The sequence below is a fragment of the Lolium perenne genome, chromosome 6 (genome assembly GCF_019359855.2).
Source record: "Lolium perenne isolate Kyuss_39 chromosome 6, Kyuss_2.0, whole genome shotgun sequence".
Classification (NCBI taxonomy): domain Eukaryota; kingdom Viridiplantae; phylum Streptophyta; class Magnoliopsida; order Poales; family Poaceae; genus Lolium; species Lolium perenne.
In genome coordinates this window covers 75,104,118-75,248,296 of record NC_067249.2, presented here as the reverse complement: position 1 = coordinate 75,248,296, position 144,179 = coordinate 75,104,118, and the positions used below count along the sequence as shown (strand labels likewise).

The window sequence follows — 144,179 nt, the reverse complement described above, 5'->3', positions numbered from 1 at the left end:
ATATAGTATCCGAGAAATGTATCCAAACCTTGTTGGGTTAATGATGAGATAAAAATAAAATGACGCCATTATATTTTTGTGGATTATGCTTTAGTGACTACCGCTTTTACACTAAATAGAGCATCATCATGATCCGTTGAAATGACACCATACAAGTTATGGCATGGGTATAAACCTTAATAGTCCTTTCTTAAATTTTGGTATGCATAGCATATGTAAATAAGTTTACAACCAAAATCGGATGAATGTCTTTGTTGGTTATCCCAAAGTATTGATTGGGAATTCTTTCCACTATGGATACAAAGACAAAAGTGTTTGTCGATGTTTCTTATTTTATTTCCAAGAAATTGTTTCTAGCGAAGTATTTGAGTGGGAGGACAATAGAATTTGATAAGGTTTATGAACCTAAGCATAATGATCAGAGTAGCGCAGCATCGGAATTGGCTCCAGAAGCGGCCACGACGATCATGGCTCCCATGACTACAAAGTGTTTTAGCCATGGAGATCGAAGTACATATTGAACCTTGTAGGCATGGTTTACTTTGTGATCAAATAAATGATTTGTGGACAAAGGGTTGATTTTGAACAATGATAAACCAACTACAAACAAAGAAGTTATGATGGGCCCTGACTCCGTTAAAATGGGTATACGCCATGAAATCCAAGATAGATGAATACTTTTTGAAAGTAAATAGATCTATAAAATTGATAGACTTGGATGAAATATCCTTGAAGAAGCTCGACTTGTCGAAAAGTTGTTTACGACAAAGTTCAAAGAGTTGACTACGATAAGATTAGATCTTCCGTAGCAATGCTTATAGTCTATGTGGATTATTCTAGTAATCACTACATATTTCTTTTATGAGATATGCTAGTAGGATGGCAAAATACATTACTTATTAGAAGTGTGTATTAAAGGTGTATACAAGATACAGCCAAGAGTTTTGCTGGTCCGTGGAATACTAGATAGGTATACAAACTTCAATTGGATGAAGTGAGTATCGCGGAGTTGGAATCTTCACCGGATGAAATAGTCAAAGAGTTTTTTGATTTCATCAGAAACGATGAAGATGCTTGCATTTGCAAGAAATTAAGAGGGAGCGCTGAGACATATTTATAATACTTATGTAGATGACATATAGTTGGTTATAAATGATGTAATTATATACTTGATTAAAAGGTTTCATTGAGAAATTAACTTCAATGAAAGGATATGGACTGAAACAAATTTAGTGTCAAGATTTATGAAGATAGATTGAAACACATAATAAGTTTAAGTCAAAGTACATAGAATGGATATTGAAGTAGTTCAATATAGAAATATTAAATTTTCTTGTCATGTGAAGGTTTAACAAGACTTGAGTGTATCTAACACTCAATGAGTAAAAACACATGAGTGATTATAGATCACGAATAATATGTACACAATAAGATGTCCTGTGCTCTAAAAGTGTTATGAGCATGTACTAGAATGATTCATGTGATGATCATTGAAAAATAGTAAGAATATTCTTGAGTACTTAAGAAGAATCAAGGATATATATATATATATATATAGTTTTGTATGGAGAAATGACAAACAAATCGCTGTAAGGTGTTGCACCGATATTTGTTTTGTCACATATAAAAATAAAATTTCAATCTCAAATTAGACTAAATTTTGTTTAAAAGGTAGCACAATGAGCTAGAAGTTGTCTATGCTAGATTTAGAAGAGTTCTAAATATTGTGACGGATTCTACAAACGAAGGCAGAGTATGTCATTGTTTTGACAATGACTGAGGATGTTAAGTCAAGAGGTTCTTTGAGAACTTGGTGTAGTTCCGATAGTTCAGAACTTTGAAGCTATATTGTATTTGACAATATTAGTGACATATTTCAGACCGCGGAATTAAGGTTCCACCGAAAGACCAAACATATTTAATGCCGACTCATTTAGAAAATGAGTGATGCATTGAGACGCAAATGAATTGTAAAATACATATGTTTCTGAGCATGTCAGATCCGTTGACTAAAACTTCTCCCGTGAGCAAAACATGATAAAGCACCGGAAGGCCAAGGTGTTATATCTTTACATATGTAAACTAGATTATTGACTCTAGTGCAAGTGGGAGACTGTTGGAGATATGCCCAAGAGGCAATAATAAAATGGTTATTATAATATATCTTTGTGTTTATGATAATGTTTACATACCATGCTATAATTGTATTAACCGAAACATTGATACATGTGTGTTATGTGAACAACAAGGAGTCCCTAGTAAGCCTCTTGTATAATTAGCTTGTTGATTAATAGATGATCATGGTTTCGTGATCATGAACATTGGATGTTATTAATAACAAGGTTATGTCATTATATGAATGATGTAATGGACACACCCAATTAAGCGTAGCATAAGATCACGTCATTAAGTTATTTGCTATAAGCTTTCGATACATAGTTACCTAGTCCTTTCGACCATGAGATCATGTAAATCACTTATACCGGAAAGGTACTTTGATTACATCAAACGCCACTGCGTAAATGGGTGGTTATAAAGGTGGGATTAAGTATCCGGAAAGTATGAGTTGAGGCATATGGATCAACAGTGGGATTTGTCCATCCCGATGACGGATAGATATAATCTGGGCCCTCTTGGTGGAATGTCATCTAATAGATTGCAAGCATATGAATGGTTCATAAGAGACCACATACCACGGTACGAGTAAAGAGTACTTGTCATGAGACGAGGTTGAAAGAGGTATAGAGATACCGATGATCAAACCTCGGACAAGTAAAATATCGTGTGACAAAGGGAATCGGTATCGTATGTGAATGGTTCATTCGATCACTAAAGTCATCGTTGAATATGTGGGAGCCATTATGGATCTCCAGATCCCGCTATTGGTTATAGGTCGGAGAGAGGTATCAACCATGTCTACATAGTTCGCGAACCGTAGGGTGACACACTTAAGGTTTGATGTCGTTTAAGTAGATATGGAATATGGAATGGAGTTCGAAGTTTTGTTCGGAGTCTCGGATGGGATCCAGGACATCACGAGGAGGTCCGGAATGGTCCGGAGAATAAGATTCATATATAGGAAGTCATATTCCAAGTTTGGAAATGATCCGGTGCATTTATGGCAGGTTCTAGAAAGTTCTAGAAAAGTCCGGAAGAAATCACCATGGAAAGTGGAGTCCCGGAGGGACTCCACCTTGCATGGCCAGCCAAACCCTAAAGGGTGGAGTCCCAGGTGGACTCCACCATAGGTGGCCGGCCACCCCACCTAAAGGAAAGGTGGGAGTCCCACCTTGGGTAGGACTCCCTCCTTGAGTAGGTTTCCCACCTATGGGAGGTTTTGTTGTTGGGGTCTTATTCGAAGACTTGGACTACAACTCTTGGGGATTTCCACCTATATAATGAGGAGAAGAGGGAGGGGGACAGCCACTCTTGGCCGCACCACCTAGGGCTGCCCATGGCCGGCGCCCTATTCCCCTCTCTCTCCCCAAACCCTAGCGCCCCTCCTCCACATACTACTCCCGCAGCGCATAGGCGAAGCCCTGCTGGAGTTCTCCACCACAACCGCCACCACGCCGTCGTGCTGCCGGGATTCCGAGGAGGATCTACTACTTCCGCTGCCCGCTGGAACGGGGAGAAGGACGTCGTCTTCATCAACACCGAACGTGTGACCGAGTACGGAGGTGCTGCCCGATTGTGGCACCGTCAAGATCTTCTACGCGCTTTTGAAAGCGGCAAGTGATCGTCTACCACAGCAACGAGAGCCTCCTCTCGTAGGCTTTGGAAATCTTCAAGGGTTAGTCTCGTTCATCCACTCGTTGCTCCCGTCTTCTAGATTGCATCTTGGCTTGGATTGCGTTCTCGCGGTAGGAAATTTTTTGTTTTCTATGTTACGAATCCCTTCAGGATCTTGGCTTGTAATTCATTCTTGCTGTAGGTTTTTTTTTGTTTTCTATGCTACGAATCCCATCATGCCCCTGCCGTAGGCTTCGCCGCAACTGTTGAGGCTGTGACCACCAAGTTTTGGGTAAGACATATATTTCTCGAGAACCGTTCATAGTTGATGACCCTAATGTGCTAACTCGTGACTTTCACAACTGATTTATGCATGATTGAAGTGCTTCTATCGTGTGAACCCGGAGGTTGATAGGCAGGCGCGTCTCACTTTGTGTGCCGCTTGTGAGAGGTTGACACCGCAGCAGTGGTACAACCAAAAGGTCACCTCCGCAAGTGCCTTCTGGGCTAACAAGGCTAAGAGGGTCAAGAAGGAGTACTATGTCGGTAACGAGCCTACGGAGGAATGGGCAATGACCATTGAGGAGTACATGTTGGTGAGTAAAATGTCAATGGGATTCTACATTGCTGCTAAGTTTCCATTGGATTATCTTGAGTTGAGTATTGCATTTTCAGGTTTGTCCCGAGTGGGCCGAGCAGCATAAGGAGGCATGGGAGGAGCTGATTAGGGCGAGGTGGCTCAAGATGGACGAGGAGTTTGCAGCCATGTCGAGGCGTAACATGGAGAACCGAGGCACCGGTGGCACACACTGCACGGGAAACCACGACTACAACCGCTACAAGGGGAAAGTGGTATGTATGTACATGGAACGAACTTCTTTCATTTCCCGTCATGTTACATTTGTTATACGCATAACCTTTCTTTTCGCAATGCAGTTGGCCGAGGCAGCACCTGGGGTGGTGCTTCATGATCCCGAGATATATGACATGATGCGGACAAAGAAGAAGCCCAATCCCGCAGTGCCTCAGCCCCACTACTACGGCAATGACAAGGCCACCAAGGATGACTACTGCGACATGGTGAGGTCTCGTCACCCGTATGTGGATGACCCCTTGCGCATACCGACTGACGAGGAGTCGTTGGTCCTGTCGGGGTGCGAGCGTAGGCATGGTCGTTACCCTTTCTGAATAAGGCGGTCAAGCCTACCCCAACCATGAGCTACACACGTCTCAAGCATACCCTCACCGCCGACATCCCCCAGCCTCGTCCCCGGCATGCTCGTCCACCCGCCTACGATGTAAGTTTTCCTCATTTTCATTCTCTTTCTGGTTTTCGTTCCTACATGGCTAAGTGTTCATGAGATTCATTGTTTCTGAAATTGTATCCTGAGTTCGAGGCGGCCTTCGAAGCCTGTAATGAAGCGTATCAGCAGGCCTCTGCGTAGTGGAATAAGCAGCATACGGCCTACATGGCGTATATAGAAGTAAATTTGAATCTTTCTTTTCGTAAGTAGATGACAAGTCTCAGTTTGATGCTTTATTTCTGCAAAGCCTGACTTGTAACCTATCTTGCATGCAATGATGATTTCTTTGTCTACAGGTACACCGCCACCGGCTCAAGTTCCCATGGCAGGGGAATTGCCTATCATGCCATCGAGGGCAACTTTCGCTATGACTTACTACGGATCCACACCGGTAAGTTCTTTGCCAAACCGGTAGTTACCACTTTCCTTTGCCTCGCAAGTTGCTAACATGTAGGGAACGGGATGCTCCGGGAACCAGGCCTCGCGGGGTGGGCGCGAGATCACACCGGTTCATGAAGGTGGTCGGTCTCCTGGGCGTTCTGCTGGTGCCTCTCCATCGACTTCTTTTGGGAGTAATCCCGGTGCCTCTCCACCGACTTCTCCTGGGCGTACTCCCGGTGCCTCTCCGTCGACTTCTCCTGGGCGTACTCCTGGTGCTTCTCCAGCTGGTTCTTCTGCAGCTTCTACTGGAGCGCAACCTCGGACCCGGGCTTCTCGTTTCTCCAACGATGAGGGCGGATACACCCCGCCCGGGTCCTTCATGTAGTCGGCTCACACTATGTATGCGCTTGCTTGCTATTGATACGTCTCCAACGTATCGATAATTTCTTATGTTCCATGCTTGTTTTATGATGATACACACATGTTTTATACATACTTTATATCATATTTATGCATTTTCCGGCACTAATCTATTAACGAGATGCCGAAGAGCCAGTTGTTGTTTTCTGCTATTTTTTGTTTCAAAAATCCTAGTAAGGAAATATTCTCAGAATTGGATGAAATCAACGCCCAGGATCTTATTTTTCCACGAAGCTTCCAGAAGTCCGAAAGGGAAACGAAGTGGGGCGACGAGGCGCTGACACAACAGGGCGGCACGGCCCAAGCCTTGGCCGCGCGGCCCTGCCGTGTGGGGCCCTTGCGTCACCCCTAAACCTACCTCTTCGCCTATAAGAAGCCTTCGTCGATAATAACTCCAGTACCGAGAGCCACGATACGGCAAACCTTCCAGAGACGCCACCGCCAATCCCATCTCAGGGGATTCAGGAGAACGCCTCCGGCACCCTGCCTGAGAGGGGAATCATCTCCCGAAGGACTCTTCACCGCCATGGTCACCTCCGGAGTGATGTGTGGAATCATCTCCCGGAGGACTCTTCACCACCATGGTCGCCTCCGGAGTGATGTGTGAGTAGTTCACCCCTGGACTATGGGTCCATAGCAGTAGCTAGATGGTCGTCTCCTAATTGTGCTATCATTGTTGGATCTTGTGAGCTGCCTAACATGATCAAGATCATCTATTTGTAATGCTACATGTTGCGTTTGTTGGGATCCGATGAATAATGAATGCTGTGTTATGTTGATTATCAATCTATCATCTATGTGTTGTTTATGATCTTGCATGCTTTCCGTTATTAGTAGAGGCTCTGGCCAAGTCGTTACTTGTAACTCCAAGATGGAGTATTTATGCTCGATAGTGGGTTCATTCCTCCATTAAATCTGGGACAGTGACAGAAAGTTCTAAGGTTGTGGATGTGCTGTTGCCACTAGAGATAAAACATCAATGCTATGTCTAAGGATGTATTTGTTGATTACATTACGCACCACACTTAATGCAATTGTCTGTTGTTTGCAACTTAATACTGGAGGGGGTTCGGATGATAACCTGAAGGTGGACTTTTTAGGCATAGATGCATGCTGGATAGCGGTCTATGTACTTTGTCGTAATGCCCAATTAAATCTCACACTACTCATCATAACATGTATGTGCATGGTCATGCCCTCTTTATTTGTCAATTGCCCAACTGTAATTTGTTCACCCAACATGCTATTTCTTATTGGAGAGACACCACTAGTGAACTGTGGACCCCGGTCCATTCTTTTACATCGAATACAATCTACTGCAATTCTCGCTCTACTGTTTTCTGCAAACATCATCATCCACACTATACATCTAATCCTTTGTTACAGAAAGCCGGTGATATTGACAACCTCACTGTCACGTTGGGACAAAGTAATTTGGTTGTGTTGTGCAGGTTCCACGTTGGCGCCGGAATCCCTGGTGTTGCGCCGCACTACACTCCGCCGCCATCAACCTTCAACGTGCTTCTTGACTCCTACTGGTTCGATAAACCTTGGTTTCTTACTGAGGGAAACTTACTGTTGTACGCATCACACCTTCCACTTGGGGTTCCCAACGGTCGCGTGTTGTACGCGTGTCAAGCTAAATTTCTGGCGCCGTTGCCGGGGAGATCAAGACACGCTGCAAGGGGAGTCTCCACTTCCAATCTCTTTATTTTGTTTTTGTCTTGCTTTATTTTATTTACTTCTTTGTTTGCTGCACTATATCAAAACACAAAAAAATTAGTTGCTAGTTTTACTTTATTTACTATCTTGTTTGCGTTCTCTATATTAAAAATACAAAAAAATTAGTTACTTGCATTTACTTTATCTAGTTTGCTTTATTTACTATTGCTAAAATGGGTACTCCTGAAAATACTAAGTTGTGTGACTTCAGAAACACAAATAATAATGATTTCTTATGCACACCTATTGATCCACCTGCTACTACAGCAGAATTCTTTGAAATTAAACCTGCTTTACTAAATCTTGTTATGAGAGAGCAATTTTCTGGTGTTAGTTCTGATGATGCTGCTGCCCATCTTAATAATTTTGTTGAACTATGTGAAATGCAAAAGTATAAGGATGTAGATGGTGACATTATAAAATTAAAATTGTTCCCTTTCTCATTAAGAGGAAGAGCTAAAGATTGGTTGCTATCTCTGCCTAAGAATAGTATTGATTCATGGACTAAATGTAAGGATGCTTTCATTGGTAGATATTATCCTCCTGCTAAAATTATATCTTTGAGAAGTAGCATAATGAATTTTAAGCAATTGGATAATGAGCATGTTGCCCAAGCATGGGAAAGAATGAAATCTTTGGTTAAAAATTGCCCAACCCATGGACTGACTACTTGGATGATCATCCAAACCTTTTATGCAGGACTGAATTTTTCTTCGCGGAACTTATTGGATTCAGCTGCTGGAGGTACCTTTATATCCATCACTCTAGGCGCCGCAACAAAGCTTCTTGATAACATGATGATTAATTACTCTGAATGGCACACGGAAAGAGCTCCACAAGGTAATAAGGTAATTCTGTTGAAGAAACCTCCTCCTTGAGTGATAAGATTGATGCTATTATGTCTATGCTTGTGAATGGTAGGACTAATGTTGATCCTAATAATGTTCCGTTAGCTTCATTGGTTGCTCAATAAGAACTTGTTGATGTGAACTTCATTAAAAATAATAATTTCAATAACAATGCTTATCGGAATAATTCTAGTAACAACTATAGGCCATATCCTTATAATAATGGTAACGGTTATGGTAATTCTTATGGGAATTCTTTAAAAAAAAATAGGAATACACCCCCTGGACTTGAAGCCATTCTTAAAGAATTTATTAGTACACAAACTGCTTTTAACAAATCTATTGAAGAAAAGCTTGGGAAAATTGATATACTTGCTTCTAAAGTTGATAGTCTTGCTGCTGATGTTGATCTTTTGAAATCAAAAGTTACGCCTAATGAAAATAAAGATATTAAGTCATTTGCTACAGCAAACTCCATCCAATTTAGAATTAATGAGAATATAAGATTGATGGCGGAATTGCGTGCTATGTGGAAAAAACAAGAAAATGCTAAAGATAATAATATAGCTAAAGTTTGGACTATTACCACCACTAGCAATGAAAATGCTTCACATTTTGACACACCTCCTACTATCAATGGTAAAATAATTGGTGTTGGCAATGTTTCTACTCCTAATGCAAAGTGTGCAAAACTGCTTGAAATTGCTAAAACTGCTGAAACTGCTTGTGATAAAACTGCTGAAATTTTTTTACAACATTGGGGATAATGATCCCATTGCTTTAGATTATAATGATTTAGATTTTGATTATTGCCACATCTCTGAAGTTATAAAGTTCTTACAAAAACTTGCTAAAAGTCCCAATGCTAGTGCTATAAATTTGGCCTTTACAAAACATATTACTAATGCTCTCATAAAAGCTAGAGAAGAGAAACTAGAACGTGAAGCTTCTATTCCTAGGAAGTTAGAGGATGGTTGGGAGCCCATCATTAAGATGAAGGTCAATTACTTTGATTGTAATGCTTTATGTGATCTTGGTGCAAGTATTTCCGTTATGCCTAGGAAAATCTATAATATGCTTGACTTGCCACCATTGAAAAACTGTTATTTGGATGTTAATCTTGCTGATAATTCTACAAAGAAACCTTTGGGAGGATTGATAATGTTCACATTACGGTTAACAATAACCTTGTCCCCGTTGATTTTGTTGTGTTGGATATTGAATGCAATGCATCTTGTCCCATTATATTGGGAAGACCTTTTCTTCGAACTGTTGGTGCTATTATTGATATGAAGGAAGGCAATATTAAATATCAATTTCCTCTCAAGAAAGGTATGGAACACTTCCGTAGAAAGAGAATGAAGTTAAGTTTTGATTCTATTATTAGAACAAATTATGATGTTGATACTTCATCTCTTGATAACACTTGATACACACTTTCTGCGCCTAGCTGAAAGGCGTTAAAGAAAAACGCTTATGGGAGACAACCCATGATTTTACTTCTGCACTTTTATTTTATATTTGAGTCTTGGAAGTTGTTACTACTGTAGCAACCTCTCCTTATCTTAATTTTTTTGCATTGTTGTGCCAAGTAAAGTCTTTGATAGTAAGGTTCATACTAGATTTGGATTACTGCGCAGAAACAGATTTCTTGCTGTCACGAATTTGAGTAGTAGTCTCTGTAGGTAACTCCGAAAAATCTGCCAATTTACGTGAGTGATCCTCAGATATGTACGCAACTTTCATTAAATTTGAGTATTTTCATTTGAGCAAGTCTGTTGCACCTAAAAAAAATAGTCTTTACGGACTGGTCTGTTTTGACAGATTCTGCCTTTTATTTCGCATTGCCTGTTTTGCTATGCTTGATAGATTTCTTTATTCCATTAACTTTCAGTAGCTTTGTGCAATGTCCAGAAGTGTTAAGAATGATTATGTCACCTCTGAACATGTGAATTTTGATTATGCACTAACCCTCTAATGAGTTGTTTTGAGTTTGGTGTGGAGGAAGTTTTCAAGGATCAAGAGAGGAGGATGATACAATATGATCAAGGAGAGTGAAAGCTCTAAGCTTGGAGATGCCCCGGTGGTTCATCCCTGCATATTTCAAGAAGACTCAAGCATCTAAGCTAGGGGTGCCCAAGGCATCCCCTTCTTCATCGACAACATTATCAGGTTCCTCTAGTGAAACTATATTTTTATTCCATCACATCTTATGTGCTTTACTTGGAGCGTCTGTTTGTTTTTTTTGTTTGAATAAAGTGGATCCTAGCATTCATTGTGTGGTAGAGAGACACGCTCCGCTGTTGCATATGGAAAAATATGTCCTTAGCTTTACTCATAATGTTCATGGCGAAGGTTGAAACTGCTTCGTTAATTGTTATATGGTTGGAAACGGGAAATGCTACATGTGGTAAATGGTATAATATCTTGAATAATGTGATACTTGGCAATTTTTGTGCTCATGTTTAAGCTCTTGCATCATATACTTTGCACCTATTAATGAAGAAATACATAGAGCTTGCTAAAATTTGGTTTGCATGATTGGTCTCTCTAAGGTCTAGATATTTTCTAGTAAGGGTTGAACAACAAGGAAGACGGTGTAGAGTTTTATAATGCTTGCAATATGTCTTTTATGTGAGTTTTGCTGTGCCGGTTCATACTTGTGTTTGTTTCAATTAACCTTGCTAGCCTAAGCCTTGTACTGAGAGGGGATACTTCTCGTGCATCCAAAATCCTTGAGCCAAAAACTATGCCATTTGTGTCCACCATACCTACCTACTACATGGTATTTCTCCGCCATTTCAAAGTAAATTGCTTGAGTGCTATCTTTAAATACTTCAAAAGTTATTACCTCTTATTTGTGTCAATGTTTTATAGCTCATGAGGAAGTATGTGGTGTTTATCTTTCAATCTTGTTGGGCAACTTTCACCAATGGACTAGTGGCTTCATCCGCTTATCCAATAATTTTGCAAAAAGAGCTGGCAATGGGATTCCCAGTCCCAAATTAATTAACCTTCATAATTTTACAAAAATAGACACTCCTCCATGGTATGTGATTGTTGGATGGCACCCGAGGATTCGGTTAGCCATGGCTTGAGAAAGCAAAGGTGGGGAGGAGTGTCATCTAAATAAAACTAAAATAAAAAGGCACACCTTCATGGTATGAGATTGTTGGCAGGCACCCGAGGATTCGGTTAGCCATGGTTTGTGAAAGCAAGGTTGGAAGGAGTGCCACCTAAAAATAAAATTCATGGGAGCCGCTCTTTGAAAGTCTATCTGGCAAGGGGGTTAGAGTGCCCACTACCATTCGTTGACAACAACAAACACCTCTCAAAACTTTACTTTTATGCTCTCTTTATGTTTTCAAAATAAAAGCTCTAGCACAAATATAGCAATCAATGCTTCCCGCTGCGAAGGGCGATTCTTCTACTTTTATGTTGAGTCAGTTTACCTATTTCCTTCTGTCTTAGAAACAAACACTTGTGTTAACTGTGCATGGATTCCTACATACTTGCATATTGCACTTGTTATATTACTTTGCATTGACAACTATCCATGAGATATACATGTTACAAGTTGAAAGCAACCGCTGAAAGTTAATCTTCCTTTGTGTTGCTTCAATGCCTTTACTATGAATTTATTGCTTTATGAGTTAACTCTTATGCAAGACTTATTGATGCTTGTTTTGAAAGTACTATTCATGAAAAGTCTTTGCTATATGATTCAGTTGTTTAACCATTGTATTTACCATTGATTCGAATCGCTGCATTCATTACATGTGCTTACAATAGTATTGATCAAGATTATGATGGCATGTCACTTCAGAAATTATCTTTGTTATCGTTTACCTACTCGGGACGAGTAGGAACTAAGCTTGGGGATGCTGATACGTCTCCAACGTATCGATAATTTCTTATGTTCCATGCTTGTTTTATGATGATACACACATGTTTTATACATACTTTATGTCATATTTATGCATTTTCCGGCAATAACCTATTAACGAGATGTCGAAGAGTCAGTTGCTGTTTTCTGCTGTTTTTTGTTTCAGAAATCCTAGTAAGGAAATATTCTCGGAATTGGACGAAATCAACGCCCAGGATCTTATTTTTCCACGAAGCTTCCAGAAGTCCGAAAGGGAAACGAAGTGGGGCGACGAGGCGCCGACACAACAGGGCGGCGCGGCCCTGGCGTGTGGGGCCCTCGCGTCGCCCCTAAACCTACCTCTTCGCCTATAAGAAGCCTTCGTGGATAATAACTCCAGTACCGAGAGCCACGATACGGAAAACCTTCCAGAGACGCCGCCACCGCCAATCCCATCTCGGGGGATTCAGGAGATCGCCTCTGGCACCCTGCCGGAGAGGGGAATCATCTCCCGGAGGACTCTTCACCGCCATGGTCGCCTCCGGAGTGATGTGTGAGTAGTTCACCCCTGGACTATGGGTCCATAGCAGTAGCTAGATGGTCGTCTTCTCCTAATTGTGCTATCATTGTCGGATCTTGTGAGCTGCCTAACATGATCAAGATCATCTATTTGTAATGCTACATGTTGCGTTTGTTGGGATCCGATGAATAATGAATGCTATGTTATGTTGATTATCAATCTATCATCTATGTGTTGTTTATGATCTTGCATGCTCTCCGTTATTAGTAGAGGCTCTGGCCAAATCGTTACTTGTAACTCCAAGAGGGAGTATTTATGCTCGATAGTGGGTTCATGCCTCCATTAAATCTGGGACAGTGACAGAAAGTTATAAGGTTGTGGATGTGTTGTTGCCACTAGAGATAAAACATCTATGCTATGTCTAAGGATGTATTTGTTGATTACATTACGCACCACACTTAATGCAATTGTCTGTTGTTTGCAACTTAATACTGGAGGGGGGTCGGATGATAACCTGAAGGTGGACTTTTTAGGCATAGATGCATGCTGGATAGCGGTCTATGTACTTTGTCGTATTCCCAATTAAATCTCACACTACTCATCATAACATGTATGTGCATGGTCATGCCCTCTTTATTTGTCAATTGCTCAACTGTAATTTGTTCACCCAACATGCTATTTCTTATTGGAGAGACACCACTAGTGAACTGTGGACCCCGTTCCATTCTTTTACATCGAATACAATCTACTGCAATTCTCGCTCTACTGTTTTCTGCAAACATCATCATCCACACTATACATCTAATCCTTTGTTACAGCAAGCCGGTGAGATTGACAACCTCACTGTCACGTTGGGGCAAAGTAATTTGGTTGTGTTGTGCAGGTTCCACGTTGGCGCCGGAATCCCTGGTGTTGCGCTGCACTACACTCCGCCGCCATCAACCTTCAACGTGCTTCTTAACTCCTACTGGTTCGATAAACCTTGGTTTCTTACTGAGGGAAACTTACTGCTGTACGCATCACACCTTCCACTTGGGGTTCCCAACGGTCGCGTGCTGTACGCATGTCAGCTACTACTACTATTCCGGTTATGCGCTAGCTAGGTTATGCGCTAGCTACTACTATGTATTTAGATGACATGGCACTCCTCTTGTATGCTATTATGTGCACTATCTTTCTTTACTATTAGTTTCGAATCGGTGGTGTCCATCCGTGAAAAAACCATCGTACGTCAAAAAGACCTATGTTGGTAATCAGCGATTCGTTCGTCCAAAGAAAACCTGCGTTCTACAGCGATCCACGACAGCAAATCTAAGAAAAAACCAGAAAAACCGGCTACCACCGAAGGAATCGTAACCGACCAGTTATCCAAGTCGTGCTGGTCGTGGGCTTCGGGCGATCCAGCCAAAATCCCCCGTGAAAATCAGATCGGTTGTCGCCCAACTATCCTGCAGGAGAAAATCACGCCAGAACTCCTATATGGTATGTTTCCCGAGTTTCTCAAAGAACTACCAGGAGCCTTCCGGTGCCAATGGAACGGCCGGTGGCGATGCAAGAGGAGCACAACGCTGGATAGCCGGAGATACGTCTCATGCAAAGGCGACCATGATCACGAACGACGTTGTTTGACCCTGATCAAATTGAAGGCGGACAACAGGTCCAGGGGAAGATCACGGACAATAGCTAGCGCTGGCGCTGTTTTACCTTTCACAGCAACCCCATCGGACCGTCCTGCACTCCTGCATGAGAGACCTGATCGACCCCTCGTCGGCGGCGGATTGATTGGCAGACGGCCGGTCAAAGGGCGCAACGGAGAGTGTGAGGTAAACGCGGGGAACTTACGGCCGTACATGCTAGAGAGGATCAGGCTCTCGGGTGAGAGCAACGCGCGTCCAGCAATCAAGTTGTACTGGATTAGTTTAGCGATTGATTGATTGTTGACTACTTCTGACTACATGCTGCATTCGATTGGATTGCTGAATACGGCTGCTACAATTCAGTTTAGTGATTTAGTTTGTGGCTGTTCCAGACTGCTTTCGCGATACAGAAGTCTTCAGATGACTGCAGTTCAAATATGGTGCCAGACCTAGATCAGCTACAGGTGTGCAGTTCAAACATGGATCAGCTCTTCTTCTTCAAACGATACCTTTTGAAACTGATGTCCTAAATACATAAGGTTTGCTGAATCTTGGTGGTGTCTTGATACTGTGGAAAGCGATGTTAGTTCAACTGGGTCCGATAACTGGGAATCTTCTGAAACTGTGGATGACAAAAATAATGGATGTGTGCGCCATATTTTTCAGTTGTGGCGTGGCTGCATCTTATTCCTTATACTCAACTTGCAATGGCGTATGCTAGATTAGACTTCAACTGGGAGAGCAACCATTCGTCAAAGAAGAAACTAGGCATTCTAGCTGGTAACAAGCTTCATGTATGTGCTTTAGTTCATTTCTTTAAAAAATAAACAGAAAATTACCAATTTATTTAATGTCCAGAAAATAATTTTCAATTTATAAAATATATCCATATTTTTAATTTAATTATTTTAGTTTTAAAATATATGATATTTATAAATCAATATGCCGTAGCAACGCACGGGCATTGAACTAGTATATGCTATTACGTGGATTATATGCTATTTTGGTGGATTTTGGTGATTTGGATGAATTATGGTGAATTTAATCGAATTTGGGTGAATTATGCTGAACTGGAACCTGCTGAACTGAAACATGCTGTGAAACTGGAACCTGCTAAACGAAAAAAAAATATGGCCATGGCTACGCCGAGGGCAATGCCGTCGGCATAGAGCCCTGCCATGACCATATGGTCAGGTCTATGCCGAGGGCAATACCCTCGGCGTAGACCCTGGCTACGGGCACGGGCACGCACGCACAACACGGCCGTATGCCGAGGGCGTCTGCATGGCTGGCCATCGGTGTCTGCATGGCCTGGGCGCCCCTCAACGCGCCACGTCGCGCGCTATGCCGAGGGCATAGCCGTCGGCGTATACTGCTGCCGTTAACGGCGACGGCGCGCCGTGGAGGCTGCGCCGAGGGCTCGGACAACGAGGGGCTCACGTGGCCGTCGGCGTAGGACGCCTATGCCGAGGGCTAGCCCTACGCCGATGGGGCAGCTGCCTATGCAGAGGGATGTAGACGCCGACGCCGTACGCTGAGGGCTGCCGTCGGTGTAGCCTACGCCGAGGGCCAGGCGTGGCTACGGCGAGGGCAGCCGGCCGTCGGCGTACACGTCAATTCCTACAGTGACTGTCAGAACAAAGATATGCAAGGATTTGATCAAGAAAATAATGCAAGGAGTAGTTTTGCTAATTTAGAGAGAACCCAAGTTGCAAGTAACTCAAGACCCTTCTACCGCTGACCGCAAGGAGTGCAAGTCAGCGGTACTGCATGCATTACCGTGACTGCATGAAGATATGAAGAGATTTGCTCAACAAATTAATGAAGTCTAGCTGCAAGATCGATGCTAGTAGCAGTGCAAGTCAGCGGTACATGCATGTGACCTCTCACTTGCTTCCTCTCTTTGCGATCTCTGATTATAGTCTATCTTCGTATATACTTTTCTGGTCGATCGAGGCAAAAGTTGAAGCGATTCCGTTCAACAGCACTTACCCTCTAGGCACTTGCCCTAAAATCTAGACAAGTTGCTTTAAGATACAGTTCTTTCAAGATTCCCTTGAAATACTGTTATAAGTAAGCATTGGGTGAGTTTCTATGCCTCGGAGCTGGTGAGATACAGCTAGGACAGATTTGTGTTGATCAAAAGTTCCTCTTTTACCCGCAAAAAAAAGGACACTATAAGGAGCAATAAAGCTACACTTACGTAAAGCTTCTTACGAAAATTTCTTACGGGATGAGGTGGTGATCTACTGATTCACCGTGGGCCTAAAATCACGGGGGTCAACTGTTTTGCAACAAATCCATTGCAGCCACGTCGTTCCGTAAGTCAATCACGTAGAAAAAATCCCGTAGGTCTATACGGAGAGGGTAAGTTGAGATAAGAGCGGCCCTGCTGAAATTATTCAATGCCATTTGATGTAGCATTCAAGATATTGACCAGTTCCGCTGGTTTGTACTAGCTCCAGCTCTTGTGATCAACGCAAGCCAAGTCCTAGCCAACCTGCATACGCCCCTTCAATAACGCCAGCTAAACTTATGTCCCACTCATATATGATGTGGTGAACGATTTTACTTACGTAGTAGTATATTTTCTTCAATACAGTTCCAATATACCAAGCTTGCCGCCTTATAGCAAGTTTAGAATTCAGATTCCTCACTTGAAAATCCAGTTTTACCTTCTTTTTTGGTGTAACAGACAAGGAGATGTTGTGCTTAAATCGATTAATTATGTTACTGATTGCTGCCCACAAAACTTAAACAAGATGATTCTTGCCTTCAGGTTTTGTTTCCAACTTTACACAGTGAAGAACCATGAAGTACCATATCCATGTATATTCGGTGTATGTATGCAGGGGGCAAAAGAGATGGGAGGATAATCACCAAGTATTCTTCACACTGAGGCTCCAGGACCCGAATTCTTCTGATCCACACCGTGTATAGATCGATGGACGGCATCCCGCCAGAGCTTCATGTCCATGCATGCTGCATGCATATGTGCCATTGTGCTATATATCGATCGTTACTTCGGAGAAGGTCATAACATCGATTAGAGAAGTCACGTTTCTTCACGTTGGGAAGAACGTATAAATAATCAGCCTATGTCAAGTTACTGCCCAAAAAAAAAAATCAGTGTCAGGAGATCGAATCCCCAGCTAATTAGTTAGACTTTGGGAGAAACCAAGCTGTCAGTAACTTCTGACCCATCTACAGCTAACCTCTTCCCATCAATTAACTACTGTCAGAACAAAGATATGCAAGGTTTTGCTGCAGTAACTCAAGACCCTTCTACACCTGACGGCAAGCAGAGTGCAAGTCAGCGGTACTGCACGAGGAATCGAGGATACGAAGAGATTTTCTCATGAAGTTAATGCAGTCTAGCTGCAAGATCAATGCTAGCAGTGCAAGTCAGCGGTACAGCATGCATGCGACCGTGATTACGGAACCTCTCATCGAGCTCAATTCACCACCCAAAGCGCGCATTCGGCGTGCACCACGCATGGCCCTCCTCCACCACTCGACCGCTATATATACCCACACACCCTGCTGCTAAGCATCCAACTCATCACACAGTACACCGAGCTCACTCACCATGGCTGCTACCACTAAGCTTGTAGCTCTTGGCTTTGTTGTCCTCGTGAGCATTGGCTTCACCAGTGCTTCACGTATGTTAGCTAGCTCATCCAGCGCCTCAGGAGGAGGGTCGGGAGGAGGAGGTGGTGGTGGTGGGGCGGGTGCAAATGGATACGGCGGAGGAAGCGGACAAGGTGGTGCCACTGGATACGGCGAAACCTTCGTAGGTTCAGGTTACAAGTCTAACTATGCCCAGGGAGCTGGTGGAGGAGGAGGAGAAGGCGGCGGCGGTGGTTCAAATGGCGGAGCCGGATCTGGTTCCGGGTCCGGCGGTGGCACTGGCAGTGGTGAGAGTGGTTCTACAGGTAGTGGCCAGGCCAGTGCTAATGGTAGTGGTGGGGGTGAGGGCCAAGGTGCTGGCGCCAATGGGTCTAGCGGACAAGGAGCCGGAGGGGGCGGTGGTGAAGGATCTGGTGAGAGTCACATAGCACCAGCTCCTTCTGCTGGTGGTTTCAGCTACTCTGATGCCGGTGGTGCTGGTACCGGTGGTGGCGGCGGGAACAGTGGAAATGGAGGTGGAGAAGGAACTGGAGCTGGAAGCGCCAGTAATGATGGAACCTCGGGCAGTGCCATTGGACATGGTAGCGGCAACGGTGGTGGCATAGTTAAAGGTGTCGCTCAAGGGCCAAGCATCGGAGTTGGGTCTGGTGCAGGCTCTGGAGCTGCACAGACCGGTAGCGATGGCCCTTCTGGTTCCGGCTATGCCGCCGGAAGCGGTGCCGGCGGCGGCGGTGGCGCAGGTGGAAGCGACAATGGCGGGGTTGGCAGCGGTGGAGGCACGGGACAAGGGACCGGAACAGGGTCATACCCTTAAATTTCCTTTTCCAAAGAAACTAGAACGGGAGTCCAACAAGCATTTTTAATTTCTTCATTTTACTATACCACATAAAGTTTAGTTTCTCTTCATTCTTAGGATTTTCATTGTCCTCCTAATAAAGGGCTCCATGCATGATTCTAGTCGAAGCACGTAGATAGTGGAACAAACCAGTTGAGATGTAATCGCTTTTGTCATCGAAAAATATAAATTTGCCTATTCTTCTTTATTATTATCGTGCATGCATGCCATGTTGTTCTTGTATGTGTTGATTCTTTCTAGTGGACTGTGGACACCGTGAATTTTACCAGTGACCACTGATTCATCTACTCATGTCACCTAGTTTAAATAATGCCCTACACTACCAGAACCCATGCTTGTTTATACACCTAAGCAGTATACTCGATGCATGTGGATACATATGAGCCATGTTACCTTGAGTCCTTGACATTGGCCATTGCAAGTCCTCCCTACATATCTCATGGAATACTAAAATGATACAAAAAATAGTGTGACATTTGAGTGTCATGTTGGATTTTGTATGTAAGTCCATCTTACAAAGAACAAGTACTTCTGCTTTGAGTGATTCTAGTGGAGAACGACGGAAAGAATGTGAGGTAGGACGAACTTCAAAAAATAATGCAAATACCAATTAGTTCTGAGACATAATTGATATATACGATTCTAACAAATCTGAATTGAATTAGCAATATCCACAAAATCGACGGCTCATATAACTCAATACTACACACGTACCCATATGACTACTGACTAGTAAGTCAGCACCGTAAAAAGCCTCCCAGAACAACCCATGCTTGTTTATACATCTAAGCAAGCAATGCATGTACGGATACATATATGAGCCATGTTGCCTTGACATTGGCCATTTTCACCCCTACATATCTCATGGAAGACTAAATCGATACTTCTAAAATTTTGGTTTGACATATGAGTCTCGTGTTAAATTTCATGCTGAGTCCGTCTAGCAAAGAGCAAGTAGTTCCGAGCCGAGTGATTCCAAATTCCAACTAATTGAAGTTTATCTTGATTTTTTAGAAAAGAGTCTTACCTAGATATCCAACTCAAATACCATTTGGTACAGTAGTTTGGCCAAGCTTAATCACATGCACATCTGACCGGTGCATGTGGATACATATATGAGCCAAGTCATCTTGAAACAGGGCCATTGTCCTTACATATTGCATGGCAAACTAAATTGACTAGACTCAAGGTGCGCCCCTAAGGCGCACTGGTTAACCGCGTTCCATCACATGAGCAATGTGCATGTAGATATATAGGGAACGTGCATGGGTGGGGAGCGAGAGCGGATTTCCCCGATGTATGAAGGGCCCCTGACATTATCTGTATTGTCCATTCGTTGGAGATTCACACAAAGTCAGCCCAGTCATAGTCACGACACATTTGCACTTTCCACCTTTCACTACTAGTAAAATCCTCATCTCTGGTGCACATTTTTTGGTTTCTCGGCGCATATTTCATGCGCCACAGAAGTCACGGCACAAAAAATAATTTTGTGGCACATGTTGATATGCGCCACCGAATTCCAAGATTTTTGTGTGGCGCATATTGCCTTATGCGCCACAGAATGGCACTAGATTCTATGGCGCACAGATTTATTTTTTAGGATTTTTGAAGTTTTTGCGGATCTGTACAAAATATAGGTACATATCCAGAAATACAAAGAGAATACATTTAATATCCAAAATGACATGATACAATCACAAATTTTCATCATCACATCACTTAGAGTTGAATTATTATTATCTCACATTATTACAAATGTTCATCATCACATCACTTAGGCACCACCTAGACTAAGGTAAAATAGAGTACAACCGCGGTGCCGGTGAGCAAGAGCGGGACCAAGAACTTCAGCCGGTTCTTCTTCCCCACGTGTCTCCTCCACTGTGCTACCGCCTCCTCTCCAGTCGTGTATCCCTTGTAGATGTTCTTGCTGAACCTATGCACTTGTTGGTGACAGTCACTCCTCGTAGACACCTAGAACCCGACCCTTGTACACAACGTATGTCGGCATCTCTATTGACAAGGCATATTAGCATATCATGCATATATGTTGATAAATACTAGAGCAAAGCATTCACAAACCTAAAAGATAACATCGATGAAAATCAAAGAACAACGACCACATATAGTTAAGTCGAACACAACAACAACGACCATTTAGAGCTAGGTAAGTTAAGTTTGCGACGCACACATACACGATGACGTCCATCGATACACAAACCGATGAAGATAGTAATTAGTGTTTATGACGCACACACGACGTGTCCATCGATACACACTTAGTCAAGGAGCAATGTCCTCGTAGGGCTCCGGGAAAGGCTTATAACAATCTTTCGTCGTCCACATCCTAATGTCACCCTGCATTTTGATTTGTTCTTCGATCTCCCTCTTACAAAATTCTCGGTTCATGCGTAAAAGCCCCCCACTTGTGTTGACATCTTCAATGATTTTATGTGATAACTTGACCTGGGTAGCATGGAAGTCTTCTCTAAGATCATCATCGCCGATCCGCGCCAAATTTTCGGCCCATCCTCAGAGATCAGATGGCAGCGTTAAGTTCTGGCTACCCCAGACAAACCCTTTAAGGTGGTGCATGACGTAGAAGGCCTCCTTCATGCTACCAGCCGGCTGCTTGACATATGGGAATTCGAACACGTGCTTGAACTAGTGTTTGACATCATCCCTGAAACATTCCCCTTTATGATTGAAGGGGCCTCCCGGTTTGGAGTAGCCCTCGACAGCATCATCTAGAACACTCCTTATTCCGGCGTAGTTCTTCTTCTTCGCACTCCTCGAGTCGAAATAGGTGGCAAGCGAATACCTCAGGGAAATGGAGATGAGTGTGCAGTATATGTCTCTGCGCAACACACAATTGGAACAGGATGTTGGAAAGAGCAATGGAAAGAAATATATTAGACGGCTAGAGGATGTGTGACATAGGCATCCCAAATGGGCCTGCCGAAGATAGTACCCGGGGTTTACTGAAGGCCCACTACCCAAAGAATAAGAAGATTCGGAAGCCCAAGATATTAATTAAGGAAAGCTAGAGTTGTAATAGGATGTGTTATTTGTAATCTTGCGGGATGAGTCAGAAACCTTCCCGGACTCTGTAACTTGTACAACACGAATCCCTCGGCTCCGCCTCCTATATAAGGGGGAGTCGAGGGACGCAGAAATCATCGAATCATTGTTTCCCAAACCCTAGTTTCATAATCGTCGAGTACTTTTCGGCTGAAACCTTCGAGATCTACTTGCCCTCTACTTCCAACTAAACCCTAGTCTACAACCCGTAGGCATTGACAAGTTAATACCTTGTCAATTGGCGCCGTCTGTGGGAACTAGAGGCGTCAAGGATCTGATCTCGATGGCACGTTCAAGATCGTCGACTTCATCAACCGCAAGCAACGCAATGGATCGAGGTAAACAGATCGCTACTGGTCCTGTCGATTTTGTTCCTCACCCGCCCTCCCGTTTGGATGCATATGCGTATCTGGAGGAGCCTATGGAGATGACGTTCGGAAAATTTCACTTTCGCGTCGAGAAAGAAGTATCGTATCGTGTCGAAATTCCAATTTCGTCGGGATCGTCGGCGGTCGATTCCGATTTTTCAAGCTATACATCGTCAACCGAATCAGGAGAGGAAGAAACTTCGTCGTCACGCTTCATCAGCACCAGGGCAAGAGAAAAACTCGCCAAGATCTTCAGCGACATGTCGTTTGAGTCATCTGCGGACTCATATATAAGCGATGGCTCAAGCAGTGTCGACAGCTACAACTTCAACGACAAATCCATTACAGTGGGCAAGGTCTTCGCCAATCTTAATGATGGTGTCACCAAACCCAACATAGATCTGAATACAAAGTATCATCAGATTTATGTCATCGGAGAGCTAAGTCATGATCAGGAGGAAACATCTGAGGCTTTCGACGATTTGGGAAATCCTTACGTCGATCCCTCTGATTTGCGATGAGGCCTAGGCAATAAATATATCGGGCCACAGCCGTGAGATAGAGTCCGACTCCCGCAAGCAGCATGGGATAGAGCCGCAAGGGCTATGGATGGCTCAGAGCCAATGGCTACCACAGCCACACCAGAAGAATTACAAGCATATCAATAGAGACTCGCACGAGCTGCAAGGGAATTAGAAAAACAGATAGCTGAGCTAAACAGAAGAAAGGAGGCAGCCTCTGCATCAAGCCGGCGAAGGGCAGAGCTGAGTCGATAATCTAGAACTTCGGGTGATAGCCACAGGGAGGCTTGGAATAGAGCAAGATCGAGGTTACAACACGTACCTGAAGGAGAAAGAGAGCACTTGGTCCAAAACCTCGACATGTCTTTTATGTCAATAGACACGAGAGGGAACATCATCCCTAAGACACCAGAGGCTGGGTATATGGCGACACAAGCTTTTATCCTCGCATCCAAACCACCTCCAGGAGATCCAAGGGAAACACTGTACAACATGGCGATAGCAGGAGTTGGAGCCATGGGGACGGCGTTTGTATCAACACCTCCCGAAGGAACGGCAAGGCAAAATAGTCCACGACCTGCGGCAGCAGCAGCAGCAGCTCCCGAAGGACCAAGTGGAGCAAGAGACACAGCAGCACAAGCAAGGGTCGACAGAGCGCGGCAAAGCAGAAGGGAACATCGGCAGTCCCCAGAGTTAAACGACGAGGATATGTGTGGCTTGCCATGCTTCACGAGGAGAGTGCGAAAAACTCGAGTCCCTTCGGGATTCAAGTTACCTGATAATTTCAAAAAATTCGACAGCCTTCAAGATCTAGAGGATTGGCTAGTTGATTATCTCGAGACGGTGAAGCTCACAGGAGGAACCAGAGCAATGGCTATGCAAAGCATCCAGGTGCATTTGAGTGGAGCCGCACGATCTTGGATAAAGAAACTTCCTCCAAGATCTATCGACAGCTGGGAAAGCTTCGAGGACGTGTTCGTCAAGAACTTCCGGTCCACATGCAAGAAACCTGCGTCATTGGAGGAGCTGAGAGCGTGCCGACAAAAGCCAGACGAGCCAATGAGAAAATATATCCAAAGGTGGAATATCATCAAAAACTCGGCAGAAAATATATCTGACGAGAGAGCAATAGATGCATTTGTCGCAGGGATCAGGCGTGGAGATTTTGTTGAGTATTTGGGGAGGACCAATCGAAAAACAGTATCTGCTTTAATGGAAATAGCAAACAGATGGGCAGATGGAGAAGATGCTGTTCACAACAAACGGCATAGATCGCCAGAGGAAGATCGCGGTCGAAACTATCAACCAAGGCGACGATTTCCTCGGCAGTACCCGAGTTATGACGCTCCAGGTCAAATTTCGGCAGGCTTCCGAGCAAACACCGGAGGAAACAACAGAGATGATTACCAGAGAAGCAATGAGCAACGAGGCGACAATAGAGATGACTCTCGAAACAATAGGCAAAATAGTGGGCCAAGGTTCCAGAGGCATTTCGTGTCCCCCGAAGAGATGATGAACGGGCCGTGTCAGATGCACTTTTTCCTCGACAGCAACGGAAAAAGACAGTCAGGACATCTGCAGAAAGATTGTCGCAATTTTCAAGCAATGTTAAGGTGTGCAGAGCATGCTAATGCTCGGGCAGCACAGAGAAATCCTCGAGAACCCAGGAGTGAGATTCACTTGCCACCTCCTCCCGTGATTACGGACGAAAATCGACATCAGCTCAGAATAGCGGCAGCACCTGCGCCACCGCCTTATGTTGATCCTAACTCTAACGGAGCGGTCTCGATGATTCAGAAGGGAAGGCCATCCAATAGAGCTCAGAAAGTAATTTTGCGGCAGGTGTTCATGGCAGAAAAAATGCCTCCACCAACAGTCGGGTACCTTAATTGGTCAGAACAAGACATTGGCTTCACCATAGCAGATCATCCACAGCAAGTTCCTCGACCAGGGCAGTCAGCGCTCATACTGCCAGCAGTCATCGCATGATTTGACGTATCTCGCGTGTTCATAGATGGCGGCAGCAGTTTAAACCTTATGTATGCAGATACACTAAGGAAGATGAACATATCCCTAGCAAACCTGAAACCAACAGACACAAGGTTCCATGGTATCACACCAGAGAAGCCAAGTTATCCGCTGGGGAAGATTAATCTCGACGTTCAGTTTGGGACTCGAGAAAATTACAGAATCAAGAAGTTGGAGTTTGAAGTCGTAGATTTCCCGTCACAGTACCACGCTCTGCTGGGACGACCAGCATATGCTAGATTTATGGCGGTACCACATTACACGTACCTGCTGTGGAGGATGCCTGGACCTAAGGGACCAATCACAGTCAAAGGAAGCTTTGCTTTAGCCGATAAATGTGACAAGGATTTTCATCGGATATCAGAAATTTTCGGGATGCAAGCTGAGTATTTGGCGTCAAGGCTTATGACTGACTACGACGTGCTGCCAGACGTTGGAAGGCCAAATAAAGAATCAACTTTTAATACTGAGAAAAATTCTAAGGAGGTGCAGATTCACCCGACAGACCCGAAAAAGACGACGTCCATCGCAAACGACATGGACCTCGCATAGGAAAGCGTGCTCGTCGAGTTCCTCCGTGAGAACTGGAAAATCTTCGCATGGTGTCCAGCTGACATGCCAGGAGTATCCAGGGAACTTGCCGAGCACCACCTAAACTTGGATCCACTAGCAAGGCCAATCAAACAACCTTTGCGGCGTTTTTCGGAACCAAACCGCAAAGCTATGCTGTCAGAAATTGATCGACTAAGAGAAGCTGGTTTTATCAAGGAGTTGCACACAGAGGCCACATGGGTAGCAAATCCAGTGCTGGTGCCAAAGAAAAACACTAAGGTCCTTCGCATGTGCGTCGACTTTACGTGTCTCAATAAACATTGTCCAAAGGATCACTTTCCCCTCCCGAGGATCGATCAAATTATCGACTCCGCGGCTGGATGTGAACGTCTTTCCTTCCTGGACGCATATTCTGGTTATAACCAGATCAGATTGAAAGAAGAAGACGAAGTAAAAACAGCGTTCATCACACCTTACGGCGTGTTTTGCTACAGAACAATGCCCTTTGGTCTGAAAAACGCGGGAGCAACATATCAGAGGATGATGCAAAAGTGTTTGGCGACACAGATTGGAAAAAATGTGCAAGTATACATCGACGATGTCGTCATAACATCAAAAAAGGGGGCGACGCTGATCGAGGATCTCAAGGAAACCTTTGACAACCTCGACAAATTCTGCCTCAAGCTGAACCCGACGAAGTGCTCCTTCGGCGTCCCAGCAGGAGAACTTCTTGGGTTTCTAGTTTCAGCAAGAGGGATTGAAGCAAATCCCGACAAAATACAAGCTATCGTAACAATGAGGAAGCCAACAAAGTTGAAAGAAATACAGCAACTAACTGGGTGAGTCGCGGCTTTGAGCAGATTTGTCGCCAGGCTGGGAGAAAAAGCGTTACCGTTTTACGCTCTGATAAAGCAAGGGGAGAAATTCCAGTGGAACGAAGAAGCCGATAGAGCTTTCGAGGATCTGAAACGCATGATCTCGACACCACCAATCTTGGTGGCGCCGAAGGAAAAGGAACCTCTCCTGCTGTACATTGCAGCCACACCCCAAGTGGTTAGCACGGTGTTAGTTGTCGAAAGAGAAGAAGAAGGGAAACTCCATGGAGTGCAAAGGCCGGTATATTTCATCAGTGAAGTTTTATCGCCTTCCAAACAGCGGTACCCGCAGTACCAGAAACTAGCATATGGAGTAATTGCAACGGCCAGAAAGCTGCGCCACTATTTTTTGGCACACCCGATAATAGTAGTTAATGAAGCACCTCTTTCAAATATACTGAACAATCCAGAAGCTACAGGGCGTGTCTCCCTTTGGGGAATAGAACTTTCCCCTCGGGACATCACGTATGAAAAAAGAAAGGCAATCAAGTCGCAAGTTTTACCAGATTTCATTGCAGAGTGGATGGAGCTGCAAAACACGGGACCTCCAGATTTGTCGAGAACCTGGACCATGAACTTTGTTGGATCCAAGAGAGTAGAAGGAGCTGGCGCAGGAGTGATACTTATATCACCTGAAGGCGACAAGTTAAAGTACGTCTTACGGATGACGTTCCCAAACGCATCCAACAATGAAGCAGAATACGAAGCCCTCATACACGGGATGAAGATGGCGAAAGCTTGCGGTGCAACTCGACTAAAAATCTTTGGCGACTCACAATTGGTGGCTCAGCAAGTTATGAACCAATGTGATGCAGTCAATGATAGCATGATAGCATACAAGGAGGTGTACAATGAGCTCGAGAAGCTGTTTGATGGATGCGAGGTAAATCACATCAGTAGGTTGAGCAATGACGAAGCCGACGTTCTCGCAAACATCGGATCGCAGTGCCTTCCAATCCCGCCAGGTGTATTTTGGGAAGAAATAGCGGAGAGGTCCACGAAACCGAAAAAGGTGCAGAAAAAAGCAAAGGAAGAAAAAACTTCGGCGCCCCTCAAGGAAGCCGTGGAGGACGAAGAGGACCAAGAGCTTGTGATGATGGTAGAAGTTCCTTGGATGCAAGCGTACATATCATATATCCTCAGGAAAGAAATACCCGACGATCCAGTTGAGGCAAGGCGAGTTATTCGACGATCCAAAGCTTTTACAGTGGTCAAAGGGGAGCTATACAAGCGAAGTATTTCAGGCGTCCTGCAAAGGTGCGTCACACCCGAGGAAGGAAGGATAATCCTAAAAGATGTGCACGAAGGAATATGTGGCCACCACGCGAGCAGTCGAGCTATTGCAGCCAAGGTTTTTCGGGCAGGATTTTATTGGTTGACAGCAATCGAGGATGCAAAAGAGATAGTACGAACCTGCGACGCGTGCCAGAGGTTCGCTGCAAAACCTCACTCTCCGGCCGCGGAACTGATGCCAATACCATTGTCGTGGCCCTTTGCCCAATGGGGACTTGATATGGTGGGCAAGTTGCACAAAGCTTCGCCAGGAGGATATGAGTACCTGCTGGTTGCTGTCGACAAATTCACCAAGTGGGTAGAAGCGAAGCCAATAAATTCACCAGATGCAGCGTCGGCAATAAAGTTTGTGAAGGGCCTCGTTTTTCGGTTTGGAGTGCCTCATAGCATCGTCACAGACAACGGTACTAACTTTACAGCCAAGGAGTTCAAGGCATACTGCGCAGAAGTAGGCATTAAATTGCACTTCGCGTCAGTTGGACACCCGCAAACCAATGGTCAAGTCGAAAAAGCCAATGGTATCATCTGCAATGGCATCAAAAAGCGCCTGCTAGGACCGCTTGAAAAAGCTCGACATACCTGGCCAGAAGAATTGCCAAGTGTTTTGTGGAGCATCCGAACAACACCAAATACGGCAACACAGGAAACTCCGTTTTTCCTCGTCCACGGAGCAGAAGCAGTACTACCAATCGAAATAGAACATGATTCTCCAAGAGTAACAGAGTATGACGAGGAAACATCACGAAAAGCTCGGGAGGACGATATGGACGCACTCGATGAAGCTCGAGATGAAGTATTATCACGAGTCACCAAGTACCAGCAAGACCTGAAAAACTACCACAGTCGACGATTGCGACCCAGATCTTTTCAGGTCGGTGATTTGGTCCTACGGCTTAACCAGCAAAGTACTGAAAAGCTCGAATCACCATGGTTGGGACCTTACGTCGTCACGGAAGTCATCGACGGAGGAGCATACAGGATCAAGGACAAGAAGACAGGGGTTCCCGAGAAAAACCCCTAGAACGTGGCGCAGCTCAGGCGGTTCTACGCTTAGAGTCGAAATATAGTCCTTCTCTGTAAAAATACAATGTACTGAAACGCCCGCGAGTTTTCAGACGCACTCTTTTCCTTTTCGGGGCACCGAGTGGGGCCGAAAAGGTTTTTAATGAGGCGGGCTCGCGGTGCTGCAATATAATAAAGATAGTGAAGATATACTTCTTATTCTTCGACACGCTCGGGGGCTCAACGCCTTCAAGTTACAAAAGTATATGCAATATAGATAAACTGGGCTTACCAACATATTTCGCCTTGGTACAATAATACCTCGCCAAATAGAACATCGGAAGCTAACAACTATAAATACAGTATACTCGTCAAAATCTTATTGCCTTGGTCTAACAACCTCGCAACAAAAATATAGAACTTCGCCATCAAGACACTCGGGGGCTTGTACCCATCGACAGCAAAATATATATATCTTCTTGCAAAAAAAGGGAAAATCCTCGGGATAACAAAACAGTATAAACTCCAGCCAAAGGCTCGGGGGCTCGGCAATCAAAAATAGAAACAATACACATTTACAGACTTGACAGCTTTACAATATAGACAAAGACATATCAATGGTGGAACTACCGCAAGAAAAAAGGAAAAAACTCTCAATGGAAACCTAGCACATGGTCTATGGTTATTCGCTCATTGGAAGGACGAGTACTATGCTCGGCATAGCTTCCCTTCACGAAGAACTCAGCATCCATCCGAAGAAGTTCATCCATCATATCTTCGGCGACAGGAGTCACCAGATCATCAATCTTGCCCATATTTCTCTTTATCTTCGACATTTTAGCCAGGCACGTGGGAACAATTTGATCCATGGGCAATTTTGGATAGTAAATTTTTATCATCATCATAGCAAATCTTGCGCCAGCAGAGAGTTGAGCCCGCACAAAGCCATGGATTCGAGGAGCATCTCGAAATTTCTCCATTAAGGCAGGAAGAGTTTCTGGCATCTTATTCCGAGGAAACATGGTTCCATAAACTAAAAATAAATTCTTCGTACAGAAGTCAAGGAAGTCACGGACCTGAGCCGCACGATCTTGGAATCTGACAATTTGGCGGGTACGTTCAGGAGTAACCCAAAAGTTAGAGCCATGTTGGGCAGCCAGTCTAAGCAAAACATTGGCTCGAGCTTCAACACGTTGATCTTCGGCAGCAGTATCCAAAAATGAGCCTGATACAGCAAATAAATTGTCAAGAAAGGAAAAACAGCAAGAATAACATCCAACATGGTTATGAACAGGAAACATACCTGTCATGTCCAGGCTGGCGTCAGTCATTAGCTGAAGCATATAATTCTCGCGAGAAGAAGTTTCGGTAGCCTCAGCAACAGCAGCATCCTTTGCTGCAATGGCTTCTCTTGCCTGTTGAAGAGCAATTTTCTCTCTCTCGGACGCTTGTCGAGACTGTTTCATCATCGCAAGAGTTTGTTTCTTCATGGATTGGAGTTGTTGGCGAAGTTCTTGCAAATCTTGCGACAAGTGCTCACTTGAGAAATCTCCGACAAGGGCTTTCTTCGAGAATGAAGAAGCAGGCGAAGTATCAGCAGAGCAAGGATTGGTCGAGTAGTTATCAAATATTAACTGGAAAAGAAAATCTCAGGATCAATGATAGTGCAAGGAAGAATTTCATTGATTTCCAGGAAATTTACATGGATATTACAGAAGGAGTTCTCCAAAAGGACTACTGAAGCAATTGTCGCCAAAGCTAGTATGGCGACAATAGCAAAAGAAAAAGAAAAAACAAAGAAAGAAAAAGAAGAGGCATTCAACTAGACCTCCGGCCTTGATGAGCTAGGAGTTGAAGATGGCTTGATCCCGAGATAGGCCAGGATTTTCTTCGAGTTGTGCTTGGCTGCCTTGATCAAAGATCACCATTTTGTTTGCTCTATCTGTTCGGTGTCGCCAACTTTCATCCAGTCAACAGTTTGTTGGCTGTCAGCGACTAAGGCAACAGTGCTTTCAACAGCAATCTTCATGTTCTCCTGGCGCATCTTCAGTCCAAGATCTTCTGGTGGATTGAAGTCCTTGGCAAGAGCAAGAAATGTCTTGGGCTCCTCTTTCTTCGGGAAGAAGTAGGGGAACAGCCTTGATAATCCTGCGTCAGAGTGCTCCATGCCTTCGCGAACTTCGGTTCCATGAAACTCCAGGAAAGAGAGTGCGTCAAGGAGAGGATCGTTGTCGGGATTTTCAAGCTCAAATTCTTGGTTTGTTTGACCTGCCACAGAAAATATATGTTGGTCGACAGCAAGTAAGGAAAAGCAATTCTAAGAAAGATAGAAGGGATCGACAAAATTACCGAGGAAGCGCCGATTCTGCGTGTTCAAGCGCTTGAGGATCCCCTTTTCACGAGTAGCCTGTGCGGCCTTGTGCTCGTTCAAAGCAGTTTCGGCATCATCAAGTCTCTTTTGCAGATCGTCGACACCAGCAGCTTTTGCCTTGGCCTTCTCAGCCTCTGCTTTAGCTTGGCTAGCGTCAAATTCAGCTTTCTTGCGAGCCGTTTCACTTTGCTCCAGTTTCTGAGCAAGTGTGTCGACAAGCTTGTTGCCTTCTGCAAGTTTCTCTGCCAAAATAGTAAGGAATCATCAAAATGGCGACAAAATAGGAGCAAGGAGCTATAAACGAGGGCCAGCAAAAAAGTTATTACCTTCAGTCTTGCTGGCATATTCACGGTACCCAATGAATTGGGCACCGATGCGAACAAGCTCTTTGATCATAGGCTGTCAAAGAAGGACAAGGAAAGAAAACGTCGTTACGGGAAAAATATGAAGGCATAAAGAAGCAAACAGAGGAAATATAGATAGTGACAAGAAAATTAAGAACTTACATCATCCAAGAGAGGATTGGAGGAGCTACCCAATTGGAGGGTAGGCTCCACGATCGTTTCCACCCTTGTCCTTTTTGGTGAAGGGACAAGAGGGCTTGAAGGAGGAGTGGGAGCGCCAACGTTTTGTTGAGGAGGCGAGGATTCCTCCCCTTCAACTGGCGTCTCCGAAACAATTAAAGTATGTGACGTACTCGTTTGAGCAGCCACATCAAGAGTTGGTACTTCTTCCTCATCATCACTGCGATCAAAAGTCGACAGCATAAAAAGCAAGATAGGCAAAAAACTTCGAGTACAAAAAATAAGGGAAATAAAAGTGACTTACGAGCTGATGAGGGATTCAAGATATGGATCATAAGTTGCCTTCTGACGTGAAGGACCAACTTCTTCGGCTTTGGAGGTGCCGGAATCTTCGGCATCATTCCTTTTCCTCTTGTTCCTTGGAGAAACAGCAGGAGGAGGAGATTGTGCCGATGCAGTGCCTTCGGAGGCAGCCTCCTTTTCAGAAGATCCCGCAGATTTTAGAGAATCCACATGTTCATTCACAAAAGAGGGGGCATCTTGGTTGTCGTCGGTGACAACGGCCCTTTCTTCGACTTCTCCACCTTCCGGAAGGGGAGGAAGCGAGATAAGATTTGGGTGGTTCTGTACAAAAAACAGGGGAAGATGTCAGTAAAGGAATTACAAAAAACAAGGGGATAGCAAAGCAATAACAAATCAAGCGACAAAGTTTACCTTGGGAAATGGATTGGTGGCGCTGAATGGCTTTACACGGCAAGAAGAAGGGACAGGATCTTTTTTGCTGAGAGACGAGATTTTTCGGACAAGCTTTTCTAAGTCTTTGACCTCTAAATCCGCTAACAACCGATCTGCGTCCTTGTCGCCAGCATACTTCCAGAGAGGATATTTACGAGCCTGAAGAGGCTGCACTCTGGTCCTAAGGAAATACGCCGTGATTTGGATACCTGACAACTCTTTGCCGCGAGTATTTTGCAACTCATGGATGCGAGTCATCAGGGCTTCTGTCGCTATTCTTTCTTCTTCGGTAGCCTCTGCGTCCCAGGAGCGGCGGCGAAGAATTTTTTCGGCGCCATCGAAAGGAGGGATGTTGTCTTCAGCACATCCATGGTTCTCCTCCTGGATGTACAACCACTTCTTGCGCCACCCCTGAACTGAGTCAGGGAGTTTGACGTCGAAGTAATCGACGGTGGGGCGAACGGAAATTACAACGCCGCCTATATTATAGGCGACATTGGGAGAGCCATTGCGGCGACAAAAGAAAATGCGCTTCCATAGCGCCCAGTTAGGCTGGACGCCAAGGAAGGCTTCGCAGAGGGTGATGAAAATAGAAATATGGAGGATGGAATTGGGCGTCAGGTGGTGAAGTTGCAGACCGTAAATAAAGAGCAGTCCGCGGAGAAAAGGATGAATGGGGGCGGAAAGACCGCGGATGAGGTGGTCGACAAAACTTACCCGATACCCCATTGGAGGGGTTGGGTAGCTTTCCTCACTAGGGAAACTCAGCGCTTTGGGCTTCTTGCTGATCCCCAGCTTCTTCAGCAGATTGATGTCCTGGGTGGAAATCTTGGACCTTTCCCACTCCGCCGTTCCCAGATCCACGGCAGCCATTGATGATTCCGGCGTGCTGTGCTTGATCAACCGACGCGGTGGCATCAACAATGGCGCAGGAATGCAGCTTGGAGAAGGTGAGCTTAGGGAATTGAGGAGCGGAGGAGGAGGTTTTGCAGAGGAGAGCAGCAGAACGGCGCGAGCGGAAGTGCTCGAGGAAGAAGAAGGAGTGCTTATATAGAGGTGCGGCGAAACGGCGAACCGTCGGATGGGAAAAGTGTGCGGCAGATGATAGCCACGTGGAAACAAGGGTAAAAAAGTATTTTAACATTGGAGAAGTTACGGTGCGTGCGCCAGAAAAAGCGGAGGACGTGTGTGCCCCACTTGCACGACGTGTCAAGATAGTGGATCAATTGGGCCCGCAAGGCAGCGGGAGAAGACTTCTCGCGATTTTTAACTCGCAATCGTGGCTATCGTCAGCAATAACGTCACCTTGGCAGAAGAAAAAATTCTCCTTAACAGCTTCATAAAAGGCGACATGGAAAAGTAATGCTGAGTCTTTGATCAAATACAAGTTTTTGGTCAAATGCTCGGGGGCTACTTTGGAAAAAAGAAAAGATCCAGAAAGACAAAATAGAAATGGCGTGAGCCTATGATCAAATACAAATATTTGCTCATAGCCTCGGGGGCTACTCCCATCGGGAGCGCTGTTCGCGCACCCAAGAAATTATAAAACTTCGGGAGATTAAGAAAATATAGCGGCATAAGGCGTGGAGTCTACAACCAAGCACAAGTCCTTGGCTGTAGCCTCGGGGGCTACTCCCATCGGGAACGCTGCTCGCGTGCCCGATGAAATCATGAAAAAGAAAGAAAGAAAGAGAAAAAGAAAGATAGCAGACCAAAAGATTATATTTCGAGTTATAAATAACTCTGCATATACTCCCATCGGGAGAGCAATATAAGTCATCTTTGACTCAATGAAATGTGCCATTCCAACAGCCGAATAAGCACTCGACAATAAATTCTCAGAACGCCAAAGTTGCGATCAATTTCTGAATGCCGCAAATTTGCGAAGGTAAGACCCCAGATCCGTTCTGTGTGGCGTGGCGCCGTCTCTAACGTCGATTTGCTACTTTTATCTGTATCAACAGATACGAAGAAAAATCCTAACGGACGCGTTAGGTACCCGATAAATTTTACTGGGACTCGACAGAATGGTAAGACCTTAAGCGGCACCTGTCGAAGTTTACACCAGTATCCCGAGATCTTGTCCAGGGACGTGATCTTGAAGTAGGTTTTTGCGGATTGCCACCAGAGCAGTTAACTAGTACCTGATCCGTCAGATGAACTAGCCCCAATTACCATTATCCCTGTACAATATAGAAGTTTATGTGAAGAAATATAGAAAAGTTGAAGCTGTCGAATAAAAATAAACAGTGGAGATTTTCCCTGACTCTACGATTCAAGCAAAATCTCGGGGGCTACTGACATAGGCATCCCAAATGGGCCTGCCGAAGATAGTACCCGGGGTTTACTGAAGGCCCACTACCCGAAGAATAAGAAGATTCGGAAGCCCAAGATATTAATTAAGGAAAGCTAGAGTTGTAATAGGAGGTGTTATTTGTAATCTTGCGGGATGAGTCAGAAACCTTCCCGGACTCTGTAACTTGTACAACACGAATCCCTCGGCTCCGCCTCCTATATAAGGGAGAGTTGAGGGACGCAGAAATCATCGAATCATTGTTTCCCAAACCCTAGTTTCATAATCGTCGAGTACTTTTCGGCTGAAACCTTCGAGATCTACTTGCCCTCTACTTCCAACTAAACCCTAGTCTACAACCCGTAGGCATTGACAAGTTAATAACTTGTCAATGTGTACTTACTCGGGAAAGAAAGGCAAAATCATGTTGTCCTTCCTCCTGTTGTCCAACAAGAACTTCTGTAGGTATGACTTCACTCGGGCCCATGTCGTTGATCCGACCAACTGGCTGTCACGCATGTAGTAGGGATCTGCTACCGCGATGTACGGGGTACTCTCTCTCTCTCTCTTGATCCTCATCACCAGATTGAGCGCGAATAGGCGGACCAAGTTATAGTCTAGCCTTCTCGAGTGAAACAGCTTGAAGATGTCCTCGTACGCTATGAAGAACACATCCGCGGGGGCATCAGTGCATCCTTTAGCACCTTGACCGTGAAAACCGGGTAATTCGGAAATTTTTATTTAAGAAGGAGTTCCTCTAGGTGCAGGATACCCTCATGCAAAGACAACATAGGTCCGGAAGCGAGGTGTAGCAGCTCCGGACCCAGTATCAGTTTACAAGCTTCATGCACTCTGGTCAAGCCATCCTTGCGGGTAGGTACAACGTCTTCCTGATGACGGATCCTCAGAGCAGGCTGGCTCGCAGCCTTCTCCTTGTTCTTATTAGGTCTCTTCCGGTGCTTCTTCTTTGCAGCAGTTTCCTCTGCCGCTACTAACTGCTCACCGACCATCTTCTGGAGTGTGTTAGGGCTGAAAAACGAATGCGGCCGATGGTTGTTGTGTATCGAAGGCCGGAGGCGTCTCTTCAGAAAAGCCACGGAACACCAGGTGTTGTTTGGTTGACTTGGCCAGACCACCTTGATCGTTGCGAGAGCGGAATGGTTCTTCATCCACACGAGGCATGTACGATTCATCTTTGTCGGCACCGGTGTTGAGGTAGGCATCGACGTCGACCGGTGCATCATCATCCATGTCGATGTTGTCATCATTTGTCGTCATGTCCACGTCCTGGGGTGGTCGCGGGGGCGATGGCGGTACAACGGCCTTGCCTTTAGGTGGCGCCGATGGCGGTTGAGGTGCAATGATGTCCTTGCCTTGTGGAGGTGCAGACGCTCCCAACAGTTTTTGGTAACGGTTTATTGTGGCGGCGAGGACATTCGGTGCCTTCCGGGGCCGGACGATCGAGGTGGCGCCGGTAGAGCGACCCCCAAGAGGAATCTGGGTCTTTGGCCATGTCATGGGTCAGCCATGGCAACCTTGAAGGGTCAGGTGGTAGTCGGCTCCCGGAGGTTGTATGGGGGGTCCATGTCTTCGCACCCCGGAAACACCCGACCCAATTCAACCCTCATCACGACAACGTACATTTCTTTGGTGTGCATTGTGCATCTCTTCGGTTGTATGAGCATGCCCGTGGCAACATCCTTCAACTCGCCGCCAGGCACGTAATGCAAGATCACGCAAGGAGTGTCCTGAGTAAAAAAACATAAGCATTACATCTTCGGATATTGAAGGCATGAAGGAGATGGTGCGGACTAACTAATTAGTTAACTACCTTGGTGAGGACGTTGAGCTGGGTTAATGTCGAGACAGGGGCGGCCGCCGGCTGATCATTCTTCTCTGGCTCAGGTGCATTATGAAGCACCGCCACCGCCGGCTGCGCCTTGGTAGTCTCGGCAAGAGGGGGCAAGGGTGCATCAAAATCCATCGACTGCGCCGCGGCGATGGTGGGCAGCGGGTAACCAGATCCGGCGACACGTTGAAGCACGAGTTGTTTCTGCCAGCGCTAGGCACATGTATCGGCCCCACCTGACCGGTCGCATTCCACGCAGCTATCCCCTCCATCAGCTGAGGGAGTAGAAACTCGCGGAGCTTTTGCTGCAACATCCTGTCCACCATCATCTCGTCCATCTGTGATGTCTCCAGTGCATGGAACTTCTGCATCAGCTCTTCCACCTCGGCTTTATCCCTAGCCGACATCTGAGTCTTCCTCTCCTTTCTCTTCTTGGCGTCCTCTTTTTAGTACTCACGAAACTTCATGCTCGTACCAAAGCTAGAGACACGGCCAGCTGATGTCAGCGGCTCAAACTTTGGCCTCTTCTTGTAGGCGTTGGTCACCCTGTTGAAAGTCATGTCCCACGGCTCCGTCGAGCCTTGGTACGATAAGTCCTCAGCACGTGCGGCCTTCAATTCCTCATCCTGCAGACAAGGAAAGGTGAAAACATTTAGAAAAATGCCTTCATTATGTAATATGAATGCAATGGACAGCGGGTAAAGTTCTTACTAGATTTTCCTAAAACTTCTTCACATCATCATTGTCGGTAACGAATTCCATGTTCACCTTGTTCAGATAGTAGCGGGCCCGAACAAAGTACCTCTGCTGCAAGTCCTAGATTTTTTACCACGGGTCTGGTTTCCGAGATGTTCGAGCTTGGCGTCCTCTGCTTCCCAAACGGGAAGCTTTCCTCTGTAACCTTCGCTTCCAAGCCAGTGAACACCTATGTTCAGGTCTCGCATTTGCTGACCACACTCCGTCCATGATTTGGCCTCGTCACTAGCCATCTCCTCCTTAAATATCTCGAACTCTGCTTCGTCGAACATCGGCTCACCCCTACTAATCTTCTCCTAGCTTTCACCTTTCTCAATCTTGTTCTTCATCTGGCTTCTCCAGCTGCTCAAGGCGTTACTCATCTTCGTGATGTATAATTTGTTCACCTTGTTTGATTTTGCCATGTTCTTGTATTCGGTCGGGAACGTATACCATCGGTGAAGCTTCGTCAGGTAGTTATCGACCAAACACTCATTGGCTTCACTTATGAGGTGCTTCGTGTTGATCGACATGCTTTCCCGGACTATGCACCCGAGTTGCATGTCGTACCCAGCGGCAAGATCTGCAGGCTCCAAGGGAAGGCCACTTTCCGAGACTTTAGTGATCTCGTCGATGGTGTTGGCGAGCACCGTTGGCTTCCGGTCCTTCCTTTCCTTCTTCTTAGAGACTAGGTTGCCGCTACTGTCATTCGTGCAGTCGCCTCCATCGTTCTTGTTGTCGTCAGCTGTTGTGTGGTCGCCGTCGTTGGTGCTGGTGGGTTCATCCTCCTCCCCGCCTTCACTCATCCGCCTAGCAGCTGTGACTTCCTCCACCTCCACCTCCTCTTGTTGGCGAGACTTTCCATAATTTGGCGTTCGCCGTTCTGGCTTTTTCTACAACGCTTATGGCGCCCTTAGAAGTGTCGGCTCCATTGTCGTTGGGCGACATGTTTACACTTTTATAAAGAAAAGTCTAAAAGTTAGTACAATTGTCGGCCAAAAAATTTGGTATGACCTTTGCTAATTTTTTTGACATAGGAGCCCCATTTCTCAACCGAAACGGAAGTGGATCAACGCTTCGGGAGAAATGGGCAGCTCATTTGAAATCCCTGCAACATTTTCACATACAAAAAACTCACCAGATACAAGGAGCACCACATATACACCAGCACCACATAAACCTCGCTACAAGCTCCAGTATCATCAAGCACCAGAAACATTCACATACAAAAAATTCAGCCTGACCAGCAAGCACTAGCAGCATTCACATAAAAAAGTACCAGCAAAAGCACCAGCAGCAGCACCAGCAGCAAGCACCAGCCTCCAGGCTTAATTCATGTTCTTGTCTTCATACACAGGAGTTTGGACAACAAGAGCATGGACATAATAGAAAATGTATTATGCACTACAAATTATGTTAGCAAAATTAATAGCACTATTTAGTTACTGTGGCAAGTGCATGTATAATCACCAAACTATAGTTTATTTTTCCTTAATTTGTCCAAACAACACAAGAACTTCCAGGTATACCCACATTATTCCATCAACGGGCCTCTCATCAGTTAGCAAGATCCAAAAAAAACATTGCCATTTAAATTTCTAAACATTTGCATTGTAACAACATAAAATCAATGTAAGGCCTTAGATGCCTCTTTGTTCCCATAACATCAATTAGCAACAAACCAAACTAGATTAAATTGTTTAATTTCTTTATTTTCATCAAGAATTTGATTCAACATAGCGAATGCAAATGGTTATATGTTGTATGGATTATAGTGGCCTATATAGGTGTTAGATTCAAGCCTAAATTATACATAAAAAGACAAATATACTGCATAAGCTCTCAATGTTCAAGAAATAGTAGAAAACAAAACAAGAGTCCATGTTTAATTTGGTAAGCATATTTTATGGTGCATTTTACTATAAACAATTGTTTACATTTATTTATAAATCTAAAATTTTCATAACTCTTTAAGAAATATAATCAATAAAGGAGAAAAATCCATTGACAAACTTTGTGGTTGATCCACAAATTTATCTTAATAGGACTAGTTAGTATGTTCACTCCCCTTTTATAATGTCCTTACTAATTAGTATTCAATTAGCTGACTCCTTTATACTTCATCTTTGTTTCTCACATTTCTTATATTTACATTATTTTGTTCATGTAATTCATTTTTCATTATTCTTTTAAGTGAATCAAGTGGCCAGGGGTCATGAACTCAAACATTTTCAAATTATAGTGTAAAATTATTCATTGAAGCTATCCATTTAAACCATATACACCCAAATTCAAGTGAATCATTATTAATTGCCAAGTAAACCTACTAAACCACTGAAAAATGAATTTAAAAAATGAATAAAAAACCCACTGCCAACTAAAGCTACTACTAAATCCTAAATAAACTACTTGCTACTAAACCTGCTGCCAAGGAGTTGTTCTCTTATTTTTTGAACATGGCAGAGAGCAAGAAACCTACTGCTTGTATTTGTGCTTATTTTTTAAACATGGCAGAGAGCAAAAGTGCTTATTTTTTAAATGATAGGTGAGAATATGGCAGTGCTGAACTCTGAAAAGTTATGCCCAATGTGGAGAATATTCTGTATTCCTGTTGTGACATTACAGTGCAAGAAAAGAAACTCATGCCATGCATTGTCCTATAAGCATACACTGTGAACCATGTGTGCACTTTACCCCTGTCTTGTATCTGTGTCAGCCAGGTTAAATATGGATAGAAGGAGGGGCACTGGCTATGAACCAGCAAAGGTACTCAAACTAGCTAGCCTCAAGTATGGATAGAAGGAGGAGCACTGGCACCTGGGGTGATTCTGGCTTCACGAATGCCTCTCTTTCCAAGAGTGCATCTGTGTCTAGGGTAGAAAAAAAAGTTGCTAGTGTATCACAGGAGAAGTGTGAGGTAGAGGGAAGTTGCTGCAAGGCAAAGCGAGATGGAAGAAGCAGCATTGCAGGCCGGCCTTGAGCAGCTAGAAGTACCTGTGTACCCAACATAGATGATTGCACATCCAATACTAAGACCAATTCCCAGAAAGAAATGGTTTAGCTGGCGACCTGTTTTTAGAGTTACATGTTGATTACACATATCACATATCTCTTAGTTTTATTTCGATGGTTGATTCATGTAGCGACCTTATGTGATCCTTGAATTGTAACAGACACGATACCAAATAATGAAATAAATGAGGCCGTATGCATCAATTGATGCAGAGGCTGGGTATCCCCATTTCGAAAAAAAAAAAAAAACAGGCAGCAGTTGAGGGAAGGAGGACCCATAGAGCTGCTGCCCTACAATGTGCCACTAAATCTTGAAGAAAAGGTGACATGTGGGGTTATCCTGTGTTGGCTGAAGAAGAGCATGAAGTTCTTTTCCAAGAGGGTCAAAGAGGCAGTGAATGGTAAGGGCAAGGACAAGGCTGATGTTTCATGTACTTCCGTAGCCATGTGTGTTCTAGTTTCTATGTACTAGTTTGGTGTGTGTACTACTATGTGTTGCTGTGGGGTATGAATGAATAAAGATCTAATGTAATATTGGCTAGTTATTACAAGGTGCATGCATAATAACCAAGAAAGATCCTACTAGGTGCAAGCTTAAAACCATTGTTTTCCTTGGTAAGTTGATAGGCAAGCAACAGCTCCTACTGGTCTCGGTGCTCGATTCATAACCAAAAAAGGGAGAGGGGAGGGAAGGAGGGATGAGTAATTTCCTCACCGGCGAGGCTTGCTCGATGCGGTGGTCGTCGATGAGGTGAGGCGGGTGGCGCTCCTACTGGTCCGGGTGCTCCTCCTAGTCCTGCAGGTTGCCGAGGCGAGGCGGTGGGCTGTGCTGCTCTCCTGATGCTGGTGCTCCTCCTTCTGGTCCTGCTTGCAGGAGAGGCGAGGTCGATTAGGAAAGGAGAGGGGAGAGAAGGAGGGGATGGAAGGCGGGGAGGTCCAGCGAGGCTATCAAGCGGTGGGCGGCGGTGCAGTGAGGCAAGGCTACGGCCAAGGAGGCGAGCGCAGCACCGACGAGGCTAGCGCGCGTCTAGGGTTCTCTGTGGCAGTGGGGAATTGGGGAAGAAGGGGCCGAGGAAAAAAGGGTGAACCGCTATATGCCTAAGTCAAGAAATTATGTGGCGCATATGGCCGTTGGTGCACCACAGAATGTTGAATTTCAACATTCTGTGGCGCATATTACTGTACATGCACCACATAAGTTTTTTCCTTTATAAAATTTATTTCTAAATCCCTACATCAATTATGTTAATATATTCCTAGTGTTTTATTTCTAAAAGTATTTCCTTTAATACATTTCTAGTGTTTTATTCAAGAAATAAATGAAGGTTCTATCTATCAATTATGTTAATTAATATAGATAATTCAAAAAAAAACTCGCATCATATACATGCTTGTCACACATGCACACACATCAATATCCGCATACCATGGTGTTTGTTGAAGTAAATATATATGTGCATTAGTACACACAAAAAAGCGACAATATTTTCAGTTCCGAGGTGGCTAGCGTCTCTTGACAATATTCTTGTCCTTCTTCATCGCGGTTGAATGCTTTAGCCCGGCCACCTTGAGATTTTTTATCATGTGCGGGCAAACTTTAGCCGGTAGGGTGGTCTTCCTTCTTACTTTTGAATAATTAGTAGGCATGTTGAAGTACTTGTCGAATTCCTCTTCGAACTTCGGATCGTTGTTCTTATCGATGTCTTGCTTCTTGGCAGCTCCTTCCATTCCGATGATGCTCCTCTTTCCCCTCATCACGACCACACGGCTGGGCTTTGACGGCTCGGTAATGAAGAGGCATTGGTCAACTTGGCTAGCGAGCACCCATGGCGCATTTTTCGAGGAGGGGGTCTTCGATTTGGCATCAGGTATAACCATGGTGGTGAAATACCGGCCATCTTTTTCGACACTCTTGGTCCATCTCACACAGAACATCAGCATCATCTCTCCAACGTAGTAGAGTTCCCAAATTTCCTCGATCCTTTCGTAGAATCTTTCCTTGACATCAGTCTCGTCATCGGTGTAGGATAGCATAGTTACTCCCGAGTTTTGATATTCTCTTTTCTTGTCCTTCTCCTCAGTGTAGATTCTATAGCCGTTGATGTCGTACGACTGATAGATCCTTTGGTTGTGCGCGGGTCCCTGTGACAGGGAGAATATGAGTTTCTACTCTTCAGTACAAGGCGTCTGCGTGCGACTTTACAGTAGCATTTTCTTGAACCACCCCGTGAAGCTGGAGTTGTGCTCTTTGGTTACATCCCCTTCTTCCTCGGCCGGCCCAGGTTGATGAACTTCTGCTCGATTAAGGAGCTGGGATGCAAACAGAGCAAGGATCCCATGAAACTTACAGCTTAACAATAACTTCCAGATTGTTCACGAAGCGCACGCCACCCGGATCCCATGTGGAGAACCCACAAACGTGGTGTTGTAAGAGGTTCTGCCATGCAGCCTTGACCAGATGATGTTTTACTTGCAGTACCCAGATTTATGGATTTAGAATATGATCCAAGAGTTGTTCAGTGCTCTCACACTTTAGTTGTGATGATACTGATTTAACAGTCCGATGATCTGCATAGTCCCTTGGTTTTGTCATCTCCAGATATTTTATCCCTTCTCCATCATTCAAGTTATCAATATATCTAGCTAGATTATAAGTTCTCTTCATTGAACCAACAAGAGGTGCTACTGAGATAAGCAATGTGCACAAGGTGACTTTATCCCGTTGAATAAGCCATGGATGCAAGAGATATTTGCACTTCATATGTGTGGATAACCCTTGCAAGGTAGTTGACATATATCCTGGCTGCTTCTTATTGGATAAGAGTTCATAACCTGAACAAGACCCATCATCTAAATAACTGCTCACAAAGCGAACTCCCAGAACCATCCTTGCATATGCATAGAAAACAATTTCTGGATATGTGTTGACCTGCATTGACATAGTATTGCCTTCAGTTTCCATGCCCATATTAACAAGGAATATGCTGGATAATATATTCAATGCAGTCCACGTCTTACTGATTGCATCCAGATAACTCGAAGTGAACAAAATGTGTAACACACAATCGGATTGCTCTTTGTCCGTTGGCTTGCATACCACCTTTTGATGTTTACTCATTGGTTCACCATGCAACAAACTGACAAACTGGTATTCTTGTAAGCGAATGGAGGATTAGTAAGCACCTGGAGAGTGCTATTGTGTGTATGTATCAGTATAGCTCCCAGTAGTTTCTTTCCCACTTAATGATGCTCCTTCTCATTACCCAACTTAATATACAGAAAGGTTAGGACTTCAACACTTTCTTCCAGACTCTGCTCTGAGCATGGACATGAGAATATGACAGCTACTTTTCCATGACTTTGTACGTATCTTTCCAGTATTTTAGGAAACTGATCTCCAGCATAAGTGAACTGGCCTCTCTTCAAACTGTGCATTATCATTAGTATTATCCACCATTGACTGATAATCATAATATCACAAGAATATTCAGTTGTACTAGCAAACACGAAACAGTAGCAGTTGAGCACTAATTTACAGGGTGGAATTTCATGAGAGATACCTTTAACTCCACCCGTATAGAACTGATCACAACTGAGCATAGTTTTATATACTTTGCTACGATCAGGAGGTTTAGTCGGTAGTAGAGGATAATCAAGCTGGACTGGACACACTATACAAAAATTCCATTCAACAATCTGTACCAACCAAACATGACTTTTGTACACAAAAGTTCAGTTTTCCAATAATGTTCTGTATTGAATACCTCACTTGTATCAAGGAACTGGCTGTAAGCTTCAAAAGGTGCACTGGCTGACTGAACACATCGAGTACGAGGCCACCATTTCTTAAGCCTCCCGAACACAACATCCAAGCACCACATCGCACTAAAATTGTGCAGAGCATTGACAAGAATACTACTAAGTGCTCAGTTCCACAGTATATCTCTCCCGCAAAATTTAGCATTTTCAGACTTCTAAGAAGAGGTAAGGACCAGCCCAAGATGCTCTCGATCAGTATCAACCAGCTCTGAAAATCCTCTTCAGTTATGCTGAAATCTTCTGTACCAATCGCATTTTCCTCGAGAATTTCTTCACAACATGGTGGCATCAATATACACTTCCACTGATTGTAAATCTAGGGACACACAGTAATATCCCCATAGCATGGAAACTCGTCACCCACCCCTCCTCTTTGCCCAAGAGGTTGAGAGATTGTTATCCTCAAGTTTGGCCAAGAACAAAAGTGGAGCTCCTCATGGCACGCCTTCTCCTGGTAAATATTCTCAGGCAGCATCTCCTGCACCTAATCTGAAGACCCAACAGAATCCAAGTAACATGATGCTTCAAGGTGTGCAATGGGGCCTGAATGTCCGCTCCCAGGTGAGGATGTCCATGACGCCTCAAATATGGAATAGAGCAGTAGCAAAGTAGAACGGGGAATCACATCCCTGCTCAAAGCAGTAGTGGCGCTCAGTGGCGGCTCGATGATACCGCTGCGAGTTGTACTTGGATGCTTGGTGACAAACGAAGGCCATGGCGATGGCCTGAGCATTTTCCCTCGTTCCTTGTTACCCTGTGTCAGCACTTTGGCAATGTTGTTGTCAAAAAATCTTTCGGAACACCTTGCCGGCAACATGTTGTCCAGACTGAAGACAAAAAATGGACGATGTGATAGGGTTGGTGCGTCCTCTGCTAGAGTTGTGGAGGATGGTGTCGTGGTCCAGAGGACTGGGTACACTGCCACAAGGTTACCGCTATCACAACAATCTGCCATGCCACTCATCGAGTACGTGGCGTTTGTCACTGCAGCGACACCGGTGGTTTTGAAGTCGAGGTCATCATTGTTTTCCGCCGAGACAGTGAGCTCGGGGAAGACATCGAAGGTGGCATTGCTACTCAGACACTCCATCGAGCATGTTTTGGGAGTTGGATCAGCGAGGCTACTGGGTCAGTGGAGACAATGCCTTGGTCTGCACCGCACACCACTGGGGCAGTGACCTCGAGGAAGACATCGGTGACCAGTTCTTCATGCTCGAGTCTAGACTCCTCCATGGTGGTCTCCTGTGAGGAAGGAGTAGTTTCCTGTGACACTGCATGCATCATCACGGACAAATCTCATAGTTGGTCACGGATCTGATCGCAGAGCTCATCCAGATTTCTCTTGGCCGATGGGGCAACCGGTGAAACATCCTGAATGTCGAGGAGGCAGGAACACTTGTAGATGCAACGGCCATGCAAGGCAAGAGCCCGTGCTTCCCCATTTCTGGATCGAAGCAGAACCACTGCCTCTACATGGTCGCTCCTCTGGGATACATAGATACTTACCACGCCATGTGCCGCAAATACCTGCTGCAGTGTCTCCTCAGTAACCGGATAGTACAGATAGTGCACAGTGACGCGGAGAACACCGCCGGCGAACACCTGTGTCGGGCTCGGGATCGACATTTCGTCGAACAAGTGGTGGGTAGGAAATGGGGTGGTGATTTTTTTGTGGATTTTGTTGGCTCTGATACCAGATTGTCGTGTCCCAGGAATGGATGCATGACAGATTCAGCTGATAAGGTGGATTACCACGATTTAGGGGAGAATTCAGGGGTGAGAGGTACAAGAAGGAGTTGGGATGAGGAAACAGAGCAAGGATGAGGGAGAGTCAAACTTCATAAATTTTTCTTCGACCCCGATTCAGTACCCTGGACTAAGTCCAAGTGCACATGGGTCATGGACCTGGGACATGACATTCTACTGGTGCAGCTGGTGCATAAATGGAGTGGTTTCACCGGATACGTTATCCACCCTAGGGGATGTGTTTCGCGTTCGCATTGTACATGCCCTAAGAGGCATAAGCAAAATCAAAAGTTGCATCTTTTTAATGTTGGATATCTATATCTGAGGCGCTAGTTAAACTAGTTGAATGCTCGTGGATTGCTACGGTTATTTTCTACATAAAATTTAAAGTATTGTTCATCTCATATGCTCCCTAGTTGAGTTAATTCAAAGTCTGGTAGGGATTTCAAGAGTATACATATGTGCACAAGAGCCAAACTGTATATGTTTTTTCTTTCTTTTAATTTTCTTATTTTTCGTAGCACCTATCTTGGGGCAGGCGGTGATCTCCATATCAACGAGCAATACTATCACTTTGACCTGGATTCCCTAGCAATATCGTTTTCCAGCAATAGATTGTCAATTATTAAACCTTAAGTTTATTTTTGGTTCTTCTCATCACACAACAAACAGAAAAAAAAAATCATTTTCTAAGAGAACGGATCTAGGGGAAAAATCAGCCGTGAACTAACTTCGTAGCACCTATTAATCCATGGCTTGTGCTTCCATAGATCCCCAAATTTTAAAGCAGTGTAACCCCCGAAAAGGTATCGTGGTATCATTTAATCTCAGCCATCCTACCCCTAATCCCGAACATGTATCATGTAATCTCAACTGTTCTCGCGTTTCACTTAGGAAGATAAATCTTCAGTGGTTTACATTATTTTGAGATTTGGTAGTCTATGGAAGCACAAGCCTCCATTCTTTTCTCTAAACTACAACTCTTAGGCAATGCAGATTATTTCTTACTGAATCAGCAACATGCATCTCTCTTAAAATTTCCTTGATATCCCAGGGCGCATGTGTTCTCCAGATGACCTGCAAGGCTACCGTTTGAGAAGAGAGCGTGTTTGCGCTGTCTCTTTGTAGCATCTCTTCTCTAGACTTCTTGTATATTTGCGCCATCACTCTTGGCAAATATTATCTCTGTTCTGAAATAAACTTTTCTAGGTTTCTAAAAAGGCTTATATTTTGAAACGAGGTAGAACATAACATAAATTGCTGACTTGTAATCTTTATTTAGGTGCATTTTCACGACTTGCATTTAATTTCCCAACGGCAACATGTACGACTTGGTGTAGTCTGTAGATATCGTAGCCATGTTGAAGTCAACATCCAAATATCCCGTGAATCATCAACCATAGTGATATATAGCTGGATAATGTCGCCAACTTAGCAATGATCTCCTTCTCTGCAGAGGTCAACCCATCGGTTATTCATTGGTGTTTGATAAACACTTTCTCAAGAATCTACAAAAAATCAGAATCAGAAGCGGTGCTCAAGTTACCATGAAGAACGCAAAGGGGATGGTGATCCGTTGGCGTGCTCTCCTTATGACCTTGCATATGAAGCAAACAAAAATTTACCAAGGCCATCATAATGCATAAATTTATCCACCATCAACGAATTTGGATATCAAATTGGATTTCATGTAAATATAATTCACCATTGTTAAAAGCAAAAGAAATTAACAAATGAAAAAGACATAGCTAAGAATGAAAGATGATTTACAAAACATTGATAAAAACCAGAAAGTTATTTGGTAGATGGAAAAATGATAACATGTTAGCCTATCCTCAAGTATAAATTGGAGATAAGTTATATGTATGTATATTTTCAGATAATAAAAGAAATTAAAATCGGTGCTCTTAGGAAATGCAGACACTGAAGAAAGAAATATCAACCAGAAACTATTATATGTGAATCTGCGTGCAAACTTTATAAATCATAGTTACGGAAAATTTTGTTTAGGCATGTCACGTACCGTACCAGGTCGCTGCATGCACACAATCGAGTCCCTTGGAATGGGAACAATACACGAACCATGCATTTTGCCAAGCTAGCCACTAAGAACATCTCGGCCACGGTGGAACCCTGCCTTCACGGCGAGCGCATCAATCTTAGCAGAGGCGGCTCTATCTCGGCCCTCAGTGGAGATCGCGCTTGCTAAGAGACTTGTTCCTTGATGCATGCAAATAAACTGCACTGGTCTCCTCTAAGAAGAAGCTTGTTGGTGCCTCTCGGCGGCGGCGCCACGGGCAGTGCATTCAGCAAACGGAGAAGATGCCCCAACATGGCAATCCTCACCTCTTGAACCTGAAGGGGCTAAGGCAGTATTTTATCAAATGTCAACGGTTTTTTATGAATACATACAATAACTGTTGGTAGCCCTTTTGATTATTTTGTAGCTCATTCATCTGCGGTGCTAAGTGTGATCATCGAGTTACACACTTACACTACAGGCATGTGCCTGATCATATCAAGATGATTTTGCCTCACATCTCTGGTCTTAATACTTGGTGGAATATATAGAGACTAACATAAACATGTTGATTGCTGACATGTTCATTATCCTGCAATCTCAGAGCAATATGGACAGGCTATAGCAGTGTGCTACCATGGTCATAGCTCTTCGCCTTCTTACCTTCTTGGAATGTTTCTGCAATTCCTACATGGTAGCAGTACAAAAAAAAAAGGAAAATCAGTATATAGTTCTTTTCAAATCCTCCAATGTGTAAACCCAGTTCTTTGGCATATGGTTCGCAATGGACTAATAATACAACATTCAAATCAAATACCTAACCAAGAGAATATGAGTTCCGCAACAACCCTCTATCAGAAACTCTAGCCTCTAACAAACTGAACCACTTCACCATGATGTTGAAATACATGATTGTTTTAGAGAAGATGTTGAAATACCCATGATTGCGCTTCCCCGCCCTCTTCTCCCACTGCACCCGCCAACACGCCTCGGTCGCTACTGTGGTGGCCTTGGGGCTGGACCTGCAGCCACGGCTCACCGGAGCTGCGGCGGCCGAGCTCGTCCTGATGCGCCGGATCATCGGCGACACTCATCTTACGCCCTCCCCCGACGACCGCTCCATCGACTCTGCCTCGGGTCCCAGCTTCAGCTCGCGGGAGGCATACCGGATGCTCTCCCCCCCGCGTCCTAGGGACGTGTCTGCCTGCATCACCTGGGATTTACGGCTCCCCTCCAAGCTGAAGATCTTCGCATACCTCCTCGACATCGACCGGCTGAGTACCCGCGCGAACCTCTTTTACAAGCATTGCGCGCCGTCCGAGCTCTGCGCTTCCTGCCCTTTTGCCGAGACCGGGAGGCACTTGTTCTTCGACTGCAGCCTTGCCTCCTCGGTCTGGACCCGTCTGGATGTCTCAATCCCGGACGGGCGGTTCTCCATCTAGAGCATCCATCCCCCCTCCAGATTCCGGTCCACACCTGGCGTATGGGAGTTGCGACGATCCTTTGGGCCATCTGGAAGAGTCGCAATGATCTTGTCTTCAACGGAAGACCCTCAACCCCGAGTTCCATGTTGCTCCGTGTTTGCGACGACCTTGCTCTTTGGCGATGGAGGATGTCGACGGACGGCCGTGGCGGCCTGGATAGGCTACGGTCCTATGTCTTGACCAAGCTTACTTGAGCTTCGGCTCCTCACCGCTCTTCCCCCCTGCAACCCCCCCCCCCCCCCCCCCCCCGTCAACCTCGAAAAAAAATACCCATTATTGTTTTAGAGAAGATGTTGAAATACCCAATATGGCCCACGCAACACAAGACCATCGGTGGGTGCAGGATGTGGCCTGGAGAGTCGTGTTGTCCGCCAGGATTTGGCTGTTGGACGTGACCAACGAGCGCAACAACGTCGAGTTGTTGCATCTTGCCCGAGCGACATGGAGGCAATGAGATGCTGCCGCCCATGGAGTTTTTGTCAAGAGAAATAGTGAGGTTCCAGGATTCGGATGGTGGCGGTCACCTCTGCGTGCTTGTGTCCCTCCCGTCAGTCGGGGATGGGGATCCGTGTAGAGTTCGGTTTGACTTAATGAGGCAAAGAAAGATTTCATTTGATGGCATTACAAGGAAACAAGGCAGTGAGGCAAGGAAAGATTTTATTTGATTGGGCGCTAATGAGCGGGCAGGGTGCTAGCGCTAGAAAGGTTGATTAATTAGCCATTTTTCGGCCTGATTAATTAATTGCCCATTTAATTCTGCATGTAATCTCTGATTTGTTTGGATTCGATATCTTGCCTTTTCTGGGTGCGGAGCATGCGTGTTACGTCAGATGCAGATCAACGGTGTGGATGCGCTAGATATTTGACATCAAACATTTTTGATGATGTACGGACTCGAATATAATAGTATCGATACAAGTTATATATAATACGGAGTATACATCAAAAATATTTGCAAAAAAGAATTTATAGCTTTTGTGTACCGTTTGGTAACCTGCTTTGTATCAGTCTCTCAAAGCAAAAAAGTAGGACGTGGCACAGTTAGTATTCCAATGGTAAGATGAAGGTGAGAAAACCCTAGCTCCCGCGTCGCTCCCGCGAGCGACCGGGAGCTCTCTGGCGACGCATCCCTCGGCCCTCCCCAGCTCCCCCTTCTCCTCGTCGCCGCCAGAGGGCGCCGCCGGGCAAAGCCCATGCAGGGCCGGCGGCGGCGGGGCCTTTTTCTTCTCCCACGCGCGGCGGTGGAGGAGCGGGTCTCTGCGGTCGTGGTGGGCGTCCCACTGATGGAGGGCGCGACGGCGCGGTCGTCTCGGCGATGGCGCGGCGGCTCCGCGTTCCAGGCGGCGTCCTCGTGGTGGCGGCATCCCCAGGTGCGGTCGTGGCGGCGGGCGGGGTGGGCTTGTGCGGGCGGGCTGGTGGAGGGTGCTGGGGTCACCGCCGACCCGACGCGTCGTGCTGTGCTCGTCCGCCAATGGCGGCCTGGTGCGCCGGCGGCGTTGCGATTGCGGGCCTAGATGGGCTTGCACGGGCCCAGATGGGCTCAAGCGGGTGACTCCCCCTCCTTGACAGCATTGGCCCAGCTCTATATCTGCGTCTACGGAGGGGTGTCCCCTTGGTGGCCCTCCGGCGGCGGCGGTGGCCGGAGTGCTCCGGCGGCAGCAGCGACCCAACTACCAGGAGCAAACCATCTCGGTCTCATTTCTGGCCGGTTTTGGGTGGCTGCTGCGGTAGCTTTTGGTGCGTTTCGCCCTTCTCCGTCGACCTCTAGTTGCCTCCTGCTGTGGTGGTTCAGGCCGGATTTTGGCGCGTCTCCATCTCGCCGTTGGGCGGTCTTTGGCCCGAGTGAAAACCCTGCTCGGTTCTTCCGTTGCGGACCACGGTGACACCTGTGGGTGCCATCTCCCTCCTTGGAGGCGTGGTTTTGGGTCCTAACCGTTTCTACCCTCGACGCCAGGGGAAACCCTAGGTCTGACTTGCTGGACCGAGCAGCGGCGGCGCAGCAACGTCATCCCCTTCTTGAAGGCGCTGTTTGTGCGAGGGATGGCTCTCGGTGATGGTAGCCTCGCCGGTGTCTGCTACTGCTCTAGGTGTGAGTCTCTGGAGCGCAATGTACGCCATCGCCAACACGCTTGTCGACCCTTTTCCAAGTTTGGTCACACCCTGCCAATCGTGCGCTTCATCTTCTAGGCGTATGATGTGGTACGTTGGTCTAGGCAGCTTGGGAAGTTGGTCGTGTTGTTGGAGTTGGCTGTGACACTGTTTGGAGACTCTGTGCCCCGTCGCCTCACCGTTATTGGGTTGAGGTTGGGCAAGGTGTGCTTGGCGTCGGTGTTGTAGGAGTGTGTTGTAAGCCAAAACGCATGTGTGGTGTTGTAGCCATTCTTGGCGTTTCTTGTCAGCTTAATAGAATGACGCGCACGCTGTTGTGGGTTCTCAAAAAAAAAAGTAGTTTGATTAATAATGCGGCAGTGCTTTTACACAAACGGCAACCTAGTTTACGCAAAAAAAAATATCATTCAAAGGACAATACACCGAACAAACTGTTCAAATAAATTTAAAAATTCTTAATAACTAATTTGTAAAGTGTTAAGTTCTGAAAATCAGAAAACCTATTTCAAATCTGTAAAAAATTATAAAAATAATATTTAAAAAGTATAGAAATAATCCAGAAAAGTTAGTAATAAAATTTGAAATACAAATACAGAAAAAATAAAAACTGATAAACACGTTTTCTGGAAATAAAAATCAGGGATAAGTGAAAACAACCAAATAATAAAAAAAATTATGAAATTATAATTGCTATATTTCCTGACTATTCATGAATGTCTCTCTTCATTTCCTAACTATTGTTTGGATTCTCTAATAAGTTTTCTTCAGTTTATGATTGTATTTTTAATTTACCTCATTTTAAATAAATTTCGCGGCGTTTGAATTGTTTTACTAATTCATCATTTCTGCTAGTCGCATGTACTCCCTCCGTACTGTTTTAATCGACGTGGAGCGGTGCATACCAATGTACGTTTCACGTGATGGCGTGCGTCGATTAAATAAGAACTGAGGTAGTATCTGATGATCTGAAGCTACACCAGACATGATCCAAACTCATTTGAAGCCTTACAAGCTCAGCGCATTGCTAATTCGCCATACATTTGTGTTCAAAAAAACATTCGTCATACATATATCTGAAGCCGCGACTATGATGAGCTGCAAACAGAGGATGCCTCGCTCTCCCTGGCAACTCTGATGAACACGTCCTCCAGAGTAGTGTCAGCCAGGCCCCAGGCGAGGATCGTCACCCTACTCTTCGCATTCTCCATGGCATGGAACACGTCTGATATCCTGACCTCCTGCTTCGGCATCTCAAACTTCTGCGTCCCAGAGATATGGTACACCCTGCTCACCCCAGGCGAGATGGACTGAACTAGTTTCTCCACCTCCTCCGCCTCCTCACCTGCCGCAGTCGTTATTGTCAGTACATATGAGCCTCCGTACTTGGTTTTCAGCTGGAAAAAGGCAGATTGGGTGGCCGTGTTAGCATCCGAGATCAATGATCATTTGTGAGGTATGATAAATTTATCGGCGCATGTTGATGCACCTCTTTTGAGTTTCCGATGCACTGCAAGGTACCGTTCGCGATTATTCCTATTCGATCGCACAGAACTTCGGCTTCTTCCATTGAATGTGCTGCAATATTGATGGAAGTAAGTTTGAACTTTGATGATGCGGTATCAAGCTCAAGTTGCACAGACACACACAATAATGTGGTACTGAACTGAAAATATACTGCTGTTTGAGAATTGAAGGTAAAGTACTGTACTCGTGAGAATTATGGCCCTGTCCTGTTTAGCAGACTTTACGGCATTCCATAAGTCTTTCCTCGATGCGGGATCTAAGCCCGAACTTGGTTCATCCATATAAACAACCTACAATGTTCTCCAAGCAAAAAAATTCAGAAGATCGCAGAATCATGCATGAATTCTTCTCATAAAAACAAGTACCTTTGGGTCACCAATTAGAGAGATTGCAACACTGAGACGACGCTTCATGCCACCGCTGTATTTTGCTACAAGCTTATCAGCAACACCACCCTCAAACAAACGCACACTTTTCAAAGATTGTTTGATAGCCTGAAAACAAAACATGGGGATGTTTCAGTAGTTGCTTCTGTACGGAATGATGATTTGGTTTTCCATCTAAGCAAATGGCAATATGTGATGATAAAACAGCGAGTTCTCTGCATAAGAGGAAAAAATGAGTCCAGGAAAGTGGGCAGGAGTATGTGAATATGCTAATTCTTGCCTGTTAATTATGACTGCATCAGAAAACTAAAATGTGTATCGCTTATTTTGACATCCACTTCTACATTAAGCCTAGGTATATAATCAGCCCTAATTGTTCAGATAAAAGACTTTATGGCTTTGAATTTGTGGTGGAAAATTTGTGAAGCGTACGGGTTAGCTCAGAACAAATCAGCCCTATGTGCAAGTGATGAGCTCAGCTTTGGTCAGCTGGTCATGGAAATGAATATTATGGTGCTTCAGTATCTAGTGGTAAATGGTGTCTTTAGTCGAGTTCATACAAAATGCATTGAAAATATCACCATATTAAATACTGTAATGCATTACCTGAGCTAATTGTGTACCCTTCAATTTCTTAAGCCTTCCGTAGAACAACAAATGTTCTTTGCCAGTCAGTGTTTCCCAAAGCAAGCTGCATGGTGACAGTCAAAGAAGGAGAAAGTGACTACAATCACAATTTTTAAAACTACACTAGCCAAATGCTCTCGCACTGTTACGGATTTTTTTTGGATTGCTTGAGTTGTTCATTGTCCTTAACTTAATGTAAAATAAAGAACGACTATAATTTATTTTTCCAAAAAATAAGTACTGTAATCATACATTGATTTTTTAATTTTTAATTTATCAAATGTTAATGATAAATATTTCTACCAGCGGTAATTAATTTCTTTGCTGCATCAGAAGTAATCTTAGGGTGACCAGACCGCAACCAGCTCAGGTCTTTATAAGAGTAAAGATTGTGTCAAACTAACCTACATCACTAATCCAAAAAATCTGATGGAAAGAGATTAGAAATTACTCATGCTGCGGACAAACACCGATTCCTGAATAAATTTTGTCCATGTCCAGTCGTATGTCCATTCCTTCTATGTACGCCGTGCCAGATGTAGGTTTCGTAAATCCAGTGAGCTGTTGTCAGGTTAAGAGTCCTTCAGTTTGATTACATGATCTACCTGATTATATGCTATTAGTTATGGAAAATACATTGATGCTCACGGGTGCCAAGAACCCCATGCATCCAAAAAAATCCACAATAAATTTAAAAAAGGTTAAAAAATCCAAACCCATTTGGGACAATGATTAAGTATTGTACTTGTATAAAAATATTCCGTGAGGGAATTACTATCACTGCATCCTGGGTAAAAAAGACAAAATCGAAAAGCCCCATGTCCGCTATATTCGTCATAAATTTGTCTTTTTTTTCCTAGGATACCATGGAAATCATTTCGAGCCCAAATATGTTTATATACGAGAACAATACTTGATCATCTTTTGTTTCCAGGAGGATTCGGATTTTTTTCAATATTTGAAATTACTACCAATTTTGGGCTTTATGCTGTGCATAGCACCCATGTGCCAAAAATTTGCGTCCAATAGTTATGGACTATAGCTAGAACCATTTGGGATGCATGGACAGCAAATTCTTCAATCCAGCTAGTACACAAAACCATAGACTGTGCTAGACGTAATCCACAGTGACTGCTAGCACACAAATTCTTTCTTGATGCATAGAAATGGGCTGCACTTTTGAAATGGTTATATTTCCCAGAACAGGATGTGCTAGACATAATTCACAATAACTCCACCTGTTGCGGGATATCTGTTTGGTTTGCACATCTAGGAGGCATAAAATCTTAATAAAATATAACGAAATCAGACCCCGTATTAAATATTTTGACGAGGGTAGCCCTGTAGTAAATTATAGTATCTATTAAATTCATACTTACCATGTTGATGAGTGTGGTTTTTCCAGCACCATTTGGACCAAGAACACCAAAGCACTGCCCCCGAGCCATTGAAAGGGACAACTCTCTGACAGCAATTTTCTTTGAGTTGCCATCTTTTCCACGATACACTTTCTTAAGGTTGTCACATATGACTGAATAACTTCTATTTGGCTCCTGTAATAGCTGTCCAACTATTTCTCTCTGTAAGCAAATATGGCAATGCTACATTAATTAGTACTCTGTCATAAGGTTCAGCAGGAAACATATTCGCGCAGGACTAGAATTACACTCTAGGCTAAGCTGCTATCACATTTTATACATCAGTGAAGTTTGGTAAAGTGTAGAGAAGAAAAAAATATGTAACTCCAGAGGCTAGATTCAAATTTTTAACATGCCAATGATCATAAGGTTAAGAGAATGGACCAGAGAACAGAGTTAATATATACGTATGGGACAAACATAACACACCTCTTTGATAACATCTGTCCTCTCCATTTCAACAGAAGCTTTGAACTCTTGAACTTGCATGGTCTGCTGTTGAGCTGCTGAAGATTGCTTTGCAGCCCGGTGTGAGTGAAGAAGTAATACTGCTTTTCTTATTCCATTTTGAAAGGAACCAAAGTGATCCAGGTAGAATGATAATGACATGAATAGGATCCATTCGAATATCATTATGGTTAAAACACTTCTCATCCCATTTTTGGTATCACTCAGGTCGCTCCACTGCATACCCGTGGAGCCCATAACACTTACCAGTAATGCAGATTGTGATAACTCGTACACAATGCGATACAAAGAAAATGGAGGAAAAAGTTCCAAAAGTATAATCCAGCTTCCTTGAATGAACAAAAAGGAAAGTTCCACACAAATCATTGGAATTAAAGAACAAAAGGTTAGATGAAAGAAGCCCTAAAATCTTAATGTCAACTGCATAATGATATTCTACAAAGATAAAATCACATATATACAGTACCTGAGAGGAAAATGTCTTCAATATATGGCTTGAAAAAAAATTCTGCTATAAGTCCGGACCCAAATATGTAGAAATATCCTGTGACTGCAGCGTGATATGCCAAATAATCAGAGTGGATAATTTTATACCATCTGATGGAAGGACTGTGCCAATACTATTTATGGAAGCATACCAGTAGCTGTCCTCACATTTGAGAAGCATGTAGCCACAAGAAATGCAAATGAAATTTGCAAGTTCATGTAAGCAAAGTAGAACACAAACTGCAGGTCATAATTATTTAGTCGAAAGAATGATATTCCTGAAAATAAAACAAAAATATAAGAAATATCCTTCTAAACTGTAACAGTTCGATGACAATCTTTTATCAAATAAATTTATCACAGTACTAAATAATAACATTGATTGATCATACCAAGAACCAACTAAAATAGGTGAAATAACATTTCCCAAATTGTCAAAGTGAAAGTCATTCTTATATTTATTTGCACAGAAAAACATGTGTAGTAATTAAAGTATTATCTTACTTAGTGCAACACCAAATATCATGAAGGACAGCATGTATAGCATTGATAGAAGGATAAAATACGAATATGTTATAGTCCAATATGGCAAATCACCAAGACCATGCATCTTCATCATGATCCTAAGCTTATTTTGCTTCTCGTATACAAGGTTGGTCAAAATTACCTGCAATATCAATTCATTCTATAAGATGAAAAGGTTGCTAGTATTTTTATTTGCTTGCAAAAATCTCAGAATAAGTAAATATTTCAAATTGACTGGCGTTGAAAATAAATGTATAAAGATCTGCCATACCGGGAAAAGAAGCATCATAGTCCATAGATAAGGCAGCTGTCCTATTATTGAAGATATATCAAAGCTAAATGATTTAGCTGCTCTGGGCATATCTTTAACAAAATCAAATGATATCTTGAGAGCATTGCCTCTTAAATGAAGGTATGCACTTGATGCCTGCAAAATGAAACTCTGTAAAGTGGGAGCAACAATAATTTAACAACAAAGACAACACTATGCGAATTGAGTCTGTGACATGAAGAACTGTGTGCTAGTATGACACTAAGCTAATTTGTAGAGAGCTAAGAAGTTGCAAATACACAGTTAAGAAATGGAGAGAGGTTATCCTGGAGGTAGAATGTACTATTCTTCTCTAAACTGAGAAAAGTCATACCATATTTGTTAACCTTGGAACTTGACGCAATCTAGGTGCTTCCCATGGCCCAGGTAATTGGATGATAGAGATTCCAGTGTCCACATTACCAAACTTGTTTGTCGAGTTATATGAAATGACCAAGTTAAAGTTGCTCAGATCAGAGCTTAAGAAGTCGTACGCTGGAAACAACATAACTCAATATTAGTGAGTAGTAGAGTAGAAGAAATGATTCAATAAGTTGGAAAGGTTTTACCTGCAGCAATTTCATTTGTCTTGTTCCCTCCATAGTATGCTTTATACAGTTCATCACTAATGAGCCACGAATTGTCGCGCCAGAGCATTAATCCTTCCGTGCAATTCACATCTGCTCCAGATTTCAGTAAACATCAGAAATAACTAAAATGCACTGCAACTGGGTGAAATTGCAAGAGAGTTGCTGAAAGTTTCTCTCCTAAAGGCTTCGATGATCATTGCTCAGTAACAAGTACAGGTTTGAACTTTTATGAGAACTCTTTTTTACCTTGGCTGACAGTTTCATTGCCTTCTATATAAGCATATGAAAGTGTCAGGTTCGGAGTACATGTGTTCTGAAGAAATGAGTTCACTCCTGGAGGATCAAACAGTGTTGTTTGCATATAGTACCTGTTAGCCTGTAGTTTTGGATACGTCACGGGATTCCCAGAACAACAAGGATCATTCAGAACACATGACTAGGGGAACGGAAAGTACTACCAGAACAAAATCGGCTAGCGCGGAGATGTCGTCGGCCGACACGTTCACCGACGTGCTCTGCACGGGGATCATGTTATCCATCACACCTGCATATAGAAAAATTCTGTCAAAACCCGACACTTTAACAATAGAGATTAACTCTGCATCCGTAGATGTAACTTCAACTTCACCACGCACTGACAGAAAGAACAGAGTTTACGGACGTTCAAAAGAAAAAAGAAAAACAGAGTAGACGGCATACTTGAAACGAAGGACTGGTTGGTGCCGGTGACGAGGAACCTCGCGGCGCAGGACCCGGGCGCCGCGGCGCCGGCGCTGCACGACGCGCCGCCGTCGTAGAAGAACGGGTTACTCGACGATGGCGACGGGATCTGCAGCACGGGTGGCCATTTGGGGGCGCGAGGCAGAGGGCACGAGTCCAAGCACACCGCGCCCCCCGTGCTGTTGCCCGACACGACGGCATTGTTGCAGGAGCAGTCCACGACGATTGGATGTTCTCGCTGCTCCTTGGCTATCTGGCGGTCGATGGTGATCTGCAGGCCGCCGATGGCCCCGCAGATGATCAGCGGGAAAAAGATGAGGCAGCAGTTGGTCTTGCGGGCGCGCCTCTGCCAATTGGGGAAGCCACAGACTCAGATGAATCAGAGCCAGGGTTTCTTTATCCCGAAAATTAGAAACAGAAAACAGGAAGAAATATAGTATAACATATACACTGAAATAATCTTCTCAAGGGAATTAGACATTGAAGTATGATGTCACGGGGTAGTGTTACATAATTCTACAGGATTTTAGAACATATATTCTGGTGACAGAGAGATATTATATAAATTGAATTTTCTCGAAAAAAAAAGAGATTATGTTTGTTATGCCATCAAATTTGGGGCATTGTTTGACAACTCTAGTTAGAAAAGAAATTCTATAGAAAAAACCCTGGAACCCTGCAATTCAAAGAGGTTTAGCAAGCATCTGAGGTGTGATTTTGGCGTTTGAAAACTTGGAACTCCCTATACTTGTTGCAAAATTGGATCCTGAAACCAAAATCGTATGTACTTGCTGCATCTTTGTTGGCCAAAATTAATTGCATGATAACACAGGCACAAGTGGGATCGATCCTCTGATAAAAATCATAACTCCTCTTCAGTAAAATCCGCGGATACGTGCAGGATCACACAAGACGCATTTCTGTCGCAGATTCACGGTGGACGACATCATCCCATGGCGAATTTTGCAGGCAAGAACAGAAGAAGCAGACGAGGAAAAACAAGAAACGCCAATTCCGCAGGATACAATTCGACCTGGACACCAAAAACCGAAAATACAGAGGAGGGGGGAGATCCCAGGACGCGTCACCTGGATCACTATATTCTTCCTGAAGAGCGCGTTGGTCTGCTCCAGATTGCTCGAGCCCATGGCGCCGCCCCTTCTCTCCGTCGGAGAACTCGAAGCGACAAAGAGAGATCAGACGCCAGCCAGGCCGAGACAGTGCGAGGTTTTAAGAGTGTCCAGCCGGCCGAGAGAGTGCGTAGTGACTGTTCTGCCCCTGTAGAGTGGACTTGAGTTTACCGTGGTCGTCACGGTTTAGGAGTGGACCGACAGGCGACAGGCCGTGAGTTCTTCCCACTGAGTAGGGTCCAATCTGATCGGGTGGCACATTCGGCGTTTTGCTTGTGTGGTCTGCGCACAACTGCACTAGGCGACGCCGGAGACTGCATTGGGCTCTCTGTTCGGTTTCGTCGGAAATGGAAATCCACCAAGGATATCTCCGCGTTAATTGTTGGAGCATATACCTATGGAGAGTGCTGATGTGTACGTGAGATATGCTTCTAGCTGTATACAGGTCTCCGTGTTAACTGTAGTATAGAAATCTAGGAATAGATATATTTTAGCCTACAGTTTGCCTAAACATGCAACAGGTATTCAGGACCAGAGGGAGTAGTATTTGCTGATGGCCGTGGCTATGAGAACAAATTAGATTATTATTATTAAGAAACACGAAATAGATTGGATCGGTGTACCCTCTCGGGGTGCCCAGGCTTCACTTAAATATTGGCCAAAACTTGGCATACAAGATTACATAGATCTCATCTAGAGATTGTTACAACAACCGGCTTAACTATATAACTTGTAGCACACGAAAACTATAGATAGAATTATATCGTAACAGCCTATCTACAACTCGTTTAACACTCCCCCTCAAACGCAACTCTCTAAATTGAGATGCCGTTTGAATGCTTCGAGTTGTTTCACCGGAAGAGGTTTAGTGAAGCCATCTGCAACCTGATCGCCAAAAGGAATAAACCGGACTTCCAGCTGCCTGTTCGACGCTCTCTCTCGAACAAAATGGAAATCCACCTCAATGTGTTTGGTCCTTGCATGAAACACCGGGTTTGCTGATAAATAAGTGGCTCCCAAGTTATCAAACCACAAATATGTTGTTCTTGGCTGTTTAACACCAATTTCTCTAAGGACTGACTGAATCCAAATAATTTCAGCAGTTGCATTAGCAAGAGATTTATACTCTGCCTCAGTGCTAGAGCGAGAAATTGTCGCATGTTTCCTAGCACTCCAGGAAATTAAATTAGGACCAAAATATACAGCAAACCCTCCTGTAGAGCGGCGATCATCTGGGCATCCTGCCCAATCAGCATCTGAAAAAGCACTCACAAGTGTGGAAGAAGATCTTCTGATTCTCATACCAATATCAATGGTGTACTGAAGATATCTCAAAATACGCTTCACTGCAGCCCAATGCAAAACTGTCGGCTCATGTAAATATTGACATACCTTATTAACAGCAAAGGAAATATCAGGTCGTGTCATACACAAATACTGAAGACCACCAACTAGGCTTCTGTACCGTGTCACATCATCAGGACTTAAGAATTTCCCTTCAGATTTTGTTAACTTTTCAGTCGAGGACATAGGCGAGGTGATACCCTTGCACTTCTCCATCCCAGCACGCTTGAGCAAATCTCTTGTATACCTCCCTTGCGAAAGAGTGATACCATCAGCCACCTTCTTTACTTCAATGCCTAAAAAATAGTGCAAGTCTCCAAGGTCCTTGAGAGCAAAATCTCCTCTCAACTGCCGAAGTAAACCTGAAACTTCTGCTTGTGTAGAGCTCGCACAATGATATCATCAACATATACCAGTACAAACATAGTGGCTTCAGGTTTAGCAAGGAAAAACATAGATGTATCAAACTTCGATGGAGTGAAGCCAAGTTGCTGAAGCTTAGTACTCAACCGAGCATACCAAGCTCGTGGTGCCTGCTTCAACCCATACAACGCTTTATCCAACTTGCAAATAAGTTGATCACCTTTCTCAAAGCCAGGTGGCTGCCTCATATAAACTTCCTCTTTCAGAACACCATGCAGAAATGCATTCTGAACATCAAGCTGTCGAAGTGTCCACCCTTGTGAGACTGCAATGGACAGAACAAGTCTAATAGTGGCAATTTTCACAACTGGACTAAAAGTATCCCCATTGTCAATATCATACCGTTGTTTGAAACCTTTAGCAACCAATCGTGCTTTATACCTCTCAATAGTACCATCAGATTTCCTTTTGATTTTGTACACCCACTTACAATCAATTATGTTTCTCCCTTCTCTGAATGGTACAAGGTGCCATGTCTGATTTCTCTCCAAAGCATCATACTCTTCCTGCATAGCAACCTTCCATTTAGGGTCCTTAAGAGCCTGTTGAACATCCACAGGTTCTCCTGTAAGACACAAGTTACCATACCGAATATAACCATCATATTGCCTGTTGGGCTTGACAATTTTATTTTGCAGCCTGGTCACAACACGAGCCGGCGCAGAAGATCCTGGAGGAGGTGCAGCAGCCATCCCAGGCGTGGCAGGAGGGGAATCTCTCGATCCCGCAGAACTCGGCGCAGAGGATCCTGTGGCCCTAGATGTGGCCGAAGATGGCGTGGAAGAGACCGCAGAGGATCCGGGCGCAGAGGCCGAAGGTGATGCCTGCCCCGCATGCGTCGTCTCTTCGCTCGCCACGTCGCGACCCGCAGGGAATGTCGGACTGCTCTCTGCAGCAGCTGACGGGGCAGCAGACGCGGCAGGATCGGCACCGGATCGCATGCCCTCCGATCCCGAGGAAGACCCGATCAGAGAATCACCATCGGGTTCCGTGCTGGACGAATTTTCTTCATGCACCCCGTCCTGTGTACCAGAAAAACCACTTGCAGCAGAATTAGTAGGATTAGCACCTAGTTGATCATGTATCAATACTCCCCCTTGATCAAAACGAGTAAAGGCAATTAATTCAGGTGGAAGAAGAAGCACTTCGCACGAAGACGAGCACCAGCATTAGAGTGTAATTCGGAGAAAGGAAAAATAGTCTCATCAAATATGACATCCCTAGAAATATAGATCCGGCCACTAGAAATATCTAGGCACTTGTAACCTTTATGAAGATTACTATAGCCAATGAAAGCACAGCGCTTGGAGCGAAATTCGAGTTTGCGGGAATTATAAGGACGTAAATTTGGCCAACAAGCACAGCCAAAAGTGCGAAGAAAATTATATTCTGGTGGACGTTTGAATAAAAGCTCATGTGGAGAGACATTGTTTGTGACATTGCTAGGGAGTCTATTAATGAGAAAGGTGGCCGTAAGGAAAGCCTCGTCCCAAAATTTGAGAGGCATATTGGCATGTGCTAAAAGAGTAAGGCCAACTTCAACTATATGGCGATGCTTACACTCAGCTGATCCATTTTGCTGATGCGCATGAGGACAAGATACATGGTGCTCAATGCCGATGCGTTGGAAAAAAGGAATTCAATTTTTGATATTCTCCTCCCCAATCAGATTGTATAACAATAATTTTGCGATCAAAGAGACGTTCAACATAGTTCTAAAAATCATGAAAACGAGCAAAGACATCGGATTTATTCTTAAGGAGGTAGATCCATGTAAACTTGCTATAGTCATCAACGAAGCTTACATAATACTTTTGATTACCAACCAAAGCAATGGCTGGCCCCCACACATCTGAAAAAACTAGCTCTAAAGGAGCACTAGACACACTAGTTGACTTTGGATAAGGGAGTTGATGACTCTTCCCTCTTTGACACGCATCACAAACCGATGTAGAAAAATCCTTAACACAAGGAAGTTTATTGTGACTCAAAACTTGTTGAACTATGGTGGAAGACGGATGTCATAAACGCATATGCCATCGCGAAGTGGACGGCTTATTGACTCCAAAAGCTTGTTTTGACGCCGAAGATGATCTCGGCTGAAGAGGATAGAGGCCATGGCGACCCCTACCGTGAAGAATGGTTCTCCTCGTGCCCCGTTCCTTAACAAGAAAATCAAATGGATGAATTTCTAGAAAAGCATTGTTATCAAAGGCTAATTTAGAGGCAGAAAGGAGGCTTTTGGTGGCAGTAGGAACATGCAGAATGTCTTTGAGAACAAGTTTATCACAAGGGGTATGAATTGTAGATTGACCAACATGGTGAATATCCATACCTGATCCACTGGCAGTGTGGACCTTCTCGTGCCCATTGTAGCGCTCGGAAGGTGAGCTTGTCTAGCTCGCTTGTGATGTGGTCGGTGGCGCCGGTGTCGATGTACCATGACGGGTCGATGTTGTAGGAGTGGGTGACGGCTCCGGCGACCTTCTCTTCTCCCATGTACTCCTTGTTGAAGCGCTTCCAGCACTTCGCTGCCACATGGCCATACTTGCCACATAGCTGACATTGCGGACGTGGGTTGCCGTTGGCGTTGAAGGGCTGCTGGCTGCGGTTGGCATTGTTGTTGTAGTTGCCACCGCCAGCACCTCCGCCACGGCCTCCGTCACCGCGACCACGACCGAAACCACCACCGCGGCCTCCACGGTTGCCGCCATTGCGCCCTCCACGGGACGCCAGGTTTACAGAGGACATGCCTCCGCCGCCACCAGGAGGACCACCGCCGCCGTTGTGATTGATGGTAGCGACGTTGCCCATGGAGCCACCGTTCTGGATGTCAAGCCTGTTCTCGAAATTGAGAAGATGAGCATACAATTCAGAGAGAGATACCGTCTCGGTTTTGGTGGTCATGGCGGTGACTGATGCGTCTCCAACGTATCGATAATTTCTTATGTTCCATGCTTGTTTTATGATGATACACACATGTTTTATACATACTTTATGTCATATTTATGCATTTTCCGGCACTAACCTATTAACAAGATGCCGAAGAGCCAGTTGCTGTTTTCTGCTGTTTTTGGTTTCAGAAATCCTAGTAAGGAAATATTCTCGGAATTGGACGAAATCAACTCCCAGGGTCTTATTTTTCCACGAAGCTTCCAGAAGTCCGAAAGGGAAATGAAGTGGGGCGACGAGGCGACGCCACAGCAGGGCAGCGCGGCCCACCCCCTGGCCGCGTGGACCTAGCGTGTGGGCCCCTCACGTCGCCCCTAAACCTACCCTTCCGCCTATAACAAGCCTTCGTCGATAATAACTCCAGTACCGAGAGCCACGATACGGAAAACCTTCCAGAGACGCCGCCACCGCCAATCCCATCTCGGGGGATTCAGGAGATCGCCTCCGGCACCCTGCCGGAGAGGGGAATCATCTCCCGGGGGACTCTTCACCGCCATGGTCGCCTCCGGAGTGATGTGTGAGTAGTTCACCCCTGGACTATGGGTCCATAGCAGTAGCTAGATGTAGGATAATGTTGCATAGAAAACAAAAAATTTCCTACCGCGAACACGCAATCCAAGCCAAGATGCAATCTAGAAGACGGTAGCAACGAGGGGGTATCGAGTCTCACCCTTGAAGAGATTCCAAAGCCTACAAGATGAGGCTCTTGTTGCTGCGGTAGACGTTCACTTGCCGCTTGCAAAAGCGCGTAGAAGATCTTGATCACGATCGGTTCCGGCGCCACGAACGGGCAGCACCTCCGTACTCGGTCACACGTTCGGTTGTTGATGAAGACGACGTCCACCTCCCGTTCCAGCGGGCAGCGGAAGTAGTAGCTCCTCTTGAATCCGACAGCACGACGGCGTGGTGTCGGTGGCGGTGGAGAACTCCGGCGGAGCTTCGCTAAAGCTACGCGGAAGATATGGAGGAGAGGGGGGCGGCTAGGGTTTGGGAGGGGGTGGCCGGCCACTTCAATGGGGCGGCCAGCTTGTGGTCTTGGGGTGGCCGGCCCCCTCCCTTGGCCCCTCATTATATAGGTGGAACCCCAAGTGTTGGACTCCAAGTCTTCGAATAAGACCCGAAACCAAAACCTTCCATATGGAGGGGAAACCTAGCCAAGCTAGGACTCCCACTAGAGGTGGGAGTTCCACCTCCCATATGGGGGGGTGGCCGGCCTGTCAACACCCGGATTTTTAAGTCCGAATGCCTATTATGTCATACATCGCAATCCCAGGAATATTGTTGTTGCGAGGCATAATAGTTAAGTATCACAGTCATCATTCATTACAACCCATAAGTCTTACAAATTGGAATCACATGATCCATATTACACGAATAGTTGATCTATTGATCAACGAACAAACACAAGTTCATAGTTCAACATAGCGGAAGCGTAAGATACAAGGACTCTCTAGTCCACAGGCCAACGCTTGACGTCGGAAAGCGCTTAGTTGTTGTAGGCGTCCTGCTGGTCATCTCCTTGTTCATCTTCATACTCTGGCCATTTGAATAGCCAGGGACAAAGCCGTGAGTACGTTGAGTACTCGCAAACTAATTCAAGAAAAAGTGCTAGACATTCTAGTAGGGTTTGCTAAGCTCTAGTTTATTTGCATAAAGCTAGTTTTGGTTCACAAAGTTTTAAGAAAAACTTATTCAAGTGCTAACTAACCCAAGGGGGAACATTAGTGTCATTCCCACCGTTCAAGTGGTGATTTCAATTCAATCCACCACAAGTCAATTCACCATCACCTTTCAACATCATTTTCAAAGATATGACATCGGAAACTGTATGGCCTTTCCAACCGTCCGTAACCGTGGACGCGGCTATTCGAATAGGTTTACACTCTGCAGAGGTTGCACACTTGTGCCACAACATTTGATTTCATCCGTCGGGATTTCCCCGAATAATCGTAACACAGTACGCGGATCATCAACCATAACCTTTCACTTACGAATCCTAGTATGAGCACCTCTCCCCATGAGCTTGGCCTCCCAGTGAAGACCAACTGTCAACCTGGGAACTGCACAGGGCTTGGGCCGGACATTCACCTCATTTCGCATCATATCGTATCGTTTCTTTTGTGGTAGAGGCAGCTTTCGGCATAACCCCGATGACGCTTGTTTAGAGGGAACCCATACTAAGACGCATAAACTTCCAGTTAAGCCCTACCCATAATCAGGTATTGTGGGGGTACTTGAGAATTGGAAAGGTATCGCATTCAAACCAACATCATGTTTTATCAAAAATCACCATCTTCTCTTGGTCATATTCACCTTCAACATTCATTCAATGGAAGGCATCTTCATTCCAAGGTTTTCAAAATCCTTTCAAATCACATTGTTCCCATCTAGAGTAGTTTAGTTCATTAGCACTAGCTCTAATTCATGAGGGGTGCTACCTTGCTTTGCTGGGAAGGGACTAACTCACTACTCTAGTATCCAACTTGTATTTTGACCAAAGTTAACTATAAAAGGAAAATCATTTGGAAAACAAGTAAAAACTTGGGATGGGTTCACATAAGAAAAGGTAAGACATGGTGCCTTGCCCCAAGGGGCTTTGCACTTGGCAAGAATAAAAGCTTGCATAGTAAATTAGCTTGCCTTGGTAGTTCTCAAACTGTTCCTCTTCCTCCTCCTGGTAGCAACCTTCTTCTTCGGCGTACTCTCCGGTGCTACCGTCTAAATTTGAATACGAGTATAATTACTCACTAATTCCAGGGCTATTCCACACATCACAAATCAACACACAAACTACTCTATGCACACACATAAATAAACTAGGGTACATGGGTTGTGGGATTAAAATAGGATTTGTATTCTATATGTAAATGATAGTTTCCATAGGGTTCTTGAGAAATAATTTCCTCTCATTGAAATCTTCTTAAGATTTAATTTCTCCAACAATCATGGATGAACTCATCTTGACCTAGATCAAATGTTCATCATCATCATCATTTGGGAGAATGATTTAAATGAGGTGGAACACCTCATGCCATTTAAATAACACTATATTTGATTTAAATCTCAAGAAATTCATATAAGAGAGTTTGGAACCAGGGGTCCAAACATCCCATGAATTCATGTGAGACAAGTTTAAATGAAGTGTAAGACTTCACACAATTTAACTTTAATAGTTTTGGATAATATCAACTAGTTAAACTAGTCAAAATATCCATTCATTAAACCATGGCATGATCATGCAAAGTGACCACACCATTTTATTGCATAAACAATTAGTGTAAGTCAAAAGTGAGCTATTAGAGTTGGAATTAACTTAATATCTATTTTGGTTGATTTTTAAGAATTATTTGAATAGGGAAAAGTCCCTGGCTTGTTATTTTTGTCACATTAATTCTACAAAGAATTTGACCAAGAGGCCAGTGGCATTGGATAGAGAATTTTAGTGGCTTTCTAACAATGTCAAATTCACTAAATTTGGTTTAGCCAATTTGAAATGGTTGAATTTCAAAGTTTGGGCAGTATTGGATTGTTTGGAAAATGTTTAAAACGAATTTGAATTAAACAGGCGGCGGGAAACCAACGTGGGCCGAAACTGTTTAAAAAGAGAAAACGGCCCAGCAGCGCATCCAGTGCGCGCGGGCCTGCTGACAGGGTGGGGTCCACCCGTCAGCCTCCTTTAAAACCCGAAACGGTACGGGGCGACGTGGAGCGTAGGATTAGAGAGGGATCTAACGGCTGAGGTGCATCGTCTCGCCGGCGAGAGAGAGGTTCGCCGGCGGCTCGGGTAGGGGGTGGGAGAGCTAACCAGGGCTCCCGCGGTGGCTGGCAGTGTGCGTGATGTCGATGTGGACGACGGCGAAGCTCCTGGCACCGGCGGCGTCTCCTGGATCGGCTCCAATCGACGGCGGCGAGGTGCGGTACTGGCGGGCTCCGGGCTTCAAATTGGAGCAACTCCGGCAAGAATCGAGCGAGTGGTTGGGTGGAGGAGAAGCAGTGGAGGATGGTGAACGTGGTGGTGTGCTCAGCTTCGTCCAGGGAACGCGGTATTTATAGATGGCCAAGGGTGCGGCTTGGCCGTGAAGAAGTCGACCGAGGTGCGGCGGTTCCGGCGAGGTGTTGGGCTAGGCGAGGGTGCTACGGTGTTCTCCTCGTCCAGGCGAATCTGTAGGTGGCGATGGCGCGGTCGGGCGGCGTCTGTGGGCGAGGCATTGTTTCCGTGTCTGCCGTGCTGGTCGCGGGATCGCGTTGTCGTCTCCGGCGACGGCGGGCACGGGTCGGGGTCGAGGGCATGTCTAGTGACTGCGTGGCGACGCGGCGATGCTCAACGGCTGGTCAGCGAGTCCAGGGCGTGCTTGTGGTGACGGCGCGGCGCGTGGCCAGTGTGTGCCCGCGGCGTGCACACGCGCGACGTGCGCGGCATCCAGGGCGCCATGGACGCGAGCTGGTCTCGGCGTTGTCGAGCTCCTCCTCGACCAGGGCTGTGCTAGGCGAGGCTAGGCAGTGTGGTGGCGTGCTGTGGCGAGGGGGCCAAGGTTGGCAAGCAATGGAGAGAGGGGGAGGCTCGGCATGGTGATGCCATGGCCGGCATGGCCATGCCATGCAATCTAGCTCCTCCTCATTAGCTCCACTATGCTTCCCTTAGGGTTAGAGGGGGCAGGGGAACCATGTAGTGTAGCTTTGGTTTGAAAAATGTGAGGTAGATCACTATTTGCAATAGTGTGTGAATAGGGTTCAAAATTGGAAAATTCAAAAATATCAAAAATGGAAATAATGCAAAAGGTGAATGTTTGTGAAATGTGAGTGTTGAGATAAGTTGTATTTGACCAGAGATGAGTTGAGGTGGTGGTGGAAAAATTGGATTTCAAAAATGGCCCAAAATGGCTAAGTGAAGATTGTTGAACTTATTATAAAGTTGCAACTTTGGATGAGCATAGCTAGTGATCAAAGATGAATTTGGCAGGGTGGTCTTCATCAAAGTTGTTCACCTTGATGTTGACTTTGAAATGGTGCAAGGAGTTAGCAAAGAATGGTTTGGGAAAATTGAATTGCAGGGGCTCAAAGTGGTGACCAGACTAAAATTGGCAGATTTGGTCATCATCACATGTGAGTGGAAATTGTGTTTGAAATTTATTTGAAAAGTGAAACCTTGGTTCCAAAAGTTGTAATAAGTGTTTAGTAACATTATCCAACTAATGGTGAAGACCAAATAGGTCTAGGGTCAAAATTTATAAAAATGCCATAGGGCATATGTGAGGGTTTTTAGGGTTTTTCAATTATGGGAATTTCTTCCACTTTGATTTATTTGGTTGGTGATCTTCACATGATCACTCTAGGGTTTTAGAGCATAACAAATACAAGTAATAACAATCATCATGGCATATCACTCAAATGCACAAGTCCTATGCATGGTACTATATGCAAAAGAAAAGTTTTTGTTGGTTTGAAATTTTGTATTTCTGGAATTCTCTAACTTTCTTTTTCATTGAAATTTGGGGTGTTACAAACCCTTCCCCCTTACAAAAGATCTCGTCCCGAGATCAAAAAGAAAGTTAGGTACTAAAGAGATCTGGGTACTCCTTCTTCATGAAGTCTTCGCGTTCCCAGGTGGCTTCATCCTCGGTATGATTGCTCCATTGGATCTTTAGAAACTTGATGCTTCGGGTGCGGGTGGTTCTGTATGCTTCTTCTAGGATGCGAATCGGCACTTCGCGGTAAGTCAGATCCTTGTTGATATCCACCGATCGGTGATCGATGTTCTTGAACACTTCGGTCTTCTCAGGGACTTCAAGACATTTCCGGAGAAGTGAGATGTGAAAAACGTCGTGCACAGCCGACATTTCTTCAGGCAACTCCAGTTGATAAGATACTTCACCTCGGCGGCCGAGGACTTGGAAAGGTCCCACGTGGCGAGGTGCAAGCTTTCCTTTCAGCTGAAACCTTTGCATCCCTTTCAAGGGGGATACTTTGAGATAGACAAAATCTCCGATCTCAAAGGTCATCTCCCGACGTCTCTTGTCGGCGTAGCTCTTCTGTCTGGATTGCGCAGTCTTGAGGTACTCACGGATCTTGTGAACCTTCTCTTCGGCTTCACGAAGAACGTCTGGGCCGAAAACTTGACTCTCTCCGACTTCTGACCAGTTCAGGGGGGTACGGCACTTCCTTCCGTACAAGGCTTCAAAGGGGGCCATCTGTAGGCTGGCTTGATAACTATTGTTGTATGAGAATTCTGCGTAAGGTAGGCAGTCTTCCCACTTGGATCCGTATTCCAGTACGCATGCCCTAAGCATGTCTTCCGATGTCTGGTTTACTCTCTCTCGATCTGTCCGTCGGTCTGAGGGTGATAGGCGGTGCTGAAATTTAGGCGAGTGCCTAGTCCTTCATGCACCTTCTGCCAGAACCTTGAGGTGAACTGTGATCCTCTATCTGACACTATCGATTTGGGGGTTCCATGCAAAGCGACTATTCTGGAGATGTAGAGTTCAGCTAACTTGGGGCCTTGATAGGTGGTTTTGACGGCGATGAAATGGGCGACTTTGGTCAATCTATCGACCACTACCCATATGGAATCATTGCCTTTGCTGGATTTGGGCAGTCCGGTGATAAAGTCCATTCCTACGGAGTCCCATTTCCATTCTGGAATCTGAAGGGGTTGCAACAGTCCGGCGGGTCTCGTGTTCTGCCTTAACTCGCCGGGCAGATGTCACACTTAGCGATATAGCTACCGATCTCTCTCTTCATTCCGTGCCACCAAAATTGTTCTTTCAGGTCCTGGTACATCTTGGTACCTCCGGGTGGATTGAGTAAAGGGTGTCATGGGCTTCTTGCAGGATGACTTGTTTCGGGTCGAGTCCGATGGTACGCAGAGGCGTTCTTTGTACCAAAGCACTCGGCTTCGTCAATGGTGAATCCGGGGCTTTTCCTGCGGCTATCTGCTTCTTGATTCCATCAATGCTAGCGTTGTCCTTCGGGCTTCCTTGATCTGACCAATCAAGGTGGGTTGCGATTCGATGCGGCTAGGAATCCTTCACTTACAAGTTCAAGTCTGAACTGTTCAAACTCTTGGTGCAAACTAGGCTGTTCGGTTGCGAGCATGGAGTTCAATCGGCACGGCATCGACTCAAAGCATCCGCTACCACATTGGCCTTGCCGGGGTGGTAGTGAATCTCCATGTCGTAATCCTTGATCAATTCGATCCATCGGCGTTGTCTCATGTTTAACTCCTTCGGGTGAAAATGTATTTGAGGCTTTTGTGGTCGGAGTAAATCTCGCATCGATTACCCATGAGGTAATGACGCCAAACTTTCAAGGCTAAGACCACGGCTGCAAGCTCGAGGTCGTGGGTTGGGTAGTTCTGCTCATGTTGCTTGAGTTGTCTAGAAAGGTAGGATACAACCTTTCCTCGCTTGCATAAGCACGCATCCAAGTCCAGTCTTGGAGGCGTCGCAATATACGTCAAAGGGCTTTGCGATATCTGGCATGATCAGGATTGGGGCTGTTGTCAGTCTACTCTTGAGCTGTTGAAAGCTCTCTTCACACTTGTCGGTCCACTCAAACTTTCTGTCCTTTTTCAGCAGTTGGGTCATTGGTCGAGCGATGCTCGAAAAACCTTCTACAAATCTGCGGTAATATCCGGCTAATCCAAGAAAAGCACGGACCTCAGTTTGTGTGGTCGGAGCTTTCCATTCCATAACAGTTTTGATCTTGGCGGGATCTACGGCAATTCCTCCTGCAGACAAGATGTGTCCGAGGAATCCAACTTCTTCCAGCCAAAACTCACACTTGCTAAACTTGGCGTACAACTGGTGCTGTCTCAGGGTTTCTAGAACAATCTCCGTATGCTGTTCATGTTCTTCTTCGGACTTGGAGTAGACCAAAATGTCGTCGATGAAAACAACGACAAATTTGTCCAAGAAGTTCATGAAGATCTTATTCATGAGATTCATGAAATAAGCGGGAGCATTGGTCAGTCCAAATGACATGACGTTGTACTCATACAACCCATATCCGTGGTAAAGGCAGTTTTTGGAATATCGGTGGCTCGGATTTTCAGTTGGTGGTATCCAGTTCTAAGATCAATTTTCGAGAAAACTCGGGATCCGGTGAGTTGGTCGAACAAGTCTTCGATCTTGGGTAAGGGGTATTTGTTTTTGATGGTGACATCGTTAAGCTTACGATAGTCGGTGCATAAACGATTTGCACCATCCTTCTTGTCGACAAACAAGACGGGGGATCTCCAGGGGGATGCACTTGGTCTGATCAAACCTTTGGCTAACATGTCATCTATTTGCTTCTTCAGCTCCACAAGCTCGGCTGCGTTCATGCTGTAGGCTCTCTGGGCGATGGGTCCAGTTCCGGGGATTAACTCGATGATAAACTCGATATCCCGGTCCGGGGGCATACCGGGTAGATCATCCGGAAACACATCAGGGTAGCGACAAACGACCCTGATTTGATCCAGAGTAGGCTTGGATACACTTTGGTTGCAGGTAAATTTTCTGGGTAGTTTTTCAGAGACGTGCTCAACTACGATTCCGGTGCTGCTAGTCATGGTTATGGCTTTCTTGGCGCAGTCTATCAATCCATTGTGTTTGGACATCCAGTCCATTCCTAGGACAACTTCCAAACCTTTGGTTCCAAGTATGATGAGATTTGCAAAGAAATCAACATCATGGATTTTGATTGGCACATTTTTACAAAATTTTCTGGCTTTGGTGGTTGATCCGGGGATTTGAACTATCATAACATGCTTCAAACTGAGGGGTTGAATTTTACTTGTGGATGCAAAATCTTCGGTGACAAAGGAATGCGATGCTCCGGAATCAAACAACACTCTAGCAGGGGTGTGGTTGACAGAAAACATACCCAGCACAACATCTGGGGCTTCCGGGCTTCTTCGGCGTTCATGTGGTAGAGGCGGCCGTTGCGGTTGTTGGGGTTGTTGGGGCGAACTTCTTGCCGGTGGAGACACGGCGTTGCTGCTGAGCAGGAGCAGCGGTGTTGCCGGCGAGCTTGGCAAGACGCTTGGGACACTCGTTGGAGTAGTGCCCCACTACACCACACTCATAACAAGTGATAGTGCTCTTGTCCTGCTTGTTCGCAACGGGAATGGCATTGCTCCCGGTTCTGGGGTTGGTGTTGGTGTTGGTGTTGTTGGTGTTCGGGGCTCGAGGTGGAGCGGTTGTAGTTGTTGTTGTTGTAGTTGGGGTTGTAGCCTCCTGGCTTGGAGTTTCCTCCACTTCGGTTCTGATAACCGGGGCGAGAGTTCTGTATCGGGGGTTTGTTATGTCTCGGATTGAAACCTCCGCTTGAGCTAGGGCGAAACTTTTGGGGGTGGCTTGATCCACTCTGATTTGCCATGCGGCGCTTGCGGTTCTCATTGGCTTGGTTCAACTTGCCCTCCATCTGGATGGCGGAGTCAACAAGGGCTTCGAGGTCGGCGAAGGGGATGTTGACGAGGACAGTCTGCATCTCATCATGCAGCCCGTTCAGGAATCTCTCCTTCCTCTTTTCAACGGTGTCCGTCTCATCAGGCATACCTTGACAAGGTGAGAAACTTGTCGCGGTACTCAACCACCGTCATGCGACCTTGTTTCAGTTCACGGAACTCATCCCTCATCTTCTTGATAAGACCCGGGGGTACATGGTACTTGCTGAACTTGAGTTTGAAATCCTCCCAAGTCATGAATTGACCTCCGTTCATGGCACGGGTACTTGTCCACCAAGCGCGAGCTGGTCCAGCGAGGTAGTGAGTGGCGAACAACACCTTCTCGTTGGCTTCCACTCCAGCTACTTCCAGATTGTTCTCCATAGTCTGGAGCCAATCGTCGGCGTCGAGGGGCTCCTCGGTCTTGCTAAACACCGGAGGGTTGGTGTTCTGGAAGTTCTTGAGCTTGGATCCGGGGTGGTCATGATTTCCATGGCCTTGGGCGATGTTCTGCAAGGCGATGATGTTGGCTTGGCGCTCGGCTCTCTCGGTTTCCCGGTCTGCAAGCAGGGTTTGCAGAAGCTGCATTATCGCGTCGTTGGTGCGATACGGAGGGGCCATCTGAAGGTATAGAAGATCATGAGATAAGAGGGAACATTCTATGGTTCATTTAAGTTTGAAAAACATTTGAAAACTTGTAATCTTTTCATGACAAACATAACATTCATTCATTCATGCAACACATAGTACAAACTACACACATACTCCAATGGTTTTAAGAACCATTCCCATGCTACGATACAAAGGACGGGATACAACTCACACCTACTATAAGTGAAACTAGTGCAACTACTCCTCATCGTCGATATCAATCGGGACGTAGTCATCCTGTCCGGCCTCCAGGAACTCGTAGTCCTCCTCCTCGGTGTTCTCGTCCTCCTCAAAGTCATCGTCATCGCTCAGAAAGGCGTCTCCTCCCTGAATATCGATGCCTTCATCGTCCTCCTCCATGTGACGAATCTGATCCTCCTGGGCCGTGACAGTGGCCTCAAGTGACGCGATCCGGTCGCGAAGGCGGCGAATCGTAGCGTCCTTCTTGGCACGCTGCTGGCGAAGGTTCCTGCGGTCGTTGTTGAGTAGCTTGATCGCCTCACCCTGCTCGATGATGTGAGCATGGGTCTGGTTCGCGTAAGCGCGAGAGGCGTCGAGGTCCCTCTGAGTCTGGTAGAGCATGAAGTCCAAGTGATCCACATGGTGCCTCAACTGGGGGTGGAGTGGCACATCCATGGGTCTTCCGTCAGAGTTACGCCGTGCGAGATGCGCAAAGCGTTCCTCACGAAGGGCTTCGGTATTCTGTCCGCACAGACGAGCAAGTGCTTCCTGAAGAGCACGTGCAAGCCCGTCGAGCCAGTTGCTTTCCCTGAAAGAGAAAAGGATCCTCTCCGAGGTGGGAGGCTCCAGCTTGCCCCTCAAGTCGGCAGTGATAATCCACTGCAGTTCCCCTCCCGGCTGGTCGTCCACCTGAATCCCGTGAAACTCGGGGTGTGGGCGGCCAAGGTGATCCGACAGGGAGTCGAGGTCATGCTCGAAGATCAAGCTTCCTCCGTTTCCAAGCTGATAGAACTTGGTGTTGAGGGGTTCATTCGGCTCCATCTGGAAGAGAATTGGATGAGTAAGTTAGAGAGTGCAAAGTGTGGCAAGGTTTTAAGTTGATTTAAAAAAGATAGACATGATCAAATTTTGGCAAAGTCTCGAAGGCAAGAGTGTAGTAAATTTTCACAAATAAGTCCTTTCATTTGATTTCAAAGTTAAATTTTTCAGAACGCCCATTCTAACTAAGGTCTTCTAAGGTCAAACCTGGCTCTGATACCAACTTGTCAACACCCGGATTTTTAAGTCCGAATGCCTATTATGTCATACATCGCAATCCCAGGAATATTGTTGTTGCGAGGCATAATAGTTAAGTATCACAGTCATCATTCATTACAACCCATAAGTCTTACAAATTGGAATCACATGATCCATATTACACGAATAGTTGATCTATTGATCAACGAACAAACACAAGTTCATAGTTCAACATAGCGGAAGCGTAAGATACAAGGACTCTCTAGTCCACAGGCCAACGCTTGACGTCGGAAAGCGCTTAGTTGTTGTAGGCGTCCTGCTGGTCATCTCCTTGTTCATCTTCATACTCTGGCCATTTGAATAGCCAGGGACAAAGCCGTGAGTACGTTGAGTACTCGCAAACTAATTCAAGAAAAAGTGCTAGACATTCTAGTAGGGTTTGCTAAGCTCTAGTTTATTTGCATAAAGCTAGTTTTGGTTCACAAAGTTTTAAGAAAAACTTATTCAAGTGCTAACTAACCCAAGGGGGAACATTAGTGTCATTCCCACCGTTCAAGTGGTGATTTCAATTCAATCCACCACAAGTCAATTCACCATCACCTTTCAACATCATTTTCAAAGATATGACATCGGAAACTGTATGGCCTTTCCAACCGTCCGTAACCGTGGACGCGGCTATTCGAATAGGTTTACACTCTGCAGAGGTTGCACACTTGTGCCACAACATTTGATTTCATCCGTCGGGATTTCACCGAATAATCGTAACACTTTACGCGGATCATCAACCATAACCTTTCACTTACGAATCCTAGTATGAGCACCTCTCCCCATGAGCTTGGCCTCCCAGTGAAGACCAACTGTCAACCTGGGAACTGCACAGGGCTTGGGCCGGACATTCACCTCATTTCGCATCATATCGTATCGTTTCTTTTGTGGTAGAGGCAGCTTTCGGCATAACCCCGATGACGCTTGTTTAGAGGGAACCCATACTAAGACGCATAAACTTCCAGTTAAGCCCTACCCATAATCAGGTATTGTGGGGGTACTTGAGAATTGGAAAGGTATCGCATTCAAACCAACATCATGTTTTATCAAAAATCACCATCTTCTCTTGGTCATATTCACCTTCAACATTCATTCAATGGAAGGCATCTTCATTCCAAGGTTTTCAAAATCCTTTCAAATCACATTGTTCCCATCTAGAGTAGTTTAGTTCATTAGCACTAGCTCTAATTCATGAGGGGTGCTACCTTGCTTTCTTGGGAAGGGACTAACTCACTACTCTAGTATCCAACTTGTATTTTGACCAAAGTTAACTATAAAAGGAAAATCATTTGGAAAACAAGTAAAAACTTGGGATGGGTTCACATAAGAAAAGGTAAGACATGGTGCCTTGCCCCAAGGGGCTTTGCACTTGGCAAGAATAAAAGCTTGCATAGTAAATTAGCTTGCCTTGGTAGTTCTCAAACTGTTCCTCTTCCTCCTCCTGGTAGCAACCTTCTTCTTCGGCGTACTCTCCGGTGCTACCGTCTAAATTTGAATACGAGTATAATTACTCACTAATTCCAGGGCTATTCCACACATCACAAATCAACACACAAACTACTCTATGCACACACATAAATAAACTAGGGTACATGGGTTGTGGGATTAAAATAGGATTTGTATTCTATATGTAAATGATAGTTTCCATAGGGTTCTTGAGAAATAATTTCCTCTCATTGAAATCTTCTTAAGATTTAATTTCTCCAACAATCATGGATGAACTCATCTTGACCTAGATCAAATGTTCATCATCATCATCATTTGGGAGAATGATTTAAATGAGGTGGAACACCTCATGCCATTTAAATAACACTATATTTGATTTAAATCTCAAGAAATTCATATAAGAGAGTTTGGAACCAGGGGTCCAAACATCCCATGAATTCATGTGAGACAAGTTTAAATGAAGTGTAAGACTTCACACAATTTAACTTTAATAGTTTTGGATAATATCAACTAGTTAAACTAGTCAAAATATCCATTCATTAAACCATGGCATGATCATGCAAAGTGACCACACCATTTTATTGCATAAACAATTAGTGTAAGTCAAAAGTGAGCTATTAGAGTTGGAATTAACTTAATATCTATTTTGGTTGATTTTTAAGAATTATTTGAATAGGGAAAAGTCCCTGGCTTGTTATTTTTGTCACATTAATTCTACAAAGAATTTGACCAAGAGGCCAGTGGCATTGGATAGAGAATTTTAGTGGCTTTCTAACAATGTCAAATTCACTAAATTTGGTTTAGCCAATTTGAAATGGTTGAATTTCAAAGTTTGGGCAGTATTGGATTGTTTGGAAAATGTTTAAAACGAATTTGAATTAAACAGGCCGGCGGGAAACCAACGTGGGCCGAAACTGTTTAAAAAGAGAAAAACGGCCCAGCAGCGCATCCAGTGCGCGCGGGCCTGCTGACAGGGTGGGGTCCACCCGTCAGCCTCCTTTAAAACCCGAAACGGTACGGGGCGACGTGGAGCGTAGGATTAGAGAGGGATCTAACGGCTGAGGTGCATCGTCTCGCCGGCGAGAGAGAGGTTCGCCGGCGGCTCGGGTAGGGGGTGGGAGAGCTAACCAGGGCTCCCGCGGTGGCTGGCAGTGTGCGTGATGTCGATGTGGACGACGGCGAAGCTCCTGGCACCGGCGGCGTCTCCTGGATCGGCTCCAATCGACGGCGGCGAGGTGCGGTACTGGCGGGCTCCGGGCTTCAAATTGGAGCAACTCCGGCAAGAATCGAGCGAGTGGTTGGGTGGAGGAGAAGCAGTGGAGGATGGTGAACGTGGTGGTGTGCTCAGCTTCGTCCAGGGAACGCGGTATTTATAGATGGCCAAGGGTGCGGCTTGGCCGTGAAGAAGTCGACCGAGGTGCGGCGGTTCCGGCGAGGTGTTGGGCTAGGCGAGGGTGCTACGGTGTTCTCCTCGTCCAGGCGAATCTGTAGGTGGCGATGGCGCGGTCGGGCGGCGTCTGTGGGCGAGGCATTGTTTCCGTGTCTGCCGTGCTGGTCGCGGGATCGCGTTGTCGTCTCCGGCGACGGCGGGCACGGGTCGGGGTCGAGGGCATGTCTAGTGACTGCGTGGCGACGCGGCGATGCTCAACGGCTGGTCAGCGAGTCCAGGGCGTGCTTGTGGTGACGGCGCGGCGCGTGGCCAGTGTGTGCCCGCGGCGTGCACACGCGCGACGTGCGCGGCATCCAGGGCGCCATGGACGCGAGCTGGTCTCGGCGTTGTCGAGCTCCTCCTCGACCAGGGCTGTGCTAGGCGAGGCTAGGCAGTGTGGTGGCGTGCTGTGGCGAGGGGGCCAAGGTTGGCAAGCAATGGAGAGAGGGGGAGGCTCGGCATGGTGATGCCATGGCCGGCATGGCCATGCCATGCAATCTAGCTCCTCCTCATTAGCTCCACTATGCTTCCCTTAGGGTTAGAGGGGGCAGGGGAACCATGTAGTGTAGCTTTGGTTTGAAAAATGTGAGGTAGATCACTATTTGCAATAGTGTGTGAATAGGGTTCAAAATTGGAAAATTCAAAAATATCAAAAATGGAAATAATGCAAAAGGTGAATGTTTGTGAAATGTGAGTGTTGAGATAAGTTGTATTTGACCAGAGATGAGTTGAGGTGGTGGTGGAAAAATTGGATTTCAAAAATGGCCCAAAATGGCTAAGTGAAGATTGTTGAACTTATTATAAAGTTGCAACTTTGGATGAGCATAGCTAGTGATCAAAGATGAATTTGGCAGGGTGGTCTTCATCAAAGTTGTTCACCTTGATGTTGACTTTGAAATGGTGCAAGGAGTTAGCAAAGAATGGTTTGGGAAAATTGAATTGCAGGGGCTCAAAGTGGTGACCAGACTAAAATTGGCAGATTTGGTCATCATCACATGTGAGTGGAAATTGTGTTTGAAATTTATTTGAAAAGTGAAACCTTGGTTCCAAAAGTTGTAATAAGTGTTTAGTAACATTATCCAACTAATGGTGAAGACCAAATAGGTCTAGGGTCAAAATTTATAAAAATGCCATAGGGCATATGTGAGGGTTTTTAGGGTTTTTCAATTATGGGAATTTCTTCCACTTTGATTTATTTGGTTGGTGATCTTCACATGATCACTCTAGGGTTTTAGAGCATAACAAATACAAGTAATAACAATCATCATGGCATATCACTCAAATGCACAAGTCCTATGCATGGTACTATATGCAAAAGAAAAGTTTTTGTTGGTTTGAAATTTTGTATTTCTGGAATTCTCTAACTTTCTTTTTCATTGAAATTTGGGGTGTTACACGGCCCCCTAAGGGGGAGTCCACTTGGGACTCCTCCCCCACTAGGGTTGGCCGGCCATGGAGGTGGAGTCCCATGTGGACTCCACCTTCCTTGGTGGTTTCTTCCGGACTTTTCTAGAACCTTCTAGAACCTTCCATAGAACCTTCCGCGACATTTTAATTCACATAAAATGACATCCTATATATGAATCTTATTCTCCGGACCATTCCAGAACTCCTCGTGATGTCCGGGATACCATCCGGGACTCCGAACAAATATTCGAACTCCATTCCATATTCAAGTACTACCATTTCAACATCCAACTTTAAGTGTGTCACCCTACGGTTCGTGAACTATGCGGACATGGTTGAGTACTCACTCCGACCAATAACCAATAGCAGGATCTGGAGATCCATAATGGCTCCCACATATTCAACGATGACTTTAGTGATCGAATGAACCATACACATATAATACCAATTCCCTTTGTCACGCGATATTTTACTTGTCCGAGGTTTGATCTTCGGTATCACTCTATACCTTGTTCAACCTCGTCTCCTGACAAGTACTCTTTACTCGTACTGTGGTATGTGGTCTCTTATGAACTCATTCATATGCTTGCAAGACATTAGACGACATTCCACCGAGAGGGCCCAGAGTATATCTATCCGTCATCGGGATGGACAAATCCCACTGTTGATCCATATGCCTCAACTCATACTTTCCGGATACTTAATCCCACCTTTATAGCCACCCATTTACGCAGTGGTGTTTGGTGTAATCAAAGTACCTTTCCGGTATAAGTGATTTACATGATCTCATGGTCATAAGGACTAGGTAACTATGTATCGAAAGCTTATAGCAAATAACTTAATGACGAGATCTTATGCTACGCTTAATTGGGTGTGTCCATTACATCATTCATATAATGATATAATCTTGTTATTAATAACATCCAATGTTCATGATTATGAAACTAATCATCCATTAATCAACAAGCTAGTTTAAGAGGCATACTAGGGACTTCTTGTTGTCTACATATCACACATGTACTAATGTTTCGGTTAATACAATTATAGCATGATATATAAACATGTATCATAAACATAAAGATATAAATAATAACCACTTTATTATTGCCTCTAGGGCATATCTCCTTCAGTCTCCCACTTGCACTAGAGTCAATAATCTAGATTACATTGTAATATACCTAACACCCATGGCATTCTGGTGTTGGTCATGCTTTGCCCTAGGGAGAGCTTTAGTCAACGGATCTGCTACATTCAGATCAGTGTGTACTTTGCAAATCTTTACTTCTCCATCTTCGATGTATTCGCGAATCGAGTGGTAACGCAGCTTGATATGCTTCAGCCTCTTGTGTGACCTTGGCTCTTGTGCATTGGCGATGGCACCCATGTTATCACAGTAAATGATTAATGGGTCCAATGCACTAGGAACCACACCGAGCTCTACAATGAACCTCTTCATCCATACCGCTTCTGATGAAGCCTCTGAAGCCGCTATGTACTCTGATTCTGTTGAAGACTTCGCCACCGTGCACTGCTTCGAGCTTGCCCAGCTTACTGCAGCACCATTCAATATAAACACGTAGCCAGATTGTGACTTAGAGTCATCAGGATCAGTGTTCCAAATTGCATCGGTGTAACCACTTACAACGAGCTCTTGGTCACCTCCATAACAAAGAAACATATCCTTAGTTCTTTTCAAGTACTTCAGGATATTCTTGACAGCTGTCCAGTGTTCCATTCCTGGATCACTTTGATATCTGCTAGTCAAACTAACAGCATGTGCTATATCCGGTCTAGTACATAGCATGGCATACATGATGGATCCTACTGCCGAGGCATAGAGGATTTTACTAATCCTTTCTCTTTCTTCTGCCGTAGCCGGTCCTTGAGTCTTACTCAAGACTTTGCCTGGTAACATAGGTAAGAACCCTTTCTTACTTTCGTCCATTCTAAACTTCTTTAGAATCTTGTCCAGATATGTACTCTGTGATAGCCCTATTAGGCGTCTTGATCTATCTCTATAAATCTTGATGCCTAATATATACGATGCTTCACCAAGGTCTTTCATTGAAAAACTATTATTCAAATAACCTTTAACACTGCTTAATAGTTCTATATCATTCCCGATCAACAATATGTCATCTACATATAATATCAGGAATGCTACAGAGCTCCCACTCACTTTCTTGTAAATACAGGCCTCTCCATGACACTGTATAAACCCGAAGTCTTTGATCACCTTATCAAAGCGTCGGTTCCAACTTCTTGATGCTTGCTTCAGTCCATAGATTGAACGCTGAAGTTTGCATACTTTGTCAGCATTTTTAGGATCGACAAAACCTTTGGGTTGTACCATATACAACTCTTCCTCAATGTCTCCATTAAGGAACGCCGTTTTGACATCCATCTGCCAAATCTCATAATCGAAAAATGCAGCTATTGCTAACAAAATCCTTATAGATTTTAGCTTCGCTACAGGTGAGAAAGTCTCATCGTAGTCAACTCCTTGAATTTGTCGGAAACCCTTTGCGACAAGTCGAGCTTTATAGACAGTAATATTACCATCAGCATCTGTTTTTCTCTTGAAGATCCATTTATTTTCGACAGCCTTTCGGCTATCAGGTAAGTCTACCAAAGTCCATACTTTGTTATCATACATGGATCCCATTTCGGATTTCATGGCTTCTTGCCATTTGTTGGAATCTGGGCTCATCATTGCTTCTTCATACGTCGCAGGGTCCTCATCATTGTTATCCACAATCATGACATTTAGACAAGGATCATACCAATCAGGAGTGGTACGTTCCCTTGTCGATCTGCAAGGTTCAGTAGTTTCCTCGTTCGAAGTTTCATGATCATTATCATTAGCTTCCTCTGTTGCCGGTGTAGGCGGTACTGGTACAACTTCCGGTACTGCGCTACTCTGATCAACGAGTATAGATTCATCAATCTCATCGAGTTCTACTTTTCTTCCAGTCACTTCTTTAGTGAGAAATTCTTTCTCAAGAAAGGTTCCGTTCTTAGCAACAAAGATTTTGCCTTCGGATTTGTGATAGAAAGTATACCCTATAGTTTCCTTAGGGTATCCTATGAAGATGCATTTCTCCGCTTTGGGTTCTAGCTTGTCCGGTTGTAACTTCTTTACATAGGCTTCGCAACCCCAAACTTTCAGGAACGATAGCTTAGGTTTCTTATTAAACCATAGTTCATACGGTGTCGTTTCTACGGATTTTGATGGTGCTCTATTTAAAGTGAATGCGGATGTCTCTAATGCATAACTCCAAAATGATAACGGCAAATCAGTAAGAGACATCATAGAACGAACCATATCTAAGAGAGTTCGATTACGACGTTCGGACACACCGTTTCGTTGAGGTGTTCCCGGCGGTGTCAATTGTGAAAGTATTCCGCATTTCTTTAAATGCATGCCAAACTCATAACTCAGATATTCACCTCCACGATCAGATCGTAGAAATTTAATCTTCTTGTTACGTTGATTTTCTACTTCACTTTGAAATTCCTTAAACTTCTCGAAAGTTTCGGATTTATGTTTCATGAAATAGATACCCATATCTACTCAGATCATCTGTGAAGGTTAGAATATAACGATAACCACCGCGCGATGCTACGCTCATTGGTCCACACACATCGGTATGTATGATTTCCAATAAGTCGGTAGCTCGCTCCATCATACCAGAAAATGGAGTCTTTGTCATTTTTCCCATTAGACATGCTTCGCATCTATCAAGTGACTCAAAGTCAAGTGATTCAAGTAATCCATCGGTATGGAGTTTCTTCATGCGTTTCACTCCAATATGACCAAGACGACAGTGCCACATATAAGTAGAATTATCATTCAATTTAATTCGCTTAGCATCAATGTTATGTATATGCGTATCACTACTATCGAGATCTAACAGAAATAAGCCATTCTTTTGTGGTGCTCGACCATAAAAGATATTATTCATAAAAATAGAACAACCATTATTCTCAGACTTGAATGAATAACCGTCTTGCATTAAACAAGATCCAGATATAATGTTCATGCTCAACGCGGGTACAAAATAACAATTATTTAGGCTTAAAACTAATCCCGAAGGTAGATGTAGAGGAAGTGTGCCGACAGCGATCACATCGACTTTGGATCCATTTCCAACGCGCATCGTCACTTCATCTTTCAGTAGTCTTCGTTTATTCTTTAGTTCCTATTTCGAGTTACAGATATGAGCAACCGAACCAGTATCAAATACCCAGGTACTAGAACGAGAACCAGTGAGATAAACATCTATAACATGTATATCAGATATACCTTCTTTCTTCTTCTTAATAACGCCGCTCTTCAGATCAGCCAGATACTTGGAGCAATTACGCTTCCAGTGTCCCTTCTCCTTGCAGTAATAGCACTCAGCATCAGGCTTAGGGCCGTTCTTAGGTTTCATAGGAGGCGTGGCAGCTTTCTTGCCACCCTTCTTGAATTTTCCCTTAGACTTGCCCTGTTTCTTGAAACTGGTGGTCTTGTTGACCATCAACACTTGGTGCTCTTTCTTGATCTCAATCTCAGCAGCTTTTAGCATGCCAAAAAGTTCAGGTAACTCCTTGTTCATGTTCTGCATATTGTAGTTCATCACAAAGTTCTTGTAACTTGGTGGCAGTGATTGAAGGACACGATTAATCCCCAATCTATTAGGAATCACTATTCCCAAGTCACTGAGTTTCTTCGCATGCCCGGTCATGGCGAGCATGTGCTCACTAACGGAGCTGCCTTCTTCCATCATGCAGCTGAAGAATTGTTTCGATGCTTCATAGCATTCCACGGCCGCATGAGTCTCAAAAATAGCTTTCAGCTCTTTCATCAACTCATGAGGATCGTGGTGCTCAAAACGTTTTTGAAGATCGGATTCCGGATCGCACAGATGGCACACTGAACTTGAGAGTACCGAATTTTCCGAGTCTCGTAAACAGCTTTTACTTCATCGGTTTCAGTTTCTGCAGGAGGGTCACCTAGCGGTGCATCAAGCACATATTGCAGATTTCCGCCAGAGAGGAAGATCCTCACATGACGGAACCAGTCGGTGAAGTTGCTACCGTTGCTCTTAAGTTTCTCTTTCTCGAGGAACTGATTAAAATTGATTGGGGACGCCATCTCTACAACATATATTTGCAAAAGTTTAGACTAAGTTTATGACAAATTGAGTTCAAATTTTAATTCAACATAATTAAAAATCTAGGTGAACTCCCACTCAAAACAATATCCCTCGCATTGTTTTAGTGATCACACGAACCAAATCCACCGCACCTATGTCCGATCATCACGACACAAGGTGTGATTTCAATGGCGAACACTCAAAGTGTTCATCATATCAACCATATGATTCATGCTCTACCTTTCGGTATCACGTGTTCTGAGACCATGTCTGTACATGCTAGGCTCGTCAAGGCCACCTTAGTATCCGCCCGTTGTATGCACCCATTGTATGCGCTCGTCAAGTGTGCAAAACTGTCTTGCACCCATTGTATGCACTTGTTGATTTTATCACACCCGATCATCACGAGATGCTTCGAAACGACAAGTCTTGGCAACGGTGCTACTAAGGATGAACACTTTATTATCTTGAGATTTTAGTGAGGGATCATCTTATAATGCTACCGTCGCGATCTAAGCAAAATAAGATGCATAAAAGGATTAACATCACATGCAGTTCATATGTGATATGATATGGCCCTTTTATCTTTGCGCCTTTGATCTTCATCTCCAAAGCACGGACATGATCTCCATCATCTTCGGGCATGATCTCCATCATCGTCGGCGTAGCGTCAAAGTCAATGGCGCCGTCTTCATGATTGTCCTCCATGTAGCAACTATTACAACTACTTTGAAATACTACTCAACATGAAATTTAAAGACAACCATAAGGCTCCTGCCGGTTGCCACAATACAATAATGATCATCTCATACATATTCATCATCACATTATGGCCATATCACATCACCAAACCCTGCAAAAACAAGTTAGACGTCTCTAATTTGGTTTGCATATTTTACGTGGTTTAGGGTTTTCGAGAGAGATCTAATCTACCTACGAACATGAACCACAACGTTGATACTAATGTTTTCAATAGAAGAGTAAATTGAATCTTCGCTATAGTAGGAGAGACAGACACCCGCAAAGCCTCTTATGCAATACAAGTTGCATGTCGAACGAGGAACAAGTCTCATGAACGCGGTCATGTAAAGTTAGTCCGAGCCGCTTCATCCCACTATGCCACAAAGATGCAAAGTACTCAAACTAAAGATAACAAGAGCATCAACGCCCACAAAACCATTGTGTTCTACTCGTGCAACCATCTATGCATAGACATGGCTCTGATACCACTGTAGGATAACGTTGCATAGAAAACAAAAAATTTCCTACCGCGAACACGCAATCCAAGCCAAGATGCAATCTAGAAGACGGTAGCAACGAGGGGGTATCGAGTCTCACCCTTGAAGAGATTCCAAAGCCTACAAGATGAGGCTCTTGTTGCTGCGGTAGACGTTCACTTGCCGCTTGCAAAAGCGCGTAGAAGATCTTGATCACGATCGGTTCCGGCGCCACGAACGGGCAGCACCTCCGTACTCGGTCACACGTTCGGTTGTTGATGAAGACGACGTCCACCTCCCGTTCCAGCGGGCAGCGGAAGTAGTAGCTCCTCTTGAATCCGCCAGCACGACGGCGTGGTGTCGGTGGCGGTGGAGAACTCCGGCGGAGCTTCGCTAAAGCTACGCGGAAGATATGGAGGAGAGGGGGGCGGCTAGGGTTTGGGAGGGGGTGGCCGGCCACTTCAATGGGGAAGCCAGCTTGTGGTCTTGGGGTGGCCGGCCCCCTCCCTTGGCCCCTCATTATATAGGTGGAACCCCAAGTGTTGGACTCCAAGTCTTCGAATAAGACCCGAAACCAAAACCTTCCATATGGAGGGGAAACCTAGCCAAGCTAGGACTCCCACTAGAGGTGGGAGTTCCACCTCCCATATGGGGGGGTGGCCGGCCCCCTAAGGGGGAGTCCACTTGGGACTCCTCCCCCACTAGGGTTGGCCGGCCATGGAGGTGGAGTCCCATGTGGACTCCACCTTCCTTGGTGGTTTCTTCCGGACTTTTCTAGAACCTTCTAGAACCTTCCATAGAACCTTCCGCGACATTTTAATTCACATAAAATGACATCCTATATATGAATCTTATTCTCCGGACCATTCCGGAACTCCTCGTGATGTCCGGGATCTCATCCGGGACTCCGAACAAATATTCGAACTCCATTCCATATTCAAGTACTACCATTTCAACATCCAACTTTAAGTGTGTCACCCTACGGTTCGTGAACTATGCGGACATGGTTGAGTACTCACTCCGACCAATAACCAATAGCGGGATCTGGAGATCCATAATGGCTCCCACATATTCAACGATGACTTTAGTGATCGAATGAACCATACACATATAATACCAATTCCCTTTGTCACGCGATATTTTACTTGTCCGAGGTTTGATCTTCGGTATCACTCTATACCTTGTTCAACCTCGTCTCCTGACAAGTACTCTTTACTCGTACTGTGGTATGTGGTCTCTTATGAACTCATTCATATGCTTGCAAGACATTAGACGACATTCACCCGAGAGGGCCCAGAGTATATCTATCCGTCATCGGGATGGACAAATCCCACTGTTGATCCATATGCCTCAACTCATACTTTCCGGATACTTAATCCCACCTTTATAGCCACCCATTTACGCAGTGGTGTTTGGTGTAATCAAAGTACCTTTCCGGTATAAGTGATTTACATGATCTCATGGTCATAAGGACTAGGTAACTATGTATCGAAAGCTTATAGCAAATAACTTAATGACGAGATCTTATGCTACGCTTAATTGGGTGTGTCCATTACATCATTCATATAATGATATAATCTTGTTATTAATAACATCCAATGTTCATGATTATGAAACTAATCATCCATTAATCAACAAGCTAGTTTAAGAGGCATACTAGGGACTTCTTGTTGTCTACATATCACACATGTACTAATGTTTCGGTTAATACAATTATAGCATGATATATAAACATTTATCATAAACATAAAGATATAAATAATAACCACTTTATTATTGCCTCTAGGGCATATCTCCTTCACTAGATGGCCGTCTTCTCCTCATGTGCTATCATTGTTAGATCTTGTGAGCTGCCTAACATGATCAAGATCATTGATGGCGTGTAACTCACACGTTCGTTGGGAACCCCAAGAGGAAGGTATGATGCGCACAGCAGCAAGTTTTCCCTCGGAAAGAAACCAAGGTTTATCGAACCAGGAGGAGCCAAGAAGCACGTTGAAGGTTGATGGCGGCGGGATGTAGTGCGGCGCAACACCAGGGATTCCGGCGCCAACGTGGAACCTGCACAACACAACCAAAGTACTTTGCCCCAACGAAACAGTGAGGTTGTCAATCTCACCGGCTTGCTGTAGCAAAGGATTAACCGTATTGTGTGGAAGATGATTGTTTGCAGAAAACAGTAGAACAAGTATTGCAGTAGATTGTATTTCAGTATAGAGAATTGGACCGGGGTCCACAGTTCACTAGAGGTGTCTCTCCCATAAGATAAACAGCATGTTGGGTGAACAAATTACAGTTGGGCAATTGACAAATAAAGAGGGCATGACCATGCACATACATATCATGATGAGTATAGTGAGATTTAATTGGGCATTACGACAAAGTACATAGACCGCCATCCAACTGCATCTATGCCTAAAAAGTCCACCTTCAGGTTATCATCCGAACCCCCTCCAGTATTAAGTTGCAAAGCAACAGACAATTGCATTAAGTATGGTGCGTAATGTAATCAACAACTACATCCTTAGACATAGCATCAATGTTTTATCCCTAGTGGCAACATCACAACACAACCTTAGAACTTTCTGTCACTGTCCCAGGTGTCAATGCAGGCATGAACCCACTATCGAGCATAAATACTCCCTCTTGGAGTTACAAGCATCTACTTGGCCAGAGCATCTACTAGTAACGGAGAGCATGCAAGATCATAAACAACACATAGATATAACTTTGATAATCAACATAACAAGTATTCTCTATTCATCGGATCCCAACAAACGCAACATATAGAATTACAGATAGATGATCTTGATCATGTTAGGCAGCTCACAAGATCCGACAATGATAGCACAATGGGGAGAAGACAACCATCTAGCTACTGCTATGGACCCATAGTCCAGGGGTAGACTACTCACACATCACTCCGGAGGCGACCATGGCGGCGTAGAGTCCTCCGGGAGATGATTCCCCTCTCCGGCAGGGTGCCGGAGGCGATCTCCTGGATCCCCCGAGATGGGATCGGCGACGGCGTCTCTGGAAGGTTTTCCGTGTCGTGGCTCTCGGTACTGGGGGTTTCGCGATGGAGGCTTTAAGTAGGCGGAAGGGCAGGTCAGGAGGCGGCACGAGGGCCCCACACCACAGGGCCGCGCGGCCAAGGGGGGGGGCGCGCCGCCCTATGGTTTGGGCACCTCGTGGCCCCACTTCGTCTCCTCTTCGGACTTCTGGAAGCTTCGTGGCAAAATAGGCCCCTGGGCGTTGATTTCGTCCAATTCCGAGAATATTTCGTTACTAGGATTTCTGAAACCAAAAATAGCAGAAAACAACAACTGGCACTTCGGCATCTTGTTAATAGGTTAGTTCCAGAAAATGCACGAATATGACATAAAGTGTGCATAAAACATGTAGATAACATCAATAATGTGGCATGGAACATAAGAAATTATCGATACGTCGGAGACGTATCAGCATCCCCAAGCTTAGTTCTGCTCGTCCCGAGCAGGTAAAACGATAACACAGATAATTTCTGGAGTGACATGCCATCATAACCTTGATCATACTATTTGTAAAGCTTATGTAGTGAATGCAGCGATCAAAACAATGTATATGACATGAGTAAACAAGTGAATCATATAGCAAAGACTTTTCATGAATAGCACTTCAAGACAAGCATCAATAAGTCTTGCATAAGAGTTAACTCATAAAGCAATAATTCATAGTAAAGGCATTGAAGCAACACAAAGGAAGATTAAGTTTCAGCGGTTGCTTTCAACTTGTAACATGTATATCTCATGGATATGGTCAACATAGAGTAATATAATAAGTGCAATATGCAAGTATGTAAGAATCAATGCACAGTTCACACAAGTGTTTGCTTCTTGAGGTGGAGAGAAATAGGTGAACTGACTCAACATTGAAAGTAAAAGAATGGTCCTCCATAGAGGAAAAGCATCGATTGCTATATTTGTGCTAGAGCTTTGATTTTGAAAACATGAAACAATTTTGTCAACGGTAGTAATAAAGCATATGTATCATGTAAATTATATCTTATAAGTTGCAAGCCTCATGCATAGTGTACTAATAGTGCCCGCACCTTGTCCTAATTAGCTTGGACTACCGGATCATCACAATGCACATGTTTTAACCAAGTGTCACAAAGGGGTACCTCTATGCCGCCTGTACAAAGGTCTAAGGAGAAAGCTCGCATTGGATTTCTCGCTATTGATTATTCTCAACTTAGACATCCATACCGGGACAACATAGACAACAGATAATGGACTCCTCTTTTATGCATAAGCATGTAACAACAATTAATAATTCTTCTCATATGAGATTGAGGATATTTGTCCAAAACTGAAACTTCCACCATGGATCATGGCTTTAGTTAGCGGCCCAATGTTCTTCTCTAACAATATGCATGCTTAACCATAAGGTGGTAGATCTCTCTTACTTCAGACAAGACGGACATGCATAGCAACTCACATGAAATTCAACAAAGAGTAGTTGATGGCGTCCCCAGTGAACATGGTTATCGCACAACAAGCAACTTAATAAGAGATAAAGTGCATAATTACATATTCAATACCACAATAGTTTTTAAGCTATTTGTCCCATGAGCTATATATTGCAAAGGTGAATGATGGAATTTTAAAGGTAGCACTCAAGCAATTTACTTTGGAATGGCGGAAAATACCATGTAGTAGGTAGGTATGGTGGACACAAATGGCATAGTGGTTGGCTCAAGTATTTTGGATGCATGAGAAGTATTCCCTCTCGATACAAGGTTTAGGCTAGCAAGGCTTATTTGAAACAAACACAAGGATGAACCGGTGCAGCAAAACTCACATAAAAGACATATTGAAAACATTATAAGACTCTACACCGTCTTCCTTGTTGTTCAAACTCAATACTAGAAATTATCTAGACCTTAGAGAAACCAAATATGCAAACCAAATTTTAGCATGCTCTATGTATTTCTTCATTAATGGGTGCAAAGCATATGATGCAAGAGCTTAAACATGAGCACAACAATTGCCAAGTATCACATTACCCAAGACATTTATAGCAATTACTACATGTATCATTTTCCAATTCCAACCATATAACAATTTAACGAAGAAGAAACTTCGCCATGAATACTATGAGTAGAAGCTAAGGACATACTTGTCCATATGCTACAGCGGAGCGTGTCTCTCTCCCATAAAGTGAATGCTAGGATCCATTTTATTCAAACAAAACAAAAAACAAAAACAAACCGACGCTCCAAGAAAAGCACATAAGATGTGATGGAATAAAAATATAGTTTCAGGGGAGGAACCTGATAATGTTGTCGATGAAGAAGGGGATGCCTTGGGCATCCCCAAGCTTAGACGCTTGAGTCTTCTTAGAATATGCAGGGGTGAACCGCCGGGGCATCCCCAAGCTTAGAGCTTTCACTCTCCTTGATCATGTTGCATCATACTCCTCTCTTGATCCTTGAAAACTTCCTCCACACCAAACTTAGAACAACTCATTAGAGGGTTGGCGACAATAAAAATTAACATATTCAGAGGTGACACAATCATTCTTAACACTTCTGGACATTGCATAGAGCTACTGGACATTAATGGATCAAAGAAATTCATCCAACATAGCAAAAGAGGCAATGCGAAATAAAAGGCAGAATCTGTCAAAACAGAACAGTTCGTATTGACGAATTTTATTAGGCCACCAGACTTGCTCAAATGAAAATGCTCAAATTTAATGAAAGTTGCATACATATCTGAGGATCATGCACGTAAATTGGCTTAATTTTCTGAGCTACCTACAGGGAGGTAGACCCAGATTCGTGACAGCAAAGAAATCTGGAACTGTGCAGTAATCCAAATCTAGTACTTACTTTACTATCAAAGACTTTACTTGGCACAACAAAACACTAAACTAAGATAAGGAGAGGTTGCTACAGTAGTAAACAACTTCCAAGACACAAAATAAAAACAAAGTACTGTAGATAAAAACATGGGTTGTCTCCCATAAGCGCTTTTCTTTAACGCCTTTCAGCTAGGCGCAGAAAGTGTGTATCAAGTATTATCAAAGGGTGGTGCATTCTCAACGGGGTGTGGAGTTTTCTCAACTATGCATCTTATATTTTCTATGTGAGTTTCAGAGGCTCCCTTTTCATTAGTCTTGGGCTTGCTACTCTCATCAAACAAATCTTCAGGAACAATCCAATCAAAATTCTTTTCTAGTGCCTCACACATTCCCAAGAGCTTGCAAGGTATTGATGTTTTAGTATCCCCCTCATAATTAACTTCATTAGTGTACTTTTGTCTATCCTTTTCCATCCTCTCAAGGGTACTGGCAAAGTTGGTATAAGAGCCTAGCATATTATATTTAGTGAAGACTTTTCTAGCTTCTCTCGCTATTCCCCCAAATTCTTTAAGAAGGGTTTCTAAAACAAAATCTTTTTTTCCCCTTCTTCCATATCACCAAGTGTGAGAAACATGTGTTGGATTATAGGATTGAGATTAACAAATTTAGTTTCCAACATGTGAACTAAAGCAGCAGCAGCAATTTCATAGGTGGGGGCAAGGTCTACCAAGTGTCTATCCTCAAAATCGTCAACGGTTCTGACATGGTTGAAAAATTCCTCTATATTATTTCTCCCAATTATAGACCCACGTCCTACCGGTATATCTTTCGTGGTAAAATTAAAAGGAAACATGATGAATCAAGTAAGGTAAATGCAAGTAACTAATTTTTTGTGTTTTTGATATAGCAAACAAGATAGCAAATAAAGTAAAACTAGCAACTAATTTTTTTGTATTTTGATTTAGTGCAGCAAACAAAGTAGTAAATAAAACTAAGCAAGATGAAAACAAAGTAAAGAGATTGAGAAGTGGAGACTCCCCTTGCAGCGTGTCTTGATCTCCCCGGCAACGGCGCCAGAAAAAGAGCAAGAAGTCTTGAGAAGTGGAGACTTCTTGTTGTCTACATATCACACATGTACTAATGTTTCGGTTAATACAATTATAGCATGATATATAAACATTTATCATAAACATAAAGATATAAATAATAACCACTTTATTATTGCCTCTAGGGCATATCTCCTTCACTAGATGGCCGTCTTCTCCTCATGTGCTATCATTGTTAGATCTTGTGAGCTGCCTAACATGATCAAGATCATTGATGGCGTGTAACTCACACGTTCGTTGGGAACCCCAAGAGGAAGGTATGATGCGCACAGCAGCAAGTTTTCCCTCAGAAAGAAACCAAGGTTTATCGAACCAGGAGGAGCCAAGAAGCATGTTGAAGGTTGATGGCGGCGGGATGTAGTGCGGCGCAACACCAGGGATTCCGGCGCCAACGTGGAACCTGCACAACACAACCAAAGTACTTTGCCCCAACGAAACAGTGAGGTTGTCAATCTCACCGGCTTGCTGTAGCAAAGGATTAACCATATTGTGTGGAAGATGATTGTTTGCAGAAAACAGTAGAACAAGTATTGCAGTAGATTGTATTTCAGTATAGAGAATTGGACCGGGGTCCACAGTTCACTAGAGGTGTCTCTCCCATAAGATAAACAGCATGTTGGGTGAACAAATTACAGTTGGGCAATTGACAAATAAAGAGGGCATGACCATGCACATACATATCATGATGAGTATAGTGAGATTTAATTGGGCATTACGACAAAGTACATAGACCGCCATCCAACTGCATCTATGCCTAAAAAGTCCACCTTCAGGTTATCATCCGAACCCCCTCCAGTATTAAGTTGCAAAGCAACAGACAATTGCATTAAGTATGGTGCGTAATGTAATCAACAACTACATCCTTAGACATAGCATCAATGTTTTATCCCTAGTGGCAACAGCACAACACAACCTTAGAACTTTCTGTCCTTGTCCCGGTGTCAATGGAGGCATGAACCCACTATCGAGCATAAATACTCCCTCTTGGAGTTACAAGCATCTACTTGGCCAGAGCATCTACTAGTAACGGAGAGCATGCAAGATCATAAACAACACATAGATATAACTTTGATAATCAACATAACAAGTATTCTCTATTCATCGGATCCCAACAAACGCAACATATAGAATTACAGATAGATGATCTTGATCATGTTAGGCAGCTCACAAGATCCGACAATGATAGCACAATGGGGAGAAGACAACCATCTAGCTACTGCTATGGACCAAAAACAGCAGAAAACAGCAGAAAACATTTCGTTACTAGGATTTCTGAAACCAAAAACAGCAGAAAACAGCAACTGGCACTTCGGCATCTTGTTAATAGGTTAGTTCCAGAAAATGCACGAATATGACATAAAGTGTGCATAAAACATGTAGATAACATCAATAATGTGGCATGGAACATAAGAAATTATCGATACGTCGGAGACGTATCAATCATCTATTTGTAATGCTACATGTTGCGTTTGTTGGGATCCGATGAATATTGAATGCTATGTTATGTTGATTATCAATCTATCATCTATGTGTTGTTTATGATCTTGCATGCTCTCCGTTATTAGTAGAGGCTCTGGCCAAGTCGTTACTTGTAACTCCAAGAGGGAGTATTTATGCTCGATAGTGGGTTCATGCCTCCATTAAATGCAGGACGATGTGAAAGTTCTAAGGTTGTGGATGTGATGTTGCCACTAGGGATAAAACATCAATGCTATGTCTAAGGATGTATTTGTTGATTACATTACGCACCATACTTAATGAAATTGTCTGTTGTTTGCAACTTAATACTGGAGGGGGTTCGGATGATAACCTGAAGGTGGACTTTTTAGGCATAGATGCATGCTGGATAGCGGTCTATGTACTTTGTCGTAATGCCCAATTGAATCTCACACTACTCATCATAACATGTATGTGCATTGTCATGCTATCTTTATTTGTCAATTGCCCAACTGTAATTTGTTCACCCAACATGCTATTTCTTATGGGAGAGACACCACTAGTGAACTGTGGACCCCGGTCCATTCTTTTACATCGAATACAATCTACTGCAATACTCGTCCTACTGTTTTCTGCAAACATCATCATCCACACTATACATCTAATCCTTTGTTACAGCAAGCCGGTGAGATTGACAACCTCACTGTTAAGTTGGGGCAAAAGTATCTTGGTTGTGTTGAGCAGGTTCCACGTTGGCGCCAGAATCCCTGGTGTTGCGCCGCACTACACTCCGCCGCCATCAACCTTCAACGTGCTTCTTGGCTCCTACTGGTTCGATAACCTTGGTTTCTTACTGAGGGAAAAACTTGCCGCTGTACGCATCATACCTTCCTCTTGGGGTTCCCAACGGACGTGTGCTTTACCGTCACAAGCAGCAAAGCTTTTTCTGGCGCCGTTGCCGGGGACGTGAAGGAAAATTACACCATAGAGATTTCTAACTCCCACGTCAACTTCACGCCAGCAAACTTTTTCTGGCGCCGTTGCCGGGGAGATCAAGACACGCTGCAAGGGGAGTCTCCACTTCCAATCTCTTTACTTTGTTTTTGTCTTGCTTTACTTTTATTTACTTCTTGTTTGCTGCACTATATCAAAATACAAAAAAATTAGTTGTTAGCTTTACTTTATTTACTGTCTTGTTTGCCATATTAAAAACACAAAAAAATTAGTTACTTGTTTTTACTTTATCTAGTTTGCTTTATTTACTATTGCTAAAATGGGTACTCCTGAAAGTACTAAGTTGTGTGACTTCACAAACACAAATAATAATGATTTCTTATGCACACCTATTGCTCCACCTGCTACTACAGCAGAATTCTTTGAAATTCAACCTGCTTTATTGAATCTTGTTATGAGAGAGCAATTTTCTGGTGTTAGTTCTGATGATGCTGCTGCCCATCTTAATAATTTTGTTGAACTATGTGAAATGCAAAAGTATAATGATGTAGATGGTGACATTATAAAATTAAAATTGTATCCTTTCTCATTAAGAGGAAGAGCTAAAGATTGGTTGCTATCTTTGCCTAAGAATAGTATTGATTCATGGACTAAATGTAAGGATGCTTTCATTGGTAGATATTATCCTCCTGCTAAAATTATATCTTTGAGAAGTAGTATAATGAATTTTAAGCAATTGGATAATGAGCATGTTGCCCAAGCATGGGAAAGAATGAAATCTTTGGTTAAAAATTGCCCAACCCATGGACTGACTACTTGGATGATCATCCAAACCTTTTATGCAGGACTGAATTTTTCTTCGCGGAACCTATTGGATTCAGCTGCTGGAGGTACTTTTATGTCCATCACTCTAGGCGCCGCAACAAAGCTTCTTGATAATATGATGATTAATTACTCTGAATGGCACACGGAAAGAGCTCCACAAGGTAAGAAGGTAAATTCTGTTGAAGAAACCTCCTCCTTGAGTGATAAGATTGATGCTATTATGTCTATGCGTGTGAATGGTAGGACTAATGTTGATCCTAATAATGTTCCGTTAGCTTCATTGGTTGCTCAAGAAGAACATGTTGATGTGAACTTCATTAAAAATAATAATTTCAACAACAATGCTTATCGGAACAATTCTAGTAACAACTATAGGACATATCCTTATAATAATGGTAACAGTTATGGGAATTCTTATGGGAATTCTTACAACAATAATAGGAATACACCCCCTGGACTTGAAGCCATGCTTAAATAATTTATTAGTTCACAAACTGCTTTTAACAAATCTGTTGAAGAAAAGCTTGGGAAAATTGATATACTTGCTTCTAAAGTCGATAGTCTTGCTGCTGATGTTGATCTTTTGAAATCGAAAGTTATGCCTAATGAAAATAAAGATATTAAGTCATTTGCTACAGCAAACGCCATCCAAGTTAGAATTAATGAGAATATAAGATTGATGGCCGAATTGCGTGCTAGGTGGGAGAAAGAAGAAGATGCTAAAGATAATAATGTAGCTAAAGTTTGGACTATTACCACTACTAGTAATGCTAATGCTTCACATGTTGCTACACCTCCTACTATCAATGATAAAATAATTGGTGTTGGCAATGTTTCCACTTCTAATGCAGAGCCTGCAAAACTGCCGGAACCTGCTAAAACTGCTGAAATTGCTTGTGATAAAACTGCTGAAATTTTTTCCAATGTTGGGGACAATGATCCCATTGCTTTAGATCATAATGGTTTAGATTTTGATGATTGTCACATCTCTGAAGTTATAAAGTTCTTACAAAAACTTGCTAAAAGTCCTAATGCTAGTGCTATAAATTTGGCCTTTACAAAACATATTACAAATGCTCTCATAAAAGCTAGAGAAGAGAAATTAAATCGTGAAGCTTCTATTCCTAGGAAGTTAGAGGATGGTTGGGAGCCCATCATTAAGATGAAGGTCAATGATTTTGATTGTAATGCTTTATGTGATCTTGATGCAAGTATTTCCGTTATGCCTAGGAAAATCTATAATATGCTTGACTTGCCACCATTGAAAAATTGTTATTTGGATGTTAATCTTGCTGATAACTCTACAAAGAAACCTTTGGGGAGGGTTGATAATGTTCGCATTACGGTTAACAATAACCTTGTCCCCGTTGATTTTGTTGTCTTGGATATTGAATGCAATGCATCTTGTCCCATTATATTGGGAAGACCTTTTCTTCGAACTGTTGGTGCTATTATTGATATGAAGGAAGGTAATATTAAATATCAATTTCCTCTCAAGAAAGGTATGGAACACTTCCCTAGAAAGAGAATGAAGTTACCTTTTGATTCTATTGTTAGAACAAATTATGATGTTGATGCTTCGTCTCTTGATAATACTTGATACACACTTTCTGCGCCTAGCTGAAAGGCGTTAAAGAAAAGTGCTTATGGGAGACAACCCATGATTTTACTACAGCACTTTTATTTTATAATTGAGTCTTGGAAGTTGTTACTACTGTAGAAACCTCTCCTTATCTTTATTTTATTGCATTGTTGTGCCAAGTAAAGTCTTTGATAGTAAGGTTCATACTAGATTTGGATTACTGCGCAGAAACAGATTTCTTGCTGACACGAATTTGAGCAGTAGTCTCTGTAGGTAACTCAAAAAAATCTGCCAATTTACGTGAGTAATCCTCAGATATGTACGCAACTTTCATTCAATTTGAGAATTTTCAATTGAGCAAGTCTGGTGCACCTAAAAAAATCGTCTTTACGGACTGTTCTGTTTTGACAGATTCTGCCTTTTATTTCGCATTGCCTGTTTTGCTATGCTTGATGGATTTCTTTATTCCATTAACTTTCAGTAGCTTTGTGCAATGTCCAGAAGTGTTAAGAGTGATTATGTCACCTCTGAACATGTGAATTTTGATTATGCACTAACCCTCTAATGAGTTGTTTTGAGTTTGGTGTGGAGGAAGTTTTCAAGGATCAAGAGAGGAGGATGATACAATATGATCAAGGAGAGTGAAAGTTCTAAGCTTGGGGATGCCCCGGTGGTTCATCCCTGCATATTTCAAGAAGACTCAAGCATCTAAGCTTGGGTATGCCCAAGGCATCCCCTTCTTCATCGACAACATTATCAGGTTCCTCTAGTGAAACTATATTTTTATTCCATCACATCTTATGTGCTTTACTTGGAGCGTCTGTATGTTTTTGTTTTTGTTTTGTTTGAATAAAGTTGGATCCTAGCATTCATTGTCTGGGAGAGAGACACGCTCCAATGTTGCATATGAACAAATATATTCTTAGCTTTATCCTTAATGTTCATGGCGAAGGTTGAAACTGCTTCGTTAATTGTTATATGGTTGGAAACAGAAAATGCTACATGTGGTAATTGGTATAATGTCTTGAATAATTTGATACTTGGCAATTGTTGTGCTCATATGGATCATGTTTAAGCTCTTGCATCATATACTTTGCACCTATTAGTGAAGAAATACATAGAGCTTGCTAAAATTTGGTTTGCATGATTGGTCTCTCTAAGGTCTAGATATTTTCTAGTAAGGGTTTGAACAACAAGGAAGACAGTGTAGAGTCTTATAATGCTTGCAATATGTTTTTATGTGAGTTTTGTTGTATCGGTTCATACTTGTGTTTGCTTCAAACAACCTTGCTAGCCTAAGCCTTGTATTGAGAGGGATTACTTCTCATGCATCCAAATCCTTGAGCCAAAAACTATGTCATTTGTGTCCACCATACCTACCTACTACATGGTATTTCTCTGCCATTCCAAAGTAAATTGCTTGAGTGCTACCTTTAAACACTTCAAAAGTTATTACCTCTTATTTTTGTCAATGTTTTATAGCTCATGAGGAAGTATGTAGTGTTTATCTTTCAATCTTGTTGGGCAACTTTCACCAATGGACTAGTGGCTTCATCCGCTTATCCAATAATTTTGCAAAAAGAGCTGGCAATGGGGTTCCCAGCCCCAATTAATTAACCTTCATAATTTTACAAAAAAAATAGACACTCCTCCATGGTATGTGATTGTTGGACGGCACCCGAGGATTCGGTTAGCCATGCCTTGAGAAAGCAAAGGTGGGGAGGAGTGTCATCTAAATAAAACTAAAATAAAAGGCACTCCTTCATGGTATGAGATTGTTGGCAGGCACCCGAGGATTCGGTTAGCCATGGTTTGTGAAAGCAAAGGTTGGAAGGAGTGCCACCCAAAAATAAAAATCTTTCATGGGAGCCGCTCTTTGAAGTTCTGTCTGGCAAGGGGGTTAGAGTGCCCAATACCATTCGTTGACAACAACAAACACCTGTCAAAACTTTACTTTTATGCTCTCTTTATGTTTTCAAAATAAAAGCTCTAGCACAAATATAGCAATCCATGCTTCCCTCTGTGAAGGGCCATTCTTTTACTTTTATGTTGAGTCAGTTTACCTATTTCCTTCCATCTTAGAAGCAAACACTTGTGTTAACTGTGCATTGATTCTTACATACTTGCATATTTGCATTCATCATATTACTTTGTATTGACAATATCCATGAGATATACACGTTACAAGTTGAAAGCAACCGCTGAAACTTATATCTTCCTTTGTGTTGTTTCAATGCCTTTACTATGAATTTACTGCTTTATGAGTTAACTCTTATGCAAGACTTATTGATGCTTGTGTTGAAAGTACTATTCATGAAAAGTCTTTGCTATATGATTCAGTTGTTTAACCATTGTCTTTACCATTGCTTCGAATCGATGCATTCATTACATGTGCTTACGATAGTATTGATCAAGATTATGATAGCATGTCACTTCAGAAATTATCTTTGTTATCGTTTACCTACTCGAGGACGAGTAGGAACTAAGCTTGGGGATGCTGATACATCTCCAACGTATCGATAATTTCTTATGTTCCATGCTTGTTTTATGATGATACACACATGTTTTATACATACTTTATGTCATATTTATGCATTTTCCGGCACTAACCTATTAACAAGATGCCGAAGAGCCGATTCTTTGTTTTCTGCTGTTTTTGGTTTCAGAAATCCTAGTAAGGAAATATTATCGGAATTGGACGAAATCAACGCCCAGGGTCTTATTTTTCCACGAAGCTTCCAGAAGTCCGAAAGGGAAACGAAGTGGGGCGACGAGGCGACGCCACAGCAGGGCGGCGCGGCCCACCCCCTGGCCGCGCGGCCCTAGCGTGTGGGCCCCTCGCGTCGCCCCTAAACCTACCCTTCCGCCTATAAGAAGCCTTCGTCGATAATAACTCCAGTACCGAGAGCCACGATACGGAAAACCTTCCAGAGACGCCGCCGCCAATCCCATCTCGGGGGATTCAGGAGATCGCCTCCGGCACCCTGCTGGAGAGGGGAATCATCTCCCGGAGGACTCTTCACCGCCATGGTCGCCTCCGGAGTGATGTGTGAGTAGTTCACCCCTGGACTATGGGTCCATAGCAGTAGCTAGATGGTCGTCTTCTCCTCATGTGCTATCATTGTTACATCTTGTGAGCTGCCTAACATGATCAAGATCATTTATTTGTAATGCTACATGTTGCGTTTGTTGGGATCCGATGAATATTGAATGCTATGTTATGTTGATTATCAATCTATCATCTATGTGTTGTTTATGATCTTGCATGCTCTCCGTTATTAGTAGAGGCTCTGGCCAAGTCGTTACTTGTAACTCCAAGCGGGAGTATTTATGCTCGATAGTGGGTTTATGCCTCCATTAAATCTGGGACAGTGACAGAAAGTTCTAAGGTTGTGGATGTGCTGTTGCCACTAGGGATAAAACATCAATGCTATGTCTAAGGATGTATTTGTTGATTACATTACGCACCATACTTAATGCAATTGTCTGTTGTTTGCAACTTAATACCGGAGGGGGTTCGGATGATAACCTGAAGGTGGACTTTTTAGGCATAGATGCATGTTGGATAGCGGTCTATGTACTTTTTCGTAATGCCCATATGAATATCACACTACTCATCATAACATGTATGTGCATTGTCATGCTATCTTTATTTGTCAATTGCCCAACTATAATTTGTTCACCCAACATGCTATTTCTTATGGGAGAGACACCACTAGTGAACTGTGGACCCCGGTCCATTTTTTTACATCGAATACAATCTACTGCAATACTCGTTCTACTATTTTCTGCAAACATCATCATCCACACTATACATCTAATCCTTTGTTACAGCAAGCCGGTGAGATTGACAACCTCACTGTTAAGTTGGGGCAAAGTATCTTGGTTGTGTTGTGCAGGTTCCACGTTGGCGCCGGAATCCCTGGTGTTGCGCCGCACTACACTCCGCCGCCATCAACCTTCAACGTGCTTCTTGGCTCCTACTGGTTCGATAACCTTGGTTTCTTACTGGGGGAAAAACTTGTCGTTGTACGCATCATACCTTCCTCTTGGGGTTCCCAACGGACGTGTGCTTTACCGTCACAAGCAGCAAAGCTTTTTCTGGTGTCGTTGCCGGGGACGTGAAGGAAAATTACACCATAGAGATTTGTAACTCCCACGTCAACTGCACGCTAGCAGTGACGAGCGTGTTCCACTCGGAGTCGAGGCCAGCGAGGATGTACGATGCGAGCTCGTCGTCCTCCATCTTGGAGCCTGCCGCAGTCATGGCGTCTCCCAGGCTCCGCATCTTGGCAAAGTAATCCGCAACCCTAAGGTCTCGCTTGGCGGTGGTGGCGAGCTGCATCCGCAGCTGCATGATCTGTGCCCGGGACTGCGACGAGTGAATCGTCGACAGCGCAGCCTAGACGTATGCGGCAGTGGTGAGTGCCGCGACCTGCGTGAGTACCTCCCGTGAGAGGAAGGAGAGGAGGAATCCCAGAACCTGCTGATCCTGGGAGACCCACGCAGTGTAGGCCGTGTTGGGGACGTCCTGGGGAACCTTCTCCCCCGTCTTGTTTTCCATCTCCACCGTGATGGTTTTGGGAGGCGCATCCACTGTGCCGTCGAGGAATCCGACGAGCTGGTGCGACCGCAGCGGCGGCATGACTTGCGCCTTCCAGAGAGGGTAGTTGTCCCTCCCCAGCTTCTCCGTCACCGAGCCATGCTGCAGGCTGAGTCCAGACGGAAAGGAAGAAGAAGACGCGCCGTTCGACATCGTAGCGGTGGAGAGGTTTGGCTCTGATACCATATTAAGAAACACGAAATAGATTGGATCGGTGTACCCTCTCGGGGTGCCCAGGCTTCACTTATATATTGGCCAAGACTTGGCATACAAGATTACATAGATCTCATCTAGAGATTGTTACAACAACCGGCTTAACTATACAACTTGTAGCACACGAAAACTAGAGATAGAATTATATCGTAACAGCCTATCTACAACTCGTTTAACAATTATTACTATCATCTCCGTCCCAATTAATAAAATCTATATTTTTAAAGTCAAATTATGTAAAGTTAACCAAGTTTCTAGAATAAATCATTCACACGTACATTATAAAATTAATTTTATTAGATATCTCTATAGTATAATATTTATTGCTAGTTTTTCTACAAAATCGTAAAGTTAACTTAGCTTGACCGGAAGTGCACATGTTGTAAGTAGCGAGTTTCAAAAGTAAGAATTTCAAGTCATGGTGGAGCTGTTGGTAGAGGTCTATATATATATATATATATATATATATATATATATATATATCTTCTTATCGTTTGCCAAACGGGGTTGCAGGTAATTCTAGACCGCAAGCAAGAACGTGCTGAAAGTGTTTTCGACTTTGTGTGTTGAGAGAAAAACAATAGTATTAAAGAAGGGCAAGTAGAAGGTGCTAATAGAGAATAAACAATGTAAAGATTATGAAACTGCTATAGGGCTAAAAGCGTTATCGGGGAATTACTGGTTCACCATTAGCATTTTTAGAATGTAAATAAGATATAACATGTCTTGGTTGTATTCATGTGCAGGGAAAGGGGTCCCATACATAGATGCAATCATATGCTTATGCATTACACCTCTCATAACCACAACTATTTCTTCATATAGCAAGCAGCTGAAAAACTTGTAATTAAAAGGTTCTTCCCATGGTTATGGATATCCACTCTGGGAATCTTCTATTTCTCCCTTGTCAATACATGGCGGCGTAGGCAGCATATCATGTCACTTGCACCCGCGTACCACCAACCACACACAACGATAATTTCCTCCAAAGTCCGCAAGGAGCAAATATTGTGTGGTTGGCATTCGCACAACATCATTGAAGAAAGTTACTACACACTTACATAAGGCAAGACATCATAATCATGTTCAATTCATGGTGGTTCTAGGGTTTCTCCATTCCCCAAGAACTACTGAAACTACTCGCACATTAAGGAAAACAACATCGCCATGATTATATGAATGGAGTATCAAGGATCCAAAAAAGTACATGTGCAAGTCCACACTAGGGTTTGGAATTATTACAACAATATATATGGATGGTTCATGATGGTGACGGAGATGGTGATGATGATGATGATGATGAAAATCAATGCTAGATCCTTCAGGATCTGAGCTAGGGTGGAGATAGAGGCCCTTCTGCAAGTTGCCCCTTCAGATCCTTCCTTGTGTGTCCAATCTCATCTGATTGCCCGGGTGAAACTAATTTACAAGGCGGTGCCAACGCCGCGTGATACAACCCAGAATGATCGTTAAGTGCTCAGAACTTGTGTCTTCGTGATTTGCCTCCTTAGGTTTATCACCGGGTGTGTGGGTAATTGTATGGATGATATTTATTGTTTCCAATCACATTTTTGTGCCCAAAAATGTTCACTTAACTTATTTGTCCATCAACCTTCTTATTACAAAGCTTCTAAACACACTATAGAAGCTTCATATATTTTTATTTTTTTCAGAATTAGACCTTTTCAAGGCCATTTAACATAAGGAGACAAATAGGAGTATGAGGTGATTTGATTTCCCTCAATGTATTTGTTTAGAATTTTTAAACCAAGGATGCATGACATGGTCTTGATTGCAAATGGCATTTTATTGCAAACATTAAATGTTACATATCCACCATATGTACTCCCTCTGTCCTAGTTTGTAAGTCACAATTTTTGAATATCTTGGTCCAAGATATTAGCTGATTGGGTCTCATTTTCTCTCTCTCATTGGTGCATGTAGCCCCTTTCTCTCCCTCATTGGTGCATGCATTCTCTTTCTCTCCCTAATTGGTGCTTTCTCTCCCACATTAAATAAAATTATGCCTAGGAGGTGGGGGTTATGAGACAAATAGTTTTTGGGAATATGCCTTAAAAACTAGGACGGTGGGAGTACCTATATGTGGTATTCATGTAACACCCCGACCACCCCTGGCCGGGCCTGTTACCTCTGGCAGATCTCCAGGATCTATAGACTAGCCCCACAGACCAACACATGTCTTTCATGCGCACTTTGTCCTCACTTGTGCGCACCCAGGAACTACTACCCGGTCGGTCACCCATCGTCAAATTACTCCGGGCCAAGCACGCTTAACCTCGGAGTTCTTTGCTGATGAGCTTCCAGAAAAGAAGTTGCAACTTGTTAGTATGAGTATCCTATCAATCCTATTAAGCCCTGGGCCAGGATATCACACTCATCCCCCCTAAGAAGATCGACGCCCTAGCTCGTCGATCAGCCCCAAGCCAGGAACATCCCCTCTTAGCACACGTCTGTGCATCCAGTGCCGGCACATGTGCCATGCCGTGTGCCACGACGGGCCACACCAGCCATGCGCCACATGCCCGAACCCCTGACCCGCACACGCTCGTGTAACCGCGAAGGTCGGCTCTGATACCAAATGTAACACCCCGACCACCCCTGGCCAGGCTTGTTACCCCTGGCAGCTCTCTAGAATCTCTAGACTAGCCCCACAGACCAACACATGTCTTTCCTGCTGAATGGATCATAGCGAACAAGAGGGGGGCTGAATGGCGCTACGGCAAGTTTTAGTCTTTTTCAAATTTTTAGTGCAACAGAAGGTAAAGGTGAGAACTTTAGCGATAGCGGTGATCCTACAATGATACTTGGACAAGTGCAACAAGGAAAGGAATCAACAAGATAGTAATAGTAAGGAGCGAGACAACCAGGGGCGCGGAGACGAGGCGAGGTTTGTTTCCCGCAGTTCCTTCCACAATAGGAAGTACGTCTGCGTTGAGGAGGTGCTAGTCTCACACAAGAGACTAGACGGCCACACCACAAAGGAAGGCCTCACCTTCTTCCTCGAGAGAGCTCCACGAAGGTGCTCTCCCTCTTCCACTAAGGCACCGGTCGAGGCGGTGATTCCTTCACAAGGTTGGGGCGAGCTCCACACACAAGGATGCTCCCAATACCCTATGGAGCTAGTACATCACCAAGCTAGCCTCCATAGCTGCACATCTCCAATGTCCCACCATAGGAACCCTACCACCAAGATCCACTAAGGAGTAGCTTGTATTGGTGAAATCTCTCTTGGTAGAACTATAGATCGGGGTCTCCTCCACCACTCCTCAAAGTTTGGGCAAGATTGGTTGGATGGTTGGGGAGATCCTCAAGGATTAAGCTCAGCAACAATGGAGGGGAGAGAGAGGGAAGAGATAAAATCGTGTTGGGGAAGAAGGAGCCCTTAAATAGGCTCCTCCAAATCCAACCGTTATGTCCAGTTTTTGCCTAAGCGGTACTACGCTTTGGGTAAGCGGTACTACCGCTCTGAGTTCGAATTCCCCAGATCTGGTCCATGTGGACGCAGAGCGGTACTACCGCTCGAGGTACCGCAACAGGGTCCAAACCTTACTGGACTCGAAGCGGTACTGGAGCAGTACCAGAGCGGTACAGCCGTAACTAGTTACGGTACCTGGGTGGTACCGTGGGCGGTACTACCGCTCCAGGTACTGCAGACGTACCGCAACTCGTATTCTGGGTCAATATCAGCGCAGAACTCAGAGCGGTACCGTGGGCGGTACCTATAGGGGTAGCGGTACTACCGCTACAGGTACCGGTAGTACCGGCCTGGCTAAAACTGGTTTTCTCCCCTTTTTCTCTCCAGCCATGTCACCTCGCGATACACACAAAAAACCAGAAAACCTATGAACTACGCTTCAGTCTTCCGATCTTGACGTGCCCAGCGAGGTCACCGTGCACTTGCAAATCTAACAATGATACTCAAGGCACACGGTGAGATTACTCAAGTGTTGTCATCTAACACACAAAACTTGGGGTTTAAACTTTGCTCTTACAATCTCCCCCTTTTTGGTGTTTGATGACAACACAAGACTTTACAATAACATATGATATTATGATGAGATACTTAGAATTGCAAAAACTCGACGGAGCTCCCCCTACACATGTGCATATCATGAATATGTATTTGAATACAAATACACATGTTCTAGAGACATCACTCCCCCTAGTTTCTACAAACCAAGCACATATGCAACATGGATAGCTGATACGTCTCCAACGTATCAATAATTTCTTATGTTCCATGCCACTTTATTGATGATACCTACATGTTTTATGCATACTTTATGTCATATTTATGCATTTTCCAGCACTAACCTATTAACAAGATGCCGAAGAGCCAGTTGTTGTTTTCTGCTGTTTTTGGTTTCAGAAATCCTAGTAAGGAAATATTCTCGGAATTGGACGAAATCAACGCCCAGGATCTTATTTTTCCACGAAGCTTCCAGAACACCGGGGGAGATACGAAGTGGGGCGACGAGGCGGCCAGATGCTAGGGCGCCGCGGCCCAGGCCCTGGCCGCGCCAGCCTAGTGTGTGGGCCCCTCGCGTCGCCCCTAAACCTACCTCTCCGACTATAAGAAGCCTTCGTCGATAATAACTCCAGTACCGAGAGCCACGATACGGAAAACCTTCCAGAGACGCCGCCAATCCCATTTCGGGGGATTCAGGAGATCGCCTCCGGCACCCTTCTGGAGAGGGGAATCATCTCCCGGAGGACTCTTCACCGCCATGGTCGCCTCCGAAGTGATGAGTGAGTAGTTCACCCCTGGACTATGGGTCCATAGCAGTAGCTAGATGGTCGTCTTCTCCTAATTGTGCTTCATTGTTGAATCTTGTGAGCTGCCTAACATGATCAAGATCATCTATTTGTAATGCTATATGTTGTGTTTGTTGGGATCCGATGAATAGAGAATACTATGCTATGTTGATTATCAATCTATTATCTATGTGTTGTTTATGATCTTGCATGCTCTCCGTTACTAGTAGAGGCTCTGGCCAAGTTTTTGCTTGTAACTCCAAGAGGGAGTATTTATGCTCGATAGTGGGTTCATGCCTCCATTAAATGCAGGACGGTGTGAGAAAGTTCTAAGGTTGTGGATGTGCTGTTGCCACTAGGGATAAAACATCGATGCTATGTCTAAGGATGTAGTTGTTGATTACATTGCGCACCATACTTAATGCAATTGTCTGTTGTTTGCAACTTAATACTGGAAGGGGTTCGGATGATAACCTGAAGGTGGACTTTTTAGGCATAGATGCATGCTGGATAGCGGTCTATATACTTTGTCGTAATGCCCAGTTAAATCTCACAATACTCATCATATCATGTATGTGCATGGTCATGCCCTCTTTATTTGTCAATTGCCCAACTGTAATTTGTTCACCCAACATGCTATTTATCTTATGGGAGAGACACCTCTAGTGAACTGTGGACCCCGGTCCATTCTTTTAATCGAATACAATCTACTGCAATACTTGTTCTACTGTTTTCTGCAAACAATCATTATCCACACTATACATCTAATCCTTTGTTACAGCAAGCCGGTGAGATTGACAACCTCACTGTCATGTTGGGGCAAAGTAATTTGGTTGTGTTGTGCAGGTTCCACGTTGGCGCCGGAATCCCTGGTGTTGCGCCGCACTACACTCCGCCGCCATCAACCTTCAACGTGCTTCTTGGCTCCTACTGGTTCGATAAACCTTGGTTTCTTACTGAGGGAAAACTTGCCGCTGTACGCATCACACCTTCCTCTTGGGGTTCCCAACGGACGCGTGCTGTACGCGTATCAAGCTCTTTTTCTGGCGCCGTTGCCGGGGAGGAAAGGTAAAAGGCACTCACACTCCGGATCTCGGCTACTAAGCTATTTTCCGGCACCGTTGTAAGTGCTCGAAGCTATTTCCTTTAGATCCTACAATTGCATCTTTTTGTTTCTTGTTTTACACTAGTTTGGCATAATGGAAAGCAACAGTGAGCTTTTAAAATTATTTCCTGAGTTAAGACATGGATGGTTTGATGCGAAAATTAAAAAACCCATGGAACCTATTAGTATGAACACTTTGAACACCATTTTTGCTAATGATATGGAAAATTCTAAGCTTGGGGAAGCTGGTTTTGATGAGCATGATCTTTTTAGTCCCCCAAGCATTGAGGAGAAAATTTTCTTTGATGATACTTTACCTCCTATTTATGATGATTATAATGATAGTAGCCTTTTGGTGCCGCCTGTTATGGAGGATAAATTTGATTATGATTAAAATATGCCTCCTATATTTGATGATGAGAATAATAATGATAGCTACTTGGTTGAATTTGCTCCCACTACAATTAATAAGAATGACTATGCTTATGTGGAGAGTAATTATTTTATGCATGAGACTCATCATAAGAATGCTTTATGTGATAGTTATATTGTTGAGTTTGCTCATGATGCTACTAAAAATCTTTATGAGAGAGGAAAATATGGTTGTAGGGATTTTCATGTTACTAAAACACCTCTCTATATGCTTACAATCTTGAAGTTGCACTTGTCTAGTTTTCCTATGCTTGTTGCATTATGCCTACACAACTTGTTTATTTACAAGATTCCTTTTCATAGGAAGCATGTTAGGCTTAAATGTGTTTTGAATTTGCCTCTTGATGCTCTCTTTTGCTTCAAATACTATTTCTTGCGAGTGCATCATTAAAACTGCTGAGCCCATCTTAATGGCTATAAAGAAAGCACTTCTTGGGAGATAACCCATGTGTTTATTTTACTACAGCAATTTTGTTTTATATTTGTGTCTTGGAAGTTGTTACTACTGTAGCAACCTCTCCTTATCTTAATTTTGTTGCATTGTTGTGCCAAGTAAAGTCTTTGATAGTAAGGTTCATACTAGATTTGGATTAGTACGCAGAAACAGATTTCTTGCTGTCACGAATCTGGGATGAATTCTCTGTAGATAACTCAGAAAATTCTGCCAATTTACGTGAGTGATCCTCAGATATGTACGCAACTTTCATTCAATCTGAGCATTTTCATTTGAGCAAGTCTGGTGCCTCTTAAAAATTCGTCTTTACGGACTGTTCTGTTTTGACAGATTCTGCCTTTTATTTCGCATTGCCTGTTTTGCTATGCTTGATGGATTTTTCTATTCCATTAACTTTCAGAAGCTTTGTGCAATGTCCAGAAGTGTTAAGAATGATTGTGTCACCTCTGAACATGTGAATTTTTGATTATGCACTAACCCTCTAATGAGTTTGTTTCGAGTTTGGTATGGAGGAAGTTTTCAAGGGTCAAGAGAGGAGGATGATACAATATGATCAAGAAGAGTGAAAGCTCTAAGCTTGGGGATGCCCCGGTGGTTCATCCCTGCATATTTCAAGAAGACTCAAGCATCTAAGCTTGGGGATGCCCAAGGCATCCCCTTCTTTATCAACAACCTATCAGGTCACTTCTCTTGAAACTATATTTTTATTCGGTCACATCTTATGTGCTTTACTTGGAGCGTCTGTTTGTTTTCATTTTTGTTTTGTTTGAATAAATTCATGCTTGTGTGGGAGAGAGACACGCTCCGCTGGTTCATATGAACACATATGTTCTTAGCTTTTAATTTTCATGGCGAAGGTTGAAACTGCTTCATTAATAGTTATATGGTTGGAAACGGGAAATGCTACATGTAGTAATTGGTATGATGTCTTGAATAACTTGATACTTGGCAATTGTTGTGCTCATGATTAAGCTCTTGCATCATATACTTTGCACCTATTAGTGAAGAAATACATAAAGCTTGCTAAAATTTGGTTTGCATGATTGGTCTCTCTAAGGTCTAGATATTTTCTAGTAAGGGTCGAACAACAAGGAAGACGGTGTAGAGTCTTATAGTGCTTACAATATGTCTTTTATGTGAGTTTTGCTGTACCGGTTCATACTTGTGTTTGTTTCAAATAGCCTTGCTAGCCTAAGCCTTGTATTGAGAGGGAATACTTCTCATGCATCCAAATCCTTGAGCCAAACACTATGCCACTTGTGTCCACCATACCTACCTACTATATGGTATTTCTCCGCCATTCCAAAGTAAATTGCTTGAGTGCTACCTTTAAAATTTCTATCCTTTATCTTTGCAATATATAGCTCATGGGACAAATAGCCTAAAAACTATTGTGGTATTGAATATGTACTTATGCATTTTATCTCTTATTAAGTTGCTTGTTGTGCGATAACCATGTTCCTAGGGACGCCATCAACTACCCTTTGTTGAATATCATGTGAGTTGCTATGCATGTTCGTCTTGTCTGAAGTAAGGGCGATTTACCATGAGTTGAATGGTTTGAGCATGCATATTGTTAGAGAAGAACATTGGGCCGCTAACTAAAGCCGTGATCCATGGTGGAAGTTTCAGTTTTGGACAAATATCCTCAATCTCATATGAGAATATTAATTGTTGCTAAATGCTTATGCATTAAAGAGGAGTCCATTATCTGTTGTCTATGTTGTCCCGGTATGGATGTCTAAGTTGAGAATAATCAAAAGCGAGAAATCCAATGTGAGCTTTCTCCTTAGACCTTTGTACATGTGGCATAGAGGTACCCCTTTGTGATACTTGGTTAAAACATATGTATTGCGGTGATAATCCAGGTAATCCGAGCTAATTAGGACAAGGTGCGGGCACTATTAGTATACTATGCATGAGGCTTGCAACTTGTAGGATATAATTTACATAACACATATGCTTTATTACTACCGTTGACAAAATTGTTTCTTGTTTTCAAAAGAAAATCTCTAGCACAAATATAGCAATCCATGCTTCCCTCTGCGAAGGGCCATTCTTTTACTTTTATGTTGAGTCAGTTTACCTACTTCCTTCTGTCTTAGAAGCAAACGCTTGTGTTAACTGTGCATTGATTCTTACATGTTTACCTATTGCACTTGTTATATTGCTTTGCATTGACAATTATCCATGAGATATACATGTTACAAGTTGAAAGCAACCGCTGAAACTTAATCTTCCTTTGGGTTGCTTCAATGCCTTTACTCTGAATCTATCGCTTTGTGAGTTAACTCTTATGCAAGACTTATTGATGCTTGTCTTGAAAGTACTATTCATGAAAAGTCTTTGCTATATGATTCAGTTGTTTAATCATTGTCTTTATCATTGCTTTGAATCGCTGCATTCATCTCATATGCTTTACAATAGTATGATTAAGATCATGTTGGTAGCATGTCACTTCAGAAATTATCTTTGTTATCGTTTACCTACTCGGGATGAGTAGGAACTAAGCTTGGGGATGCTGATACGTCTCCAACGTATCGATAATTTCTTATGTTCCATGCCACTTTATTGATGATACCTACATGTTTTATGCATAATTTATGTCATATTTATGCATTTTCCGGCACTAACCTATTAACAAGATGCCGAAGAGCTAGTTGATGTTTTCTGCTGTTTTTGGTTTCAGAAATCCTACTAAGGAAATATTCTCGGAATTGGACGAAATCAACGCCCAGGATCTTATTTTTCCACGAAGCTTCCAGAACACCGGGGGAGATACGAAGTGGGGCGACGAGGCGGCCAGACGCTAGGGCGGCGCGGCCCAGGCCCTGGCCGCGCCGGCCTAGTGTGTGGGCCCCTCGCGTCGCCCCAAAACCTACCTCTCCGACTATAAGAAGCCTTCGTCGATAATAACTCCAGTACCGAGAGCCACGATACGGAAAACCTTCCAGAGACGCCGCCGCCGCCAATCCCATGTCGGGGGATTCAGGAGATCGCCTCCGGCACCCTGCCAGAGAGGGGAATCATCTCCCGAAGGACTCTTCACCGCCATGGTTGCCTCCGGAGTGATGAGTGAGTAGTTCACCCCTGGACTATGGGTCCATAGCAGTAGCTAGATGGTCGTCTTCTCCTAATTGTGCTTCATTGTTGGATCTTGTGAGCTGCCTAACATGATCAAGAACATTTATTTGTAATGCTATATGTTGTGTTTGTTGGGATCCGATGAATAGAGAATACTATGCTATGTTGATTATCAATCTATTATCTATGTGTTGTTTATGATCTTGCATGCTCTCCGTTACTAGTAGAGGCTCTGGCCAAGTTTTTGCTAGTAACTCCAAGAGGGAGTATTTATGCTCGATAGTGGGTTCATGCCTCCATTAAATGCAGGACGGTGTGAGAAAGTTCTAAGGTTGTGGATGTGCTGTTGCCACTAGGGATAAAACATCGATGCTATGTCTAAGGATGTAGTTGTTGATTACATTACGCACCATACTTAATGCAATTGTATGTTGTTTGCAACTTAATACTGGAAGGGGTTCGGATGATAACCTGAAGGTGGACTTTTTAGGCATAGATGCATGCTGGATAACGGTCCATGTACTTCGTCGTAATGCCCAATTAAATCTCACAATACTCATCATATCATGTATGTGCATGGTCATGCCCTCTTTATTTGTCAATTGCCCAACTGTAATTTGTTCACCCAACATGCTATTTATCTTATGGGTGAGACACCTCTAGTGAACTGTGGACCCCGGTCCATTCTTTTAATCGAATACAATCTACTGCAATACTTGTTCTACTGTTTTCTGCAAACAATCATCATCCACACTATACATCTAATCCTTTGTTACAGCAAGCCGGTGAGATTGACAACCTCACTGTCACGTTGGGGCAAAGTAATTTGGTTGTGTTGTGCGGGTTCCACGTTGGCGCCGGAATCCCTGGTGTTGCGCCGCACTACACTTCGCCGCCATCAACCTTCAACGTGCTTCTTGGCTCCTACTGGTTCGATAAACCTTGGTTTCTTACTGAGGGAAAACTTGCCGCTGTACGCATCACACCTTCCTCTTGGGGTTCCCAACGGACGTGTGTTGTACGCGTATCAATAAACGACATGTTCAAGTAGCATACGCACAATATGGAGGCAACATAAGATCATGCAAGGAGATTTGGGTGAAGTTATCATACCATAGCCTTGAGAATACCCAAACTCACCATAAGATGCCTCCATAGGGTTGTTGATGTAGCCATAAGAAAGGAAAAGCAACTAGAACCAAAAGGCTACAAACAACAAAGGTCCCCATCCACATAGGAACTTCTCCCCCTTTGGCATCGGAACACCAAAAAGGAGGGTAAAGAAACTAGAAGGATGGAGAAAAAGAACATACAACCAAGCTTGCAAAAACCAAAAAGGAAAACAAGCTTGATGAGGTTCTCCAAAAAGAAAAAAGGAAAGGTAGCAAAGAAGAAGGACAAAAAGAAAGGTCACAAAGAAACACAAAGAACCAAAAACCCCCTCAAAGAGGAGGTTGGTGGCCGAAGCCACCGTGTAAGAGTGTAGTAGTGTGAGGTCGCGTAGATGTATCTAGGACTCACGGACTATAACTCAACATGAAGCTCATAAGTCACTTAATTGACAAATAGCATATGTTTTGGATTTCTTTATGCATTATGGGGGGAGGGATAGCTCAATGGATTTAAACCGCACTCCCCCTATGTTCATGCGTGCCTTTCATCTAGATATAAAGGTTAGGAGTGGTATGTGCGCACGGCGGTCAAGCAAAGTTCGATGGATCAATGATATTTAGCTCATGCCTCAACTCAATGAAACGCTTCTCATCCAAGGGCTTCGTGAAGATGTCCGCCAATTGCTCCTTGGTGCCAATGTAGGATAGTACAATATCTCCGCGAGCAATGTGATCCCGGATGAAGTGGTTCTGTATCTCAATGTTCTTCGTCTTGCCATGGAGAACCGGATTGTAGGCGATCTTGATTGCTCTCTCATTGTCACACAAAAGAGGCACATTGCTATACTCGAGTCCATAATCCTGCAAGGTTTGCCTCATCCACAAGATTTGAGCACAACTACTCGCCGCGGCAATATACTCGGCTTCCGCGGTGGAGACGGAGACACAATTTTGCTTCTTCGAGGACCAACACACCAAAGATCTTCCAAGAAAGTGACAAGTGATACGTCTCCGACGTATCGATAATTTCTTATGTTCCATGCCACATTATTGATGTTATCTACATGTTTTATGCACACTTTATGTCATATTCGTGCATTTTCTGGAACTAACCTATTAACAAGATGCCGAAGTGCCGATTCTTTGTTTTTACGCTGTTTTTGGTTTCAGAAATCCTAGTAAGGAAATATTCTCGGAATTGGACGAAATCAAAGCCCGGGGGCCTATTTTCTCACGAAGCTACCACAACTCCGAAGGAGAGACGAAGAGGCGCCACGGAGGGGCCACACCCTAGGGCGGCGGCCCCCTTGGCCGCGCGGCCCTGTGGTGTGGGGCCCCCGTGCCGCCTCTTGACCTGCCCTTCCGCCTATAAAAAGTCTCCGTGACGAAACCCCCAGTACCGAGAGCCACGATACGGAAAACCTTCCAGAGACGCCGCCAACGCCGATCCCATCTCGGGGGATCCAGGAGATCGCCTCCGGCACCCTGCCGGAGAGGGGAATCATCTCCCGGAGGACTCTACGCCGCCATGGTCGCCTCCGGTGTGATGTGTGAGTAGTCTACCCCTGGACTATGGGTCCATAGCAGTAGCTAGATGGTTGTCTTCTCCCCATTGTGCTATCATTGTCGGATCTTGTGAGCTGCCTAACATGATCAAGATCATCTATCTGTAATTCTATATGTTGCGTTTGTTGGGATCCGATGAATAGAGAATACTTGTTATGTTGATTATCAAAGTTATATCTATGTGTTGTTTATGATCTTGCATGCTCTCCGTTACTAGTAGATACTCTGGCCAAGTTTTTGCTATTAACTCCAAGAGGGAGTACTTATGCTCGATAGTGGGTTCATGCCTGCATTGACACACAGGACGATGTGAGAAAGTTCTAAGGTTGTGTTGTGCTGTTGCCACTAGGGATAAAACATTAGTGCTATGTTCAAGGATGTAGTCACTAGTTACATTACGCACCATACTTAATGCAATTGTCTGTTGTTTGCAACTTAATACTGGAAGGGGTTCGGATGATAACCTGAAGGTGGACTTTTTAGGCATAGATGCAGTTGGATGACGGTCTATGTACTTTGTCGTAATGCCCAATTAAATCTCACTATACTCATCATGATATGTATGTGCATGGTCATGCTCTCTTTATTTGTCAATTGCCCAACTGTAATTTGTTCACCCAACATGCTGTTCGTCTTATGGGAGAGACACCTCTAGTGAACTGTGGACCCCGGTCCAATTCTCTTTACTGAAATACAATCTACTGCAATACTTGTTCTCTTGTTTTACTGCAAACAATCATCTTCCACACAATACGGTTAACTCTTTGTTACAGCAAGCCGGTGAGATTGACAACCTCACTGTTTCGTTGGGGCAAAGTACTTTGGTTGTGTTGTGCAGGTTCCACGTTGGCGCCGGAATCACTGGTGTTGCGCCGCACTACATCTCGCCGCCATCAACCTTCAACGTGCTTCTTGACTCCTACTGGTCCGATTAAACCTTGGTTTCTTACTGAGGGAAACTTGCCGCTGTGCGCATCACACCTTCCTCTTGGGGTTCCCAACGGACGTGCCAACCACACGCATCAAGCAAATTTCTGGCGCCGTTGCCGGGGAACGAAGAAAAGTTGCACCACAAAGATTTCTAACTCCCACGTCAACTACACGCCAGAAGCAAATTTCTGGCGCCGTTGCCGGGGAGATCAAGACACGCTGCAAGGGGAGTCTCCACTTCTCAATCTCTTTACTTTGTTTTTGTCTTGCCTAGTTTTATTTACTACTTTGTTTGCTGCACTAAATCAAAATACAAAAAAATTAGTTGCTAGTTTTACTTTATTTGCTATCTTGTTTGCTATATCTAAAACACAAAAAAAATTAGTTTATTTGCATTTACCTTATCTAGTTTGCTTTATTGTCTTGCACTCTATATTAAAATACAAAAAAAAATTAGTTACTTTTGTTACCATGTCTAGCTCTGAACCTGTTACTTCTTCGCCTGAAGAATTAGTCTTCACTTTTAAACAAGGGGATGAGGAGAGTTTTAAGGATGCTTGGTCTAGAATTTTTACTTCTTATCGTAAAACTGAACCTCAAATGACTCTAAGTTTGCTCCTCAGTAATTTTTATTTTGGTCTTATGGTTCGCTATAGATATGCTTTGGATACTTTAGTGGGAGGAGATTTCCTTCATTGCAATGGGGATCAAGCTTTTAATGCCATAAAGAAGTTGGTTGCATCACATGATTCAGCTAATAACTTTGATTCAGTCCTCACTAGCATTTATAGTAGATTAAATAATCTCGAGATAAGTACGTCTCGCTTGAATGATAATTATTGCCACGTTCGTAATCGTCTTGAACAAGTCTTAGTGAACTCTAAACTCTCAATGTGGGATCCTGCTGTTAAAATTGTCATCGGTGATCGAACTCTCCACGCCTACTGTGATATTATGTATGAATTTTGCCTTATGCCTGAAAGTATTTATAAATATTTGAAACTTTGGGGAGTCGAGGAAGGAGGAGAAGAAATAACTCTCATTGATAACTCTACTATAATTCCTAAAGGAATAGCCGCAGGTGTGCATACAACCATTCTTGGAAGAACAATATCCATTGATTATCTTGTTGTTGAAACAGGAAAACTCACACTCGGAATATCCCTGCTGAAACTATTGGGAGCAGTCATTGATGTTGGAGAAGGCACTCTGAAATTCACCTCTATACCGGGGGAAACTCATATATTTCCTAAACCAAAGGGAAAGAAAAACAATAAGAAAGGTAAGGGTAAAGCCCAAGGTAATGTTGACACTTCGTCTCTTGATAATACTTGATGCACACTTTCTGCGCCTAGCTGAAAGGCGTTAAAGAAAAGCGCTTATGGGAGACAACCCATGTTTTTACCTACAGTACTTTGTTTTTATTTTGTGTCTTGGAAGTTGTTTACTACTGTAGCAACCTCTCCTTATCTTAGTTTTGTGTTTTGTTGTGCCAAGTTAAGCCGTTGATAGAAAAGTAAGTACTAGATTTGGATTACTGCACAGTTCCAGATTTCTTTGCTGTCACGAATCTGAGTCCACCTCCCTGTAGGTAGCTCAGAAAATTAAGCCAATTTACGTGCATGATCCTCAGATATGTACGCAACTTTCATTCAATTTGAGCATTTTCATTTGAGCAAGTCTGGTGCCATTTTAAAATTCGTCAATACGAACTGTTCTGTTTTGACAGATTCTGCCTTTTATTTCGCATTGCCTCTTTCGCTATGTTGGATGAATTTCTTTGATCCATTAATGTCCAGTAGCATTATGCAATGTCCAGAAGTGTTAAGAATGATTGTGTCACCTCTGAATATGTCAATTTATATTGTGCACTAACCCTCTAATGAGTTGTTTCGAGTTTGGTGTGGAGGAAGTTTTCAAGGATCAAGAGAGGAGTATGATGCAACATGATCAAGGAGAGTGAAAGCTCTAAGCTTGGGGATGCACCCGGTGGTTCACCCCTGCATATATCAAGAAGCCTCAAGCGTCTAAGCTTGGGGATGCCCAAGGCATCCCCTTCTTCATCGACAACATTATCAGGTTCCTCCCCTGAAACTATATTTTTATTCCATCACATCTTATGTGCTTTTTCTTGGAGCGTCGGTTTGTTTTTGTTTTTTGTTTTGTTTGAATAAAATGGATCCTAGCATTCACTTTATGGGAGAGAGACACGCTCTGCTGTAGCATATGGACAAGTATGTCCTTGGTTTCTACTCATAGTATTCATGGCGAAGTTTCTCCTTCGTTAAATTGTTATATGGTTGGAATTGGAAAATGATACATGTAGTAATTGCTATAAATGTCTTGGGTAATGTGATACTTGTCAATTGTTGTGCTCATGATTAGCTCTTGCATCATATGCTTTGCACCCATTAATGAAGAAATACATAGAGCATGCTAAAATTTGGTTTGCATATTTGGTTTCTCTAAGGTCTAGATAATTTCTAGTATTGAGTTTGAACAACAAGGAAGACGGTGTAGAGTCTTATAATGTTTTCAATATGTCTTTTATGTGAGTTTTGCTGCACCGGTTCATCCTTGTGTTTGTTTCAAATAAGCCTTGCTAGCCTTAACCTTGTATCGAGAGGGAATACTTCTCATGCATCCAAATACTTGAGCCAACCACTATGCCATTTGTGTCCACCATACCTACCTACTACATGGTATTTTCCGCCATTCCAAAGTAAATTGCTTGAGTGCTACCTTTAAAATTCCATCATTCACCTTTGCAATATATAGCTCATGGGACAAATAGCTTAAAAACTATTGTGGTATTGAATATGTAATTATGCACTTTATCTCTTATTAAGTTGCTTGTTGTGCGATAACCATGTTCACTGGGGACGCCATCAACTTTTCATTGTTGAATTTCATGTGAGTTGCTATGCATGTCCGTCTTGTCTGAAGTAAGAGAGATCTACCACCATATGGTTAAGCATGCATATGTTAGAGAAGAACATTGGGCCGCTAACTAAAGCCATGCTCCATGGTGGAAGTTTCAGTTTTGGACAGCAATCCTCAAATCTCAAATGAGAAAATTATTAATTGTTGGTATATGCTTATGCATAAAAGAGGAGTCCATTATCTGTTGTCTATGTTGTCCCGGTATGGATGTCTAAGTTGAAGAATAATCAATAGCGAGAAATCCAATGCGAGCTTTCTCCTTAGACCTTTGTACAGGCGGCATAGAGGTACCCCTTTGTGACACTTGGTAAAAACAATGCATTGTGATGATCCGGTAGTCCAAGCTAATTAGGACAAGGTGCGGGCACTATTAGTACACTATGCATGAGGCTTGCAACTTATAAGATATAATTTACATGATGCATATGCTTTATTACTACCGTTGACAAAATTGTTTCATGTTTTCAAAATCAAAGCTCTAGCACAAATATAGCAATCGATGCTTTTCCTCTATGGAGGACCATTCTTTTACTTTCAATGTTGAGTCAGTTCACCTATTTCTCTCCACCTCAAGAAGCAAACACTTGTGTGAACTGTGTATTGATTCCTACATACTTGCTTATTGCACTTATTATACTACTCTATGTTGACAATATCCATGAGATATACATGTTACAAGTTGAAAGCAACCGCTGAAACTTAATCTTCTTTTGTGTTGCTTCAATATCTTTACTTTGAATTATTGCTTTATGAGTTAACTCTTATGCAAGACTTATTGACGCTTGTCTTGAAGTTCTATTCATGAAAAGTCTTTGCTATATGATTCACTTGTTTACTCATGTCATATACATTGTTTTGATCGCTGCATTCACTACATATGCTTTACAAATAGTATGATCAAGATTATGATGGCATGTCACTCCAGAAATTATCTGTGTTATCGTTTTACCTGCTCGGGACGAGCAGAACTAAGCTTGGGGATGCTGATACGTCTCCGACGTATCGATAATTTCTTATGTTCCATGCCACATTATTGATGTTATCTACATGTTTTATGCACACTTTATGTCATATTCGTGCATTTTCTGGAACTAACCTATTAACAAGATGCCGAAGTGCCAGTTGCTATTTTCTGCTGTTTTTGGTTTCAGAAATCCTAGTAAGGAAATATTCTCGGAATTGGACGAAATCAAAGCCCAGGGGCCTATTTTCTCACGAAGCTTCCAGAAGTCCGAAGGAGAGACGAAGAGGGGCCACGGAGGGGCCACACCCTAGGGCGGCGCGGCCCCCTTGGCCGCGCGGCCCTGTGGTGTGGGGCCCCGTGCCGCCTCTTGACCTGCCCTTCCGCCTATAAAAAGTCTCCGTGACGAAACCCCCGCACCGAGAGCCACGATACGGAAAACCTTCCGCAGACGCCGCCAACGCCGATCCCATCTCGGGGATCCAGAGATCACCTCCGGCACCCTGCCGGAGAGGGGAATCATCTCCCGGAGGACTCTACGCCGCCATGGTCGCCTCCGGTGTGATGTGTGAGTAGTCTACCCCTGGACTATGGGTCCATAGCAGTAGCTAGATGGTTGTCTTCTCCCCATTGTGCTATCATTGTCGGATCTTGTGAGCTGCCTAACATGATCAAGATCATCTATCTGTAATTCTATATGTTGCGTTTGTTGGGATCCGATGAATAGAGAATACTTGTTATGTTGATTATCAAAGTTATATCTATGTGTTGTTTATGATCTTGCATGCTCTCCGTTACTAGTAGATACTCTGGCCAAGTTTTTGCTATTAACTCCAAGAGGGAGTACTTATGCTCGATAGTGGGTTCATGCCTGCATTGACACCTGGGACAGTGACAGAAAGTTCTAAGGTTGTGTTGTGCTGTTGCCACTAGGGATAAAACATTAGTGCTATGTTCAAGGATGTAGTCACTAGTTACATTACGCACCATACTTAATGCAATTGTCTGTTGTTTGCAACTTAATACTGGAAGGGGTTCGGATGATAACCTGAAGGTGGACTTTTTAGGCATAGATGCAGTTGGATGACGGTCTATGTACTTTGTCGTAATGCCCAATTAAATCTCACTATACTCATCATGATATGTATGTGCATGGTCATGCTCTCTTTATTTGTCAATTGCCCAACTGTAATTTGTTCACCCAACATGCTGTTCGTCTTATGGGAGAGACACCTCTAGTGAACTGTGGACCCCGGTCCAATTCTCTTTACTGAAATACAATCTACTGCAATACTTGTTCTACTGTTTTCTGCAAACAATCATCTTCCACACAATACGGTTAACTCTTTGTTACAGCAAGCCGGTGAGATTGACAACCTCACTGTTTCGTTGGGGCAAAGTACTTTGGTTGTGTTGTGCAGGTTCCACGTTGGCGCCGGAATCACTGGTGTTGCGCCGCACTACATCTCGCCGCCATCAACCTTCAACGTGCTTCTTGACTCCTACTGGTCCGATTAAACCTTGGTTTCTTACTGAGGGAAACTTGCCGCTGTGCGCATCACACCTTCCTCTTGGGGTTCCCAACGGACGTGCCAACCACACGCATCAACAAGCTCCGGAAGTATACTTCCTATCAACCTTGTCGCCCGCCCAATCGGAGTCGGTGAAACCAATCAAAGCAAAGTCCGTGTCCCTTGGGTACCATAATCCGAAGTGTGGGGTATCAACTAAATATCGAAAGATCCTTTTGACCGCCACTAGGTGGCTTTCCTTCGGGCTTGCTTGAAACCGTGCACACATACCAACGCTTAACATTATATCCGGGCGAGAGGCACAAAGGTAAAGAAGCGAACCTATCATCGAACGGTAGAGCTTGGGATCCACCTCCTTGCCGGTCTCGTCAAGAGAGAGTTGACACTTGAGATGCATCGGAGTTCCAATGCCTTTGGCGTCCTTCATATCAAAGCGCTTGAGCATGTCTTGGAGGTACTTTGCTTGATTGATGAAGGTGCCTTGTCGCATTTTCTTGATCTCGAACCCAAGAAAGTACTTGAGTTCACCCATCATTGACATCTCAAACCTATTTGTCATCAACATAGCAAACTCATCATTGAATTTTGTGTTAGTCAAGCCAAATATGATGTCATATACATAGAGTTGGCATACGAAAAGCTCCCCATTGACTTTCTTAGTAAAAAGAGTGGGATCAATTTTCCCCACTTTGAAACCACGGTCTTCAAGCAACTCCTTTAGATGCTCATACCAAGCTCTAGGAGCTTGTTTGAGTCCATATAGGGCCTTTTTGAGCTTGAAGACATGGTCCGGGAAATGGGGGTCCTCGAACCCCGGGGATTGCTTCACATATACTTCCTCATGTAAAGGACCATTAAGAAAAGCACTCTTAATATCCATTTGTTGCAACTTAAAGCCATGATGGGAGGCAAAGGCCAAAAGGATACGAATGGACTCAAGCCTTGCAACGGGTGCAAAGTTTTCACCAAAGTCCACACCTTCGACTTGAGAATAGCCTTGTGCCACCAATCTTGCTTTGTTGCGGATGACCATGCCACTTTCATCTTGCTTGTTCTTGAAAACCCATTTGGTGCCGATAACATTGCGACAATGATCGGGTCGCTTCATGAGAGTCCATACATCATTTCCCTTGAAGTTGTTGAGTTCCTCTTGCATTGCATTCAACCAATCGGGATCTTTGAGAGCTTCATTAACTTTGAGTGGTTCCACCATAGAGACAAAGGCGTGGTGCAAACAAAATTTCGCTAGTTGCCTCCGGGTGGTTACTTTGCTCTTTATATCACCAATGATATTATGCAAGGAATGAGACTTGAGACGCAAGTGTCTTGTAGTAGGGTCTTCACGGCGAGTGTCAGCTAAAGGAGAAGATTCTTGTGAGTCCTCTTGGCCTTCATCACGGTTTAGGTCCTCGCCTTGACCTCCATTATTGTTGAAAGGGGCATCGTCATCATGAGATCCGGATGGCTAGGGGGTATTAGGAATAGTATTGTCCATAAAGATTATCCCCGAACCACTTGGAGAAGAACTTGAAGCTTGGCCTTGGTCATTTGATGTTGGTTGTTGTGGTAGATGAGCTTGCAGTGAATGTTGTTCTTGAGCTTGTTGAGGTGAACTTGGACTTGATTGTTGTTGTAGTTGTCGAGGTTGAACTTGAGGTTGTTGTAGAGGTTGAGGTTGAACTTGAGGTTGTTGTAGAGGTTGACTTGCATTTGTAAGATCAACGGAAGAAGCTTGGCCTTGTGGTGTAGATGGCTCCACTTGGGTGGAACTTGGTCCTTCCCCGGTACTCATAGAAGGTAGCTCTTGAGGTCGGCCAATGCCAACACCCATCCTTCCTATGGTATCCGGGGTAATTGCATCTCCTTTCTCACAAGAAGCACTTCGCTCCTCCAAAGATCTATCATCTTCATCGAATGTCACATCACAAGATTCTACAACTCGCCCACTTGACTTGTTTAAGACTCTATAGGCGTGAGAATCCGTAGCATAGCCAACGAAAATTCCTTCTTGAGCTCTTGAATCAAACTTAGATATGCGTGTGTCTTTGACAAGCACATAGAATTTGCATCTGAAGACCTTGAAGTATGACACATTTGGCTTGTTGCCTGTGAGGATCTCATATGGTGTCTTCTCAAGACCTTTGCGAAAGTAGAGACGATTAGTAGTGTGGCATGAAGTAGAGATAGCTTCCGCCCAAAAATTGTAGTTAGACTTGTATTCCATCATCATGGTTCGAGCGGCTTCGATCAAGGTTCGATTCTTCCTTTCGGCGACCCCATTTTGTTGGGGAGTATATGGCGTGGAGTATTGGTTTTGGATTCCTTCTTCGCCGAGGAAGTCATCCAAGGTGTAGTTCTTGAAATCCGTTCCATTGTCGCTCCTTATTGCGAGGATCTTGTTGTCGTACTTGCGTTGAACTTGGTTGGCAAACTCCATCATGGTCCGTTGAGTCTCACTCTTGTACTTGAAGAAGAATACCCAACAATAGCGTGAATATTCATCAACAATGACGAGGAAATACTTCTTTCCTCCAAGACTTTCATGAGATGGTGGACCGAAGAGATCAACATGTAGGAGCTCCATGCATTTTTCCTTGTACGCAAGCCCTACAAACGCGATCCTTGCAAAAAGAGACATCTTCTTTTAGTCCGAGAATGTGGCCACCCTTGTGGAGACTTTGCAAAGTCCTCATGTTGACATGGGCTAGTCGGAGATGCCATAACCAACCCTTGTCACTGATACGTCTCCGACGTATCGATAATTTCTTATGTTCCATGCTTGTTTTATGATAATACCTACATGTTTTGTTCACACTTTATGATGATTTTATGCGTTTTCCGGAACTAACCTATTGACGAGATGTCGAGGTGCCAGTTCTTGTTTTCTTCTGTTTTTGGTTTCAGAAATCCTAGTAAGGAAATATTCTCGGAATTGGACGAAATCAACGCCCAGCATCTTAGAACCCACGAAGCTTCCAGAACACCCGAGAGCCACCAGAGGAGAGCCCTGTGGGCCCCAGATGACAGGCCGGTGTGGCAAGGGGGTGGGCCGCGCCCCCCTATTGTGTCGCCGCCTCGTCGACCTTCCGACTCCGCCTCTTCGCCTATATAAAGGTCCCTGACCTAAAACATCGATTAAAAAAAGCCACGGTACGAGAAACCTTCCAGAGCCGCCGCCATCGCGAAGCCAAGATCTGGGGGACAGAAGTCTCTGTTCCGGCACACCGCCGGGACGGGGAAGTGCCCCCGGAAGGCTTCTCCATCGACACCGCTGCCATCTCCACCGCCGTCTTCATCACCGCTGCAGTCTCCCATGAGGAGGGAGTAGTTCTCCATCGAGGCTAAGGGGCTGTACCGGTAGCTATGTGGTTAATCTCTCTCCCTATGTACTTCAATACAATGATCTCATGAGCTGCCTTACATGATTGAGATCCATATGATGATGCTTGTAATCTAGATGTCGTTATGCTAGTCAAGTGAATTTTACTTATGTGATCTCCGGAGACTCCTTGTCCCACGTGTGTAAAGGTGACAGTGTGTGCACCGTGTGGATCTCTTAGGCTATATTTCACAGAATACTTATTCACTGTTATGAATAGCATAGTGAAGTGCTTATTTATATCCCTTTATGATTGCAATGTGCTTTGTATCACTATTAATCTATGTGCTACTCTAGTGATGTTATTAAAGTACTCTATTCCTCCTGCACGGTGTAATGGTGATAGTGTGTGCATCGTGTAGTACTTGGCGTAGGTTATGATTATGATCTCTTGTAGATTATGAAGTTAATTATTGCTATGATAGTATTGATGTGATCTATGCCTCCTTCATAGTGTGATGGTGACAGTGTGCATGCTATGTTAGTACTTGGTATAATTGCAATGATCTATCATGCACTCTAAGGTTATTTAAACATGAATATCGAATATTGTGGAGCTTGTTAACTCCGGCATTGAGGGTTCGTGTAATCCTACACAATTAGTGGTGTTCATCATCTAACAACAGAGTGTAGAGTGGTTTTATTATGTGATCAATGTTGAGAGTGTCCACTAGTGAAAGTATAATCCCTAGGCCTTGTTCCTAAATACTGAAATCGCTGCTTGTTTACTGTTTTACTGCATATGTACTGCCTGCAATATTCCCACCATCAACCACACGCCAGTTGTAGCATCAAGCTATTTTCTGGTGCCGTTACTACTGCTCATATATATTCATACCACCTGTATTTCACTATCTCTTCACCGAACTAGTGCACCTATACATCTGACAAGTGTATTAGGTGTGTTGGGGACACAAGAGACTTCTTGCTTTGTGGTTGCAGGGTTGCATGAGAGGGATATCTTTGACCTCTTCCTCCCTGAGTTCGATAAACCTTGGGTGATCCACTTAAGGGAAACTTGCTGTTGTTCTACAAACCTCTGCTCTTGGAGGCCCAACACTATCTACAAGAATAGAAGCACCCGTAGACATCAAGCACTTTCTGGCGCCGTTGCCGGGGAGGAAAGGTAAAAGGTACTCACACTCCGGATCTCGGCTACTAAGCTATTTTCCGCGCCGTTGTAAGTACTCGAAGCTATTTCCTTTAGATCCTGCAATTGCATCTTTTTGTTTCTTGTTTTACACTAGTTTGGCATAATGGAAAGCAACATGGAGCTTTTTATTCTATTTCCTGAGTTAAGACATGGATGGTTTGATGCGAAAATTAAAAAACCCATGGAACATATTAGTATGAACACTTTGAATACCATTGTTGCTAATGATATGGAAAATTCTAAGCTTGGGGAAGCTGGTTTTGTTGAGCATGATCTTTTTAGTCCCCCAAGCATCGAGGAGGAAATTTACTTTGATGACACTTTGCCTCCTATTTATGATGATTATAATGATAGTAGTCTTTTGGTGCCACCTGTTATGGAGGATATATTTGATTATGATTATAATATGTGATGTCTACGCCCCCTCCTTTTCCTGTAGACAGTGTTGGGCCTCCAAGAGCAGAGGTTTGTAGAACAGCAGCAAGTTTCCCTTAAGTGGATCACCCAAGGTTTATCGATCTCAGGGAGGAAGAGGTCAAAGATATCCCTCTCATGCAACCCTGCAACCACAAAGCAAGAAGTCTCTTGTGTCCCCAACACACCTAATAGGTGCACTAGTTCGGCGAAGAGATAGTGAAATACAGGTGGTATAAATAAGTAGTAGCAACGGCACCAGAAAAGTGCTTTGCCCAGGACAGTAAACAAGCAGTAGTAACGCAACAGTAGTAACGCAGTAAAACAGTAAACAAGCAGCGATAGCAGTATTTAGGAACAAGGCCTAGGGATTACACTTTCACTAGTGGACACTCTCAACATTGATCACATAACAGAATAGATAAATGCATACTCTACACTCTTGTTGGATGATGAACACCATTGCGTAGGATTACACGAACCCTCAATGCCGGAGTTAACAAGCTCCACAATTCAATGTTCATATTTAAATAACCTTAGAGTGCAAGATAGATCAACACAACCAAACCAAGTACTAACATAGCATGCACACCGTAACCTTCACACTATGAAAGGAGGAATAGATCGCATCAATACCATCATAGTAATAGTTAACTTCATAATCTACAAGAGATCACAATCATAGCATAAACCAAGTACTTCATGATGCACACACTGCCAACATTACATCATGGAGGAGGAATAAACTACTTTAATAACATCACTAGAGTAGCACATAGATGAATTGTGATACAAAACTCATATGAATCTCAATCATGTAGGGCAGCTCATGAGATCATTGTATTGAAGTACATAGGAGAGAGATTAACCACATAGCTACCGGTACAGCCCCGAGCCTCGATGGAGAACTACTCCCTCCTCATGGGAGACAGCAGCGGTGATGAAGATGGCGGTGGTGTCGATGGAGAAGCCTTCCGGGGGCACTTCCCCGTCCCGGCGGCGTGCCGGAACAGAGACTCCTGTCCCCCAGATCTTGGCTTCGCGATGGCGGCGGCTCTGGAAGGTTTCTCGTACCGTGGCTTTTCCGTATCGAGGTTTTAGGTCGAGGGCCCTTAAATAGGTGAAGAGGCGGCGTCAGAAGGTCAACGGGGCGCCGACACTATAGGGGGGCGCGGGCCCCCCCTTGGCCGCGCCGGCCTATGGTCTGGTGGGCCTGTGCCCCCCCTCTGGCGACTCTCGGGTGTTCTGGATGCTTCCGGGGATTTTAAGATCTTCGGCGTTGATTTCGTCCGATTCCGAGAATATTTCTTTACTAGGATTTATGAAACCAAAAACAGCAGAAAACAGCAACTGGCCCTTCGGCATCTCGTCAATAGGTTAGTTCCGGAAAACGCATAATTATGACATAAAGTGTGCATAAAACATGTAGAAATCATCAATAATGTGGCATGGAACATAAGAAATTATCGATACGTCAGAGACGTATCAGCATCCCCAAGCTTAGTTCCTGCTCGTCCCGAGCAGGTAAACGATAACAAAGATAATTTCTGGAGTGACATGCCATCATAAACTTGATCATACTATTGTAAATACATGTAATGAATACAGCAATCCAAGACAATGGTAAATGACATAAGTAAACAAATGAATCATATAGCAAAGACTTTTCATGAATAGTACTTTCAAGACAAGCATCAATAAGTCTTGCATAAGAGTTAACTCATAAAGCAATAATTCATAGTAAAGCATTGAAGCAACACAAAGGAAGATGAAGTTTCAGCGGTTGCTTTCAACTTATAACATGTATATCTCATGGATATTGTCAACATAGAGTAATATAACAAATGCAATATGCAAGTATGTAGGAATCAATGCACATTTCACACGAGTGTTTGTTTCTTGAGGTGGAGAGAAATAGGTGAACTGACTCAACATAAAAGTAGAAGAAAGGTCCTTCAAAGAGGAAAGCATCGATTGCTATATTTGTGCTAGAGCTTTGATTTTGAAAACAATAAACAATTTTGTCAACGGTAGTAATAAAGCATATGTGTTATGTAAATTATATCCTACAAGTTGCAAGCCTCATGCATAGTATACTAATAGTGCCCGCACCTTGTCCTAATTAGCTCGGATTACCTGGATTATCATCGCAATGCACATGTTTTAACCAAGTGTCACAAAGGGGTACCTCTATGCCGCCTGTACAAAGGTCTAAGGAGAAAGCTCGCATCGGATTTCTCGCTATTGATTATTCTCAACTTAGACATCCATACCGGGACAACATAGACAACAGATAATGGACTCCTCTTTTATGCATAAGCATGTAGCAACAATTAATTTTCTCATATGAGATTGAGGATATATGTCCAAAACTGAAACTTCCACCATGGATCATGGCTTTAGTTAGCGGCCCAATGTTCTTCTCTAACATTATGCAATGCTCTAACCATTTTGGTGGTAAATCTCCCTTACTTCAGACAAGACAGACATGCATAGCAACTCACATGATATTCAACAAAGAGTAGTTGATGGCGTCCCCAGGAACATGGTTATCGCACAACAAGCAACTTAATAAGAGATAAAGTGCATAAGTACATATTCAATACCACAATAGTTTTTAGGCTATTTGTCCCATGAGCTATATATTGTAAAGGTGAAGAATGGAAATTTAAAGGTAGCACACAAGAAATTTACTTTGGAATGGCGGAGAAATACCATGTAGTAGGTAGGTATGGTGGACACAAATGGCATAGTGGTTGGCTCAAGTATTTTGGATGCATGAGAAGTATTCCCTCTCGATACAAGGTTTAGGCTAGCAAGGCTATTTGAAACAAACACAAGGATGAAGCGGTGCAGCAAAACTCACATAAAAGACATATTGTAAACATTATAAGACTCTACACCGTCTTCCTTCTTGTTCAAACTCAATACTAGAAATTATCTAGACTTTAGAGAGACCAATTATGCAAACCAAATTTTAGCAAGCTCTATGTATTTCTTCATTAATAGGTGCAAAGTATATGATGCAAGAGCTTAAGCATGAGCACAACAATTGCCAAGTATCACATTATCCAAGACATTATAGCAATTACTACATGTAGCATTTTCCGTTTCCAACCATATAACAATTTAACGAAGAAGAAACTTCGCCATGAATATTATGAGTAGAGCCTAAGGACATACTTGTCCATATGCTACAGCGGAGCGTCTCTCTCTCCCACACAATGAATGCTAGGATCCATTTTATTCAAACAAAACAAAAACAAAAACAAACCGACGCTCCAAGCAAAGTACATAAGATGTGATGGAATAAAAATATAGTTTCAGGGGAGGAACCTGCTACGGAAGTGCCTAGAAGTGCCGGAGAAGACCGAAGTATTCAAGAACATCGACCACAGAGCCATTGATATCAACAAGGATCTAACCTACCGCGAAGTGCCGATTCGCATCCTTGAAGAAGCATTCAGAACCACCCGCACCAGAAGTATCAAGTTCCTGAAGATACAATGGAGTAATCACACCGAAGAAGAAGCAACTTGGGAACGCGAGGAAGACATGAAGAAGGAATACCCAGATCTCTTTAGTACCTAGTTTTCTCTAGATCTCGGGACGAGATCTTTTGTAAGGGGGAAGGGTTTGTAACATCCCAAGTTTCAATAAAAGGAACAAGAGAGAGAATTCAAGAAATCCAAAAATCAGAGCCAACAAAAACTTTTTCTCATCATATAGGACTATGCATATAGCTCACCTTATTAATTTATTTGAGTGTGCTTTTGCCATGATGCTTGTTTATGTGTTCCTCTCATTCTAACACCCTAGCAATGATCATTTGATCATCCAAAGTCAAATAAAAATAAAATAGAAAAGAAATTCTAAAAATCAACTTCACACCCACATATGGCCTATGCCATTTTTACAAATCTTTGATCTAGGCCATTTTGGTTTGCACCATTAGTTGTAAATGGATACTAAACACTTATTAACACCTTTGGAATCAAACAAACTCAATTCAAATCAAATGTGAATCAAAATTGAGCTCACATATGATTATGGTCATATGTGACAATTTCAGCAGGATACCCACTTTGAGCCCCTGGTTTTCAACTTTCTCTTTCTACACTTGGCCAACTCTTTGCACCTCTTCCAAGATCTCATCAAGGACTACAACTTTGCTCAAGGGGCCCACCTCTAACTCTGTCCCAAATTCAAATGGCAAGCAAGCAAAGTCAGGACTTTGAAACATATGTAAGATCATGTGCCAAATGTGATTTTGCATCTCAACACCATTTTGACCACCACCACCTCCATTCTACTTCTCTAATTATATGATTACACTCCACCAAAAATTTTCTCAAAATTCAAAATTTATTTTCTTGCGGGCATTACATCAAACACCTTGCTGACAGCAGTAAAAATGCAGCCCATACTGAGTTTTCACCTTGGACCAAGTCCAACTCTGGCCATCTCTGCTGCTCTGGAGCCTCACCTCACCCCTCAGCACCAGTGCCAGCATCTGCAGCCCCTCCACTTGGTCACCATGACCGTGGCAAGACCATGCCGTGGCATGGCATGAGCTCACCGTGCCACTCCTCTCTCTGGTCACCTCACCACTGCACCACCATGTCTTCTAGCTCCCTCTCACTCTCCTGATCAGGCCAGACACCAGACTCGACGAAATCGTGCACCGCATTGACCAGAACGAGACGCGCCCAGACGTGCCAGTGACGCGCACGCGCACGCCAGGACTGACGTCGCCCCGACGCACCATGCCACCACTTGCCTCCGCCGCTTGTCAGTCGCTGCGCCAGGACACCAGGAGACGCCCAGACACGACCGTTGGACCGCGGGAGAGCTGTGGCCGTCGTTACCATCGACGAGAACCGCCACTAACCTGCAAGCTCCCGTCAAGCTCACGAGCGCGTCAGTGCATCTTTTTCCCCGCAATCAAGCGCTGCGTCATCGCCAGGACGTCGCCTGCCCGCGTGCATCATCACCAGTGCCCCTGCGCCGCTGTAGAGCCGACGCCATGGATGACCTCACCCCAGACCCGCGGCACTGCCTCGCCACTATAAAAGGAGCTCTCCCTTCTTCAAATTCGCCACACCATCAGTCTTCCCTCTCACCACTGAGCCTCCCTAGCCTCTCCCTTCTCCACATTCGCCGCTGCCTCGCCGGAATTTGAAGCTCGGTGCCCGCGGAGGTGCTGAGAAGGGCGCTGTCGATCCAGACCGCCGTTGGAGACGCCGCTGCTTCCATCTGCTTCACCGTCGTCGACAACCTCTCTGCAACCCCTCTCCGACCATCGCCGCGCCGCCAGTGAGCCTCCGACCCCCCACCGTCGCTGCGCCAGTAGCCATCTCTCGTCGGAGACAACGACGCTCGTCGTCCGTCCGATCCTCGCCTAATCCTACGGCGCAGACATGCGCGTACCGCTTCGGTCGTTATGACCCACTGATGCGTGGGACCTGCAGTCAGACGGCCTGCTCGCGCTGGACGCGAAGTGGGCCGGCCCAAATCCTTTTTCTCTCTGCAGCCCAGCTAGTTTCCCGCGCGAGCCCACTAGTTTGAATTCGAATTTTCCAGTTAGATTTAAATTGCAATCTGATGCCAAGTTTAAAATTCAATAGGGACCAATCTGCTAGGCCAATTTTTACAAACTTTATATTTTTGGAAACCTTAGGAAATTATCTACACAATGCCACTGGATAGAACCCTAGATCTATTGTAGAATTAAAGTGACAAAATAAACAAGACAGGGACTTTTCTGCCTTATAATAATTCTTAAAAATCAACCATAAATGCTTTTCAGTTAATTCCACCTCCAATAATTCACATTTCACTTATACTAATTGTTCTACAAAAATATGCCATGCTTACTTTGAATGATCATGGCTTAGTTGATTTAAATGACTTTATGGCTATTTCTAGTCAAAGATATTGTCCAAAACTATTAGGAAATCTTATGAGAGAGTTTCTCTCATTTAAATCTTGTCACCACCATTTCCAAATGAAGTAGAGACTCTGGTCAATTAGGTCTCATAGGAATGGTTGGTGATATTAAATCTTTGCTATGCTAAAACTAAATAGTATGAGGTGCTCACCTCATTTAAATCATTTTCTCAAAATGATAAGTGTGAAGAGGTTGACTTGGGTCAACCTAGGTCACATATTATGCATAAGGGAAATTAAATCTTAATAAGATAATGAGAGGAAATTATTTCTCTGAATAATTCAAAGTAACATTTAAGATTAGTATGAGAGGAAATTATTTTTCTTAAATGATAAGAAGAACACACCCACCAACTCAATATTAATGTATGATGCTAGTTTAAAGTGTGTAGCTCATGAGTGTGCCTAGTTTAGTAAATTAGTTTGGTATGATGATTGTGTACCCTGTATTCGTATTTTAGACGCTAGTACCGAGGAGTACCAGGAGGAGGAGGAGGTCTACTTCCAAGGAGAAGAAGACCACTTTGACCAATTCCCCAACCAAGGCAAGATAATACTCTTGCAAAGTGCAAAGCTCACCATAAGCAAGGCATTACCCATTTACTTTATGCTTATGATCCTACTTCCCAGTTTTACTTTACCAGCTTTATTTAGTTTTGTTTTATCAAAGTATTTTTGATTTATGGTTCACTTGATTAGAATTGGATTAGTACAAGAGTATCGAGGTTAGCCTAGAAGCAAGGCAAAGTACTTAGCACCCCTCATACCTAGATGCTAGTGCTAAATTAAAAATGACTACTCTAGATGGGAACATGTGTTTATGAAATGATGAAGTAGAAAACCTTGGAATGATGAGTCATTTCCATTGAAAGATTTTGAAGGTGAATATGACATGAAACTTGATTTGGGGAAATGACTAAAACTGATGATTGAGTTGGATGCGATACCTTACCAATATTAAGTACCCCCACAATACCTGATTATGGGTAAGGCTTAGCTGGAAATTTATGTGTCTTAGTATGGGTTCCCTCTGAACACACGTCATAGGGGTTACGCTTGAGGCTGCCTCCGTTGTTGAGAAATGATGTGAATTGAGGTGAATTGTACGGCCAAGCCCTGTGCAGTTCCCGGGTTAACAGTTGGTTTTCACCGGGAGGCCAAGCTCATGGGGAGAGGTGCCTATACTAGGGTGTGTAAGTGGAAGGTTAACGGTTGATGATCCGCGTACTGAGTTACGATTATTCGGGGTTTTATCCCTGACGGATGTAATCAAATGTTGTGGCACAAGTGTGCAACCTCTGCAGAGTGTAGAACTATTCGAATAGCCGCGTCCGCGGATATGGACAATTGGAAAGGCCATACTGTTTCTGTCATCAGAATTTATATCTATGTGAATGGTGTTTTTGAACTTGAACTTGAACGGTGACTTGAAATTGGGCATCACAACAGAGTTGTGGGAATGACACTAATGTTCCCACTTGAGTTAGTTAGCACATGAGGAGTTGTTTACAAAAAGGTTTATCAACTAAAATTGGCTTTATGCAAATAAACTTAGAGCTTAGAACACTCTCAATAGTAATGTTAGTACTTACTTTAGTATTAGATTGCGAGTACTTAAAGTACTCACGGCTTTGTCCCTGGCTATTCAAATGGCCAGAATATGAAGCCGAGCAGCGATACTGAGGATGACGATCAGCAGGACGTCTACCACAACTAGGAGCTTCTAACGTCAAGCGTTGGCCTGTGGACTAGAGAGTCCTTGTATCTTACGCTTCCGCTATGAACTTGTGTTTGTTCGTTGATCATTAGATCAACTATTTGTGTAATATGGATCATGTGATTCCAATTTGTAAGACATTATGGTTTGTAATGAATGATGACTGTGATACTTAACTATTATGCCTCGCAACAACAATTTCCTGGGATTGCGATGTATGACATAATAGGCATCCGGACTAAAAAATTCCGGGTGTTGACAAAGACCCAATACCTTAGAGCATGTGTTGTCGCCATATGATACGGTAGAGTGAGAAGGCTCGAGGTCGACAACAATATTCTTGCTTCCGGTCATATGACTTGTGGCTCCACTATCAACCACCCACTTAGCGCCACCGAAAGCATAGTCCTACAAGAATCAAGTCTTGGATTTAGGTACCCATTTTTCAATGGGTCCTAGCATGTTAGTAACAAGGGGTTTGGGAATCCAAATAGTCCAATCAACATTGTCTATTTGAGGACCAATAAAGCAAGCACGAATATGTCCATAGTAATCAACAAAAAGAACATGAGAAGGGTTGTTAGAGCCGGCGAAACCCTTCGAGGTGGAGTTGGGTACTCCATCCCTTTTTTAGCTAGCATCGCTCTCTTCAAGGTTGATCTCCATGTTCTTCTTGTTCTTCTTCTTCTTGGTCCTCTTATTCCTCTTCCTCTTTGGCTTGATAGCCACTCCTCCTTCATTGCAAGAGCCCTCTTTGGCTCCATCTTTAGCTTCAATGACTCCTTCCAAGTACTTGGCTTGAACTTGGAGTCTATCAACTTTGGCCCTCAAACGATTGACTTCATCTTCATGCTCCGGGTGAGGATGGCAAATATCAAACACTTGGACTTCCTTTGCCTTGTTCACCCGGAAGTGTTCCATCAAAGCTTCTTCTTGGAGAGCGTTCATCTTCATGAGTATGCGCTTGTCACTCTCCATCTTGGCAATGTCACTTTCATGAGTGCAACACAAACGGTCCTAGCTCAAAGGAAAGTACTCCTTCAATGCTTCCTCTTGCATGGAATTCACCTCCATGAGTTTGGCTTCCCTTCTCTTCAAGGCGGCTATTTCCTCCTCATGATCACAACAAGTGTCCTTCTCCTTGCTCATGCGGAGACATTCCACCAAATACTCTTCTTGCTTGCTACTCAAACTCAATAGCTTGGCCTTGGTGGTCTCAAGAGCGGCAATTTCTTCTTCATGGTTGCAACATGAGGTCTTCTCTTTGCACAAGCGGTAATATTCATCTAAGGCTTCTTCTTGAAGAGCATTGACTTCCAAGAGAAGAGCATTGTGCTTCCTCAAGGAAGCAACTTGATCAACAAGCTCGTCATGGCAAGAATTGGGGTCTTCATCATCTTTCTCTTTGTTGGCTTCCTCAAGAGAGAGAATCTTCTTTTTGAGCTCACCAATCAAATCAAGAGCATGGTCTCGATCCTTGGTGAGTCGAGAAACAATAGCTTTGTTGGAGTCTTCAAGGACGATGACACTAGCTTCAAGAGACATGCGCAGATTTTGTTCATCATCAAGCTCCTCTTTGAGAGAGGCAATCTCATTTGCCTCTTCCCTTTCCAACCTCTCCTTCTCCTCTATAAGGTCTTGTGCCGCACCAAGTTGGCTCAAGAGAGCCCCAACATGAGTCTTGGTATCCCCTTGCATGTTAGTGAGAAAAGAATCCAAACTCATAATCTCACGTTTAACGGTGAGACTAGTGGCATCATCAATATATAAGGCATTAGTCGAGGATGATGGTTTGGAGGGGAATTTTACCTCCGTGGATACCTTTGCCATAAGGCAACGAGCATTGTTGGTGACGAGGTTCTCATTGGGAGAGTCGAAGAGGGAGATAGAGGGAGTGGAAATGGCGATGGCGGCCACTCCCTCTCCTTCCTTGTTTGAGCGCTTGTCCCTATGTTCTTCATCTTCATCGGAGGAGTACTCTTCTCGAATGATGAAGGCTCTAGTCTTCTTGGTGAAGGAGACCTTGTCGTCATCGGACTTTGGGGAGAACTTGGAGAATCCTTTGGAGAGTGACTTGAACTTTTCCTTGCGGATAAGCCTTCCACCATGATCTTCTCTTCTCTCAAACATACAATCCGCGACAAAATGATTCTTGTCGCCGCAATTGTAGCATGTTCTTCCCCTTGGCCCCTCCCTTGGGCTATTGGAGAAACTTCTTGGAGAATCACGTGATGTTGTCGTGGCGAACAAGCAGATGCCATGGGATGGCTTGAGTTGGGGCCGAATGGGCGCAAGAGGATTCGGGGGAGGGTTTGTGATTAGATGGGATGAACTTCCGGATGCTTTCCTCAAGAACACAACCAAAGGCAGGTATACAAGAAGAAACACAAGAGGAAGAACTCTGCTCTAGATCACTATCTTCATTGATCTCAACATGGTTACAGGTATTTGGATACGAGGTTCCTCTAGAGACTGATCCTCTGAACGTGCCCGTGAAGGACAGTGCCCCCTCTCCTTATATAGGGGAGAGGGTGGCTTACAGAGCAAGAAACCCTAATGGCATCTTTGACTGGACAAACTACTTTACAAAGCTACTTTAATCATGGATGACGTCGGGGTCTTCTTTAATCAGGGACGCTGACGTCCTCCGACTTCTTTCAGCGTCATCCCTCTCTTTGGCGCCAGGGCTCCAATTAAAGCCACTTTGCTTAGCTCATCCTTGTCTTCTAGCTCTGAAGAGAATCTTTGACCAGTCTTGCCGACATGCTCTTCTTTCCGGTAGCCCGGTATCTTCCTCATCCGGTTCCGGTATACCCCTCTTGGGGATACCGGCCTGACTTTACTTAACCAAACTCTTATCTCTGTGCTCCGGTATAAACATTAAACCGGTATCTTGATGGTTCAACCCATCCGGTTTGGCGTGCCTTTGGCATACCGGGGGTCATCCCCCCAACATTAGTCCCCGAAGCTGGTATAGTCTGGCGGATTCTATCCAACAGACCATGCCAGGTTCTCATATCTCGGGATATCGGTTTAATCTTTCCGGCGCTCAGCTTGGATCCGGCATCTTTGCCCGGACTTACTCTTTCTTTCTCTGCAAAGTATTCTCCGGTATCTTGTCCTCCGGCATCTTAGTCATTAAATACCTCCTCGGCGAAGTCGAGAATTTCTCGGGCCCCGCGCCTGTCAGTGACATGCGCACTGTTACTGACATGCCAGTGTCAGCGGTCACTTCCCTTCGGCTTCCGCGTGCGTATTAATTGCTTCCCAGCAGATCCTAGCCACCGTTCTGGATCCGTGCGCACCGTCCTGTGGCTGTCTATTTTTGCGCGTGTACCGCTGCACCATGTGGCGGCCCGTGGAGCGAACCATCGCGGCCCGCGGAGCGAACTGCCGCGGCCCGGCGGTTTTCGGCCCACCTCTCTCTCTTCCTTTATAAGGCGAAACCGCCCCTTCTTCTTCCTCTTCTCGCATTCACCACTTCCTCGCGCACAGTGCCCTTCGCTCTCTGCGCCTCCGCCGCTTCGTTCGCCGCTCGAACCTCTTCGCTTGGCGAGTCCTCGCTGCTACTCCGCCGGACTTCGCCGGACTTCACCGCGCGAGGAATCTCTGTGGTGCTCCTCTCGCGGCCGCGGCATTCGTGCTTCCTCGAGCTTCTCTCGACCTCGCCGTCGACAGACCCCCTTGTCAACCGCAAGCTCGCCACTCCACCGGCGAACCACTTCCTCTGCGACTCCGCCGCCTCCGGTTAGGCTCAATCTGCTTTTACCCCTCTTTTGCTTTCTTTCTAGATCTTGGGTCGGTAGTGTATTTACTTCTCCTTTTCTTTTGCTTTTTCTCTTACTCGTAGATCTTCGCGCGGGGGTAAATCGTGGGATTCCTGTTTTTCCGCATCTAAACTCATGTCTAGTGAGGAGTCTTCCTCTGCCTCTTCTTCTGCCTCTTCCTCTGGTAGCCGGCATAGCCAATCCTCCGACGGATTGTCTTCCGATCTTGTCCGGATGGATATCGATGCCGGTAGCGACCAAGAAGCCGGTAGCTCTAGCCAAGCTTCCGGCGTAGATCCTGCCGGTACCACACGCGGGGCCTGGATGGGCTCCAACGTTAGCCAGTACGAGATTGACTGGCTTTACCGGTCCAGACGGATTCCGGAGGGAGTATCCTGCCGGCTCCCTGGCGATGAGATTCAACCGGTGCTCGAACCCGGTGAACGCGTTGTTTTTCTCGCTCACTTTGAGCGCGGCTTGGGGCTTCCCGTCTCTCCTTTCTTCCGGAGTTTCCTTGATTTTTACCAACTCCAACCTCACCATCTTCCCGGCAATTTCATTTTTTACCTTTCTTGCTATGCCACCTTTATGGAGGCTTACATCGGCGTTCGTCCCACTCGCGAGACGTTCGCCCGTTTCTTTTCTCTACGGATCAATTCCGTTCAGGGCAAGGAAATTCCTAAACCAAAACCCCCCGTGCAGTGCGGGTCTTGTATCATCGGCTCCCGCCAAGGGAGCCCTTTCTTCAAGTTTTCCGGTCTCGAGTCATGCCGGTTATGGCAAGGGACCTTCTTCTATGTGAAGAACACCGGAGCCGCAGATCTCATCGATCTGCCTCCTTTTAATCCAGCGCCGCCCAGAAAGATCAACTGGAGCTACAACCCGAAGACAGATCACATCGAAACCAACTGGGTGGTACGCTTCATGGAGCAGCTGATGAAGGGGACTAACATCTGCTCCGACGATATTATCCGCACCTTCATCTCGCGCCGGGTGCTTCCTCTTAAGCGCCGGAAGCACAAGATGAGCGAGATGTATGGTCCCGGTGATCCCACCAAGATCACCGGCCTTCCTCTCAGCAAGAAGGACATCGTCCGCAAGGCTAGGCAGATCTGCCAGACTGCCATGTCGGATGATTGGGAATGGGGCCTCCGGCCTCTCGGTTCCACTAACCCTCCAACTCAAGAAGTAAGAGTTTGTGTAACCCAGGTTGCTGTACCGGTAACTTTTATGCTGCTGTTAACCTTCTTTTCTTTTGTTTTCAGGCCAAGGACTGCTTCCCCCGCATTGATTCAGACCGACGAGGTCCTTGCCGGAAGCGTGGTCTGGACAAGTTCGACCCAGACTCCTACATCCTTTGGCAAGATCTGAAGATGGGCCGGACGCCAGCCTCGCGCCTTGGAAAATATCCACCGGAAGCATCCGGTTCGTCCGACGACCTGACCTTGCTTGAGGTAGCTCTTCTTTTTGTTCTCTCATATTCTCCTGATATTGTTCCTCTGTAAATGTTCCCTCAGCTAGCTCCAACCCGCAGATCCACGAGCACGCACCGCCCCTGCAGGCCGAGGCCGGCCAAGAGTTTGTGGAGAAGCTCATGGCCCAGGGCCAGAAGAACAAGGCTCCGGCCTCAGATGCCGGCTCGAGCCAGGCCCCTGCGTCCAAGCGCTTCCAGACTGAACCCCTTGCGGGGAAGGTCGCAGGTGTGAGGCGCTTGATACGTCTCCGACGTATCGATAATTTCTTATGATCCATGCCACATTATTGATGTTATCTACATGTTTTATGCACACTTTATGTAATATTCGTGCATTTTCTGGAACTAACCTATTAACAAGATGCCGAAGTGCCGATTCTTTGTTTTCTGCTGTTTTTGGTTTCAGAAATCCTAGTAACGAAATATTCTCGGAATTGGACGAAATCAACGCCCAGGGTCCTATTTTGCCACGAAGCTTCCAGAAGTCCGAAGACGAAACGAAGTGGGGCCACGAGGTGCCCAGACTACAGGGCGGCGCGGCCTAGGTCTTGGCCGCGCGGCCCTGTCATCTGGGGCCCTCGTGCCCCCTCCTGACTTGCCCTTCCGCCTACTTAAAGCCTACGTGACGAAACCCCTAGTACAGAGAGCCACGATACAGAAAACCTTCCAGAGACGCCGCCGCCGCCGATCCCATCTCGGGGGATCCAGGAAATTGCCTCCGGCACCCTGCCGGAGAGGGGAATCATCTCCCGGAGGACTCTACGCCGCCATGGTCGCCTCCGGTGTGATGTGTGAGTAGTCTACCCCTGGACTATGGGTCCATAGCAGTAGCTAGATGGTTGTCTTCTCCCCATTGTGCTATCATTGTCGGATCTTGTGAGCTGCCTAACATGATCAAGATCATCTATCTGTAATTCTATATGTTGCGTTTGTTGGGATCCGATGAATAGAGAATACTTGTTATGTTGATTATCAAAGTTATATCTATGTGTTGTTTATGATCTTGCATGCTCTCCGTTACTAGTAGATGCTCTGGCCAAGTAGATGCTTGTAACTCCAAGAGGGAGTATTTATGCTCGATAGTGGGTTCATGCCTGCATTGACACCTGGGACATTGACAGAAAGTTCTAAGGTTGTGTTGTGCTGTTGCCACTAGGGATAAAACATTGATGCTATGTCTAAGGATGTAGTTGTTGATTACATTACGCACCATACTTAATGCAATTGTCTGTTGCTTTGCAACTTAATACTGGAGGGGGTTCGGATGATAACTTTGAAGGTGGACTTTTTAGGCATAGATGCGGTTGGATGGCGGTCTATGTACTTTGTCGTAATGCCCAATTAAATCTCACTATACTCATCATGATATGTATGTGCATGGTCATGCCCTCTTTATTTGTCAATTGCCCAACTGTAATTTGTTCACCCAACATGCTGTTTATTTTATGGGAGAGACACCTCTAGTGAACTGTGGACCCCGGTCCAATTCTCTTTACTGAAATACAATCTACTGCAATACTTGTTCTACTGTTTTCTGCAAACAATCATCTTCCACACAATACGGTTAATCCTTTGTTACAGCAAGCCGGTGAGATTGACAACCTCACTGTTTCGTTGGGGCAAAGTACTTTGGTTGTGTTGTGCAGGTTCCACGTTGGCGCCGGAATCCCTGGTGTTGCGCCGCACTACATCCCGCCGCCATCAACCTTCAACGTGCTTCTTGGCTCCTACTGGTTCGATAACCTTGGTTTCATACTGGGGGAAACTTGCCGCTGTACGCATCACACCTTCCTCTTGGGGTTCCCAACGGACGCGTGTTGAACGCGTATCAAGCAGCTTTTTCTGGCGCCGTTGCTGGGAGATCAAGACACGCTGCAAGGGGAGTCTCCACTTCTCAATCTCTTTACTTTGTTTTTGTCTTGCTTAGTTTTATTTACTACTTTGTTTGCTGCACTAAATCAAAATACAAAAAAAATTAGTTGCTAGTTTTACTTTATTTGCTATCTTGTTTGCTATATCAAAAACACAAAAAAAATTAGTTACTTACATTTACTTTATCTAGTTTGCTTTATTTACTGTTGCTAAAATGGCCAACCCTGAAAATACTAAGTTGTGTGACTTCACAACCACAAATAATAATGATTTCTTATGCACACCTATTGCTCCACCTGCTACTACAGCAGAATTCTTTGAAATTAAACCTGCTTTACTGAATCTTGTTATGCGAGAGAAATTTTCTGGTGTTAGTTCTGATGATGCTGCTGCCCATCTCAATAATTTTGTTGAATTATGTGAAATGCAAAAGTATAAGGATGTAGATGGTGACATTATAAAATTAAAATTGTTCCCTTTCTCATTAAGAGGAAGAGCTAAAGATTGGTTGCTATCTCTGCCTAAGAATAGTATTGATTCATGGACTAAATGCAAGGATGCTTTTATTGGTAGATATTATCCCCATGCTAAAATTATATCTTTGAGGAGTAGCATAATGAATTTTAAACAATTAGATACTAAACATGTTGCTCAAGCTTGGGAAAGAATGAAATCTTTGGTTAAAAATTGCCCAACCCATGGACTGACTACTTGGATGATCATCCAAACCTTCTATGCAGGACTAAATTTTTCTTCACGGAATTTATTGGATTCAGCTGCTGGAGGTACCTTTATGTCCATCACTCTTGGTGAAGCAACAAAGCTTCTTGATAATATGATGATCAACTACTCTGAATGGCACACGGAAAGAGCTCCACAAGGTAAGAAGGTAAATTACATGAAGAAACCTCTTCCTTGAGTGATAAGATTGATGCTATTATGTCTATGCTTGTGAATGATAGGACTAATATTGATCCTAATAATGTTCCATTAGCTTCATTGGTTGCACAAGAAGAACATGTTGATGTGAACTTCATTAAAAATAATAATTTCAACAACAATGCTTATCGGAACAATTCTAGTAACAACTATAGGCCATATCCTTAAAATAATGGCAACGGCTATGGTAATTCTTATGGAAATTCTTACAACAATAATAGGAATTCACCCCCTGGACTTGAAGCCATGCTTAAAGAATTTATTAGTACACAAACTGCTTTTAACAAATCTGTTGAAGAAAAGCTTGGGAAAAATGATATACTTGCTTCTAAAGTCGATAGTCTTGTCACGATGTTGATCTTTTGAAATCGAAAGTTTTGCCTAATGAAAATCATCATAACAAAATTGTTACTACAGCAAATGCCATCCAAGTTAGAATTAATGAGAATATAAGATTAATGGCTGAACTGCGTGCTAGGTGGGATAGAGAAGAAAATGAAAAACTAGCTAAAGAGAAGAATGTAGCTAAAGTTTGGACTATTACCACCACTAGTAATGCTAATGCTACACATGTTGCTGCACCTCCTACTATTAATAATAAAAGAATTGGTGTTAGCAATGTTTCCACTTCTAATGCAAAGCGCGAGAAACTGCCTGAAACTGCTAAAACTGCTGAAACTGCCTGTGATAAAGCTGCTGAAATTTTTTCCAACATTGGGGATGATGATCCCATTGCTTTAGATTATAATGGTTTGAATTTTGATGATTGCCACATCTCTGAAGTTATAAGGTTCTTGCAAAAACTTGCTAAAAGTCCTAATGCTAGTGCTATAAATTTGGCTTTCACGCATCATATTACAAATGCTCTCATAAAAGCTAGAGAAGAGAAACTAGAGCGCGAAGCCTCTATTCCTAGAAAGCTAGAGGATGGTTGGGAGCCCATCATTAAGATGAAGGTTAAAGATTTTGATTGTAATGCTTTATGTGATCTTGGTGCAAGTATTTCTGTTATGCCTAAGAAAATTTATAATATGATTGACTTGCCACCGCTGAAAAATTGTTATTTGGATGTTAATCTTGCTGATCATTCTACAAAGAAACCTTTGGGGAAAGTTAATAATGTTCGCATTACCGTTAACAATAACCTTGTCCCCGTTGATTTTGTTATCTTGGATATTGAATGCAATGCATCTTGTCCCATTATATTGGGAAGACCTTTTCTTCGAACTGTTGGTGCTATCATTGATATGAAGGAAGGTAATATAAAATATCAATTTCCTCTCAAGAAAGGTATGGAACACTTCCCTAGAAAGAGAATGAAGTTACCTTTTGATTCTATTATGAGAACAAATTATGATGTTGACACTTCGTCTCTTGATAATACTTGATATACACTTTCTGCGCCTAGCTGAAAGGCGTTAAAGAAAAGTGCTTATGGGAGACAACCCATGTTTTTACCTACAGTACTTTGTTTTTATTTTGTGTCTTAGAAGTTGTTTACTACTGTAGCAACCTCTCCTTATCTTAGTTTTGTGTTTTGTTGTGCCAAGTAAAGTCTTTGATAGAAAAGTAAGTACTAGATTTGGATTACTGCGCAGTTCCAGATTTCTTTGCTGTCACGAATCTGGGTCTACCTCCCTGTAGGTAGCTCAGAAAATTAAGCCAATTTACGTGCATGATCCTCAGATATGTACGCAACTTTCATTCAATTTGGGCATTTTCATTTGAGCAAGTCTGGTGCCATTTTCAAATTCGTCAATACGAACTGTTCTGTTTTGACAGATTCTGCCTTTTATTTCGCATTGCTTCTTTCGCTGTGTTGGGTGGATTTCTTTGTTCCATTACCTTTCAGTAGCTT

The 144,179-nt window shown here is 44.0% G+C and overlaps 3 protein-coding genes across 4 annotated transcripts; 1 reads left to right on the top strand and 2 right to left on the bottom strand.

The window, feature by feature from the left end:
* The first annotated feature begins 17,970 nt into the window (after positions 1–17,970).
* On the top strand, positions 17,971–19,102 carry LOC127307706 (uncharacterized). Its single transcript, XM_051338462.1, has one exon. The coding sequence runs from the start codon at positions 18,019–18,021 to the stop codon at positions 18,871–18,873; it is 855 nt and encodes a 284-aa protein (XP_051194422.1). The 5' UTR covers positions 17,971–18,018; the 3' UTR covers positions 18,874–19,102.
* Positions 19,103–52,318: 33,216 nt separating this feature from the next.
* Positions 52,319–59,633, bottom strand: LOC127307705 (ABC transporter A family member 8). 2 transcript variants are annotated; one of them, XM_051338460.2, is made up of 18 exons: positions 59,478–59,632; positions 58,369–58,735; positions 58,128–58,213; positions 57,916–58,045; positions 57,649–57,759; positions 57,414–57,574; positions 57,041–57,196; positions 56,749–56,911; positions 56,397–56,522; positions 56,225–56,308; positions 55,720–56,087; positions 55,252–55,452; positions 54,324–54,433; positions 53,852–53,936; positions 53,225–53,353; positions 53,044–53,149; positions 52,822–52,910; positions 52,319–52,729 (listed from the first exon to the last, which is right to left on the bottom strand). In XM_051338460.2, exons 1-18 carry the CDS (start codon positions 59,535–59,537, stop codon positions 52,421–52,423), a joined length of 2,841 nt encoding a protein of 946 aa, XP_051194420.1. In that variant the 5' UTR covers positions 59,538–59,632; the 3' UTR covers positions 52,319–52,420. The 2 variants fall into 2 exon arrangements, with proteins under 2 accessions (XP_051194420.1, XP_051194421.1); XM_051338461.2 differs by having other exon boundaries at positions 52,589–52,729; positions 53,000–53,149; positions 59,478–59,633.
* A 2,620-nt stretch (positions 59,634–62,253) lies between these two features.
* On the bottom strand, positions 62,254–102,303 carry LOC139832431 (uncharacterized). Its single transcript, XM_071822193.1, has 4 exons — positions 102,143–102,303; positions 99,318–99,322; positions 63,622–64,210; positions 62,254–62,308 (listed from the first exon to the last, which is right to left on the bottom strand). Exons 1-4 carry the CDS (start codon positions 102,301–102,303, stop codon positions 62,254–62,256), a joined length of 810 nt encoding a protein of 269 aa, XP_071678294.1.
* Positions 102,304–144,179: the final 41,876 nt, after the last annotated feature.

Excerpts from the sequence above, each read along its gene's own strand:
- LOC127307706 (XM_051338462.1), top strand. The coding sequence starts at position 18,019 with ATGGCTGCTACCACTAAGCTTGTAGCTCTTGGCTTTGTTGTCCTCGTG.
- LOC127307705 (XM_051338460.2), bottom strand. The coding sequence starts at position 59,537 with ATGGGCTCGAGCAATCTGGAGCAGACCAACGCGCTCTTCAGGAAGAAT. Across the intron at positions 58,046-58,127 it reads CGCTAGCCGATTTTGTTCTG|GCTAACAGGTACTATATGCA; the intron begins GTAGTACTTTCC and ends CCAAAACTACAG. Across the intron at positions 53,354-53,851 it reads AGGGTACACAATTAGCTCAG|GCTATCAAACAATCTTTGAA; the intron begins GTAATGCATTAC and ends TTTTGTTTTCAG.
- LOC139832431 (XM_071822193.1), bottom strand. The coding sequence starts at position 102,303 with ATGCAGCTGCGGATGCAGCTCGCCACCACCGCCAAGCGAGACCTTAGG. Across the intron at positions 62,309-63,621 it reads CCACACTGCCAGTGGATCAG|GACGGGGTGCATGAAGAAAA; the intron begins GTATGGATATTC and ends TCTGGTACACAG.